Source organism: Myodes glareolus, chromosome 9, assembly GCF_982192425.1.
Source record: "Myodes glareolus chromosome 9, mMyoGla1.1, whole genome shotgun sequence".
Lineage (NCBI taxonomy): Eukaryota > Metazoa > Chordata > Mammalia > Rodentia > Cricetidae > Myodes > Myodes glareolus.
Window position 1 is genome coordinate 19,780,470 of NC_142034.1, and position 131,249 is coordinate 19,911,718.

The 131,249-nt window shown below is 47.8% G+C and overlaps 2 protein-coding genes and 1 long non-coding RNA gene across 7 annotated transcripts; 2 read left to right on the forward strand and 1 right to left on the reverse strand.

The window, feature by feature from the left end:
- Window positions 1–14,570: 14,570 nt before the first annotated feature.
- Gjc1 (gap junction protein gamma 1) lies at window positions 14,571–38,530 on the forward strand. 4 transcript variants are annotated; one of them, XM_048445829.3, is made up of 3 exons: window positions 14,571–14,858; window positions 35,446–35,521; window positions 36,922–38,530. In XM_048445829.3, exon 3 carries the CDS (start codon window positions 36,942–36,944, stop codon window positions 38,130–38,132), a length of 1,191 nt encoding a protein of 396 aa, XP_048301786.1. In that variant the 5' UTR covers window positions 14,571–14,858; window positions 35,446–35,521; window positions 36,922–36,941; the 3' UTR covers window positions 38,133–38,530. The 4 variants fall into 4 exon arrangements, with proteins under 4 accessions (XP_048301786.1, XP_085551987.1, XP_085551986.1 ...); XM_085695861.2 differs by lacking the exon at window positions 14,571–14,858 and adding an exon at window positions 15,254–15,335; XM_085695860.2 differs by lacking the exon at window positions 14,571–14,858 and adding an exon at window positions 15,286–15,425.
- An 18,572-nt stretch (window positions 38,531–57,102) lies between these two features.
- On the reverse strand, window positions 57,103–73,737 carry Adam11 (ADAM metallopeptidase domain 11). Of its 2 annotated transcripts, XM_048445827.3 has the most exons (27): window positions 73,618–73,737; window positions 72,966–73,150; window positions 65,382–65,458; window positions 65,172–65,238; window positions 64,021–64,106; window positions 63,856–63,931; window positions 63,385–63,451; window positions 63,254–63,321; window positions 62,806–62,880; window positions 62,656–62,727; window positions 62,340–62,506; window positions 61,865–61,949; window positions 61,670–61,760; window positions 61,485–61,536; window positions 60,961–61,060; window positions 60,800–60,871; window positions 60,605–60,697; window positions 60,176–60,256; window positions 59,611–59,661; window positions 59,433–59,496; window positions 59,148–59,247; window positions 58,881–59,000; window positions 58,626–58,794; window positions 58,417–58,531; window positions 58,242–58,332; window positions 57,717–57,734; window positions 57,103–57,252 (listed from the first exon to the last, which is right to left on the reverse strand). In XM_048445827.3, exons 1-27 carry the CDS (start codon window positions 73,679–73,681, stop codon window positions 57,237–57,239), a joined length of 2,322 nt encoding a protein of 773 aa, XP_048301784.1. In that variant the 5' UTR covers window positions 73,682–73,737; the 3' UTR covers window positions 57,103–57,236. The 2 variants fall into 2 exon arrangements, with proteins under 2 accessions (XP_048301784.1, XP_048301783.1); XM_048445826.3 differs by lacking the exon at window positions 57,103–57,252 and having other exon boundaries at window positions 57,483–57,734.
- Window positions 73,282–90,562, forward strand: LOC146893316 (uncharacterized). Its single transcript, XR_015003848.2, has 4 exons — window positions 73,282–73,443; window positions 75,429–75,554; window positions 87,647–88,002; window positions 90,156–90,562. It is a non-coding gene; the product is annotated as an uncharacterized LOC146893316 (long non-coding RNA).
- Window positions 90,563–131,249: the final 40,687 nt, after the last annotated feature.

The window sequence follows — 131,249 nt, forward strand, 5'->3', positions numbered from 1 at the left end:
TTTTGTTAGACGGGGTTTTACTGGCCTGGAACTTGCTGTTAGACCAGGCTGGCCTTAAATTCGAGATTTGCCTGCCTCTGCCTCTCCAGGGCTGGTATTAAAGGCGTGCGCCACCATGCCTAGCCGTTATTCATCTCTTTAATAGGCCTAGCAGAACAATTGGCTGAACTAGCTTGTTGGGGCTTCAGGAGCCCAGACTGTTACCCAAAAAACTCTGGGACATAGACTATTATTATTCCCATTTCACAGATGAAAAACTGAGGCTCCAAACCAGGCATGGTGGCTCACACCTTTAATCCCAGTATTTGGGAGGCAGAGGCTGGCAAATCTTTGAGTTCATGGTCAGTCTGGTCTACAGAATGAGTTCCAGGACAGTCAGAGCTAAACAGAGAGACTCTGTCTTGTAGAAAAAAGAGAAAGAGAAAGAAAGAGAGAAAGAGAGAGAGATGTGTGTGTGTGTGTGTGTGTGTGTGTGAGAGAGAGAGAGAGAGAGAGAGAGAGAGAGAGAAAACAGTTTCCATTGAATGACTTATGCAAAATTAAAATACTTGATAGAGAAAACCAAACTTCTAATTATCCCTCAAATCAAATTGCACCACCCAAGACTAACTTAGAAGTCTATACTGCAGGTCAAGTCTTGAGATAGAAGAAATAAAGTTATCTTTTTACTTCATAGCTGTGTGAAGAGGGCTGTGGAACGCTGTTGAACAGTACCTGTGTAGCATCTGGTCTGGGCCTTGGGTTTAGTCCCCAGCACTAAACGGGGAGGGGACCTGAGGACATACAGTAAAACTTCAAGTAACGAGTTTTCATAGCGTCCTGTTTTAGTAAACAGATAAGATAAAATTATGACAGCATCATTTTTGTTAATATGCCAAGTGTTAAATACTTGTTTCCATGTAAGCACTTCTATGTTAGTAATTTGCTTGCTGAACCTTCTTTTTCTTCCAAATCAGGTCATATTAATAAAATCCGGCTTGGAGGGGCTTAAATTAAATACAAATAGATGGACTAAGTGCACAGGCCAGCATCTATAGGCCAGCGTTGGCTGCAAAACCAATCGCCCATACACTACATGGATCATGTCAAGCCTCTTGGTCTCTGAGTCTCCATCCACCTCTGTGGAATTAGCCTCCATCCAGAGGTTAACACTCCCCAGGGCCCTGTCTGCTCCTCTTCCTCCAGAATGAACAAGTGGCAGGAAATGGGGCCCAGACTGAAAAGTCCCTGACAAAAGACAGGAAGGTTGCCCTGTGGGATCCGAGATTCCCCCCTACACACACACACACACACACACACACACACACACACACTGTTGCGTGACCGCTCCCTAACTGGAAGCTCTCAAGGGTTGTTCCTGTCATATTGAAGTGGAATGGTTTAGGGGAAGGGGACGATGTCTTGAAACTCCCTGAACACAATCTAAGGCACAGCTGCGCTATATATAGCCCAAGGGAGCTGAGTGGCCACAGAGGGCAAGAGAACGACATGTGACTTCTGCCTTGAGCTAAGGAGAGCTGTGAGTGAGGGGAAGACGGGAATGGACTAGACAAGGAACAGGAGATGGAATGCGAAAGAACAGAACAGGACTGAGATGTCTTAGGAGAAAAAAAAACAAGCATTTAGGTCAATGGGAAGTACCTGGGATCTGAGAAGCAACAAGCAGAGAAAAGGACTGGCAGTGGTGGCTCACACCCTGAGTCCCAGCCCTTGGGAGGCAGAGGCAGGAGGATCTCTGTGAGTCAGAGACCAGCCTGGTCTATATATGAGACCCTGTCTCTAAACAAATAAAACAAAACAAAAAACAAACCAAGTTATAGGTCAGCTCAGGGTAACAGAGTGAGACCAGGCCTTAAAAACATTTTTTTTTAAAGGGAGGAAGGAAGAAGAAAAGACAAAGAATAACAGAAAAGCAGGGCCATTGAAGTCTCCAGATGAAGCGTGTAGGTGCAGGGCACCCCTGGGACGTGGCTGGCTCTGGAAAGCTGCAATACCCCATCTCCTTTTAGAAACCGGGATAAGGTTCTGAGGACCTTGCAGCATCCATCCAAGGACATCCCCAAGAGCCACAGGCGTGGAGCCAGGAAAGTGCCTCTGATATGTTCCAGAGGAGACTGTTCACATTTCAAACAGGTTTTATTTTAAGGGGTCATGAGTAGAGCTGGGCAGGGTGTGTGCCTGTAGTCCTAACTCAGGAGCAGAGACAGAGGATTTGAGCCCAGGAGTTCAAACCCAGGCTAGGCAACATCGTGAGATGCAGGGCGTGGATAACAGTGACTGGAGACTGACTCTGGCTGCAGTAATGTTAGTTACAGACTCCCGCTTGGGAAGGAACAGTTCTGGCCTGTAGAACATCCTGGAAGAGACTTCCAACTCAGACAGGAAATGGGTGCAGCAGAAATTGAACTCTTTTGCTAAAGTCCTTGTGCTGGGTGTTTAGAATTCTCATGTCTATCACCCAGCTTCCTCTAAAATACTCTGTAGGTGGGACGATATCTAAAATCTTCAAAAGCCTAAAAACTTTGGGCACCTAACATATTATATTTATTCCTTCATACTGCTCTAGCAGGTATGAGTCAAAACTGTTTTAAAAAATAAGGAATAGGCTGGAGAGATGGAGAGACGGTCTAGTGGTTAAGAGCCCTGGCTGCTCAAGGCCCCGGGTTGAATTTCTAACATCTACTTGATGGCTCACAAATGGGCAACTCTACCTCCAGGGGATCCGATGCCCTCTTCTGGCCTCCTCAGACAATGCATGTTTGTGACTTGGCAGGCATATATATGCAGGAAAAATACTTGTACACATAAAATATAAATGAATCTTTGCTTTTTTAAATAAACTTTTATTTTTAAGTTAAAAAAAAAACAGGTAGTTGTGACACATGCCTTTAATCCCAGCACTCAGGAGGTAGAGGCAGGAGGATTTCTGTGAGTTTGAGGCCAGTCTGGTCTACAGAGTGAGTTCCAGGACAACCAGTACTACGCGGAGAAACCCTGTCTCAAAAGGAAGGAAGGGAGGGAGGGAGGGAGGGAGGGAGAAAAAGAAAGATAGAAAGATAGAGACAGGAAGAAGGAAGATGACTCAGCAGCTAAAATTCCTTGCTATGCAAGTCTGATAAACTGAGCCTGGATCCCTATAACCCCACAATTTTAACACTCCTATGGGGTCACGAGACAGGATTTCCCTGGAAACCCGAGAGCCAGGTAGGAGTACACAACACAGCAGCAGACAAGAGAGACCCTGCCTCAAACAAGATGGAAAGGGAGGGCAGGCAGCTGAGTATTCTCTCTCTCTCTCTCTCTCCCTCTCTCTCTCTCTCCCTCTCTCTGTCTCTGTCTCTCATGCACAAACAGCTGGCTGGGGATATAGCTCAAGGGTGGAGGATGTGCCTAACCCTAACATGTATAGGCTCCTGGGTTCTTCAATCCCCGCAGCAGGAGGAAAAGCGAGGCTTCTGGTCGGCACTTACCTGGAAGCCCAGTGTTTATGAGGTGAAGGGAGGAGAATCAGAAATTCAGCAATTTCATTGGCTGCAAGGTAGGCTCCACGTGAACTTCTTTTTGTTTGTTTTAATTTTATTTTATGTGTATGAGTGAGTGATTGTATGCATGTGTGCCAAGTGCTTGCCTGGTGCCCTTGGAGGGCAGAAGAGGACATTGGATCTCTCCCAGAACTATAGTGAGCTGCCATATGGGTATTGGGAACCAAACTGGGGTCCTCTGTAAGAGCAGCAAGTGCTTTCAATTGATAAGCTATCTTCACAGTCCCTGAGAACTTTTTTTTCCTTCCAAGACAGGGTTTTTTTGTGTAACTTTGGAACCTGTCCTGGAATGAGCTTTGTAGACCAGGCTGGCCGCAAATTCATAGAGATCCTCCTGCCTCTGCCCACCAAGTGCTGGGATTAAAGGCATGTACCACCACTGTCTGATTGAGAGCTTATTTTTTTATGAAAAATATTTTTATATTATTATTAGGTGCAAGAGAGATGGCTCGGTAATTAAGAACAAATTTTGAAAATTGTTTTATGGGGGAGGGGCTGGAGAGATGGCTCAGAGGTTAAGAGCACTGACTGCTCTTCCAAAGGTCCTGAGTTCAATTCCCAGCAACCACATGGTAGCTCACAATCATCTGTAATGAGGTCTGGTCCCCTCTTCTGGCCTACAGGCATACACACAGACAGAATACTGTATACATAATAAATAAATAAATATTTTTAAAAATTGTTTTATGGGGGTTGAAGAGATGTCTTAGTGGTTAAGAGCACTGACTGCTCTTCCAGAGAGGTCTTGAGTTCAATTTCCAGCACCCACATGGTGGCTCACAACCATCCTTAATGAGATCTGGTGCCTTCTTCTGGCATGAAGGCAGACATGCAGGCAGAATACTGTATACATAATAAACAAACATTTAAGAAATGTTTTATTATATGTATGGGTGTTTTGCTTGTATTATGTCTGTGCACTTAGTATCTGCCTGATATTACAGAGGCCAGAAGAGAGCATTGGATCCCCTGGAACTAGGGGCACCAAGTGGATGATGGGTGTTGGGGAATATTATTTTCAGGTGTGTGATTTCTCTTTCTGCTGCATTTGATTAACTGTCAAGCTGTGATTCTGTGCCTGTCTGAAACACCTGATGGTCCTAATAAAGATCTGAACAGCCAATAGTGAGGCCGGAGCAAGGATAGGTGGGGCTAACAGGCAGAGAGAATAAATAGAGGGGGACCTCAAGAGAAGAGGAGCAAGAGAGAACAAGGACAGGAGGGTATCGGGGGTCAGCCACCCAGCTACACAGCAAGTCACGGAGAAAGAAGTAAAGGAAACTATTCAGAAATAGAGAAAGATAAAAGCCCAGAGGCAGGCAAAGGTAGTTGGGAGAATGTAAGTTAAGAAAAGCTGGCAAGAAACAAGCCAAGCTAAGGCCAGGCATTCATAACTAAGAATACGCCTCTGTGTGTGATTTATATGGGAGCTGGGTGGTGGGCCCCCCAAAAAAGGCAAAAGAATAAAACATCACACAATAGCTGGGACTCAGTCTGAGATAAGTAGAAGAGAACCGGGGCTCTCAAGTGTCGAGCCATTTCTCCATCCCCGAGGATCTATTTTTAAAAAGCAAAGGCCAGGGGGCTGGAAGCAAGAGCGCAGATAGCTAACAGGGTCGACTACCGGACCCAGGCCTTCTGGGCATTCAGGGACTTTACCGAAGGTCAGGATAGGCCTGGGCCAGAGTCTGTCTGGCCTGTGGCACCAGGACAGCTGTCTTTAGGTCCTACCCAGCTAAGCATCTGACTATATTGCATCTAGCCCTCACACCCCCGCCCCGCCAAGGAAACAGATCTCCATTTAAAATCCAACATCAATACCCAGAAACTACAAACAGGGCCCTGGGACACGGCTGGCGGGAGTCAGCTTACCCTTCCTGCTATACTATACAGCTTGTGTTACCTACTCAAAAGGTTTCCCACAACCAAAATCGGAGTCAGCTAACACCTTGGTAGGCAAAGATGGGAAGAAACAGTACAATATACCCTGTAGATCAACCGAAACTGCCCGGATTAGCAGAGAGGGAGGGAGCATTGTGCCCCTAATACTCATCTCCCAGGGAACAGAGGAATCCTGAGCAGTCCACCTTCCCACCTGACTGTGCCAGGCGGGACTCAGCCATTTACTGCCACCAGTGAGGGCTCTTCTCTTCGCAGGCCACCTCTCCAGGCCCCTGCGCCACCCCCAAGGCAGAGGAATCTGCTCGGAGTTTACCAGCCAAGTGGGGACCCTGGAAAGTATGTCATGGAAATAGTGACACAATGCAGCCTTCAAGCTGACCTTACTGTTCCCAAACCACAGAGCCCCAGGGTGACTCTCAAACTGGGTTTTGATCTTTTCCTGCCTGAGCCCCATGTGAATACACTGCACCGCATTTCTCACAGCACAGGGCCCCAGCCGCTTGCCAAAGCCTGGAAGCCAGACCTGCTTCCCCACTTGAAACCTGGTGTTTTGCTGTTGTTGCTTTGTTTTACCTGCTTGCTTTTTTTTTTTTTCTCCTCAGTAGGCTGTCTCTTTTGTTCTAAGAATGGTAAGATTTCCCAAGTACCTCCTCTGTACTGACCTGGGTTCTACAAGCTAGGACTGAGTTTCTGTCTCCTCAGCACTTTCTCTTTCTTTCTTTCTTTCTTTCTCTCTCTTTTTTCTTTCTTTTCTTTCTCTTTTTTATTTCTTTTCCTTCTCTTTTCTTTCTTTTCTTTTCTTTTCTTTTCTTTTCTTTTCTTTTCTTTTCTTTTCTTTTCTTTCATCTCTGGGGTCTCTTTATGTAGCTCTGACTGTCCTGGAACTCACTATGTCGACTAGGCCAGTCTCCAACTGAGAGATCCATCTGCCTCTGCCTTTCAAGTGCTGACAATAAAAATGTGTACAACGTCTGGCTGACTCTTTCTTTTCTTTTCTCCTCTTCTCTTTTCTTGTCTCTCTCTCTTTCTCCATTTTGCTGTTGTTGTTTGTTTTTTGAGACAGGGTTTCTCTGTGTATAGCCCTGACTGTCCTGAAATGCGCTTTATAGACCAGGTTGGCCTCAAATTCAGAGATCCTCCTGCCTCTGCCTCCCAAGTGCTGGGATTAAAGGTGTGCGCCACCACTGCCTGACCTGGCTCTTTCTGCTTTAAATTTTGAATTTTTATGTGTATGGGTATTTACTCTGAATGTGCGCCACATGTGTCCCTTTGCCGTCGGAGGCCGGAAGAGGGCACCAGGTCTCCTGGAGCTAGGATTACAGACATTTATGAGTTGCCACCTGAGTGCTTAGAATCCAACCCAGGTCCAATCCAACTGGAAGAATGTCAGTGCTCTTAACCACAAGCAGCTTTACAGCCCCCTCATTCTTTTTTTTGAAACAAGATCTCTCTACAGAGCCCTGGGTGTCCTGGAACTCTCTCTGTAGACCAGGCTAACCTTGAACTCACAGAGATCCACCTACTCCTGCCTTCCTAGGGCTGGGATTAAAAGCATGTGCCACTGTACCCAGTTTTAGCTTCTTTCTCTTTTTATTTTTTTACATTTATTTTTATTTTATGTTCATTAATGTTTTGCCTGCATGTATGTCTTTGTGAGGGTGTCAGAAGCCATGGAATTGGAGTTACAGACAGATGTGAGCTGCCATGTGGGTGCTGGGAATTGAACCCAGGTCCTTTTAACCACTGCTCTTAACCACTGAACCATCTTTCTAGCCCTTCTCTTTATATTTTATTATTATTGTTATTGTTATTTTTTTGGTTTTGTTATTGTTATTTTTTTTGTTTTTAAGAGACAGGGTTTCCTATGTAGCCCTAGCTGTCCTGGAACTCATTCTGTAGACAAGGCTGGCCTCAAACTCAGGTATCCACCTGCCTCTGCCTCCTGAAGGCTGGAATTAAAGGTGTGCGCCACCATGCCCAGCACAGTTTAATATTTTTAAAGCCACTAAGTTTCCAGGGTTTATTTTAAAATTTTGTTTATGTGTATGAGTACTTGGCCTTCATGTATGCCATGTATGTATGTGTACCTCACATGTGCCTGATGTGAAGGAGGCCAGAAGAGGGAGCTGGATCTCTTACAGATGTTATGAGCTGCCACATGGGTACTGGGAACCAAGCCCAGATCTTCTGCAAGTGTTTTTATCTGCTGAACAATCTCGTCAGACTTTGGGGGATGCCTGGGAACAGAGCTTCTAGCCTAGCTTCCCCATCTGCAATGGCATTAAACATGTTACAGTCAGCAAGGTGATTGAAGAGTGGGAAGGAAAGAAAAGAAGCCAGGTGGTGGTGTCACACGCCTTTAATCCCAGCACTAAGGAGGCAGAGGCAGGTGGATCTCTGTGAGTTCAAGGCCAGTCTGAGTCCTGACTACAAGACAGGAGCCTTATTTTACGTCATAGGTCTGGTTTATAAAGCTATCTACTGTAAAACAAGCTACCTGACTTGAGTCTCATTTTCACTGTCTTTACAAGGTTGCTCTGAGTTGGACACGGTACTCCTGAAATTCCAGTATTTAGGAGGCTGAGGCCAGAGGATTACAATTTCAAGGCTAGCCTGAGCTACATAGTGAGGCCCTTTCGCAAAACCCAAGGGCTGGACTGGGGATGTAGATGAGTTAGGAGACCGTGTGCCTCGAATGCATAAGCCTTGGTTTGATGCCCAGCCATAAACCCGAGTTGGAGGCAGCAGGACCAGAATTCAAGGTTATCCTTGGCTACATAGTGAGCTCAAGGCTAATCTTCCATACATGAAACCCTGTTTAAACAAAACAAAGCAACGAAACAAAACACACCAGGGGGGTAGTAAGAGGGTTCTGCTGGTAAAAGTGCTTGCTGGGGGGCTTGATCGCCTGAGTTTGATCCTCAGAAACCACTTGGAAAGAGGAGAACCAACTCCCGGAAGCAGTACTCTGACCTTCACATTCATGTGTATATAAACACAGACGTGCACAGGGTCAGCAGTCAAGAGGACTGACTGCTCTTCCAGAGGACATGGGATCAATTCCCAGCACCCATATGGCAGTTTAAGACTGTCACTAACTCTAGCTCCCAGGGTATGCAACACCCTCGCACAGGCATATACCAATGGACATAAAAATATAATAAATTGGGCTGGAGAGATGGCTCAGAGGTTAAGAGCACTGATTGCTCTTCCAGAGGTCCTGAGTTCAATTCCCAGCAACCACATGGTGGCTCACAACCATCTGTAATGAGATCTGGTGCCCTCTTCTGGTGTGTGGGCATACATACCAGAACACCATCTACATAATAAATAAATCTTTTTAAAAAAAGAAAAGACGCATAAAAAATATAATAAATTAAAAAAAGGAAAACCACAGACATGGATTCACAATAAATAAACAGATAAATAAATGTAATAATGAAAAAAGAATAAAGAACAGCATTAAAACCAAGTGCTGGAGACCTGGGGATGCTGCTTGCCTACCTCATGCAGGGCTCTAGGCTGAGTCTTTAGCACTGCGTGAGCATGTGCGTGCACGTGCGCACACACACACTTACGCACACGTGCACACACACACACACAAACTGTATCTTGTATTAGTTGGCTTTCTGTTGCTGTGATAAACACCACGACCAAAAGCAACTGGGGAGAAATGGGTTTATTTTGTCTTACAGCTGACAATCCACAAAGAAGGGAAACTAGGGCAGGAACTCAAGGTGGGAGTTTGAATCAAGAACCACAGAGGAGGGGCTGGAGAGAAGACTCCGCAGCTAGAAGCACTTGCTGCTCTTGCAGAGGACCAGGGTTCGGTTCCCAGCACCCACGTGGTGGTTTACAATCATGCTAACTCTAGTTCCAGGAAATCTGTTCCCCTTCTGACCTCTGCAAGCACCATGCACATATGTGGTGCACATACATACATGTATGCAAAACACATAAAACATACATGTATGTAAAACACATAAAATGAACATATCTAATAAACTTTTTTGTTATTTTTTTGAGACAGGGTTTCTCTGTGTAACACTATAATGGTATATTAAGATCAGAGTGCAAAGCAGCCACAGTCGTCAGCCATGCAGGCCAGGCAGTGGCGGCACACACCTTTAATCCCAGCACTCATACTAGTTTGCCATAGAGGCCACATTGGTGGTGCACGCCTTTAATCCCAGCAGTAGAGAGGAATATAAAATGGGAGGAGACAGGTTTCAGCCTCAGTCTCAAGATTTATGGAGGCAGGATCGCCCATTTCGGCCTGAGGTAGAGGTAACAGTGGCTGGCCGCTTTGCTTTTCTGATCTTCAACTTGAACCTCAATATTTTATTATTATTTATATTATCTATATATATTTATATTATATATTATTCATGCTACATAACAATTCTGGCTGTCCTAGAACTTGCTTTGTAGATCAGGCTGGCCTTGTCACAGAGATCCACCTGCTTCTGCCTCCCGAGTGCAGAAATTAAAGGTGTGTACTTAAATTTTTTTAAATAAAATAATAATAAGCCAGGAGGTGGTGATACATGCCTTTAATCTTAGTACTTGGGAGGCAGAGGCAGGCAGATTTGTATGAGTTCGAGTTCGAGGCCAGCCTGGTCTACAAGAGCTAGTTCTAAAACAGGCACCAAAACTGCAGAGAAATCCTGTCTTGAAAAACAAGACAAACAAACAAACCAAAAAATATATAAGTAAATAAAACACAAAGGAATTCTGCTTACTGGCATCCCCCTCATTACTTGACCAGTTTACTTTTTTATACAGTGGAAGAGCATGTGCCCAGGGGTTGCACACCCACAGTCAGCCCCTGCAGCTGAGATCTTCCTCTGTCCTGCCCGCCAGCTCCCAAACAATGACATGGCAATTTCTTATTAATTACGAAAGCTCAGCCTTTAGCTTATGCTTGTACCACAGCTCCTAGAACTTAATTTAATTTGTTGCTATTCATCTACATTTTGCCTGGGACTTTTTTACCTTTTTTAATTCTTTTTGTTCTGCTTTCCTGCTTCCTCAGTGGCTGTCTGTCTATCTAGCTCCTGGCATCTCTCCTTCTCCTTCTGTCTCCCTCCTTCTCCATGAAACCTAGACTCCTCTTCCAACTTACTCTCTCTGCCCGGAAGTCCCGCCTATACTCCTCGTGCCTAGCTATTGGTCGTTTAGCTTCTTATTAGAATCAGGTGCCTTAGGCAGGCAAGGTAAACAAATCCAATACATCTTTACATAGTTAAATTAAATTAATATTCCACAACAGGCTGCACCCTCCCAAATCAAGGATTAATCAAGGCAAATGCCCCACAAACTCACCTACAGACCAGTCTTACGAAGGCATTTCTCAGTTAAGGTTCCCTCTTCCCAGAGGACCCTTAGTTGTGCCAAGTGGACTAAAGAGAACGCAGCAGCAAACATCTAAAGAGAGATGATGATTGACAAATTGATAACGAGGTAACAGTTTAGAAGGAACTGTCCCCAGTTTCCATAAGAAATAGAAAAAGATAAAGAATGGCTTCCCTGGCAGGCTTATTCATCAATTTATAGGAGGATGATCCTAGTGGGTATTTGATTCTCCATGTATATAATTCCTTATCTTTAATTATGTAAAATGTATAATCCAGGCACTCAACCTTTTGGAGTAGGACGTAAGATTTATTAGTTATAATGATGGGAGCGTAGCACAGTGGAAGCTCTGTAGGGTGCAGTATCCACTGCTTGTCCAGGGAACCATAATTGATATATTTGACACTATATCCATCCAGGATGAGCAGCTTATCAGCCACCATGTCAGACACAAACATTGCAGATGGGTGAAGTGACACACACCTTTAATCTCAGCATACAGGAGGCAGAGGGAAGCAAACGTGAGTTTTGCACCTAGCCTGGTCTATATATTGAGTTATAGGACAACTAGAGTTTTACAGAAAGACCTTGTCTCCAAAAAAAAAAAAAAAAAAAAAAAATTAAACCTGGTGAAGTCCAGCTGCCCATGATGGCTCATGTCTAGAATCCTGTCACTCAGAAAAGCAGAGGAAGAAGGATCATGATAAGTTCAAGGGTAGCCTGAGACACTGTAAATCTGTCCCAAAACAACAAAATCCTTAGTAAAAAAAAAAAAAAAAAACCCACTTCTATTTTTCTTTCCTTCTGCACCCGCGTGCATGACATCCAGGACGTGTGGAGGTCGGAGCACAACTCGAACAAGTCAGTTCTCTCCTTCCATCATGTGGGTCAAACTCCTCTGATCATCAGGCGTGGTAGCAAGCATCTTCATTCCCTTCCTTACACCAGGGCCTTGCACATTAAGCACTCTATTGCTGAGCTGTGTCCCTAGACCTCAAAGTTTTATTGATACATTTTTCTGAGTTTTATTTTTATTTTATGTGCTTCTCTGAACACTCTGCTACAAGCATTTTGGCGAACATCTGTAGGCATTTCTGTAGAATTCTCATGGAATTTCTAAAGTGAATGTGTGGTTTGCCTGCATATATGCATGCCAATGGAGGCTGGAAGGCTTCAGACCTTATGGAACTGGAGTTACAGGTGGTTGTGAGAGTCTGTGTGGGCACTGAGAATCAAACCCAGGTCCTCTGGAACAGCATCCAGTGCTCTTAACCATTGAACCATCTCTCCAGCCCACAGTAAAGTAGCATACTATTAAAATTATACAGTGTACCGTTCGCACTACTCCGTGTACTACGGTACTACACCTGTAGCATACCGCCTGCACCAAGGGACGGTTCACGAGCCGGGAAAGGGGCTGGAGATTTAAACACACCAGAAACCACTCCCCTGCTATCAGGAACTCCTGAGGGTCTCGTGCTCAGAGCAGTTGCAAACACAGGAAAACAAGTTGTTTTGCTCAGAGCAGCTGTAAGCATAACAAGTTGTTTACGAGAAATTCAGGGTCTGGGGGTTCACAGCCCCAAACAATACAGGGCTGGGAAGAGGAGAGGATGATCAGTAAAGTGCTTGTCACGAAAGCAAGAGAACCTGAGTTTGGATCTCCAGCACCTACAAAGTGGGATGTGACTGTGTGTGTGTATGTGTGTGTGTGTGTCTGTGGTGAGACAGGGTCTCTCCATGGAGTCCTCGATGTCCTGAAGCTAACTATGTAGACCAGACTGGTCTCAAACTCACAGAGATCCACCTGAGAGGTAGAGAGAAGATCCCGGAGATTTGGTGGCTGGCCAGTCTAGCTGAATCAACCAGCTCCAGGTTACGTGAGAAATTCTGTCTCAAAAAATAAAGCAGAGAGGAGTTAAGACATCTGACACTGACCTTTAGCCCCTCCACACACGAGCGAACACTACACACACACACACATACTGATACACAGCTCAGAGTCTGGGGTGTAGTTCTGTGGTAGAGAGCTGCCTGGCATGCAGGAGACCCTGAGTTTCAGTGTCATCACCAAGAAAGGAAGAAAAAGAAAACCCATCTACAGCTCAACATACCAACTAATCACACCTGTGTACTCAGCATCCAGGTCAAGACCAGACCCAGCCCTCCACAGTCCCATCATGCTCCTTTCCAGCACTGTCCTGCACACTAGGTAAGCTTGATTCTCACTTAGCAGCAATTCCTTTTGCCCGTTTCAAACTATATAAAAATGGAAACTTTTAATCAGCGTGTATAAGTCGGTGTTGTTTATTCTCGTGGATGCACATTGTACCAATGTATGGTTATAGTAGCGTTTATTCTGTGGTTGATGGGCATTTCGAGTGGTTTCCTATTTTTTGTTTGCTGGCCGTTGTGAATAGTGCTTCTATGAACACCCTGTCATGAGTATTTTGGAGATCATCTATAATCGTCTCTGTAGAAGTCCCACGGGATCTCTAAAGTTCTAGTGAGTTCCTATGTTGACATTGTGGTGGACATGTGCTCTCCAGAGTGATTTGTACCAATTTACGTGTGTCCAGGCTGTGGCTTTCTTTACATGTATTTAAAAGCACTTCACATTTACCCCTTGCCATATATCACTAGAGAGGTACCATGATGGCGAAGCCCGACTGGGGAGAACTCTGATACTGAGGCCAAGCAAGTTAAGGAATTAAAGACTCAAAGCAGCTGAGTGGAACAGTGTTGGCTCTCAACAAACCCGATGTGGATCAGAAGTAGCTATCACATAAAAATAGAGGCTCAGAGCTGGGCAGGGTGGCCCTTACTTTTAATCTGGCAGAAGTCGGAGGATCTCTGTGATTTAAAGATGACCCTGGTCTACATAGTAAGCTCCAGAACAACTAAAACTACATAGACCCTTTCTCAGAAACTAACAAAGGAAAACAGGTTCAAAGCACTGGTGTGATGACACCACGGCTCAAATCCCACCTCTCAGGAGATGGAGGCAGGTGTCAGGGGTTCAAGGCTGGTTCCCAGCTATAGTCTGAGTTTGAGATCAGCCTGGGCTATGTGTGCCCTTGTTTCATAAACAAAATAACAATACAAATGAAAATTGGGGCTCAAGTGAGCACACACTTTGATTTTTAGAAAGAAGCTAGAATCCAACATTTAAAAGTTTAAGCAATTTACGTTTTTGGAAAACCTCACAGTAGCCAAACAAAACCTCAGGGAGGTGGGGAGGCAGCCCTTGCAGTTCTAAAACCTGTGAACTAGCCCTTAGGGCTTGGCTTCAGGCGGAACTTGACCTGCAAGTCATCTCACTCATTAGAGCTTAATTCCTTTCCTGGCCAGGGCCAAAACTAAAAGCCTGCCCATTTGTAATTCTAGAGTACAGGAATGGTCCGCACTAGACTATACAAAACAGCCTCCTCTCCCACGTCTCCAGTAAGCTGCCTTTTGTCACCCAGTCTCCATTTAAAATATTTAGGGGATTTTTTCGTGGTTTTTCTTAGAGATTTATCTTTATTATTTTAAATTATTTGTCTGTGTCTGTATGCAGGGTGTGCACATCTGTGCAAGAGCTCACAGAGGAGTCGGATCCCCCAGGGCTTGAATTTACAGGTGGTTGTGAACCTCCCGGTGAGGGTGTTGGGGATCCGCTGCAACAGCCTTACAAACTCTTCACCGCTGAGCCATCTCTCCCGCCCCAGGTTTCCTTTTCTTAACTGGCAGCTCCGAGCAGGGGAATTCCAGTCCACGCACATTCTTAAAAAGTCTTGTGCTTGGGATCTTGCTGGGATGCAAGGAGTTAAGAGGAAATGGCCTATTAGGGTTTTGCTAATCCGAGAAACCCAGGACCTCAAAACTATGTAGAACGCCTGTAAAAGCCACGATTCCACCAGGCGGGGATAGTTGGCCGAGAGGCCCCGGAGGTTCTTCGAGTAACTGCAGAGCAGAACCTAGAACGGCCATGAGCATCCCGAGATCCGCTGGACCAAGGCCCTGACCTAGCGCACGAGATAACGGCGGCGCTCTCTGGCCAGACCCGGGGCAACTCAGGTGAGGCGTGTCTCCATCACGCCGTTAGTGGCCGGCCCCTCCGAGAATGACACGGGAGGAGAGGAGCCCGTGCTGCAGCACGCCAAGTCTGCAGCCCACCCGGGCTCCGGGGCTCCAAGCGCAGGGGTAACCCCCGCCCCGCGCCACCGCGCGCCCCCCACCGCCGACGGGACCGCACGGGAGCGCGCGCAGCCGGTCACGGAAAGTTGGCGCCGACGAGGGGGCCGCGCGCTCCGGGCGCCCCCCCTCCCACCCACCCGAGGCGCACGTGCCGCCGCGCCCCCGCTCCCAGGCCCAGACGGGACGCCCCCCACCCCCACCGCGGCACGCAGTGCGCAGGCGCCTCCCCGCGGGTCCCGGCGGCGGGAGCGGGAGCGAGAGAGGGAGGCGGCGGGCCCGGCGGGAGCGGCTTCAGCCTCGGCTGAGGGCTGAGGCGAAGAAGGCGGTGGCGGCAGCGGTGGCGGCGAGGCGGCGAAGGTGATGGCGACGCGGGGCCCATGAGGCGGCGGCCGGCGGGACGGGCCGAGGCCCGGCGGAGGAGGCGGCTTCGGGGGCGCCCACCGCCGGGTGAGCGGCGGCTTGAGGGGGGACCCGGGCCGGGCGCGGCCGGGCGAACTCTGAGGCGCCTCGAAAGCGGCGGCGGGAGCGGCTGCGGGCCACGCTCCCGGGAGTGGCGGGGCGGGAAGGGACGCCGCCGAAGGCTTCCCGCCGAGCCCGGAGGGGCGTCGCCACCCGCGTCCCGCCGCCGCCCCCGGCGCGCCCGCCCTCTTTGTCCCCAGGCGCGCGGCTCCCAAATTGGGAGGGAAACGGCTCGGGCGGGCCGGGAGCTGGCGGCGGCGCTCCCGCAACTCCTCGGGCGGTTGGGGGCCCGGCCGGGCTGGCGCTGGGCGGGCTAGTCTTTGTCTGGCGACGGCGGCCGCTCCTCAGTGGCGTGCTGCGGGGTCCGGCGGCTTCTCCGTCTCCGTCGGAGGTTTTTACCGGAGGTTCGGTTCGAGCGCTGCGCAGCGGGAGAGGGGCTGGCGGGAGGACCCGACTCGTCGCCTCTTGTTGGACGCCTTTTCTTTACTTGAGACGACTTTATCCTTACTTCGTAAAACTTTGGAGCTCTGTTGGTTTGTATTTTTTTTTTAAATTGTTCTTCGTTGAGTCTCCAGATTGAAAATAGAGGGGAGGCGCTAATGCTGTGATTGGGCTGGCTGCTGCGGTTGGAGTTTTTGACTTGAAGTGATTTATGTGATTTGTATTTAGAATTTGGGGGTCTCCCGCCCCCTGACCCTTTTGCGATTGTTTGGGATTGCTTTTCGTCTGTGGAGTGAATGAGTTCGGTTTTTATCATCTGATATTTTCGGACATTTTCTGTCCTCGAGAATTGGCAGTGCTACAGAATTCATTGTGCTCGCGCTTGTATTTGGTTCTCATCAAACTCGGTGAAAATCGAGGAAGTTAAGGTAGACAACGTTGTGGATAAGATATTTTGTATGTCTTCAGTCTGAAAGTCCTTGTCTCTGTGTACATCCTCGTAAGTGGATATATGTGAAAGCGCTGTACAAAGCTATACTACAAAGGAAAGATTTTAATTCTCTGTTAAGCAGTAATCATGTATTACAGATACGTGAGTATCTGTAGGAAGAGGGTTAATGATGCAATCTTGGAATCAAATCTTCCCCCTCACCCCGTAAACAGTTGGTAGGAATTTTGGAGCAAGTTCCAAACAGTTGAAGCAAGAATGAAAAGCAAAGAGAAACAAAAAAGCCCCACAAACTAAATTGCTTAGCTCCCAACTAAATTGTGATCTTTTTTTTTTTTAATTTGCAGATTTCTTTTGGTGTAAGCAGGGATTTGTGTGCAGTTACTTTGAGTTTCTGAAGGGCTGTGTAATGGCAACATGCTAGGAACTCGAGCGGACTCTTCTGGGTGAAGGGTGAAAAGCTTTATTAAACCAATCCGTTACCCAGATCTTCGGATGCAGAGTACTGTAGGCAAAGGGCATTTTGGAGATAAAACAGGCAGTGCAAGTTTTATAAATGTGTTGATTTGTCATGGTCTCAGCCATTGGTTTTATTCTGGCAACTGAGCATGGTGTTCAGTGCTGGCTACATACAGTGGTAAATTATTTCACAGTCTGGAGTTGACTGTCAGCACACCGTAGTTTATCTTTCAGACCTGTGGAATGTCTTTACCCAGAAGGGTGTTCCTAGGTACGAGCATGAGATGATCTCATTAAAGATAACATTTTACTTTTTATTCTCTTCTTTGAAGCAGGAAGTAGTATGCAGTTCCAGGCTGGCTTTGAACTCTAGCTCCTACTGCCTCCAGCGTGATGGGGTTATAGGTGTGTACCACCACTGGTGGCTCATTCAACAAACGTTTGTGATGCTGGAGACATATGCTAAGCATGCTGGTTCTCTGTCACTGAGCCATACCCTCAGCCCCAGCAGATTTTTCCCCTGGTTAAGTCCTTGTGTGGCACAGAGCTCAGCCTTGAGTAAAAAAAAATGTGTACCATCTCTTTTTCCCTCTCAATGTGTTTTGTTGGTGTTTTTGTTTTTCAAGACAGGGTTTCTCTGTATAGCCCTGGCTGTCCTGGAAATCACTCTAGACCAGGCTGGCTTTGAACTCCTAAAGAGATCCATTGTCTCTGCCTCCCAAGTGCTGTATTAAAAGCATTTGCTACAACTGCTAGGCTCCTCTCAATGTTTTTGTTTGTTTATTTGTTTGTTTGTTTCTGAGACAGGGTTTCTCTGTAGCTTTGGAGCCTGTCCTGGAACTAGCTCTTATGGACAAGGCTGGCCTCGAACTCACAGAGATCCGCCTGCTTCTGCCTCCCGAGTGCTAGAATTATCCTCTTACTGTTTTTAACGTGGAAAAAAAAAAGATTATCAATCTAGAAATTATCTAAAAGCCTGAAAACAATGTGCAAGCTTTTAGAATAAGTATGTTTTTCCTCTATGGAAGTGGCGTTGTTTCACATACTATTCTTATCCTCTAACCTCTAAACAGTGTTTAACTCCCTAGCTACATGGCTTCTTGTATCCATGTTTCTGTGGGACCTAACTGGTTTTGACTAAATTAGTTGTAACCTCATGATGACTTGTACATACCTTTTGAGGATGTTTGGAGTTAAGTGGAGTTAGACTCTATTTTTAGGGAATTCCTTTTGACTCATTCTTGGACCTGGGATTCCTACTTGCCCATCTAAAGTAGGTATTTATGTGGACTTAGATTCCATCCTGAAATGCTGTCTCCTCAAGGGTTCTGATTCTGCTCCAGCTCTTCCTCAGGGCCATCTCTGATGTTGGCCATGTCTTTACCTGATAATCTTGACCTTAGTCCTTATTCTTCTCTGCTCACTCTAAACTTACCCATTCTTGGTCCTCCATTATCCGGTATATTTTGAATTTTGTTGTGCTTTTGAGACAGGGTCTTATTCTAGCCCAGGTTGACTGTGAACTCGCAGCAGTCCTGCTTCAGCCTCCCCGTGTGCTTGTGGAATTGGAATTACTGGTGTGAGCCAGTGTGCTCCATTAGTGTATATAGCACTGGAGATTGAGCTATAGCCTCTTGCATGCTAGGTAAGCACTCTGCCAGCTACACCTCCAGCTTGCTTTTATAGTTCTCTTTCTTTTCCTTCCTTTCTGTACTAGGGATTGAACCCACAGCATGGTAGACAAACACTTGGCTACTGAACTACATCCCTAGCCCTGCTTATATATTTTTGTCTTATTCTGTGTATTCTTGTCATACTTACATCTTTTTCCTGTTTCCTGAAAGTTCAAAGCCTACCCAAAGAGTCTTTGCATACACTCTGTTTCCTTTACCCCAGAGGCAACATTTTATCTTTACTCCTGTCAAGCAACCTTTCAGGATGAAAGAGATGACTCAGTGGTTAAGAACACTTGTTCTTACAGAGGACATGGTTCGATTCCTAGCACATACATGTCAGTCAGCCATCTATAACTCCAGTTCCAGAGTATCTTAACACTGTCTTCTGACTTTGCAAGCACCAAGCACATAAGTGGTGTACAGATAAGCACATGAACAAAATACTCATACACATAAAATTAAATTAGAAAGAAACCTATTTCTTTCTAGTTTAGCCAAGGGACCTCTAAAATACAGCACTTTTCTAGGAATCTCTGCTTATTTGTATAATGTCTTTGTCACCATTAGACCGTGCAGTGTATTCTGTAATGTTTAGAGTAATGTCTTATCTGTGATATCTCAGTACCCTCAACACCTGGCTAGTTCATGTCTATATTCAGCAATTTGGTGCCTGCTAATTTTTTCTTTGTAGGTGTTTGGTATAGTAAAGTACTTCTGATAAAGTTTTAGGGTCTCTATCTGGGAGATTTGCTGTTACATATATTGATACTCTTTTCCTTTCTGTGTGTGTTTTGCTTTTTTTTTTTTTTTGAGGTAAAGAGTCTCCCCCTATACAACAAGGTGACCTCAGAACCGCTCTGTGTGCCTTAACCTCAAGTACTAGGATATAGATGTATACACCTGGTTTAAATATTGTGTTTGTTTATTAATGGTCTTACATGTGGTTATAATGTTTTGTTGTGGTTTGTTTAAAGATTTTATTTTTAGTTGGACATGTGGCCCATACATTAAATTCCAGCACCTAGAAGAGAAGCAAATGGATCTCTGTCAGTTTGAGGACACCCAGGGCTATATACTGAGACCCTATTTCAAACAAAACAGAGCTAGAGAGATGGCCCAGGGGTTACGAGCACCTGCTAATCTTCCAGAGAGCCTTAATTTGGTTCCTAGAATTCACATGAAGTCTCCTAACCGTCTTAACTCCAGCCCAGGGATCCAGTGTCCTCTTCTGGTCTCTGCAGGCACTGCATGAGTGTGGAGCACACACATACCTGGCAGGCAAACACCATACACATAAAATAAGTTAACAAACAAAAAGATTTATTTTATGTGTGTATGTGTGTGCTTGATACCCAAGGAGACCAGAAGAAGGTATTAGATCCTGTAGGTGATTGTATGCCACCCATTGTGGGTGCTGGGACTCAAACTCAGGTCCTCTGAAAGATCAGCCAGTGCTCTTAACTGCCGGGCCATCTCTCCAGCCCCTGATACTTTCTTTTTAAACTTAAAAGAAATAAAGAAAATTTGTGACTTTTTCTAACTTTTGTTAAACCTCAGTGATGATGTCTCAGCCTTTCATGTGCTGATGTTGTGGGTGGGTAGTGATGGTGTATTTGAATGTTAGAACATTCACTAATGATGCTCTGGGACCCAGGTTTGATTCCAGCACCAAAAACAAAACAAAAAATACTAAGACCCACCCCTTCACCCCAAACAACTAGTTCCAATAAACAAAGGTACTATATTACCTGTAGTATAATATGTATAACATTCAGGAATCTTATTTTCAGCAGGATCTTTGCTAAGTTTGAGCAGTCTGTCAAGTGAAATAAAGATTTTTTTTCCTTTTGACACACTGCATCCATCTAGTTTTTAAATTTTGCTTTTTTTTGTTGTATGTTTTTGAGACAGAATAACTTAAACTCTGTAGTCTAGGCTGCCTCAAACTCATGATCCTGTTGCCTTAGCTTCCCATGTAGAGGCTCATACATTATTGATTTTATCCCATTTTCCAATACATAATTAGAAACCCATACTAGCCTTAGACTATCCTGTCTCAGACTCCTAGTACTGGGATCACAAGGCCTGGCCTAGGCCATCTTATTTTGAGCTTGGAAAAATGTTAGGAATTGTGATGGATTGAATAAGAATGGCCTCTATAGGCTCATATATTTAAATGCTTACTTATCAGGGAATGACACTTCTTGAGAAGGTTAGGAGGTATAGCCTTGTTGGAGGAAGTGTGTAACTGGAGATGGGATTTGAGGTTTCAGAAGCCCAAGCTAGGCCCAGTGTCTTTTTCTTCCTGCTGTCTGTGAATTCAATGTAGAACCCTCAGCTATTCCAGCAATATGTCTGCATGCCAATATGCTCCTCACCATAATGACAGTGAACTGAGCCTCTGAAACTGTAAGCAAGCCCCAAGTAAATGCTTTCTCTTGTAAGAGTTGCTGTGGTCATGGTGTCTCTTTACAGCAATAGAACACAGAAATGTTCTAAGACAGATATGGTAGAGATAAGACAGAAATGGTAGAGATCTTAATTTGGGAAAAAAAAACAAGTTGTGTATCTGAAGCCATTGTGCATCCTGTTATACTTAAAGCAAGAATATAGAAGTGGGAAAATATGTCTATGATTTGAGATATTATCTAAGAAAAATTTTGTGCGATTTATGGTTTGCATCTTAGGTGTTCCCCTAAAGCATGAATTGAAGGCTTTGGTCTCCAGGTGATGATGCTGCAGGAGGTGACAGTGTGCCTTTGGAGGGTGTTTTTGTGCTTCCTGGCTTCTGTGTGAACAGTCCTGTTCTTCCCCTCTCCTCCCATGAATCTGTGTGTCCAAAGTAATGGTGCCAATGACCCTGGGCGGAGATTGATACCACAAGCAAAGTCCATCCTCCTTTCTTGGTTTATCGTTGTTATTCTTTGTCATTGGAAGCTGGTGGATGCACAGAGGCTACAGAGTCTTTTCTTCACTTTTTGTATTGAGGCAGCATTTCATGTAGCTGAACATAGCCCTGAATTCGTGATCCTCCTGCCTCCACCTCCCAGGTGCTGGGATTCCAGGTGTGCACCACATCCTGTAAGAAAAGTGTCTTTAAAGACAAAGGATAGTGAGCCTATGGTTCATGATCTTAGAGAAGCTAAGTAGCAAGCTGAATCCTAAGAAAAACATACCTAGATCGACCTGGAAAGGGGAAATAGACAAGATCACCTGAAAGAATTGGGAGCATGGGGGTGGGAGGAGTAGGGAGGGCGGAAGGGGAAGAGGAGGGGGGAGTAGAACTTGAGGGAACGGGATAGTTGAGATGGAGGAAGGACAGAGATGAGAGCAAGGAAAGAGATATCTTTATTGAGGGAGCCATTATGGGACTAGCAAGAAACCTGGCACTAGAGAAATTCCCCGGACTCCTAAAGGGTGACCCCAGCCAAGACCCTAAGAGAAGAGGGTGCCTGAACTGGCCTTGCCCTGTAGTCAGACTGATGAATATCTTAAATATCACCATAGAACCTTCATTCAGCAACTGGTGGAAACAGAGGCAGAGACCTGCGTCAGAGCACTGGACTGAGCTCCCAAAGTCCAGTTGAAGAGTGGGAGGAGTGAGAACATGAAAGAGGGCAAGACCATGATGGGTTCATCTACTGAAACAGTTTACCTGAGCTAATGGGAACTCACCAACTCCAGCCGGACAGGGAAGGAAACAGCATAGGTCTAAGCTAGTCTCTCTGAATGTGGTTGACAGTTGCTTGGCTGGGGCAGACTGCAGTGCCACTGGTAGTGACACCAGGATTTATCCCTACTGCTTGTACTGTTATTTTTTGGGAAACCCATTCTCTTTGGATGGATACGTTTGCTCAGCCTAGATATAGTAGGGAGGGCCTTGGACCTTCCCCAAAACAATGTGCCTTACCCTCTCTGAGAAGTGGATGGTGGGTTGGATGGGGGGAGGTGGAGGAAATGGGAGGAAGGGTGGGAGTGAGAACTGGGATTGGTATGTAAAATGAAAAATAGTTTGTATTCTTTAAAAAAAGAAAAAGAAAAAATAGTAACACACAAAAGAAAGAAAGAAGGAAAGACAGAAAAAGAAAAGTGGCTTTATTATTAGAACCACAGCAGAACTCCCAGCATCCAGGAGCTTTGTTTCTAGCTACTTTTTATGTTTTTCATGGGGAAACTGTCCCCTTACTCTGGAGGTTTGGAATTGTATATATATATGAGCATAATTTCTTAACATAGGGAAAAGAAAAAGGAGATCTGTGTTCAGAATAGTATTCTTAAATTCTAATAGCTAATCTTAAAGCCTCAAAGTAACATTTTGGTTTTAAAAGGGAGTGTGTAGAACTATATATTAATACCACAAGATAGGCCCATTGGGCTTGTACTGAATCTCATGGCATGTTGTTATTCCAACAAAAGAACCCGTGATATGAAGGAAAGTGATTAGAAGATGAAAATTGTATAACATCCACGTTGCAAATAAACATTTAATGGAACTTGTAATTGAAACTGACTTTTTTTTTCCTGCCATGTATGTGCAGGGGGATTAAGCCCTGAGTCTCCTGCGTGCTACACAAGTGCTGCACTCTTGATCTAAATCCTCAACCTCTGGTGGCTGTTTTAATCAGTTTTTCAAATAAAAGCAAATTCCTTCCAATGCCTAATACCGAATGAATATCAACAAAGAGTAATGGCACCAACTGTGGGTTTTCAGGGACTGTTGGGCTAAGTGTGGAAGCACAGACCTGTGATATCAGCACAAGTCGCAGAGGGAGAGAGATGAGTTCAGTCATTTGATGCCAGTCTGGACTCTGTGAAACACTGTCTACAAAACCCAGCAATTTAAAAACAGAAAGGAAGCCTGGCAGTGGTGTCACATGCTTTTAATCCCAGCACTTGGGAGGCAGAGGTAGGTAGATCTCTGTGAGTTAAAGAACAGCCTGGTCTACAGAGTTCCAGGATAGCCAAAGCTACACATAAAAACTCTGTCTCAAAAAAACATTAAAAAAAGGATATTAGGTGTGATAATTTCCCTTTCTTTTAGTTAAAAAATTAAATTGTGTATTTGTGTGTTGTGTACAGGCAGGTCCATGACATTCACAGATGAAAGTCAGAGGACAATTGTTTTAAAATATTTTTTAAAGATTTATGTTATGTGTATGGTGCTCTATCTGTATGTACACCTACATGCCGGAAGATGGAGCCAGATCCCATTATAGATGGCTGTGAGCCACCATGTGGTTGCTGGGAATTGAATTTAGGACTTTGGGAAGAGCTACCGATGCTCTTAACCCTGAGCCATCTCTCCAGCCCTCGGAGGATGACTTTTGGGAGTTGGTTCTTTCTGGGTGTTCTGCTGTGCTGCATATCCCAGGATCACTGCCTTTGAACTGTGGACTCCTTTCACCTCCCATCTCCATGTGGGCATGTTGGAACTACAGCTTTATGGCACCCAGGGTTCTTTCAGGATTCAATTTAGGTTGTTTGGCTTGTGCTACCATTTGAACCATCTTACTGTCTTCCTGGTAATGTTTTATACTTCATCTCCATGTTGTTCACATGTCTGTTTAATTCGTGAAAATTCATGAAGGAGTGTACTTGTATCTGTGCTTACTCTTTCCTTCCCTGCTGCTGGGAGGGAGACAGGGCCTTGTGCATGCTAGTTAGCTGTACCTCAGGCCTGCTTGTTCATCTTACCATATTTTATTCTTCAGTAAGTTTACCAAAAAACCAAAATTGTGTATAAAAATTTAGGTTGAAGAATTCTTTTGAAAAATACACCTTGCCTGATAGGCTCTAACAGCAGAAGTAAGCTAGTCCGCTTTAGTGGTGCCTCTGTTCCCCACCTGTCGCAGGCCTCTCCTCATCCTCTTTAGTTGTCTTACATTATTGGTATCCAAAGGGTTCAAATGCTTTAAAAAAAAGTATTTGAGAAATAATTGAAATCTTACATGCCACTCATTTTCTTTTAAGATTTATTTATTTTTTATCTTATATATGACCTGAAGTTCTAGCTTGCTCATGTAAGCACCTGAAAGGGACTGGAGACACAGCTCCACAATTAGGAGCACTGGCTGCGCTTCCAGAGGACCCGGGTTCAACCCCGGCAACCACAGCTCATAACTGTCTGCAACTTCAGTTTCAAGATACCTGTTGTTGAAATTTATTTATTTATTTATTTGGCCTCTGCAGGCACCAGGTACACAATGTGGTGTAAAGATATACCTGCATGTAAAACACTCATGTACATTAAAAAGAAGAAAATAAAACTTCCAAAGAAGGTTTCTGGTGTATGCACAAGGATATATAGATATCACTATGGTTATTTAAGAGTCCCGTTTTGTTCCTCTAAGAAGAATATTAATATCCTAAAGTAATATCACCACCCCTCATAGACTTAGACAACCACTAATCCACTTTCAGTCTTATTACAGATGCTTGAATTTGTCTAGATAATTTTGTATTTTAGCTAGATAATTGTGGATATTTAAATTTTGTGTTCTGTGCTAAAAAAAAATTACAAGACTGGCGTAGTTGCACATGCTTACAATCACAGAACTGGGAGTTGGAGAGGAAGGGTTGTAGCGTCGTAGTGTCCAGGCTTTGGCAGGCCTAGCAGGGCTGCCTCATGATCTTTCTTGGGTGGATGGTATTTCATTTTACACTTCCGCATAACAGTCCCTCTCTGAGGACAGTCATAACAGGAAGAGGTCAGGGAAGGAACCTGGAGGCAGGAGCTGAAGCAGAAGCCATGGAGGGGTGCTGTTTACTGACTTACAAATAATGTACTTTAAAAGATTTTTTTCCTTATTTTATGTATGTATGCCTTAGTGTCCTGAGTGTGTGTTTTGTGTACTATATGTGTGCAGGAGCCCTCAGAGGTCAGAAGAGAGCACTGGATCCCTTGGAGCTAGAGTTAGGTGGTTGTAAACTGTTGTCCTCTGCAAGAACAGCAAACATCTCTCTAGCCCCTCAAAGAATAATGTTTAAAATAATTGTAGGGGGCTGGAGAAATGGCTCAGAGGTTAAAAGCACTGCCTGCTCTTCCAAAGGTCCTGAGTTCAATTCCCAGCAACCACATGGTAGCTCACAACCATCTGTAATGAGATCTGGTTCCCTCTTCTAGCCTGCAGGCAGACATGCAGGCAGATTACTGAGAATACTGTATGCATGATAAATAAATCTTAAATAAAATAATTGTAGATACAGGTTGACACACACCTGTAATCCTAGCATTTGGGAAGTAGAGGCAGAAGGATCAAGGCCAGCGAGGGCTGCATAGTGACATAGTGAGACCCTATCTCAACCCCCCACCCCCTCAAAGTCATTGTCTATTTATTACAGAGGCTTATGTTATATAAAATAATCTTATAGCAAGTATTCTGTATTTGGGAATTATTAAAACTGTAGTTTTGCTGATCAAAAGGTAGTATTTTAGAGTTTTTTCTTGGTGAAGAATGGCTTTTTAGAGAAGGTCTATTTAGACCAAGTGTCCTTGATTGAACTGTGACTGTCTCTCTGCCTCTGTGCACTGGCAGTATTTCAGTTCTTGATAAATATTGCTCAGATGTCTGTAAGAAGTATGCTAGATCACACTTGCCATTGCTGTATGATGACGTTAGAACTTCCACAAACCTAGCAATATTGGAAATACATTTATTTGACGTGTTTGCTTTCCAAGACTGAATATTGTTTAGAATTCTCAATTTGATGTATGCTTAGGCTGTTTTAGATGTGGATACCAGTACTGTCCTTTTTGAATGAAGACAGCCCCACTTAGGAGGCCTTGTGGATGAATGTGGTATCCCATACTTTTCCAGCTGATTCCTGGATGTTCCTGAATTCAAGCAGAATGGCTCTTTGCCAGTGTAAATTGGCACTTCAGCCCACAATGGTGTGTTTTATTTCCTTGTTGGTTGATAGAGCCAACATTTCAGATGCCTCTCTTTTCAGTTGGTTTTATAATTTGATTCATGATAAATTATATCTTGTGTTTCTCAAATGTTCATAGCCAGGAACACTTTTGAAAACAAGTTGTTTTCATGTTTATGCCACATAGATTACTGTTTGCCAGTTAGCTGCCATAATTCTTTTTCTTAGAAATTGTCACCAGCTAGTTATTAAGCATCTATTATCACTGATGTGGAATTAACTTCCACTTAAAACGTTCCAGTTAAACAAAACTTCGTTGTAAACCCCTTAATTGATTCCTTGTCTGCACACTGCAGCATTACTCATTCAGGAGTGTGAGTCACTAGCACGATTATAACGGATTGCTCAGCTCTTGATCTGGGATGCTCAGAGAGTTATGTAGTAAGCCCGTCTTCGTTTTTTTTTTTTTTTTTAAAGTTTAGTCCAGATTATCTGTAATGGCTGTTTGGGAAATACTGTTGTTTTGAGACAGGGTTTCTCTGTGTAACAATCTTAGTTGTTCTGGATCTTGCTCTGTAGACCAGGCTGGCCTCGAACTCAGAGATTTGCTTGCCCTTGCCTCCTGAGTGCTGGGATTGAAGACGTGCACCACCACCTCCCTTCTGGGAAATATCTTTATGAAAATTTGACATCCTGTTATTGCTAATGTCATTGCTGTTACTTTGCTTCCTTCCTTACCCAGGAGTGCTGAATTTTCTGTAATTTTTCGGTTGTTTTATGAATTTTATTGTGCCAGAGATAATATTAAGCAATTTGAACCTTAGAAATCAACGAGTTCGTTAGTCTCCATTTGATATTCTCCATTATGTCACAATTGGAAACATGGAAAGAGGGGATGGAGAGATGGCTCAGTGGTAAAGAACATGTATTGCTCTTAGAGAGGACCTCAGTTCAGTTCCTAGACACCTGTAACCCCAACTCCAGGAGGTTTGAGATGCCTCTGACCTTAGTGGGTACCTGCATTCATATGCTTGTGTGTGTGTGTGTGTGTGTGTGTGTGTGTGTGTGTGTGTGTGTGTGTGTAAAGAAATACGGAAAATAAGACCTGATCCGTGAAGCCCGGGAATTACATTGTGAAATCACTGTCCTTGGCTCCTACTCCATTCTGCTCAGTTTTACAAAATTTAGGGTTAAGAATCAATCACTTAGTTATCTATAGATTTTTGTTTGTTTGTTTTTTGGGACAGAGTTTCTTGATGTGGCCTTGGCTCCTGACTTATTTATTTATTTTTTGAAGACTTATTATTTATGCAGTGTTCTGCCTGCATGTATGCCTGCAGGCCAGAAGAGGGTACCAGATCTCATTACGGATGATTGTGAGCTACCATGTGGTTGCTGGGAATTGAACTTAGAACCTTTAGAAGAGCAGCCAGTGCTCTTAACTGCGGAGTCATCTCTCCAGTCCTGGCTTCTTTTTAAATATTTTAAAGCTTTGTGCTGAGTTCATTTGAGTTTGATTCAAGCTTGCTTATAGGCCTGGTTCTGGGCATGCTCAGAGCTCCCAGTCTAAATCAGGTTCGCCTCCTTCTGAACACTCTGGTGTTAGGATCTTTCCCCTTTGGTTGGTAGGAATACAAAGCATTGCTTGTTCTGTATTGTGTCCAAATTGTCCCACTTTAGGTACATGAACTAATCAGTGCTGAAGACGGGAGCCCTTCGCAGATATCCAGGGCCTGTTTCTGTAGCGTGAATCCTCCCACATCACCATCCATTTCCCTGCTAACTGTGGTCTTTTCTTCATAGCAGTCACCACTTACTGCACATATACCAAACACTATGTATCTATAGCATCAATAATATCAAAAATGATATTAGCTGGGCATGGTGACCCAGACCTTTAATCCCAGGACTTGGGAGGCAGGGGCAGGTGGATCTCTGAGTTTGAGGCCAGCCTGGTCTGCATAGAGAACTTCAGGATAGCCAAGTGTAGCATGAATTGTAATTTATTTTAATAATAACCCACAGTCAGATATTGAGGGGTGAAAGCTATGAGATCAGAGGAACAGTGCAGCCTGCCACTAGAGAGACTTCCTTCTTCTGAATCCTCAGACTGCTGCCTCAGACTGCTCTGAGCTCCTGTCTCCTATATTCCTCTCTCTTCCCAGCCATATCACTCCTGTCTCCACCTCCCAAGTGCTGGGATCACCTTTGTGTGAGCTGTTTCTCTTTTAGACAGGATCAATTTTGTGTAACCCAGGGTGGCTTTGAACTAACAGAGATCCGTCTGCCTCTGTCTCCCAAATCTTGTGGTTAAAGGTGTGCACCACAGCTTGGCCTCTAGTAGCTTCGCTCTGCACTCTGATCTTCAGGCAAGCTTTATATGTTAACACACAAACAAAATATCACTACGTGTTTCTATGTAGCATGCTACCCTGAGTTCCGCCTGCTTCCTTAGGTCTGGGCTGTCGCCTCAACTCAGTGAGTCTACTATACTTTGTTTATTTCTTCCTCCTTGCTCTGGAAACCCTCTAGTTAGCTTAGATAATTAGAGGTCTCATGTTGTTTCCCTCCTCTCAGGCATTTCTGTAATGTATTGCCTATTATTTAAGAAGTGAATAACTACTGCTTTATAGACTTTCCCCCAGTGTTAATTAAGATACAGACATACATTCAGGACCATGTCATATCCCAAGATGTCCTTGAACTGATGTGCTCTGCTTCAGCAAACAGTGCTGTGATTTGAAACTTGGTACCATGCCTAATCTGTCTGACCTTTTGTTTTATTTTGTTTTTTGGTTTTTCGAGGCAGGGTTTCTCTGTGTAACAGTCCTGGCTGTCTTGAAATTTGTTTTGTAGACCAAGCTGGCCTCAAACTCACTGAGATCTACCTGCCTCCCAAGTGCTAGTGCTGGGATTAAAGGTGTGCACCACCACTGCCCAACCTTTTTTTAAGATTTATTTTATTTTTAATTCCGTGTGTATAGGTGGTTATGAGCCACTATGTGGTTGTTGGGAATTGAATCTGGATCCTCTGGAAGAACAACTAGTCCTCTTACTGTATATACACATGCGCACACACACACACACACACACACACACACGGAGATTGAATCTGTGTCCTCTGGAAGAGAAGCTCGTCCTCTTACTGTGTGCATGCACACACACACACACACACACACACACACAGCAGTATGTAGATATGTAGTGGCTCACACTTGTGATCTCAGTACTCAGGATACTGAGTCAATAGGATTCCTGAGAGCTCAAGGCAAGACTACAAAGACCCTTTCTTACAAAAACAAAAAGAAACTATTCATTCATTGTTCCCTTGTACTGTTCCTAGTTAGCTCTTTTTTCTTTAGGGGTAGCGAGAGGAAGCTAAGCTTGGTGGTACTTGCCTGTGTAGTTTGAGCACTCAGGAGACAGAGGCAGGAAGACTGTCACAAGTTCTAGAACAGTTTGATCTAAATAGTAAGTTCTAGGTTAGCCAGGGCCAATTTAGAGATGCTATCTTGAAAACCCAAAAACCAAATATTTAGATAAGTAAATAAATAGAGGAGGTTGATCACATTTCTGTGTGTTGACTTTTGTTTTCCTCAACAAAATATGAGAGCCAGTGATGGTGGCATATGCTTTTAATCTCAGTACTCGGGAAGCAGAGTCAGGTGGATCTCTGTCAGTTCGAGACCAGCCTGGTCTACAGAGTGAGTTCCAGGACAGGTTCCAAAGCTACAGAGAAACCCTGTCTGGTGCGGGGGGGGGGGGGGAGTCCAAAACAACAACAACATCAACAAAAAAAAAACCAGACAAACAAAAAATAAAAAGTATGAGAGTTTCTGAGAATCTGGGATTGGACTGGGATCACATGACTTAAGGAGCAGGTTTTAAAGAGCCAAAGCCAAAATGAAACATCTCCAGGGAAAACAAGCAAATTGGTTTCTGAAAAATGTTGAATATTAGAAACTGAAACTTGAAAGTAAAAATGGTTAACTTCTAGCCCGACATTTGGCCTGACACAGGATTCTGTACGACATCCTGTCCTCTGCTTAAGCTGTCCACAATCAAAGGTCACTGCCTCATGAGGCTGCTTGCTCTCTTTTTGAGATAGACGGATAAAATGGGAATCCAGAAGAAAAGTGTAAAGGGTTGTAACAAATGCAGGTACTAGAGAAATGCATCTGTCCATCTGCTTATCAGATGTTTATTTAGCACTTAAAATGTACCTTTCCCTACTTCCAGATGCTGAAGTAAGGGTCTGGTGTTTGTCTTTTAGGGGCTCCCAGTCAAGTTGAGGTGACAAGATAAAATGTTGAGGCACTCATAATAATCATGATACTGTGTTTAGTTTGCCTTGAGTCCAGACACAGCTCTCAGGACTTGGTATGTACAGACTGCATATCTCCCCCCTTTAACAGTTGCCTCAAGCTTGCTGTCCAACCTGAATATACTAACTTATCAGTGCCCAGACATTGCCCCGCTCAGCCATTCCACCCTTCCTGATTGAAAGGAACCTTGCAGTAATTTTTTGTTTTTAAAGCTTTAATTGATTTATTCTACATTTAAGATCTTTTTTTTTAAAGCTTATTGTTTCTTTTTTAAGATTTATTTATTTTTATTATGTATACAACATTCTGCCTCCTTGTGTGCCGCATGCCAGAAGGGGGTGCCAGGTCTCATTATAGATGGCTGTGAGCCACCATGTGGTTGCTGGGAATTGAACTCAGGACCTCTGGAAGAGCAGTGCTCTTAACCACAGAACCATCTCTCCAGCCCCTACATTTAAGATCTTAAACTCTGAAATTTCCTGGTCTTACAAGTGGTTTTTATGTTCATTTTATTCTATGTATATTAGTGTTGTACCTGTATATCTGTGTACCACTTAGATGTCCAAGGAGATCAAAAGTTGTCAGATCCCCTGGAACAGTATGGTTGTGAACTATACATGGTGCTGGGAACTGAACCTGGGTCCTCTGCAAGAACAGCAAGTGTTCTCAACCTCTGAGCCATCTCCCAAGCTTTAAGAGTTTCTTTTATAAATCAGATCCCAAGGATTGGAATAAAGTCCTCTCCACATGAAACCTGTACGTAGTCCTGTTTGCATTGAGTGTGTGAGTGATGCTGGGAATCCAACACGGGCCCTTCAGCATGCTAAGTGAGCACTTTACCCCTGAGCCACAACCAGCTACAATAGCACAACTTGTCACTAGCAAGACTGGCTTACTTCAAATTCTGGTTTTACAATACTTAGTAATTAGATGATCTTAGACAAATTACATACATTATCTGAATCTCACTTTCTAATGTTTATGATGATCCCAATAATCAGACTCTACCACCTGAGATAATCCAGATAATATGATTTATACTTAAGTTTTAAAAATCCTATAAACTTCACTTAACAGAAGAATGCAGTAAGTTTTTACTTGGTCCCAATATTGTATAAGTAATAGAAAATTGTGAATTTTGGGCCTAATGTAACTCAGTGATATAACACTTCTTTCTAGTGCAAGACAAGGTAGATTTATATCTTAAGTTACTTGGAAAATAGACTATAAACTTCACTTAACAGAAGAATGCAGTAAGTTTTTACTTGGTCCCAATATTGTATAAGTAATAGAAAATTGTGAATTTTGGGCCTAATGTAACTCAGTGATATAACACTTCTTTCTAGTGCAAGACAAGGTAGATTTATATCTTAAGTTACTTGGAAAATAGACTAAAAATAGCGCATTTGGTTTCTGTCCAATTACTGTTATGTAAGCAAACATGATTTTTCTTTAGTATGTATGTGGGTGCGTGAATAGTTTTGAATTATGGACCACCATGAGCTGTAATATACTTTTTAAAAAATTAGTGTTGGTTCTGCTGTTCCTTTGGAAGCCCATGCTTTTTTATTTTAGAAAGAAAATTGCCCATCACCCATTTTATGTGATGTTAAAATTAGTAAAACATCATTTATATAGAAAGGGATACAGTAAAATGCTGAAACAGGCTGCTTTTTAAAATCAGGTTTATAAGTGGGATTGTGGTGGCACACGCCTTTAATCCCAGCACAAGGAAGGCAGAAGCAGGTGGATCTTGTGAGTTTGAGGCCAGCCTGGTCTACAGAGTGATTTCCAGGACAGTCAGGGCTGTTACACAGAGAAACCCTGTCTCAAAAAAAAAAAAAATCAGTTTGTTTAGCACCTATGGTGCTAGCTTCTGGTTGGTTCTGGTGAAAGTCTGATAGGGTACACCCTTCATCCGAGCATTTGGGAGGCAGAGGCAAGCGGATCTCTGTGAGTTCAAGGCCAGCCTGGTCTAGAGTTCCAGGACATCAAGGACTACACGGAGAAACCCTGTCTCAAAAAACCAAACCAGAGGGCTGGAGAGATGGCTCAGAGGTTAAGAGCACTGACTGCTTTTCTGGAGGTCCTGAGTTCAATTCCCAGCAACCACATGTGTGGCTCACAACCATCTGTAATGAGATCTGGTGCCCTCTTCTGGCCTGCAGGCATACATGGAAGTTGAACACTGTGTACATAATAAATAAATATTTAAAAAAAAAAACAAAAAATACAAACCAAACCAAAAAAAGCTTTCTTTCATGTATATGGATGGATGCTTTGTCTGTGTTCCATGTATGTGCCTGGTTACCATGGTCAGAAGAGGACAGCAGATCTCCTGGGACTGGAGCTTTTATGTGGTTGTGTGTGTACCACCATGTGGGTGCTGGGGATTGAAACTATGAAATGCTCTTAATCTCTGAGCCGTCTCCCAGACAACTTTGTGACAGTTTCTCGTCATGTTGTTGTCGTCATGTTGTTGGTTTATCTTGTCTCCGTGGAATTAAGAAAAAGGATGACATAATTTGTGCTGAGCATAAATTATAGGGAGACCTGCTCCAAAGACTTCAGGATATGGATCTAGCGACTGGGGTTCCATAAAAGCTCATGGAAAGAAAGACTGGGTTGGTTTAAAACTCTACTCTCACCCTTTCTCTCCCCTTTTATCTCAGGGCCTCATATGTCCCAGGCTAGCCTTGACTTTGAACTTACTTCTGATTCTCTGGCCTCCACATCCACACATCCTAAATGCTGAGTTCTAAATGCCCTACTTATGTGGTATCGGGGATCAGATCAGGGCTTTGTGTATACTAGGCCAGCACTCTACCAACTGAGCCACAGCCTCAGACTTGGCCTGGTTCAGCATTCCTAAGCTCTCAGTTTAATTAGTGCACAAGACTCAATTCTGGGTGTGTTAAAATTGGAGGTGCAGATGGTTGTGAGTCACTGTATGGATACTGCAGATTAAACCTGAGCCTTCTATGAAAGCAACACCTGTGTAAACCACTGCATCCTCTCTTCAGGCGCCCCCCCATCCTCCTGCCTGTTTCCCGAGCTCTGACATAGCAGGCCTTGCACTAGTTTGACTTTGTGTGTCAGCTTTCCACATATAAATTTTGACATGTGATTTTGGCAAATCATTTTCGCTTTTTTCTTAAAAGTTTTTTTCCTCTATCTTTTGTTTTTCAAAACAGGGTTTCCCTGTGTAACAAACAGTTCTGGCTGTCCTGGAACTTATCTCAAAACAACAAAACCCTAAGTTCCAGTTAAATTACCATGAACACGGGGGCTGGAGAGATGGCTCAGAGGTTAAGAGCACTGACCGCTCTTCCAGAGGTCCCGAGTTCAATGCCCAGCAACCACATGGTGGCTCACAGCCATCTGTAATGAGATCTGGTGCCCTCTTCTGGCCAGCAAGCATACATACAGACAGAACACTGTATACATAATAAATAAATAAATCTTTTAAAAAAATTACCATGAACACTCAGGGATTTTTGTTTTTGAAACAGTGTCTCACTTTGTAGTCATGGCTACACCACATATACCAGACTGGCTTCAAACTCCGGGCGATCCGCCTGCCTCTGTCTTTTGAGGGCTGAGATGAAAGGTTATGGCCATCAGGCCCGGCCTCAGCAATTGTTTTAAATTTATTTGTTAAATAAAATGATAGTCATGAACAGAGTTGGTGCCATATGGATGACATTTGACCGTAGCTTTTCAAAGTTACAGAGCTTGATAATGGGCACTAAGTGTTGGTTTGCCTTGTTGATTGTTTTGTTGTCTTGAGACAGTTTCAGTATAACACAGCCAGCTAGCCTGGGACTTGCTGTGGAGACTTCACGTTGTCCTCAACTTCACATTGTTTTGTTTTTCAAGCTGTCTTTGTTTTGTTTTTAATCACAGTCCAGGTGTTTTCTCTCTGACTTTGTGAGCCTTAGGATTTGTAAATCACCTCCCGAGGAGACTGGTGTTGCAGTGGCTGAGCCAGCTGTTGGGTGTTTCAGCTGAACAGCTTGCTCCTCCTTGGCTGCTCAAATCCCAGTGAGAAGTATTGGCTGCGGCAGAGACACGGCTGTTGGTAGCCTGCTTTAGCCTTGCAGTGCCGCTGCTTTTGTTTCTGCTGTAGTTGCCAACGTTCATGTTCATTAGTGGCAGGTTTGTTTGTTTGTTTGGTTTTAGTGTCTTGCTTTTAACCCCGGCTGGCCTGAAATTCTAAGGGATCTGCCTGTCTCTGCCTCCCTCTTCCAAACGCTGGGATTAAAGGTGTGCTCTACCATGCCCACCGGTTTTGAATTTTCACAAATGACTCTTTTCTCTATTAGGTTTTCTTATTTTTGAATTAATGTATTTATTTATCCTACATGTATGTGTGTGTACTATTTATACTCCTGTGTCTGCAGAGGCCAGAAGTGGACATTGAGTCCCCTATAGTAACTGAACTATAGTTACAGACAGTTGTGAGCCACTATGTGGGTTCTGGGAATTGAACCCAGGTCCTCTGAAAGAGCAGTGATCTTAAGTGCTGAGCCATCTCTCCAGCCCCCATCAGGTTTCTGTAGAGCCTGATGAGTTAGAAAACTTTGAGATCACTGTTAATTTCTCCTGCCGCTTATTTTGGGAGGAGGAAAGAAAGAATGGTATTCACAGTCAAGCCTGTTTCTGTCTCCTTGTGAGTGACCCATGTGGCACACAGAAAACTTTGTTTCTTCCTGAAAGTGACACGTTTGTGATTCATTGTTTTCTGTGGGAGGAAGCTGATGACCTGCTCTTTTCTTTTTCCCTTTCAGAGAGAGTTTGGGAAAGTAACAAACAAAATACCATTTTTGAAAGAAGGTTTTGGGTAACAGAAGTTCTGGATAACAGGTGAGTTTGGAGTTACTTGGTGGTGATGATTACCATAGTCCTCAAGTGCCGTGGGAGAGGAAGGGTAGAAAATGTAGGTGGGCTTTGTGTCAAGTGTTATTGGGGGTTTGACACATGACACAGATCCTAGGCATAAATGTGAGTATCTTGTATCCTCTAAAGTAGTATTTTTAAAGATGGGTGTGATGCCAAACTTATGGTGGCTCACAACCATAATGTAATGAGAGATCTAGTGCCTTCTTGAAGAAACCTGGTCAGTTGTTCTCATCAACTTAGACCATGAAACCCAATATGGACAGGTTCAACAGAACCGCCATATACAGGCTGCCCATGCATGCTTCAGCATTGCCAGGGAATAAATTTTATTTTCAATTTCATGATGACAAATACATGTAATCCCAACATTCCAAGACTGAGGTTAGAGGTCAGCCTAGGAAACATTTGACCCTCTGAAAAACAAAAACAATAAAAAATAATCAAAAATAAGAGCCGTACATGGTGATGCATGCATGCCCTTAGTCCCAGCGCTTCAGAGGCAGATCTCTGTGAGTTAGAGGCTAGTCTGCTTCAGACATTGAGATTTGTTGTAAGCGTTTCCATTGTGAGCTTTTTAAGTAACTAGGCTTTGTGGCCTAGCGGAGAATACTCCCTGCTTTCTTTCTGTTCGTGCTCATCATTGCCAGTTATTGACAGCTGTAATTCCTTAATTACTTTGGGAAAAAAATTGAGAGAGGCTCTCATTGCGTTGGTCTGGCTGGAACAGACTTTGTAGATCAGGCTGGCCTTGAACTCACAGAGATTCACTTGCCTCTGCCCCTCAAGTGTTGGGATTAAAGGTGTGTGTCATCACTCTTGGCTTCTTTAATTACTTCAGCATTTTATTAACTGGTCTAAAACTTAAGCTTTCTAGCAAACTGCCTCTTTACAATGGAGTTGAGCCCAAGGTCCCTTTTATTATGTTCTCAGTGGTAACTCTGTGACTGGACCAGAAAGCTACCCCAGTCCCCAGTGCATTATTTGTTTTATTTATATATATATATATATATATATATCTCACAATGTCTAGATGTCCCATAACACACTAATATACGCAAAAATACAATGTTCCACATCTGAGAAATCTCAATAAAGTAGGAAAGCAAACAAGACCCTCTGTGTCCAGACATGGAGTAAGGTGTGCTGTCTCTCCTAAAGCTGTTGGAGTCGGGTGTGACTATTCTAACATCTGTTCTGCCGGGAGTCTTGAAGTGAGCTACATTTTGAGGTTAAAAAGTTTCTAGAAATACTATGAATTAAAGTTTACATTGTCAAGGTTTGATTATTTGTTGGGGCAGGGCACCAAAAATAGAAAACTATTTTTTAGCATTTGTTGATTCACTTGGTACTTTTTCACATGCCAGGGCAAACCAATCCCATCACCATGAGTTGGAGCTTCCTGACTCGCCTGCTAGAGGAGATCCACAACCATTCAACGTTTGTTGGGAAGATCTGGCTCACTGTGCTCATTGTCTTTCGAATTGTCCTAACTGCTGTGGGAGGAGAGTCCATCTACTATGATGAGCAAAGCAAATTTGTGTGCAACACAGAGCAGCCGGGTTGTGAGAACGTCTGCTATGACGCCTTCGCACCGCTCTCCCACGTGCGCTTCTGGGTGTTCCAGATCATCCTGGTGGCAACCCCCTCTGTGATGTACCTGGGGTACGCCATTCATAAGATTGCCAAGATGGAGCATGGAGAAGCAGACAAGAAGGCAGCTCGAAGCAAACCCTATGCCATGCGTTGGAAACAGCACCGGGCTCTGGAAGAGACAGAGGAAGACCACGAAGAGGATCCTATGATGTACCCAGAAATGGAGTTAGAAAGCGAAAAAGAAAATAAAGAGCAGAGCCAGCCAAAACCTAAGCATGATGGACGACGGCGGATTCGGGAGGATGGGCTCATGAAAATCTATGTGCTGCAGCTGCTGGCCAGGACTGTGTTTGAGGTGGGCTTTCTAATAGGACAGTATTTCCTGTATGGTTTTCAAGTCCACCCATTTTATGTGTGCAGCAGACTTCCTTGTCCTCATAAGATAGACTGTTTTATTTCTAGGCCCACTGAAAAGACCATCTTCCTCCTGATAATGTATGGTGTCACAGGCCTTTGTCTATTGCTTAACATTTGGGAGATGCTTCATTTAGGGTTTGGGACCATTCGAGACTCACTAAACAGTAAAAGGAGGGAGCTTGACGACCCGGGTGCTTATAATTATCCTTTCACTTGGAATACACCATCTGCTCCCCCTGGCTATAACATTGCTGTCAAACCAGATCAAATCCAATACACCGAGTTGTCCAATGCTAAGATTGCCTACAAGCAAAACAAAGCCAATATCGCCCAGGAGCAGCAGTACGGCAGCCATGAGGAGCACCTCCCGGCTGATCTGGAGACTTTGCAGCGGGAGATCAGGATGGCTCAGGAACGCTTGGATCTCGCAATCCAGGCCTACCATCACCAAAACAACCCCCATGGTCCTCGGGAAAAGAAGGCCAAAGTGGGGTCCAAATCTGGGTCCAACAAAAGCAGTATTAGTAGCAAATCAGGGGATGGGAAGACCTCCGTCTGGATTTAATCTTGGTTGGGCTTACAATTCGGATTTTCATAGTTTATGGTAAGCAGCGACTCGCTGAATAATGACTTCCATTGAGTAAACATTTGGCTCTGGTTATCTTCAGGGATGCTGTTGGCTCATGATCCCAACTCAGGGACTCTGAAGGTGGAGCTGGGATGAGTGGGGAGGGAAACACAGTGTTCCCAGGCACAGGTTCTCAGCAGTAATACAGTGCAGAACTTTATGTTGTGTCTTCCAGATCCAGAGAAGAACAGATATATTTAAATCATTCTGTTGAACAGTTTTTGTATGTACAGTATTATGGTACTTTTTTTTAGTATGATAACTTTTTTTTGTATTTGTACATTGGACTGCTGTAGTTATACTTTTTTATATTAAAGGAAAAAAATCGTTGTAAATAGTGCCTGTTAAAAGCTACTGTGGATTCTTTTGTTTAGCAAATGTTACCTTGTGACTAGAGCTGTAGTAGATGGTACACTTAATAAAAGTGCCTCGTGTTTGGGGAAAGATTTAAGACATAGGGAAACTGAGGGAGAAATACCAGTTTTCAAGTCTTTGGAAGAAGATCCGTATTAGGAAGAGGCTTGAGCTCTTCCTTCTACCTGAGAGATCTTGGACTCTCCTTCCTGTGACCAGAGGTGCAGCCATTCTTGGAAAATGTTTCCAAAGAAAGTAAATCATTTGCTACAGGCTTCCTTTAAACACCCCGCATGGCTGCTCTATGCTTTGTTGGCGTGTCTGACTTAAGTCCTTCTAACCCAGCATGGCTGCTCTATGCTCTGAAGGTGTGTCTGACTTACATTCACTACTAAGCAAAGATGTTCCTGGTCAAGTGGCAGTGTGGAGTGCCAGCGAGTGTGACAGTGGTGTGAGGTCAGCAAAGGCCTGCCTGGAGAATGACACTGGCCCTGAGTCTGCCGAAACGCAGCTCTCTGGCTTCTGAGGGAGCTGGCTAGGAATATTCTCGTGTGTGTGTGTGTGTGTGTGTATCATTAGAAACAGAAACAAAAATTCTCTCTTTGATTAAGAATACTCAAAGCTACTTGTACTGAAAATGGCAAAAGGCCTAAATCCAAATATTTTATTTTAATACTTTGGTGTGAAATGTGTATGGTTCACCCATGTCTGCCAATGTGGGCTTCTGTCTGAGTGGCCATTATTCAAGCTGAGTTCAGTATTTATTCGCTGTTAGCATATGTATTAGTTAGTGTCAAGCACTAATGTTTATAAAAGTAGTTATTTGCAGTGTTTTGCCATCTGGAGTCTTGCACCACATTGGAGAGCTGTCCCTCCTGTCACACTCACGCTTTGTCTCCAGGTGCCGAGTCTTTGCACACAGTTGGGTAAGGTAAGCAGAGCTTTGGTCCAGCAGCGAGCGTTTCATGTAGGTGCCGTGCTCTTTCTAATAGAAAGTTTCTGCAAGCCACCTCTCATTTTGAAATTCTGTCTCTTAAGTTTAAAGTGCTAATCCTCTGATATTGAGGGCATGGGGCAGTACCATGTGTAGCATGTGCTCACTTGCCTTTGCTGCTGTCTGACGCTTACATTTGCTTTCCCAAGCATCTCTGAACTACCGTAGAGTAGGTCCCCTCATCATCTCTAGCCTTTAGCAGGTAAAAGGGGACTTTTCAGAAAACAATGTATTTTTATGTACTATGAGCAATTAATAGATGTATAGTCCTTCCAAGCCAATTCATTAACAGGGAAATGCATACTAATAAGATAGGCAAGATTTTAGCCACTGAAGTCTAGTAAGATAACCCAGTTCTTGAACTGCTAGTGCATTCAGCAGATTTCTTAATTGAAGGACAGAAATGTACACACACTCCCAGCATCTACCCAGGGCCTAAGGGAGAAGCGCGTGGTCTGCCAGTGCAAAGGTTGGGAGTTGGAGTGATGAGGGAAGGAGTCGAGCAGAAGTGCCAGAAAGAACCAGGCAAAGGCACTTGGTGCCAGGAGCGTCCACTGGCTCCTAACAGTGCCTCCAGGGCTACATCTTGACCCATTATGATGAGAATCTTATCTTTTCTGTCTAGCTAATTCTTCAGCTTCTCAAAGTCTACAGAAAGTTCCTCTGGGTCACCTTGTGCATCCACTGTGAAGTTTATTTTTAACCTCTTGTTAAAGTTTTAGTCATGACAAGGACTTCCCAACTCCCGTTGCCTACTTAGTATATTTCTTCCAGCTTTTGAACATAGACTTTTCCAGAGTACAACATTTTCCTCTCATGATATTTTATGGACCATTAATTAAGAAAATGTGGGGTTGGAACAGTTACGTGCACTGACTGCGCTTCCAGAGGGTGGCTTTAAAGCCCAGCATTCACATAGCAGCTCACAGCTCGTTGTAATTTCAGCTCTCGGGGACCTGACAACACCTTTTAGTCTCTGCAGACACTACATGCGTGCAGTGCACAGGCATGCTTGTAGATAAAGTACGCGTACACATAAATTAATAATGAATATGCCTTTAAAAATAAATGATTTAAAGAAGAAGTCATGCTTTAGAAAAAGAATGAAACCATCCTGCCAGTGTCTGGCTTAACCTGGTGAGACTCTGTAAACTTCTTACCAAATGGCAGCATCAGGGTGGAAGTCCTGATGACCTTGTTTGCCTAGCTGACTACAGCACTGATTCAGATGTGTGCCCACACCTGGTTCTGCCAAAACCCTGTGGTCTTGAGTTTGAGTTCAGCCTGGTCTACAGAACAAGTTCTAGTACAGCTAGGGCTACAGCCAGAGAAAACCCTCTTTTGAAAAATAAACAAAAACCCAAAGCAGGCTTGATTTTCTTGGTATAGGTAGGAGGGTGGGTGAGATACCATCTGCCCCTAAAGTAACTGTTTCTTTGCCCACTTTCTTTGGTTATAATTTACTTTTGCCTATTTTCTTTCCTTCTCTCATTTCCTTCCTGTCACCTGCCCCCACCCCCAGTTTTGATTTTTGAGACAGGTTCTTGCCATGTACTAACTGGCCTCATGCCAATCAATCATGCCTCAGCCTCTCAAAAGTGAAGATTATAGGCATACACCATCATAAGCCACAAGTGTTTATTTCAGCTGAAATACTGTTTTAATAATTTTCTTTTTCTTTTTCTTTTTTTTTTATCGAGACAGGGTTTCCCTGTAGCTTTGGAGCCTGTCCTGGAACTAGCTCTTGTAGACCAGGCTGGCCTCGAACTCACAGAGATCCGCCTGCCTCTGCCTCCCGAGTGTTAGGATTAAAGGTGTGCGCCACCACTGCCCGGCTTGTTTTTCTTACCTATAAAATTATTTACTCTAGATAAAAATAAACTTTGGAGGGTGTGTTAAGATCAGTGGCAGCACCTGTTGAGTGTGCCTGGGTTTGCTCCCAGTGCCAAATTACCCACTTGGCTTTCTAAGACAGTGCTCACATTTAAGGGTTTGGACATAACCATCTTTAGAGGAGCAAGATTAAAGACCTGTGCCACCACAGCTGGCTGTGCCTTTCTCTTTAAATGAAGGGAATCCCATTATTAAGCATCTTAACTGTTATTCATAGGGAGAAATTGAGAAGCTCAGTTAAATGTTGGGGCTGGAGAGATGGCTCAGAAGAGCGCTGGCTGCTCTTCCAGAGGTCCTGAGTTCAATTCTCAGCAACCGCATGGTGGCTCCCAACCATCTGCAATGAGGTCTGGTGCCCTCTCCTGGCCTGCAGGGTCATATGGAGGCAGAACACTGTATACATAATAATTAATCTTTTAAAAAACATAACCTAAATGTAAAATCAGCTGTGAGCAAGCTGTCTGATGTCATGTGAGGTGAAGCTTGGATGTTGCATGAGCCGCTATGAAGTATCCTGTGTTAGTGCCAACGACCACCCACTGCCAGTTTGTTCTGTAGAGTCTGTAAACTTTCCATGTCAGAGACAAGCACTGTGTCTGTGGGTCTTGGTCTCCAGGGCGATTTTGTCAGTTCCAAACACAACATAGAAGATTCCTGTTACCTGCTTGTCCTCTCTCAGAAAACAAACCCATTGACAGCCAGGATGTCAGGAGATGCTACTCAGTCCCCCCCGCCACCCATGATTTGTAGAAGATTGTACCCGAAGAGCTTATGGATAACACAGAAATCTTGATGTAAGAAAACTTCCTCCATTCTGCGAGTAATAGATGAGTGGAGAGATTTCTTAACACAGCTGGACTCCAAGGAGGCCCTTTATCACGGCAGGGCTGGAGCGCCTCTGGGAGGAATAGGTCACCTTGTGTGAAATAGGGTGAGGCCGTGCTCTAAGTTCAGGAGCTGTGAACACTCCCATCTTTTGGGCCCCTTTGGTTCCTAGGCATCTTTGAAAGAGGAGGAGGCAGAGGGCTAATCCTCCTTTGAAAGGGGAGGGAGAAAGTGGGAGCATCAATCTCCAACAATACTGCTTTCCCAGAGCAGACCCAGGAGAGTTGTCTGGTCGCACACAGGGCCCCGACCTCAGCAGCACACTGTAAACTAGTCAGCCAACCATATTTGGTAATAAACTTGTGAGCCATTTAAAGCTGTTGGAGCGGTTAAAGCCTTGACTCCGCTTTGAAAATGGATCTTTGGTAGATTGGCTGTGAGATGAGAGACTGAGACCTAGAGAAGGTGGTGGTGGCATCACAAACCACAAGCCTGAGTTGTTTGAAACAATTTTCAAAATTAAAAAGGTTTACATATAATATACTTTGTGTATGAATGTGCTTTGTTCATATGCATGTATGTAAGCCTGCATGTAGAGGCTATTGGTCAATGTCAAGTGTCTTAATTACTTCTGCTATTTTTTTTTTTTTATTTTCTGATGTCTTTTGACTGAACCGGGAGTTAGAGTTTTGACTGAAAGACAAGAGGCCACTGAGTCCCCAGGATCTACCTGTCTCTGTACCCCAACACTGAGGTCGCACCCAGCTTTTTGTGGGTGTGTTAGGGATATATACACAAGTCCTCAGGCTTGCCTAGCAAGTCCTTCACTCACTGAGCCATCTCCATTCCCCCCAATATATCTCATACTTATGCCCTTAGCTATCTGAGTGTGGGAACAGTTTCATAGGTGCTGGAAGAAGGTGGAACTGGAGGCTGAAGAGAACAGAGTCCAGGCCTCTGGAGTAGTTGCCCAGTGGCTCATCCAGTGTTGTTTGCTCTCCTCTGGTGGCAGGGGGAGGTTCTGAGGGACAACTTTAACGGACCTTGTGTCTGTGGTGTTCGTGTCCCTACCCCCACGATCACCTGTTAAATACAGACTGCTTCGGCCTATTTCAGTCCCATACAACCAGAAAAATCAGTTCTCTGGAGGGTTGATATTATTTTAAAACCTGTGGTTTGTTTTTAGTGCTGAGGCTAGAATTCAGGGTCTTGGTCATGCCAGGAATATATTTTGTCTCCAGGTTTATCCCCAGAGCCCCCCCCCCCCAAAAAAAGATTGAACCCAGGGCCTCAAACATGAGAAGAAAGTTTTCCACCACTGACTTTCACACTCATCCCTGTGTATTTATTTAATTTTGAGACACATTCTCACTTAGTTGCCCACAGTGCCTGACTTCAGACTTGAAATCCTCCTGCTTCAGCCTCCTGAGTAACTGGGATTATAGGTGCCTGCCACCGTGCTTAGTCTAAAACTTTTGAATTCTTGTATACTTTTCATGCAATAAGTATATCAGTCCATACTGCCACTAGAACTCTCTTAGCAGATTGTTACGTTACGGCTAGAGAACTATCATAGATAGGAACAACACTTTGAAGTGTGGGCTGTGGTGAAAGGGGGAGAGAGGGATCTTCTGATCTCCGTTGCAGAGGTTTGGACCTGCCGTAGTGAGTTGCATCTGAGCTGAGTGGTGTGGGTGCCTGAGGGGGAGTACTTTGCACAGGGTTCACACTTCTCTAGGTGAAAGCAAAGAAACTGACTAGAGAGGGGGTGGGGCATACCCAGAAGAATGCCATCTCCAGCTAGTTACTTAAGGCTACGATTTCAGAGCGTGGAGTGTAGACTCAACTTCCTGGTTTGTGACCCTGAGAAGTCATCCGCCCCTTGATGAGTCAATGTTATTACCTAGGAGTTTCTCCAGCCTGGGCTGAGCAGCGGCTTAGAAGTGAGACCTAGGAAGAAGCAACTTGGTCGGAAAGTAAGGGAAAAAATTCTGGGAAGCATTCATTGTCACTTGGTTTCCTCTGGTCCCTCAGTCCTGAGGAAATGGGGCAGCATTTCCTTGCCCTGTCCTTGACATACTATGCCAACTTTAAACTAGATTAAGGAGCTGTGAAGGAAAACCACAGGAAGCCAGCCCAGTGCTAGTGTCTGCAGGAAAAGCGCCTGGATTGCTTCGCTGAACCTCCGGCAAACAAGTGTCTCTCCGCTCTGCTCTCCCTGGGGCCCCTGGGAGGCTGGCAGTCCTGGACCCCAGGCAAGACAGAACCAAGCAACTGTTCATAATGCGTCAGTGCATGGCCACTGACCTGAATGAGACCTGACCATCGGGGGAAATGATACAGAACTGGATAGCTTTTAAAATTCGTTATTTTTAGTATGTGAAGTCTTGTGAAAGTGAGATGTTATCTTTGTGCCAGGAACGTTAAAAAACACTGACAGGGAGGAGTTTTGGCCTGGCCCATCTTTCTGAAGGCATGTTGCAGTTGTGGCCTCTATCCAGCAGGCAGTGGCCACCTTAGACCCTGAATCCAGCGCTCTTTACAGCAGTGGTGGGTCTTGGCCTCCGTGGGGAGGGGGGTCGCTTCGTCCGAGAAGGCCTGGACACAGTGCAGGCTGTCCAGACTGTCTATATATTCCTGCTAGGAAGTGAAAGTAAGCAAGAATCCTGAAATAGACCCGGATTTACAGCGTCTGGACCAGTTAGAGCCTTCAGTGCTCTGCTTCGGGGTGGGTGTTGTGTTGGAATTTTTGTTTGCTTTTAATGTGTGTGTGTGTAGTCTACGTGTGTATACATGTTCACAAAGGTGTGTGTATATATGTGTGTGTATATGTGCACTTGAAAGCACACGTGAAGGCCAGAAGTGGATGCCTGATGTCTTAGTCACGTCTCGTGTATTGAGGCAGATTCTCTTAACCAGAGCTCACCAATTGTAGCTAGTTAGCTAATTTCAGAGCTCCTGCTTGCCCCCAGAGTGCTGGGACATACAGCTGGGCTGCCATGGCTGTGCTCTTGGTGTTTACCTGGGTACTGGGGGTCTGCAGTCCGGACCTCGTGTGGCCAGCATTCACGAAGCATCTCCAGCCTGCCGGTCCTGTTTTATCTTTATTAGAGTTATTTGGTTCTTGAGTGGGGAGGGTGCTGTGTGTATGTCTGGGTGTGCGCAGCACATTTGAAGGTCAGGGTTGGTTCTCTTCTTACACTTTCATGAACCAGGAAACAACTCAGTTCATCAGGTTCTGATACAAGTGTCTACCTGCTAAGCCATTACACAAGGCCAGTTTTTTCTGTTTGTTGTTTGTTTTTGAAGCAGGGTTTCTTTCTCTAGCCCTGGGTGTCCTGGGACTTGCTCTGTAGACCTGGCTGGTCTCAAACCCAGCCCGTTTTTTTTTTTTTAAGTTTTAAATTTTTTAAAGATTTATGTGTATGACCAGGCAATGGTGGCGTATACCTTTAATACCAGTATTCAGAAGGCAGAGACAGGCAGATCTCTGTGAGTTTGAAGCCAGCCTCTTCTATAAAGCGAGTTCCAGGACAGCTAGCATGGTTACACAGTGGGACCCTGTCTCAAAAACGAGCCAAACAAACTACTGAACAGCAGGCCAGCAAGTTGACTCGGTAGGTAAACATCGAAAATTAGCGAAGTCATGAGGGACTGCGTGTTGCTGTTATAAGCATGTCCGTGTTAAGTGTCCACACGTGTTAAGTGTCCGTGTTAAGGACCCCAGTGGCTTAGTTCCGTGGAGGCAGAAAAGCCTTCCATGGGTGAGGAAGCTCAGAGGGATGGTGAAGCCTTCCTCGGTTCCAGGACCAAATGTTGACACTGCATAGAAAATGTTCATGTAGCTTTCTCCACCTGGGTGTCCATGCCCTGGAGACTGTCCCCTACTGAGATTAGCTGAACCGGCCTCCTTGTACAGCTGTGTAGGACAACCCTGCTTCCGTGTTTATCTGTAAGTAACAACCCCTCCTCCTTCCGCTGTATATAATAACCCTGCCTCTTTTTCAAATGTATAGAACAAACATGCTGAGCTGTGTTGCCACGACTGGACCCCTCCCAAAAAAAACCTATGTATATGAGTGTTTTGCCCGCACGTATGTGTATAAATGCACAGCTTGCATACCTGGTGCTCATGAAGATCTGAAGAGATCACAGGATACTATGTATCCTATGTAGATGCCAGGAACTGAGCCCAAGTGCTCTTAGCTGCTGAGCCATCCCTCCAGCCCCTGTTTTGTTAAGCGAGGATCTCACTCTAGTCAAGCGCTGCCTTGAACTGCTTCAGCCTTCTAAGTACTGGGATAACTGTTCCCATTATGCCCATACTGGGGACATACGTGGCAAGGACAGACGTACTGGATGTGGACTTACTGTCTTTAACCTGCGAGTGGCCACTGGAAGCTGGGTTTTCCGAGTATTAAGTAGTCCCAGGAAATAGCCGGTCAGCAGGGAGGAATTAAAGGTATTGGAGCAGGTCTGCCGAGATTCACACTATGGCGGGACCAGCTGCTATATCAGAGAGTTGGCCTGGAATAGATGTGTTGGTGTGTGCAAATGCCCCTTGATTAGGGTAGCCAGGTAAGACACAAGATACCTGGTTACCAGCTCACCAATGAGTTATTTAAAAATGATACATTAGGGGGCTGGAGAGATGGCTCAGAGGTTAAGAGCATTGCCTGCTCTTCCAAAGGTCCTGAGTTCAATTCCCAGCAACCACATGGTGGCTCACAACCATCTGTAATGAGGTCTGGTGCCCTCTTCTGGCCTGCAGGCATACACACAGACAGAATATTGTATACTAAATAAATAAATATTTTTTTAAAAAAATGATACGTTAGCTGGGCAGTGGTGGTGTACACCTATAATCCCAGCACTCCAGGGGTAGAGGCAGGCAGATCTCTGTGAGTTCAAGGCTGGCCTGGTCTACCCAGTGAGTTCCAGGACAGCCAGGAATGCTACACAGAGAAACACTATCTCAAAAAACAAAAATTACACACGTGTGCGCGCACACACACACAGCTTTCAAGGGGCTGAAGAGTTGGTCCAGGGGTTAAGGGTGCTTAGTGCTCTTCCCAAGGACCTAGTTTTGGTTCCTAGTTCCTACACTGGGTGACTCACAAGCACCTGTAACTTCATTTCCAGGGGGTCTTTTCTGACTTATGGACACCCCACACACATGCACATAAAGACACATTGCATACACTTTAAAAGTTGCTTCAAATTGAGGCATAGCTCTCAGTCGTTAGAATACACGTGTCTGGGCTTAATTCCCTAGCATTTCCCCTCAAAAATTGTTACTGAAATTAAAATGTAACTGTGGCCTGTCTTTTCATTTGCCAAGTAATTTCTAATTCATTTATAGTACTAAGAATTCTGCAAGGTAGCAGGTAGCCAGGCATGGTTGTACACATCTTTAGTCTCAGTACTTAGGAGGCAGAGGCAGGTGGATCTCTTTGAGTTCGAGGTCAGCCAGGACTGCAGAGACCCTGTTTCAAAAAACACTAGCAAATGGATATTTAGTTCAGCAACCCCACTTCAGGGCGTGTATCTGAAATAGTTGAAACAATCTCCACAAGCCGCTTGCACACCCGTGTGTAGCATTCCTCACAGAAACTAAGATAGACAAGCAGCCCAGATGTCATGGAGGAATGAGCACATCCAGACTGCAATGTGGGGCCTGGAGAGATGGTTCAGCTATTGAGAACACTTTCTGCTCTTCTGAAGGCGGGGCTGGGTTCCCAGCACCCACATTGAGTTGCTCACAGCCACCTGTAACCCCAGCTCTAGCGTGCCCGATACAAGCGCGCTCATGCACACACAGAAATACTTAGAAGAGAAAGCATTGTAAGGACTGGGGTGATAGCTCAGTTTGGGAAGCGCTTGGCACAGCGTGAGGGCCAAGTTCCCATCCAGTCACCACATAAGAGAAGATGGCCCTGATGGCACACTTGGAGACCCAGCTCTGGGACAGGCAGATGCCTCCTGAGGAACCCACATAAGAGGTTGAACTCTGGCCTCCACACACACGCGCCTACACGAACACAGTCCCCCATACAGAAAATATGGATGTCTACAGTGGAATTTTATTCTGCCCTAAAAGAGGAAATTCCCTGGTGCCGCACATGGGTGAAATTTGAGGACATTATGCTAAGTGAAGTAAGCTGTTCACAAAAGTCAAATGCTGTGTGGATCCACTTAGACATTTAAAATAGTCAGAACCATGGAAACGAGCTAGAATGGTGGTTGCCAAGGGGCTAGGAGTGGAAACAGATTTGATGGACAGTTTCAGTTTTGCATGAAAATTGAGTTGAGTTATATATAGTGTGTGTATATATATATGTGTGTGTGTGTATATGCACACATATAGTATGTGAATGTAGTTAATGCCACAGATCTGTCCACTTAAAGATTACAAAGGGCTGCTGGGGGCTGTAGCTCAGAAGTCCAACACATGCTTACTGGGCATGAGGCCCTGGGCTTGACCTCGATGCCAAAAATAAAGCTATAAAGAAGGTAAATTTTTGGCTGGGGAGATGGCCCAGCAAGTAAAGGCGTCTGCTACCAAGCCTGATGACCAGAGTTTAATCTCCAGAACCCACGTGATCAAAGGAGAGAAAGCGACTCCTGCAGGTCACCCTCTGCCATATGTATGCTGTGCACACACGCGCGCGCGCACACACACACACACACACGCACGCACGCACACACACACACACACACGCACGCACGCACACACACACACACTAAATGTAATTTTTAAAAAAGATTTATCTATTATATATGCAGTGTTTTGCCTACATATATACCTGTAGGCCAGAAGAGGGCACCAGATCTCATTACAGATGGTTGTGAGCCACCATGTGGTTGCTGGGAATTGAATTCATGACCTCTAGAAGAGAAGCCAGTGCTTTTAACCTCTAACTCCAGCCCCTAACTGTAATTTTTTAAAGTCAGGGTTATTTTTTTTGCTTTATTTTTCATGAATACAATAAAGATTTTTCCAAAGTTTATTTTTAAATTTTATCTTTGTTTTCGAGATGATCTTGCTATGTTGTCTTAGCTGGCTTGAAACTCTGTGGAGATCAGGGAGCCTGGAACTTCACATGTACCTCCTGCCTCTGCTTCCCGAGTCCTGGATCATGACATGGGGAAATGCCATTGTTCACATCTGTGAAGACTGTCCTGGGGAGGGACGCTAGAGGGTAGAAGTTATGGGATGGCAGGATCTGGTTACACAAAGGCCAGTGGTACAGAAAGATGAAGGGTGAGGGGTGGACACCTCAGTTCTCCTCTCCAGACAGATTCTTTGGCTACAGGTAGATAGGATTCCATCCCCTTTCAACAACTCATTGCTAGAACTTTTTCTTTAGCTCCTTAAAGAAAAAATCATTCATACTAGGAGGTGGTGGCGCATGCCTTTAATCCCAGCGCTCAGGAAGCAGAGACAAGAAAGTGGGTCTCCGTGAGGTTGAGACCAGTCTGGTCTACAGAGAAACGTTATTTCCAAACCAACAAAAAGTCATTCATAGCGTGTGTGTGTGTGTGTGTGTGTGCGCTTCTGCTTCTACTTTCTCTGAGGCAGGTGTTTTGCTGCCTGAGCCTTCTCACCAACCCTATCTTTTATTTTCCCTTGAGTGTCTGCAGATGCTGGTCAGGTATTTTGGTAAGTAAACACTGCGAGACTTTGACATTTATTAAGCAGGAGAGGAGCAAGCCCATAAAACCCCGGGAGGGAAGTAGGTGTCCCGTGTCTTGCCTTTTTCACCTTAGCACTGTTTCCACTGCGGCCATGTCAATGTCCCTCCACCCCCACCCCGGGCTGGTCGTGTCAGGTGGCCCTGTGAGGCAGAGCTAGAGCTGTCCAGCTAGTGTGGCACAAACAGGAGCTTTACCGAGAAGTGTCCTGCGAGCATTGCTGGCAGCACAACGGGAGGCTCCAGGGGTGCGGCTCCCGAGTGGGGGTAGCCGGAACCCTATGTGTCCGGTGGTCATCGGGAACTCCTGAGATGCTGTGCAGGGCTGGCCAGCAGCACACAGCAACTTGGCGTGGGAGTTCGCTGGCTTTCTGGATAGGACACCATGTGACACAGGACAGATGAAGGGTGAAGATGAGAGCTAGCGAGTAGGGAAGGTGGGACAGAGACCAGGGCGCCCCAGCTTGGCTGGTAGCATTCATTGCTATCGTGAAATGAGAAATTGCCCCCACCCCCAGTGCTCATGACTTGCTTGGAGGATGTCTGGGATTGACGTGTTTTGCTCTAACACACCCCAGAACTCACTCCAGTTCCAGACTAAAGCCTAGTTAGGGTGTCCAGGAGCCAGTCAGATTCCATGTCCCATTGCGCATCTTTCCTCGGTTCTCCATCTGCCCTATGACCGCCCAGCTTGTTTTAACCCCTGTGTGGCAGGGAACCAAGACTGGGGCAGCCGGTGTTGCTGGCAGCTGATGAAGAGGAGGTGCTACAGGAATGCAGAGCCCAGACCCCTGCAGCTGGAGACAAGTAGTGCAGCCTCATAGGTAGGGATGAGACAAAACGAAGCTCTGGTTTAAATATGAGAAAAGTTTCCGGATGCGAACCTCCAAAGATCGGAGAGAAATGCCTCAGGTTGCAGTCTGCAGGGAAAGATGGGCCTGGTTGAGCTGTAGAAGGAGGGAAGAGTCGGTGTCAGAGCCTCGGGTAAAAGAGGTGCTGTGGTTGCCCCGCTGGATGAGCAGAGCTGGCTGGTGTCACAAGCCAGATGCTGGGAGGGAGGAGGTGGCTTTGGAGTTGACAGCCCCAGGTTGCTCCCAGACTTGGGTGGGTGGTAGGGACCTGCGTGTGGGGACCTGGATTCTGTGGAGGGCTGGACTTTGAGGACGCTGATCTGGGAGGGATTTGTTTTTTGGTTTTGAGACAGACAGGATTGGGCCTCAACTTCACTACATCGTAGTGTGAAAATGACCATGTGTTCCCAGTCTTCCCGTCTTTACCTCCCAAGTGCTGGAATTACAAGCCACTCTGCCCAGCATGGTGGTTTTTGCTTCGTTTTATTTATTTATTTTTTAAGGACAGCAAGAATCATGGAAAGAATTAGAAGCTAAAGGGAATTTGGGAACCATGATTGGCACGCCGGGGGAGGGGAGGGGTGTTGCTGGCAGCTAATAAAGAGAAAGAGCCACAAAATGGCAGATGGGAAAAGGAACTGGGGCTCAAAGAGGGAGGGCGGAGTGTCAGTGGGAGGGGATGCACAGAGGGGTCCGGTGTGTAGAGCATGTGCCAAGCGAATCTTCAACATCACAATAAGCTAACAAAAGGTGGGTGCGGAGTTTTGGGGCTACGAAGAGTAGGGGCAGTGTCTTCTGGATGAGACATGGAGTACTGAGTACCAAGGCACGGAGCAAGGAGAGCCGCTCTGTGATGTGCTTTTGGGGGTCACATCAGCCCCAGCCTGACTGAGGTCATTTCCCTCTGAGAAACAGCCCTGCCTCCCAGTACCCCTCTCCACCCCCAGTTGTGACTCTCTCTACCAGCTCCCTACAATCGGTGCTCACTGTGTTCAACACAGTTGTCTCAGCCGCCTCTGGAATGATGGGGCTATCTCATTTTCAGAGTCAGCCAGGCTCAGGCTCGGGTGGGAGAGCTGCTGGGCTCAGCTGAAGGAAAGAGAGAGAGATAGCAGGTTTATTTTAAACCCAAGTGGGCACTGGTGCTGCTAAGGTTACATTACATTCTCTCGGGGAGAACGGAGATTGGCAGGCAGCCTTAGACCCTTGTCAGGAAGCCTGGGGGCTGCCCTGGAAACAGGACCCTGCCAGAGAGACTGGGCATCATGAGAGGGGTAGAGCCCAGTTCACCTGCTGGCCAGTGCTGGTCAGAGAACTGAGACCTGAAAGCCAACGGCCTTCCGAAATAACACAGACCCAGGCCATGAGGACTGTTAATGTCCCCTCTCCGAGGGGTACCACTCTATCTGTGACCAGACGGACCTTGTGCATAACGTTGTTCAGGATCGGAGGACAGAGGACAGCTAGGATGTGCTCTAGAGGGCCTTGAAGCTAACGCTCCCTCGTGGAGGTATTCCCCCCAGATTCCAGGTAACCAGGTGGCAGCTCACCCTGAACGCGACTCAGAATGTAGTGTGTGACCTAGAGGAAGACTGCCCCCTGTGTTCTGCTTGGAAGACATCCTCCTTGGCTTTACAACCCACCGCCTCACTGAAGGGGTTGGAACTCCTGATGGCGAGGGCCCGATTCAGGGCATTTCCCTGGATAGAGCTGAGATCTCTAAAAGAACATGACAGCCATAACTCAGACTCTGGCACTGTCGAGTGTTTATTTCCCTGACAATTTGCTTTGGACACTGGAGTGCCTAAGGAGCCGAGGCCTGTAAGCTTGTCCTGGGTTTGGCTAGAGCTTGCTGGGGTCTTCCGCATCAGGCCCCAGCCAAGGCAATCTGTCTTCTGTCCCGGAAAAGCTGGATCTTATTTCATCACAGAACGCTAGGGGCAGGGCAGATTTAGGTCTCTCCCTGCCGGTGAGATCCTGCTCTTCCCTTTCTTTTGAAATGGTTTCACTGTGTGCTACTCTGTCCTTGAATTTGCCGGTTTCCCATCTCGACCTCCAGCGCGCTCACAGGTGTGAGCCACCATACTTTTCTTTAGATCTCCTCTTGTCTTCTAGCAAGGATGGTGCACACAGTTCCCTCGTACGTCTGGCTGATCCAGGCCTGTCCTGTTCTGTATCTTCTGCTCTTACCTGATTTCACAATTTCTGGGTTTCCAGATTGCACCTTCAAGGTGTCAGTGGCTGCCCAAAGGTCACTGGGTATTTGAAATGTGGTTAGTTCAAACTTAGACATGCTTCAAATGTAGAGAGATCTCTGGATATGTGCTGGCTAGTTTTATGTCAACTTGACACAAGCTAAAGTCATCTGAGAGGAGGAAACCTCAGTTAAGAAAATGCCCCCTTAAGACGGGGCAGTAGGCAAGCCTGTAGGACATTTTCTTAATTAGTGATTGATGGAGGAGAACCGGGCCATTGTGGGTGCTACCATCCCTGGACTGGGGGCCACGGTCTCTGATTTACCTTTTGCCTTCAGGCTGCTGCTCTGCTTAGGTTCCTGTCCTGACTCCCTTTAATGTGGAACCCCTTCCTCCCCAACTTCCCATCTTTTTGGTCAGCAATAGAAACTCTAAGAAAAGGCTTTCTGATTGTTTCTCTCTCCTCCCCACCCCCCTCTTCTTTTTAAAGGTTCAGGAAAAGGAATGTAACATCTTGGCAGGGAGATGTGGCTGAGGGCAGAGCGTCCGCCTAGCGGTCCCGGGTTGATACCTTGAGTTTTTTATGTTGAAATGAGGGTAGTGTAGGTAGACTGGGTTGAATGAAATCGCTAATCTTTTCCCGTTTCTTTTAAAATAGTCTGTACGAAAGTTTTAAAATATGTATGCATCTTGTCTGTGTGGCCCGAATCCTGTCCTCGGGGACAGGAGGGGCCCTGTCCTGGTCTAGACACTGGAATGAGCTGTGGCGAATGCATGGTTCCTTCAGTTCAGCGGAGAACTCAGTGCCTGCGGGGTACGGAGAAGCCACCTGACCCCAGCCTCCACCCCAACCTCCTACACCTGGACGGTGGGAACACTGCTAGCCAGAGAAGATGTAACTGGGACCCACAGCTGAACTCCATGCCCATGGCTCACCCAGAAGTCCTGACTGAGGATTGATGACTACCTGGAGGACGCAGACGCAGACGCAGACGCAGACGCAGACGCAGACGGAATGCGGGAAGGAGGCCCAAACGAAGGCCCGTGTCTTGGTTTTTGGTTCTTTGAGGCAGGGTCCTGCTATGTAGCTCTGGCTGACCTGGAGCTCACTGTGTAGACCAGGTGGTGACCCTGCTCGTTTTCAGAGTGGGGTGCTCGTGCCCTTTGCCTGCCCTGACCATCTGTCTGCCAGCTGCCACACTCCTCACTACCTTTGGGGCCAGTGATGGGGCACATCCAACAGAAGCCGGAACTGAGAAGGGGCTAAGCAGGGAGACGGAGGATCTGAGAGACAGGAGCGCTGGAGAAAGTTAAAAATAGGACGATCCAGCCCAGAGCAAGAAAATGGGGCAAGCCTCGGCTGTGCTGGATGACTGACAGGTTGAGAATGACTTGTGTCCTGAATGGGAAGAAACCGCCATGGACCTCTAGAGATACATTAGACGTCCTATCCCCTGGGTTCTGGGATGCCAGAGCCCAGAGGACCAGCAGGGGTCTAGATTGGATGTAGCCCTGTGCCCTGCCTCTGTTTATGGACCCAGGTGGCTACAATCCTCGACCAGTGCCAGTTCCTGCATCCCCATGCCTGCTGCATTTTCTCTGCTGTCCTCCCCTCTTTATTTCCCCCCTCCCCTGGAACCTCGCCTCTCCCAGTAGTGGCTCTGCAGTGGCTCTGCCCTCCCCCCAGACTGTGCGCCTCCAGAGTGGGATTACAGCAATGGCTCCAGCATCACACTTGCTCTTTCAGCCAGTGATGGTGCCACTTAGCCAGTGTTACCCAACCAGGCTCAGCGGGACCAAGGTAAGTGTCAGAAAGGCCACACAGCTTCTCTGGCTTCAGTAAGTAGGGAATTAAGTCCCAGTGTCTGTGGCCCTGGACCCCCCTCCCCTTCATCTCTAATTTTGCTTTTGGAAAGCAGAGGAGGGGTACAGTGTCACTGCTGGGACAGTGGGGAAGGGAGGATCTAGCTCCACCCACTGCCGGCTTCCTCACTGACGGAGGGAAACCACACCCCTTCCTTCTACTTCCCTCCCTGGCCTAGGTGCTGTCCAGTCCTTAGCACTGGAATCATCTGTGTGGAGAGGATTGATTGACGGAACAGTCACTTACAGAGAGGAGAGACACGGGTCGGTGTGAGCTCCATGGAAGCCCAGAATGTGATCTTTAATCCTTAATGTGGGCCCCTGGCCCTGTCTCCCCACCCCAGCCCAGATGACATATTTACAGGATGTGTAGGAACCCAGGTCCAGGCCAGGTAAATGCAGCCCCCCTCCCTCCACCTCCTCCTGGGTGCTGCCAGGCCAGGCACTGCTGGGGTGGGACAGGAGGATGCAGAAAGTCGGGGACCAGGGCAGACTGGTCACGGGAGTCTTGTGTTCTTCATGTTCCCACCAAGGACACGTGGACACATATGGCCATGCCCTTGTGTGCAGAGGCCTTCACAGTGGTACAGAGGTGTAGATCCACATGCCTGTGCCCAGGTGCACTGCCATCTGTGTGCAGGTGTGTCACCTAACGGAGGTCGCAAGGCATTCTAGCAACAATGCAAAATCCAGCCTTTTCCCTAGTGGGGCTGGTGGCCTGAGTCTGTCTTGTCGTCTTAGGACAGTGCCAGCTGGGGCTCAGTGCTGAGGACCCCACTGGAACCGACACCATCTGGCCATCCCAAAGGCTACCAACGGGTCCTAGGCTCCAGGGTGCCGCTGGGGTGGTTTAGCGAAATGAAGCCATTTTTTGTTGTTGTTTTCCACGAGCCTTCCTCAAAGAGGTCTCAGAAATAAGATGAACACAAACAGACAACTCTCTGGCCCTGGGGTATCCAGAGCCACTACTTAGCCTGAGTGGGGTGCCCCAAGAAGGGGGCTCCTTTCATTTGTGGCTTTCATCCGTAAGGGAGCCTGCTCCGTCCTGCCTGTCCAGCTGGCTTTACGGGCAAGAGGCCAGAGCTCATCCGTCCCACATGGGGTCCTGAAGGCAGGCCACAACCGACTGCGTGGGAGGGCTGAGCAGTTCTGCCAGCCTTGGCCTAGCTCTCAGGCTGGGCTGCAGCTAGGACCAGACGTGGGCAGACAGGGGAATTTCTGTAAACTTACTACTCAGCCCCAGGATGCAGGCGATGAGTAAAGGCTTTGAGCAGGGGGCCATGAAGACTTTCCTAATTGCCTGTAGTCAACCATGAGGCTTGCCCTTTCTTGGTGTCTCTTCCATGTCACAGGCACCGGCCCTGGGGGCACCAGGTCTCCCCAAGTCCTCTGTGGGAGCTAGCCTGCTCTGGAACAGCCAGGCCACATCAGGGGGCACTTGAACCCTGAGACAGCCCCAGAATCACCCTTCTTGAAAGGGGAAAGGTGCCATTTTATTTTAGGGACTATATTTTCTATACCCCCAAATGCATGCACCCTGGCAGGGACAGGACGGTTGGTTTGGAATCAAAGACAGTCCGGGACAGAGGGTCCCGGCACCCATGAGCTAGGCAGTGGGCACGGGACAGAGGGTCCCGGCACCCATGAACTAGGCAGTGGGCACAGAACAGGCAGCTTTGGTTTGAATCAGCACTCTGACTTCTTCTAAGCTGGGTGGAGGTGGGGCACACAGGGCTGCTCAGCCCCTGCTGGGTTCCAGTGTGGGCCTCCCAGAGAGGGAGCTGGGAGGTCGCAAGGCCTGAGGCCTTCCAGGCCCTCCTGTAAGAGTCAAAACATCCCTACAACTGCCCCCTGGCCCCAGCAACCCCAAGGTTACATTCATCAGATAAAATCCATTGGAAGAAAAAAAAAAGAGAGAAAAGAAAGAAAAAAACGTATAGATCAGCTCCTTCCCTTGAGGTCCCAGAGAGCTACCACCCTGGTTCCAGCTGCCCGGCTTTGAAGAGGGGCCACCCAGCTGTGTCCACTGGTGGCTACCTGGCCCCACCAGGCACCGCTCCAGGCCCCACCCTGAGCTGTGGCAGTCTGTGAGGATGGACGCTACATTCACAGGGGGAGACCTGGGCAAGGCCAAAGCTGCATGAGGTGGGGTGGGGAACTGGGCAGGAAGTGCCCTCCTCCAGGCCCCTCCCCCCGGGTGGTCTGAAAGATGGGGCCACTGTCCCAACCCCCAACCCCTGTGCAGCCAGGAGTTGAAGGGTTTGGACCTGGAAGACATTTGCATGGTGCCTCCCTCTGTGGCAGGGTGGAGGCAGCCTCGTGGTTCAGGGCCGAGACGGTGGGTGCCAGGCTCGGAGGGAGCAGGGTGGCACTTAGGCCCCTCCGGACCTGGAATGGAGAGAGGGCATCAGGAGAGTACAGGAGACTGGGCCCTGAGGGAGAGCCCTCCAGATGCCCCCCCTCCTCCCCAGAGGTCCTGGAGGCATCAAATCACAGGCTGGCCAGGAGGGGGTCTGCAGAGGTCAGACAGCGGTGGCATGGTAGACAAAACAGATGGGACAGGACGCAAAGGGAGACCCCCTCCTAGGGGCAGGGGTTGCAGGGGCACAGTTCCAGCGCCCACCCGGCCATGGGACCTGGCTGTAGAAAGGACAGCTGAAGGTGGACCAGGGCCCAAGAGGCGGGTGGGCAGGAGGAAGGGCCGGGGCGCAGGCTGCCTGCCGGGCTGCGGGAATCGGACCATCCCAGCTCCAGGTCAACAGAATGCAAGGGGACGAATGAAATGGAGACAAGGACAGCGGAAGGGATGACGTGGCCGGCATCACACTGCCCCCTGCTGGGTCGGGTCGTACCTTCCGCGACGGATGTTTCTTCCGTTGCCAAGGAGAGGATGGGGGGGGAAGGGGAGGGAGAGAGGAAAAGGAGTTGTGTGAACCTCCTGTTCTCTGAAGGAATGGCCTTCTATTCCAGGAAGACCTTCTGCCCCACAAATGGACCATGCAGATCTATCCAGATTGGAGGGTTCAGGTCCTGGCTCTGTCACTAAGTCACCCCATGATCTTGGGCCTCAGGGTTCTTCAGGTGCCCAGTATGGGGTCTAGAACAGACCCTAACAGCAGTGTCCTGGAGTTCATGGGCTGAATGTGGATAGGGACTAGGGGGCATCTCAGACAGGCCCTACCCACCTCAGTAGTTACAGTAAAATCTGGTGTTTAAATATGAACAGGTGATCTTTTAACTGTTCAAACAAGACCCTGTGGGCTGATGTGTTAAATTCTGAGTAAGCTAACCGGTCATGGAGGCCATTAGACTCCAACAGTCTGGGGTGCTGAACCCCCAAGCATCTGGAGGGGATCTAGGGAGTATGTGTCTCTTACTTAAATCCCCAGCCCGTGCCGCCCAGGACGATGGCTGCGACCAGGACAGCCCCGGCGATGGAGCCAATGATGATGTTGGTACCGCTGGGACCTGGGGAGGAGGGCAGGGCTTGGTTGGCAGGGACAGGCATGGAAAATGGGCGACAGGGAGCACACCAGCCGGCTTCAGCCTCACCTTTGTATCTCTCGGTCTCCCCGGTTGGAGGGGATGTGGGCAGGGGGTTGTGGATGCTGCAGTCTTTGCCCGTCCAGTCTGCCTGGCAAATGCACTTCCCTTCGTTGCTGCAAACCTACAGGCGAGGTGGGGCCAGCACAGGTAAGCAAGGCCGTGTCCCTGTGTATAAGCCTCCTCCAGTGTGCTACCCCTGGCCTTCAGACACCCACCCCATGGTGGGAGCAGATCCGCCGGTCCCCACTGCCCGGGCAGGTGCTGAAGTTGAAGGCAGAGGCTGGCAGGCAGCGATGATCAAGGCACAGCATGTTGGGCCCGCAGGCTGTGCCGTCCTCTACGTAGCTCAGGTCTGAGCCATCAGCTAGCTGTACGTGACCTCCCCTGGAGAGATGGGAGAACCAGTCTCAAGCCCAGGCCCCTAGTCCCCCGTCACACCTCATCTTCCCAGCCACGGGCCCAGACAGTACCTGCAGTCCAGCTCCTTGCCCTGGTGGTAGAAGGTGACACTGCTGATGTCTCCCCCCAGGTCCCCTAGCCGAGGAGCTCCAGAGATGTTGACGCAGAGAAGGAAGCCACAGAGCACATCCCTGTTGGGGCACACGGGGACAATGAGCCCAGGTTTTGCCTCAGACCTGTGTTCCCTCCCCTCTGGGCCTCACAGGCTCTCCCTAGAGCTGCACCTCTGTAGATCCCCTGAGCCCAGAGCCAGATGCCCCACAGAGATGGCTACTCACTGCTTATTGCACTGGACCCAGCCGGATCCCTTGCGCCCACAGTTCCCACGCTCTGTCCCCTCCACGTTCAGCTTCTCATAGCAGAAGCGATCTGCAGCGGCTAGAGAAAGCGAGAGGAAGCATCCATCACCCTACGGACTCCCGGGTCTCCTCTAGAGCAGCATCTCCAAAACTCTGCCCAAGGTCCTCAGAAGCCACACATGTTCAACCAGAAGCAATCCCAGCCCAGCTGTCAATTCTAGGTTTCCCCCCGAACCTCTGTTCCCCGTACCCAGCTGGACTCACCATGGCCCCAAAGGGCTTGGCACTGCCGGTCCCGGGTTTTACAGCGGCCTCCATAGCAACGGCCCTATGACCCATAGGAGACAGAGCATGAAGACACTGGAGGATCAGAGTGGAGACAAGGCTACAGTGTTCAGATGGGAGGACCCCCCACATGGGAGGACCCCCCCATCCCTCATACCTGTTCATGATCACAGTAGTAACCATCCAGCTTGTGAAGGTTAGGGGGACACTGTAGAGAGAGGGGTTGGCTGAGCAGGGTAGCCCAGGTCTCGGCTAACTGAGGTACGGGGGTGGGGGGGTGGGGAGGTGGGGAAGAATGTAGGAAGCAAATTCTTCCCAAAGGGGCCTCGTGCTGCAAGGATCTTCCACATCAAGGACAGGGGCCTATTTGGCTCTGAGGATTTGATTGGTAAATCCCTAGGCTTTTACCAGCTTCTTCAGTTTCTTGCACCCATTACCCCGGAGGCCTGAGATTTAATTAACCAACGTTACTACTCACTGGATCCCTAGCGTACACTAGACTGACTCTAGGCAGTAGGAGTACCAGCCTGACTACAAATGCTTGTTTAATGACCAAAGGAACAGAGCTAGGAAGCTCGAAGGACCCCCTTCTCTGAGAAAAAACGCTGAGACTGATTAGCGGCGGTGTGGCCAGCTGCTAAGCAGAGGGGCCAAGAGTAGTCAACTCTTCAAATCCACACTTATAGGGGGAGGGGCTGTCTTGCACGACAGGTTTGGCAGACCTGGCTTGAGTCGCCGGTGCAGGTCTCTGCGATGTCACACTCATTCACCGCTTCTCGGCAGGAGACACCTCGTGGCTCGTACTAGGAAAAGCATGAATGTGTTTCTGGAAAGGATAAATATCTCGCCGCGGTCCTCCTAGGGTATTCTACTGTCCTCTTGGGACCTGGCTCCCAAGGCCAGTTTCTTATTTCCTGTCCCTCTCCGCCCTCAACAACTAAGGGTAACTTCGCCCGTTACCCCACCATGCCCCATACCAGGCCCCCAGCTCTAACTCCCACCTAACCCCTGCACCATTGACGCTTCCTTTGGGATAGGCCACGCCCACAATACTCTGATCCTCCTCCCTCCCGCCTCTTGTGGAGGGCATCCAATCGTTTCTTGGCTCCTGGCCCCGCCCTCCCACCCCGTACCCGCTTGGTCCTTCTCACCTTGCAGCGGCGACAGCAGAGCCCATCGCTGCACATGGCGTCGTGAGTCAGGGTGCATTTCTTGCAGCAGTTGCCACCCGCCCGGCTGCACTCCTGAGAGGAGCAGGGAGAAGCGGAAAGGCGGGCGAGCCCTTATCCTCAATTCTCTCCTACCTAGAGCCCGGGCCCACACCGGAGACCGCCCAGACCACTCACCTGCACCGAACCACAGTCGCATTCCTCTCCCGCCTCCACGAAGCCGTTCCCACACTCGGGAGGGTCCAGGAGCTGAATGAAGGGGAAGGGGATGTCGGGAGCCTGGCTGGGACCCGGCCCACCCCACCTCCACCCCGCTTCCCGGTTCTCCGTGCTGGTACCTTGAGGGGCTTGTTGAACAGGCAGCTCCCGCCTCCCTCCTGCAGAAACTGATTGTATTCATCGATGCTGCAGCGCGAGAACTTGCGGGGCAAGTAGAACCTGGGCAGGTGTGAAGGAACTGTGCTGCTGGGGACAGCCCTCCAGCCCTCCCTTGGGGGATTTGGCTATCACTACAAGGAGGCTGAGGAACTGCCCGGTGATTGCACGATTGTCAGTCCCACATGCCCATTTAGGAATGGGTGGAGGACGCCACTTGGCGTTCGCTTCACTGAACATTGGGACCGAGAGCCCAGTGTTGAATCGCTCCGAGGGACGGCAGCTCGCACGAGGCTCGGTCGCCTCCCAGTGGCCAGAGAGCGCGCTGCAGTCTAGCCAGTTTGGGTGTCCTCGCCTCCCTACGCTGTTTGCAGTTATGTATTCTTGGAATCCTGAATGGTCTCTTGGGCTGGGCTTCTTGACGTCACCTATCTAGACTGCCATTGCTCCCCCAAACCCTTCCCCAAGTCTTTCCCCAAGAACTCACCCAGTGTCCTCCATGATGCAACCTAGCCAGATGTCTGGACATTTGCAGTCCCCTATGAGGTAATTTGGGTACACATGAGATAGGGTGGAGGAGTACACACACACACACCCCCCCCCCACTGACCCCTCTACACTTCAGGAGGTGCTGGGTGTGTCTGACATGGCTGTAGGCTTCAGGGTTGGTACCTGCCGAGCTCCGGTGTTTATTCCACATCATGCCCAAGTTCTGCCCTAGCGTCTGGGCCAGGGTCACTGCCATAGCACCCATGTTGCCATACTAGTGGGGGAAGATGGAGCACAGGATGTCTACATCCTTCCGGTCGCCATTGTGTCTTAGCAAGCTGCCTTCTTGGCCTCCCAGTCTTAACCCTCTGTGCTTACCTCGTTCACGCCTCCACCCCGGGACAGCGAGCAGATGCCCCCCACGTAGGCTGCCCCACTGCTGGTGCTCTGGAAGGTTCTACCCCTAGAAGGGAGAGAGGTGTCAGGCAGGAAGGCTTCGCAGAAGTAGCAGTGAATCCCAGTCCTTCACATCAGCCTGGTGGCCTCACACCAGCCGCTGTCCTGTTTGGGTTCATTCACCCATAAGTCAAACCAGAGGTCTGAGGGCCTTGAATTGCGTTCGTCCCTCACTAGGGTACTGGGTCGCTGAGGTAGGGATGATGGGCAGTCTGGCAAGAGGAAGGCAAAGAGCACATCCCTTGCCCAGCCTAAGAGGCAGAGGACACTCAGCTGGTGCATGCGGCCGGGAGCAGGTGTCAGGTGCAAGGCAAGCCCCACCCGCAGACACCGACTCCTGGCACAGACAGTCAGAACATGCCAGCCGGCAAAAACTGGGTGTCGCGTGAGGACTCACGAGAAGAGGTGGGTGGCATCACTGGGCTCAGGTAGACCCTCCCGCCGGTAGACCATAAGCCGGGCCAGGGTCTCCAGTAGGTCATCCTGCACCTGGATCTTGTCTCCGTCTGCCCACGTCTCCATGGCAACCAGCACAATTCTTGTGTTGAGCTGCTCCTTGTATATCTGGGCCCAGAGAGAGGATGGGGGGGGGCTGGCGGGAAGGTGCGATCTATATTCTCAAGAAATGGGGGTCAGTGACTGACAGTGACCCCCAAGTGTCTGGCTGTGTGGTGGGGGAAGGAGGAGGCGAGGGGGGCAGGGGTGTTGCTTACCACATCCGCCAGGTTCACAACAGACTTGGCGAAGTTGCTGGTGAGGACCACCGACTGCCGCATCTGCTCGAACTGCCGAGAGAGGCGGGGAAGCAGGTGAGGCTCCCCTGGGCCTCCCCTCCCAGGGTCCCCCTCAGCCTGGGAACTTACCAGCTGGTGGTCGTTGATGACAATCAGTTCTACATACTTGGTCTCACTGTGCACCGTGGGGTGGCCCCTGCGGACCTGGAGGGCGGGTGGGCACTTGGAATCAGTCCCCTCCATGTCTGGGCTCAAGGCCAAACCATGGGCAGACTTGTCGGGAGGTGGCATTCTGGTCTCCAGTCAGGGACAGTGCCAGACCCTAACTGGCAGAAAATGCCATCCCTCCCAGCCTGGAAATGAGGGCAGAGGACATATGGTATCTGAGGGTCCCCCAAATGGGGACCTGTGTAGACACCAATGTTAGGGAGCAGTTTGAGGGGCCCTTCTGGGAAGTAGTTCCCTGGCTCCTGGCCCCATGGCTCTGAGATCTCCTTTGCCCAGCTATAGGTGGGGATGACCTGCCCTGGACCACAGTCTAAGGTCTCTGCAGCCCGAGGCTATGCGGGCCCCGTACCTGCCTTTTCCTTCTCAGCCTGGGCCAGGTGGGAGGATCAGACTGGCCAGGGACAGCAAACAGGCAGCCTGTGGGGAGTAGTAGGTAAGAGGGGCCCGGCTGTCCAGCCCCACCCCCTTCCCCTCCCTTACCTGGTTCCCTGCATCCGAGGGGGGCTGGGAGGAGAGGGGTCCGGTAAATGAGGTGGGGAAGGGGTCCCTGCAATGAGGGGAATGAGTTCTTGGGGAGCCAACCAGGTCTGCTCTGAGCCCAGATTGGAGGCAGCTCCAGCCCTTCCCCCACCCCACCCTGGGGTGACCCAGAACTGGCCAGAGCTCCCATGTCGGATCTGATCTCCCAGATGCTCAGATTCCAGGGTCAAGACCTGGGGGCGCCCTGAGAGACAGGGGCAAAGGACACTGGAGCCCAGGGAGAGGTCACTTGGGGGACAGAGGGGACATTGGAGATGGGGGCACAGAAGGCAGGACCCAAGCTGGGGTCACCCAGGGCAGTGAGGCTGAGGTTACTGCAGGGGAGGAGGAGGCACCACAGCTGTGGGGGGGGTGTAGTCCCTGACGCACTGCCATCAGGAGGGCAGGAAGGCCTGTGCAGGCTTGGCTTACCTGTGGGGGTCCCCACGGCCCAGCCATCTCCTTGGGCTCTATGATATAAGTCAGGTTTCCATCAGAGAAGACCCCACTGTGGAGAGAGGCAAGGTTCTCCTCCATCCCGGGCCAGGCGGAGCCCTTCCCCACCCCGCTGCCCAGTGCCTCTCCCACCACACTCACTGCAGCCCCTGGCAAGTGGAGAGGGCAGCGAAGGAACCTGGGTTGCCTCGGAGTTTCCCGTGGTAGTAGCAGTGGTCTCCAGCCCCCTGGGGAACAGCGGAGCTGTGAGTGGGGACACCCTGGCCTAGCATGGGACTAGGAACACCAGGGACTCTAAGCTGCTGGGACTGCTAATTCCTCTGTCACCGGGAACAAACTCCTAACACTTTCTGGGTCAGCTTCATCTACCTTAAAATGAGGACATTGGGGTCACAGCAGCAGCTCCTGGTTATTTGTTGGGGCTGGTGAGGGATCCCAGTCTCCTCTGAGACCAACAGATGGCTCTTACATAGTACCTGCCATCCCCGGGCCCTGTGTGGAGAGGTCACTTACAATGGGTCCTTTAACCAGCACCTGCTGTAGATGCACCCCCAACCCTGGTGCACGAGCTCCCCGGTCACATGTGGTCTGCAGCTGAGGGACTATGACAGCATGGGTTCTCCTGACCTGGCTCATAGGTCAGAGGGGACCAGGCACACACCCGCCTCTCCCAGCTCCGCTTCCTGCGGAATTACTTGTGCTCCAGTTCCAGAACAGGCGTGGGGGAGGGGGAGCTATTTATAGACACTCATTCATCTTCGCTCAGGCTCCAGGGCCTCCGGGACTGGGACCCTAGTGTGGCAGGCATCCGGAACTCCCAGGGCAAGAGGAGGCACTTTGATCTGCTGCTCAGGGGAGGGTGGAGCTCTTGCCTAAGATGCACAAGGCCCCGGGTTTGATCCCCAGCACTCCCTAAGTAAGGGAGGGGTTGTCATTTCTTCCAAAACTCCCTCCCAGGAGATTCTGGGGATATACTTAACAAAGCATAACGAGGACCTAATGGGACCCACATCACAGTCAACCTGCCCTTTCTAACTGCTGGTCCCCCAAGCCTCTAAGGTGGGGAGAGATGGGAGGTCCCCAGACACCAGGCCATGCTGAGCGAGCCCTTGACATACCTCCATCAGCCACCTCCCTGTCCTCCCCATTTCTCTGCGCTGGGGTTCTGAGGATCGAAGCCCCCACACATGCCAGGCCAGCTTCCTCTGATTCATACTTCTACAGTCCCACCTTGGCACCCATAACCATGGAGCAGACACTTCTGTCCCACTTGGTCCCTTCCAGTCACTCACAGTGCTGTGCTGAGTTGTCCCCTCCCGGCTGAAGTGACGTTCCACATACTGCGAGGACAGGAGGTGGCTGAAACAGCAGGAGGAAGGAGGGTCACTTGGTGAGGCCAGGTCCTGCTTAGGTCCCACTCCAGCTAAGAATACAAGTCCCTCAGTCCCCCCAGCCAGCCAAGCCCCACTGCCTGCTGCCCACTGGCTCCAGGCTCCACTTACTGGTTTAGCTCCAGGTCCAGGGTGAAGTCGGAGTTGAAGGCTGGGATGACAAAACTCACCTGGGCCAGGTGCACGGGCTGGTGTGGGAAAGGGCAGAGAGAAGTCAGCATGAAGTTGGGATAGGGAACCCCAGAGAATCCTTGGGGAGGGGCAGCCAAGCTCCAGCAGCTGAGGAGACCCCTCTCGGGGGGGTTCTTGTCCTCTGAGAGCCCGTTCCTTTCCTGGGTATAGCTGTTCAACCTTGATCACAGCCCACCTTCCACCCAGGTCCTGAGAACCCTCTGTCCTCTGGCTACTTTCTGGGTTAGTCTCCTAAGAATTATGGCCTCATGCTAGGTTCTCAGAGCTGTTGACAGGGCCACCCCAGCATCACTGGAATAAAAGGAAGCCCCCAGACATTCCACAGAAAGGCGGAAGGGTCCCCAGCTTATGGGTGGGCAGGGGAAGGGAAGCAGGCCCCAAGTCCAGTGTACACAGGATGACTTGGGTTTTCAGACTCATGAAGCAGGTGGGAATTGGCCATGGGGCCCTGATGCTGGACAATGGCAGGTGGCAGTTTGAAGAAGGGTACAGCTCCCGCACAACGCCAGCCCATTGCCCTCTGCCTGCCCAAGGCAGCTCATCTTTAATATTTCAACCCCACAGTTAATTTTTAAACACGGAAGTTTTCCTGATAAATTTTTCAAAGGGGCATATGCAGTGGGGCTGGGAGGTTCCAGGTTGCCATGGCAATGGACTAGGCCTGAGCAAGATGGCTGCCCTCTCTGCCTGGGTGCCCAGCTGCTTAGCGGGTGGGAGTGGGAAAAAAGAGACATCAAAGGCTGGAGGGAAAGCTTCACCCCACTCCCAGAGAAGGGCAGCAGAGCTTGGGCTAAGGGGGAGTTGGTCTGAGAGTTACAACCACTTTGGGGACGCACCCGGGGACCCAAGCCCCACCCCAACCTGGCAACTCGACTTTGGTCTCCCAGAACACTTGGGAAGGTCTATGGGCTGAATTCAGGGGTTGGAATCTGCCTCTGACCCCATCTATTTAGGAGGATGGCCCTCCAGATGCCAGGCAAGAGCCTTGCCACTCTCCTGTCCAGGTAGGAGTGTCTATTCCCTGACTGGCTTTTGTGCTAGAGAGCACCTTGCAGGATGAGAGCCCTGACGCTAAGGTCAACGGGTTTCCCAGCCCATGCCTAGTTGGCTCCTCTAGCACCTAACCACAACGAATCTGTTCTGAACGCTGCTTAGGGCCCATGCATTGGTGCTCTGCTTAGGGACCATGCATTGACGTGCTGCTCAAGGCCATGCATTGGTGCACTGCTTAGGGCCCATGCGTTGATGCACTGCTCAAGGCCATGCATTGGTGCTCTGCTTAGGGCCCATGCATTGGTGCTCTGCTTAGGGACCATGTATTGGTGTACTGCTTAGGGCCATACATTGGTGCACTGCTTAGGGCCCATGCGCTGATGCACTGCTCAAGGTCATGCATTGGTGTGCTGCTTCGGGCCCATGCATTAGTGCACTGCTTAGGGCCATGCATTGATGCGCTGCTTAGGGCCATACATTGGTGCGCTGCTTAGGGCCCAACATTGGTCTGAAATCCTTTATGAGCACTGCCATATTGGATCTCTCCAACAACCCCATGGGACAGCTGCTCCTGTCTTTCCTGACAGCTGGGAACCAATGCGCAGATGCTAACTGGTGTGACAAGGCCACACAGGTAAGAGGCGTTAACGCCCTGTGTGGTGGTGCAATCCACAATCACAGTACTTGGAGGATGCGGCAGGAAGATCATGAGTTGGAGGTTAGCCTCGGCTCCATAGTTCCAGGTCAGCCTTGGCTCCATACTGAGACCTTGTCTCCCAAACAAAAAAGGAAGAACAACAACAACAACAACAAAACATGGCTGATTTTCAACCCCAGGAAATAGATAGATATCTAAGGCCTTTCTTCTACAGAGATGACAGGAGATGGAAGTCGGCCCAGAGCCCTGGGAGGTTCTGGGAATGCAGGCAAGGAGAAGCCAAAGGCCAGGGCCTGGGAAGACAGACCTGTGAGCCCAAGGACACAGACTCACCCCATTCCAGGCCGTCTGAGGTTCCAAGCTCCACCCCAAGCCCCCAGAGCATCGATCAGACTCAAAATAGAAAGCCAAGGGCAATGAGTTCTTGCTGCCTCCCCCCTAAGCCCTTAACCTGGTCAAGTCTGTTGTCCCCTCTCCTAGGCCTGTCTTGGCTCAGGTCCTCACTCCTTCAGCTCTGCCAGGGCATCTCTGGACTGCTTCTGCTTCTGTCTGTCTCTGTCCTGCCTGCCTGGAGAAGTGGCTTTCTAGGCCCCTTCCCTTGATCCTGTTCTAAGCTGTGCAACCTTAGGGATGGCCCAGAAGCCTCCCTGAGCCCCAGATGTTCCCTTTGACGAAGGCAAGATGAGTGCAGATCAGAGCTGGGAGGTTGGCTTTGCAGGGCCATGCTAATCCTATTGTGGGGAAAGCAGTGAGAGACACTGGTAGGGTTCTCTTTCTCCAATACCCTGCAACCAGTGAGGCTCAGCTCTGAGACATACCACTCTTCTCCAGTGGACATGGGGCTCAGCCGAGACAAGACCAGCCATGAGGGGACTCTATATAGCCAGTGGGAGCCAGCTGAGAATTCAGGCACCAAAGCATGTTGGCTTGGCTTGGCTCGGGAAAGGGAGCACCTGATAATGCAAGCCCAGTCCTACCTCAGGCACTGGACTGCTGGCTCCAGGACCTGCAAGTCCCTGTCAAGTGTTTGACCAGTGCTCTACCAAAGTCAGTGGCTCTCCGTGCCAGGCTGGCCCACTGTCCCTGCAGCAGCCTCAGCCCTGCCTCCTCCCATTACCCTCAGTCCCCAGGGCCTTCCAGACATGAGGGCACAGCAACTGGCCCCCCCAGCCTCTCCTGCTCAGGACTGCTCTGGACTGGACATGACCCCATGCCCCGCGTTTGCCTTTTACGTCTTGGCGACCGTGGTGCTTAGGTGCTCTGTTCATTTGATCTCACCCTGCCTTGGCTGGCAGGTCCACAGGGAGCAACACCAGATGGTGACAGGCCCAGGGTCATGCTGGGGAGGTGCCAGGCCAAGTCTCACTCCTGGGCTGGAGGCTGCGTCTGCATGCCAGCTGCGGTGACCTGGCAGGTCCTCTCTGCGTCCCAGGCACCTGCTTCTGGCTGCCCAATGCCTCACTTCCTCCGTGCCCCCAGCCAGGTTATAGAACACAGAGGAGGACAGCCACCTCTGTCTCAGACCTCCAGTCTCCGCGGTGGGAAAGGGGGGGGCTAAAGACCACCAGAATTCTAGGGTGCCCCAGAAAACCTGAGTTGCAGAGTTCTGCTCCCCACAGCCTCCAGGTACTGCCCCTCAGTACTCTGAACCCCACCTCCTCTAGCTCTTCATCAGCAGAGCCAACGCCTGCCGGTCCCCAGAAGTCTCAGTCCACTCACAGCTCTCTATCTCTGAGTGTCCAGTTTTTCTTTTTCTTTTGTTTGTTTGTTTTGTTGATTTTTCAAGACAGGATTTCTCTGTGTAACAGTCCAGACTGCTCTGGAACTCACTCTGTAAACCAAATTGGCCTTGAACTCACAGAGATCCGGCTGCCTCTGCCTCCTGAGTGCTGGAATTAAAGGTGTGCACCACCACTGCTTGACTTAAGTATCCAGTTTTTACATACATACACACACACACACAAATGCATAAACATACCACATACAGACATATGCACATATACACTCTTACACATGCACACACACACGATCACTAATTCACCTTTTAATGACCTTTAGTCCTCTGGGGCAAGGGCTATTGACTCCTTTCTCCCCATCCAAGTGCTCAGCAATCATTGGGGTGGATGGACAGTATAAGACCTAAGGAGCCATTCACCCTCATCCTCAGTGTCTCTATGGGTAAAATGGGGTGTCACGAGCATGGTATGAAGCCCAACTCAACACGCCATTACAGTCAGGGTCAGTAATCACAATATGGAGGACCTCCGCAGCCCGACAGCTGACCGGGGCTTCGGGGGTAAAATACTTCCTTTGTTTACCTCCTGCGATGGGGAAATGAAGGGTGGCTTTGTGCTCCGGATCTGCCTGGTTTCCCTGTGAGGGTCTCACTTCACTCTCTAAGCTTGGAGACACTACCACCTCTTGGGGCTGGCGACAGCAAATGGAGAAGGAGCCCCTCATCCAACAGCAACCCCCTGCCTCAGCAGCCACCGGCAAAGGTGGAAAGGCCCATTCATCAACGGGGCGGCAGGCCACAGACAAGAACAGGTGTACAGATTTCCGATGACTGGGCTTGACCTAAATTTTTGAGGACGGAGTCACCCCTTACAGGGTCATCAGTCCCTCTGGGGACAGACTCCGGACAGCTGGGCTCCTCGAGGCAGCCGGGAGGGTGCTTGGGTGAGGTCAGGCCCACAGGCTAGAGTCTTGTGGGAGGACTGCAGAGGTCACCTCTTCAACCCCCACCTGGAGCTGCACAGGTAACAACCCCCAGATGCCCTGTCCTCGGCTTCCAGCCACCTATCCCCGTCAGAGAGCCCACTCCTCCCCAAAACTCCTCGGCCAAACGCAGCAAATGACAGCATGGTCTTGTGTCTGGGGGGCCTGCGTCCCTGACCTTGCTGTCCCCAAGCCCGTCTTGCATGGATTGGGACCTCATTCACTTGTCCTCGACTCTTGTGCAAAAACATAGCATGGCAATGACCGCTCTGGCAGTTCGTTCTTCAGTGTGCTCAGTGCCCAGTGACAGCCTGGGCTGGCACAGGTGAGAGTTATCTGCCGGCCTGGGACCCCAAGTTCTGACCTGGCTTGCTGCCCACAGCCTGACTTCCCTTTGGTCACCCAAGGAGTCTGGGTTTCTCAGGGCCAGGCCAGCTGGCTTCCTCTGCTCGGACGCACATGAGCAGTGGAAACCAACCCAATGCACACCATGGACTTCTTATCTTTCTCCCTTGCCCCTTAGCTGCAGGCTCCCCGAGACCATGGCTTTCTGGGTTTTCGGGAGTTCTCCCACTTCTTCAGGACACAGGCCCAATCTTCTTCCAAATAGGAGAAATGAGGTATTGAGAGCCTCGGTAAAGAGAGCCGCGTCTGGGGTATGGGGGCAGAAGCTTCTGGAGTTCCGATAAATACTAACCAACATTCAACAGTTGAGGAAGTCTACTCCAGCAAGATGGGATGGTGATATCTGGGGTCTGATTTCTGTCCCAGCCCTTCCCTCCCCCCAAACCAGGGGGACCCCAGCGCATGAAGCCACTTGGGGAGAGCTGAGACTCATGTTATCATCACCCCGAATTTAGGAATCAGGACAATGAAACTCAGAAAGGGGACGTGAGCAGCCTCCAGCCAGAGCAGATTCCCTGTGGCCAGCACAGGCCTCTACCCTGCATCACCAGGGATGATACCCATGCTGCAATGCAGTGCTGCCCCCCACCCAGGAGAGGGTCTGGGCAGAGGCAGGGTACCTCCTGTTAAGTCCTGACCCTGGGAAGCAGTGCCAGGTTGTGTGTGTGTGTGTGTGTGTGTGTGTGTGTGCGCGCGCGTGCGTGTGTGTGCGCATATACATATGTAGGAGTTTGCCAGGACCTGGTTCAGTCAGGGGACTTTTTGGACATGCATGTGTCCTCTGTCCTTCCAACCTTCTGAATCTGGGAGAATTGGAGATGTTGTCCCTCAGACCCAAATTTGGAAATCCTCGGCTTGGAGAACACCACTCCTATCACCGGTTTAAGGTCTATCAACTTTGGGCTAGCCTGAGTCTGCGCCCGTTCATCTGAAGAGAGGGGCAGAAAGAAGCATCTGTCTATGGAAATTAAACGATGTAATTAATATGCGTGCAGCACTCAGTAGAAAGCCTGGCCCAAAGGAGCCATGGCCTTGGCTTTTTACCTCCCCTTACCCACATGAACAAGTTTCTAGACTTTGGAAACTGAAGGGTGGAGACGCCAGGGCCCCAAGAAATTCCCCTAGGGAAGATGCATGAGGTCCCCATAAAGGGTCTCAGGCCTAGAGAAACCTCCACTGGAGAACCGCGACCCCAGATCCACAGAACTCTCCACTCCCACACCTCGGCCACTTGGTATGTGTTGGATTCAATTAGCTTCATACACGCCAACCCACTCACCCAGCAGAAGCACATCCAGAGCCCAGCCCAGCCCCATGGCCCTGCCCCATCTCTCCCTATAGTCCGGGGCCTGCTGTGCTAACAAGAACTAGCTGGAGGCACAGCCTACCCAGCCGGAGCCCCCACTTTTTAACACCCAAGCTTCCCAGCTATACCTCGACCCCACAACTTGGAATCCTGTACCGCTCAAGCCAGAGTCCCAGAGGTCAGGCAGGGTCAAGTCCACTGGGGAGAACTCAGTTCATAGAAAGCTACACTAGGAACCAAACAGCGACCAGGTTACCCTACCCCTGGGCCTGGGACATCCCTGAGGCTCACTCAGCTGCCCACCCTGGGTGCTGGAGTGGGCATCGAAGTTGGCCTCTGTCTCCCCCCTTACCCCTGTAGCAGCTGCCAACTCAGGACCATTAGCCCCCTCCCCTCTCTTCCACGACAGGGCCCTGAGCGATGGTCCATCTATTATGCATGTTCCTTCCTGCTCCACTCCATTTCTCAACTACTCCCCACCCCTGCACCCTCCCTCACCCCCCCCTTTCTTAAGGGCTTTTAACCAAGTACATTAGGCAGGGCCAGACGCCAGTCTCATCCTCCTCCCTTTGCCCAGCCCAATTCACATCCCACCACTCCCAGCTGCCCAAACTTCTCCTACTTGGCTTCGCCCCTCTTTTGAATCTCTCTCCACCTCCTATTCCTGCCTGGCTTCACTATCCAGCCCTCTGCCGCCCCTGTTGGCCTGGCTAACTTTCAGCTTCAAGCTGCCCGAGAGCTAAGGCATGCTGAATGAATATTCCATCTGGGTGATTTTTGTTCGCATGAGCTTAATTAATTATTAATTGCACTTAATCTCCTTCATTCCTAACCTTCCTCTGGGAGGCAGGGGTGCAGCAGCTTGAAAGGGACAGGGCCCAGGTAGAGCTGGCATTTGCAGATGAATTCTGGGCCTCAGGTCATTTTTGCAAGGCCCACCTTCAGTTAGGACAAGAAGGATAAGCCTGTGTGTGCCCAATGGGAAACTGAGGCAGAAGTAAGCATCACACTGTTCCAAGAAAGTCCACGGAAGGTGGCTTTGGTGGGACATAAGAGCATGAATCCCTGACTGGGCACTTAGCTGCATGGTGCTGCCCTGCCCCCAGGACCTGTTTTAGACAGAACCACTGATTCTGGTGGGCACTGGGGACTGGTTAAAGTATGACCCCAAGCAAATTGAAACCTGAGCATGCCCAGTGTCTATGGGTGCACTGGGCAGGGGGTTTCCACAGTGATTGGAGGGGCCTGGAGCTGGAGAGTCCTCTTGTCCCCACTGTTGGGCTGCAGACCCACCTGATGGACCATTACTCGGAAAGGGGGGCAGCAGAAGCTGCAGCCTCGGCGGATGGCACCGAACCCTGGCTACTTGGTGGACTGGGAGGCCTCTTCCAGCCCCCTGACCTCACCACGCAGCCCCACTCACCGTCCCCCTGGGAGGATCTTGGCGGACCCTGGTGTCCACTTGCTGCTTTCGGACCTCTCCCCCGGTGCTCTCCCTTACCAGCCGACTGGGCTCTGTGACCTCGGGGCCCTCTGGCCTTTCTGGGCTCCCCACCTGGGCTGAGCTCCTCCAATACAGAGCTCCACTGGGACCCAGGGCCCCAAGACCTGAGAAGACAAGGCCATAGCTGCAGGCAGATGCCCTCCATGGGGCAAAAGACTTGGGATGGGGGAGCACGCCCCAGCCCCCACTCGGTCGCAGCCCTTGGAGCCCAGTGGGCATACGGGTAGGAGGATCTAGCTGCTTTGCCAAGGGAAGAGCCCCACGGGGAGGGGGCCGAGAGCTTCATTCTGCCCAACAGTCACGACTGCCCCCCCCCCTCCAAACCCGCAGAGACCTGCAGAGTCCGCCGGCCAGCTTCAGGGGGATGGTAGTGGTAGGGCCAGCAAGATCCGGACAGGTGGGTGGAAGCACCTTCCCTCGTCTCCCGCTCCCCTACCCTCCCGCGCTCGGGACCCGCTGTCACCCGGAACACTGCAGGAAAATGTGGCTGCAGCAGAAACCGCCGCAAAAGCCCGGGGCACGGGCCGACCAGGGGCGCGGGGCCAGGGACCAGGCGGTCAGGGTCACTCACCGGGCAGGGGAAGCAGTGGCAGCAGCAGGAGAGCCGCGATCGCCCAGCGCCGCAGCCGCCTCATGGTTCGCTCATAATCCTCCGGGTCCGGGGGCTGCGGCTGCGAGCGGCGCGGGGAGGGAGGGAGGGAGGAAAAGAGGGAGGGAGGAGGGCGGGGGCGGGCAGCGCCGGCGGCGAGAGGGGCGGGCGTGCGGGCCGGGCGGGGGTCGCGGGTGGGTGGCGCGGGGCTCAGCGAGCTCGGGCTGTGGCCATCCCGGCGGGGCCGCAGGGCCGGGTTAAGAGGCGAGCGGCGAGCACGTGAGCTTTGGGCCCGCCCCCCGCCCCCCAGCTGGGGCCCGGGCTCCCGCTGCGGTAGGACAAAAGGGGCACCGCCCGGGGACCCCTCTTCCCGGCACTCCCTCGGCAGGTGCACCCCATCCTGCGACCCCTTCGCAACCACCCCCTCGCTTAAGGATCTGCAACCCGTGGATTGGCATGTGGAGGCTGGCCGGGTGAAAAGGGTCGCGAGCTCTAACTCAGTGAAGTCCCATCTGGGGAATTGGGTGTGGGGCGTGGCTGATGGTCCTGGCGCTCCTCCGGGGCTTAGTACTCTTGAATGGGGTACCCCAGCCCCAGTGCCTCTGCTGACAGAAGGTTGTAGCATTTGGTAAGGGAGGGCTCGGTGGCGTGAGGGACAGAGGTCCTGTTGAACACCTACACACACACCTCGGTGCCTCCTCCAGGACCCCTAGATCATCCATAGCAGAGGTGGCCACTGCAGCCCTCCCGCTCTCTGCCTAAATCTGCTTCCCAGGCTGCCTTCTCTTGACAAAGAGGTCCTGAGTTCCTCAGGTGGGGGCATTCCAATTCTTCCTCCTAAACAAACCACAAACTGCCCAGGTCGTTTACATAAGACCAGCCTGCTCCTTTTGTCTCCCATGTCCGGATCTTATTTAAGGAGCAGAAGTTACTTGGAGCGACCAGATGTATGTCTCTGGTCAACTTAGGCTGCTCTGGCTATAAAATACTTGTGACCCACCTTCTCAGCGGTGTCCCCAAGCCTCACTGCCCCAGCTGAGCCTTTAAACCCACTTCTTGGGTTTCTTGGGCAAGAGAGATGCAATGTCAGGGGCTGGGATCTTTGACCTCTCGGAGAGGTGGAAGAACTCAATACCTGGCTGAGATGTCCAAGAGCACGTGGGACATGACACAGGACCCTGCCTCTGATTGGTGATGCCTGGCCTGGGGACTGAGTACACATGGTTGTGTGACCACCGCCAGGCCCCATCGTGACCTCTGAAGACCGTGGCGTTTTTATACCAATACTTGGGAACCACAGGTCACTAAGGAATAAGAGTGGAGACAGGAAACCCCTTCCTGAGTCCTCTGCTCCCTCAGGGCCTCTGCTGGGGACTGGGGAGCTGCCTCTAGCTTGTGACAGCACCCCCCACCCCCAGCTCTATTTTAGGCCCAGGAGAGGTGAGAAGGCGATTTCCCGAGAGGCACTGACATCAATGCTGGGAATGAGGTGACTTCCCCCTCCCCAACCACCTGCCTGCCACTCCAGCCCCAGATGCTTAACAAAACTGAGCAAATTCTTCCTTCGCTCTGGAAACATCTTGAAAATCTCCAGGATCCTTGGGTGAAGGGGCTTCTGGGAAGAGGGCCCTACCATGTGGTTTCCCCTTGAAATTCAGCTTTCCAGATGGCAAGATTGTACGCCCCATTTTATAGAACTCTAAGTCCCCCAGCTGCTAATGAGAGGTGTGTGTCACAGGCAAGAGTCCCATTCCTCACTGGTTAAGCCTGTTCCCACCTCTGCTTCTCTGCAGATTCGGAGGGGACTGGTACATCTGATTTCTAAACTTCCAAGCCACTTGGTATGCCAGACCTGAGAGTGACGGCCCACCCCACCACACTGAGTCAGGTACCATGGCACACTGGCAGACCCTGACACGGTAAGCCTTCAGACAGGCTAGGTGGAGGGCCCTGGGGCTGAAATCTCTGTCTCTCCATCCATCTAGGACCACACGGAGAGTCTGAACCCAAGGTCCAGGATTTGAGTCACTGTAGTTTCTGACTCCGATACCTTTGCTACTCCCGGGGAGTCTTTCCTGGCCCTGAGTGACATTTTTTTCTGGTGGCACCCTAAACCAGTTTGGGTTTAATTGTATGTCTCCGTGGCCCCCAAATCACTTATCTTTTGGGTCCCTGGTTCTGTGTGGATCCAGTTGGATGTCTCGACTGTCCTATGGCTGTCTCACTTCCCAAGGCAAGGTTCCGTCACCCATCTTGAGCCCTCTCAGCTCCTCTACAAGGTGCCTGGCCAGCCGAGCTGGCTTTGGCTTTCCTGCCCAACTCCATGGGTCAGGAGCTATTTCTGTCTTCAAACTGGTGGCCCTCCTGTTGGGAACTTCAGAAGAATAGAGACGGTCTCCCCTGTTAGACAGGCTCCTGATGGAAGTTGCTGTTTTCTTCTCGCATCGGGACTTGCCCGTGCCCCTCTTTAGAGTTGCCTATGGCGTCCCTACCCCAATGCCACAGCTATGGCCTGCCACTCTGGCCTCCACCCAGCCAAGGGGTCTCCTTGGCTGGCACCTTTTCTGTCCTTATGACACACCTAAGGCCCCATTTACCCCATAAGAGGGAGAGGTCTACTCCCCTTTAGAAACTCCGCACTAGGCCCCCTCTCCTTGTAGTTTTCCCTGCTCTTAGGCAACTCTCCCCTCAAATTTTCCTACTAAAGGGCCAAGATGGGTGGGTGAAGGGCCCAGATCTTGTTTTGGAAGCTTCAGGTAGGGGAGGTTGACATGTGACAACCTGGGCATGTGACAGACAGGGACTGCTGTTGGGAGAGCCACTCGGGCCTGGTCCGCAGTCTGAAGCCTAAAGATTGGGTCTGTCCAGGGGACAGAATGAATGATGAAGGGGATAAGAATAGGCCTTGAGTGTTAATGAATTTATTTAAATACTATGAATTCAAGGCCGGCCAGGGCTACATAGTAAGCCCTTGTCTCAAACAAACAAAAATATTATTGGAGCCAGACGTGGTGATGCCATTAGGCAGTTGGATCGCTACATATCAAGCTCCAGGCCAGCCAAAGCTACATAGTGAGACCCTGTCTCCAAATAATAAATAAATAATAAATAGAGGACTAGGTCTTGAGGCTCTAGATTGGGGTCCCAACCCTGGTTCCCTCATGTATTCATATTTGACCCTTCTGCCTCCAAGCCTGGCTCACAGGCTGCAGAGAGAGAGAGAGAGAGAGAGAGAGAGAGAGAGAGAGAGAGAGAGGAGAGCAGCAATGACTGAACTCCATGCATTTACAGAGTCTGAGGCATAGAAGAGGGTCCGTTGACTGGACCAGCAATAGAGGTGTGAGGAAGAACCAGTTCCTTGAGCCTTGTGGAGCACCCATGATCCACAGGCTTGCAGGCCTCAGGGACCTCTCTGCACGTATAGCTAGAATGGCATGGTTCTGAAGGGCTGGGACCAGGAAGTGCTGTGGTACTTGCATAGGAAGTTCATCTTGCTTCATCTCAGACCCAGCCCAGGCAGACTGCTCTTCTCCTTTGAGCAGCCACGCCAAACCCACCGCTCCTGCTACATCCCATTCCAGTGGCTCTCCGGGAACCTCTGCAGCTCTGGGGCCTTGCCCAGGGAGAAGGAGGCTGTTCCAGGATCCCCGACACACCAGCCTGTGAGGGACTTACAATCTCAAAGTTCATCTGTCCCTTTTCTTCCCCATAGAGGTCTTCCTGGAGACTGGAGACTTAGTCTCAAGAGGACCTGGGGACAAGTGTGACAGTGACCCTTAGCAGCCTTAACCACCTTTTATTTTTTTTAATATTTTATTTTGAGACAGAGTCTCATCTCAGATATCCTTGGCTGGCCTCAAACTTGCTATGTAGCAGAGGATAACCCAGAAGTCCACCTTTTAAAGGCTGGGATTACAGATGTACACCATCACTCCTGCATTATACAGTGCTGGGGTTTGAACCCATGGCTTTGTGCCTGTTAGGCAAACACTCTAAGGACTGAGCTATGTCCTCAGTTATTCATCACCTGCCATTTATACCATAGACATGGATAGAGGTTGTAAGACAAAGAAAAGCCAGTCTAAGTGTGTGGAGGGAAGAGACCACACCAGTCTGTTGAGACAGTGTGCCAAGGTGTGCCAAGCACCTCACACATGCAGTTAGGTGCTTTTCATTTCCTGATGGAGCTACCACGACCTTCATTTTTCTTTCCTTTGTTTTCCTTTTTCTTTCTTTCTCTTTCTTTCTTTCTTTCTTTCTTTCTTTCTTTCTTTCTTTCTTTTGTTTTTTGTTTTTCAAGACAGGGTTTCTCTGTGGTGATCTATCTGCTTCTGCCCCCTCCCCAAGTGCTGGGACTAAAGGCGTGAGCCACCACCGCCAGGCGACCTTCATTTCTCAAAGCTTATGGAGTTATGAAGCAAGATCTGGACTTAAACTTAGGTCCATATAGGTGCAAAGCTCCTAACCAGGGCTCCTAGGCACAGTCAGATGAAGACATGCAGTTCAGTGGTGCAGTAACTGCCCAGCATGTGCAGTCTCTAGGATGAAGCCCAGGGAACACTAAGGGACAGCCACAGAGGCTGAGTGGACCCTGGCAAGAAGACCAGGACCTCATTGGACTAGGTAGTGGCAGGAGGAGGGACAGCGGAGGCAGGTGGCTGAATTAAATGGGCCAGGAAGCTTGAGAGAGTGAGGGTGTGGAACTTGAATTTAGCTGGCTGCAGCCAGTGACAGAGCAACTCAAGAACAAAAGACAAAGGGAACCAGGTCTTGTTTTGAGGATGAATTCTTGGGTAGGACAGGGTGAGATTTGATGAGGTCAAGGTATTTCACCACTGGGAGGGACTCAGAAACCATCTTACTCATGCCCTCCTTCCTTCCTTCCTTCCTTCCTTCCTTCCTTCCTTCCTTCCTTCCTTCCTTCCTTCCTTCCCTCCCTCCCTCCCTTCCTCCCTCCTTCACTTCTTCTCTCTCTTTAAATATTTTTAAGACAGGATCTTACTATGGCTGTATAGCTCTGGCTGTCCTGGAACTCACTATGTTGACCACGCTAACCTTGAACTTGGGAGATCTGCTCACCTCTGCTTCCCAGGTGCTGGGATTAAAGGCATGTGCGCCACTGCACAGCTGGATGGGAGTTTGTTTGCTTGTTTTGTTTTATTTTATTTTTCAAGACAGGGTTTCTCTGTGTAGCTTTGGAGCCTGTCCTGTAACTTGCTCTGTAGACCTGGCTGGCCTTGAACTCAGAGAGATCCACCTGCCTCTGCCTCCCAAGTGCTGGACAGTCGTTTTGACAGCAGGTGCCAAGTTTTTCTCTACAGATGACTACTTACTGGACAGCAGAGTTAAAAATACCAGACAGGGCAGGGAAGAGTGGCCAAGGTAGGGATCGGTGCCCCAACTGCTCTTGGTCCCAGGCCAGGCTGCAGGAGGTTGTGGATTCACACAGCCTTCTTTAGGCAGGGACCTAAGTTGTTCTCCAGTGTCTGTGGACAGCGGTCAGCGGGGCCCTAACCTGCCTTGGGCCACTAAAGGGCAGACTGAGACCGACACACTGCACTCTAGCCTGGCCTCTTTGCTCTCAGTGATTAACAAATTTATTGACAGGCCCTGAACCAGGGCTGTAGAACTTAAATAGAATAAAAAGGATGAACGGGGTCTCCGAGGAGGCTGGTGTACACAGTTGCTCTATCTCCAAACTAGCAGCTCAGGTCCTCACTCACAGCCCCCCTTTCTTCCTCCAAAAGGAGACAGAATAGCACCAGACTACTGGCAGCTTCCACATTTAAAGAGACAAACACACAGGCAGAGACGGTGAGAAGGACCACAGCACAAACTGTAATAAAAAAAAAAATATAGTGGCCAAGGAATCGATAGCAAGCCCATTTCTGTCTCCAGATTAATGGCTTGGCTGTAAGAAATGGGAGGAGGTCCTGTGGGAGGGAGGGAAGAGGGTGACGCACACTTGGCAGGTGAGATGCTGACCCCGGAACAGCAGTGTTCTTGGTGGGAAGCTCAGACTAACTGGGGTGCAGGAAAGAGCTGAGAGGGCTCCCCAGAGGGCCTCCAGCCTCGGTCTGGGCTCAGGGGAAAGGTTGGTGCTGGGTTCCAGCTAAGTGCATGGGGGAGGAAGCGCTGGGAGCCACGCAGCCCTAGCCCCTCCTCTGCTTCATATGTTCCCGAGGATCTGTGGGAGCGTGGGGGGCTGGGGGAGGGGACATAAACAGCCATTTCAGAAAGCGGGAGAGACCACATGCTTGTGGGAAAGAGGCTGCCATGGGGGTGGGCAACACCAGCTAACCCTTGGCTCTGGAAGGAGGCAAGTGCGCAGTGGGGGTGGGGCGGAGTGGTGGTGGCAGGAAGCTGGGCCACTGCTCCAGCTTCCCTGTGGTCCCTCTCATGCCAACCTGCCTCTGTGGGCAGCTGCTTGTGGCTGGGCAAGCCTACTGCAGAGTTCTGTCGGCTCTCACTCGTGGATGGAGGTAGAGGGCATTCCCAGTTCGGAATCCTTCAGTCAAAGCCCAGGCAGATTCGCGGTGTTTTTGTACTGCAGAGCTGAGTGCCGCAGTCGCTTACTTGTACCCCAAAGGTCTGGGACTCCTGCTCTTTTTGGTGTGGTCTTAGGCTTTGGTCCTCCTTGTCCCAGCCAGCCCTGGTTAGAGGGCAGAACCAACACAGGTATACCTGAATCTAGTCCTGCCGTTAGGAGTGGTCTCTGGGGTTCATAGAAGCAGCATTCTCCCAGCACTGAGCAGGGGCTGGGCCTGGGAGATAGGGAGACAGGACACTTGGAGAGGCTGGGGGCCCCAAAACTATCGGGAGCAATGAGATCCTATTCCAGTTGGCAGAGAGTGGGGAAGCAAGGGGGAAAGTGAGGCAGGTGGTCATGGGCAGGCCCCCTGCTGTTGAGTAGAGTCGTGGAGACCTGGTCAGTCTGCTGGGGAAGAGCACCAGGGTCGCTCACTCAGAATCCTCAGATTCTATGGGCCATCTTCCCATAGGCCTGGGACTGGATGGTCCAAGACTTTGCTGGTCTGTCTGAGGGTTGCCAGAGAATGAGGGCTGGGAAGTTTCTGTGGGTGGCCAAGGGCAGGCAGGAGGCTAGGGGTCTTGTCCCAGGATGCGGAAGAGGAAAGGAGAAACCATATCTGCTACCGCAGAGACCGGAGGCCCTTGGGACAAAAGATGAGGTGTTTAACCAGATGGTCCCTGGCTTCTTCTCAGCACTGCCACCAGGGAACTGAGTCTTGCGCTGGTGGCCAGAGAGAGCCAGGTCTGGGTCAGAGCGGAGGTCCATGAGAGCAGAGCTGGTCAGAAGGTACACGCTGCTGGGGGGGGGGGGGGGGGGGACGGACGACGACGACACACACGAGACACAGACCGGTGCCCCAGACCCTGAGACCTTGCTTCTAATCCTGGCACCTCACCAAGTCTCTGCAGGTTCAGCTGGTGCCATTCTGGTCTGGGATACCCGGAGTCCTGTGGCCACTTCTCTCCTTCATCCCTAAGACGGATGGCTGGCTAGGGGGCGGAGTCTTAAGACAGAGTGGGGCAATCAGCCAGGGAACCCAATGGCCTGTGGGGACAGACACACATCCTGTAAGACCAAGGGAGCCTGCTGGGTTGGGGGGACCCAGATGGCACAGTGGGCAGGCCTGACCTCCATCTGATACCACATATCCCAGCAGCACGGGAAGAACAGAAGAGGCCTCCCTGTGGGCTCTCTCTCTCTCCCTCACTCGTGCATCGGACACCACCACAGGTGACAGTGATGGGGCCAGCTATACCAGGAGCCCCTTGTAAGGAGTTCCTCCCGTATCTACGTTCGCCTGCCAGGCAAGATAAAGGGGAAAGCTCCCGAGAGCAGGAAGGGCCTGCTCTGTCCTCAGCTTCTTCCACTTCAGGTCTCCCTTCCTGTGCTAGCTTGTCTCCTCACTGCTCAGGACTCCTCTTTACTCAGGACTTCCAAACCTCTTCCTCAAAGTCAGGCACAGTGGTTCACACCCGGATTCCAGCACCGGGAAGCCATGCAGGAAGGTTGAGAGTTCGAGGCTAGTCGGGCCTAAAAGGTGAGCCACTGTCTCAACTGAGATGAATAAGACAGGTCTCTTCTACAAACTGCTCTCTGTATTTCAGCCCTGTATTGCAAATAGGCTAAAGGGCGTTGCTGTTTGGCGTCCTAGCAAATTCAGCAAATCCAAACATTCCCTTTTAAGGATTTTCTAAGTACAGTACTAACTGTAGGAAACACGTAGAAAAGCTGATAAATTTGACTGTACACAAAGGTGTACAAGGTCACAAGGTGTACACACAGCAGAAATCACAAACACAGTTAAAAGAGAAGCCACCAATTACAAAGATGCTCAAAGTTAATAAAAAAATACCCTAATGCATGGAGGGCTCTTTACAAACCATGGAGAGAGTGATCAATAACCCAGGGAAATGAGCACAGAAAATTCAGACGAGCAAACAGGAGAACCCTTCTAACAGGGTTCATTGTAAGAAACACTGAAGATAGGTCTGTGCCAACACACTCCCGTTCATCAGATTGCTGCGGGCCAACAAGCCTGACAGCATACAGCGTTTAGCAAGGGATGTGGAAACAGTGAGATTGTGTGTGTGTGTGTGCGTGTGTGTGAGTGTGTGAGAGTGTGTGTGAGTGCATGTGTGTGTGCGTGTGAGTGTGTGTGTGTGAGTGCGTGCATGTTTAAAGTCATTTGTCATTTGGCCACTCGGATGAAAATTACGAACGCAGGCGCCCTCTGATCCAGCATCGCTACCTCAGGACTTTATTACACATTTCTTGTAAACACTTATTTGCTGCAGCGAATCTGTGTCCATCAGTAAGAAACCGGTTAAATGAAGAACAGCAGATTCAGACAATGGCGTATTTTGCAGTAGGGGGAATAAGGACAGTTTTTAGTAGTTATAGATTATTGGCGACACACTGGGGGGCAGCGGCGCGCGTGGCGCCAACCGACCCACAACACAGTGAGGCAGCTGGAGGCGGGTGCACTCGTGCCGACCTGAGGACGGGTGCGGAATACAAACTTACATGAAGCCTTTCATAATTCTTGAGTTTTGAGTGCATGTGCAAGCTATATATAGGCATGCTATATATATATTCAATATATATATAGTGCCGTATATATGTATACATATATATCTCTATCTATGGAAGGAGAGAGAGTTCCACTAAATAGACCATCATCTTCCTTCTTCAGGAGTGTTAGGTTATGTGTGCACCATGCCCAGCTTATTATAAAAATGTAAAGATTGTCTATTTCTTTCAATAATTCTTTTTTTTTAAATATTTATTTTTTATGTACATTGGTGCTTTGCCATGAGTGTTGGGTCTCCTGGAAGTAGAATTACAGACAGTTGTGAGCTGCCATGTGGTGGCTGGGAATTGAACCCGGGTCCTCTGGAAGAGCAGTCAGTGCTCTTAACCACTGAGCCATCTCCCCAGCCCCTCTTTCAATAATTCTTATACATACATCGTGGGGTGCTATATATGCAGAGAACCTGATTTGGGCCAGTTCCCCACTAGGCTCCTCAAGCCCAACACCAAACTGCATTCCTTCATTACCCCACCTTCCTTTTCCAGTTTTCTCGGCTGCACTGTAAGCCCAAGGCCACGCCGGACCTAGCTCGGCTGCCACACCTAGGCCACCTGGTGTCTGGGACCTCTTGTGCCTTCTAGGAAGGGGTGTGAGCATTTGGGCTTAGCCTCAGCTGCTGCCTCCCCTCAGCTGCTGGCTCCCCGAGGAGGCCCTCATCTCCTCCACCGTCTCTCCACCCTCCCACTGCCCGATTTCCTGACCCACGGTTCTCATCTGCTGACGGACATGGGCTCTCCTTAGCTTTGCAAGCGCTTTGACTCAGCCCTCCTTGTCCTGATGCTGTGCTGCATGAACTAACCCTGTGACTCAGAAGTTAGGAAGGGTCTGACAAGCTGGGGCAGTGGTGGCACACGCCTTTAATCCCAGCACTTGGGAGGCAGAAGCAGGCGGATCTCTGTGAGTTCGAGGCCAGCCTAGTCTACAAGAACTAGTTCCAGGACAGGCTCCAAAGCTATAGAGGAAACCCTGTCATGGAAAAAAAAAAAGAAGGGTATGACAACATGCCAGGCACGGTCTGTAAATCCCCACACTGGAAAAGCTGAGGCCCTAGGGCAATGAATTCAGGGCCAGCTTGGGTTACACAGAGAGAATGTGTGTGTGCGTGTGTGCGCGCGCGCGCGCGCGTGCGTGTGTTTGTGTGTGTGTGTATGACATAGAGAGACAGAGAAACAAGAGAGACACATACACAGAGAGTCTGGAAAGACAGACAGAAAGAGATACATATACAGAGACTGTGGAGAAACAGACAGAGAGACATACAGAGACACACAGTATGAAGAAATGGAAGGTTCCAAGAGGGCATTGAGCTGAATTCAGCTGAGCTGAATCCCTTCTTTACTTAGTCAGTGAAAGTCCAAATTCTCAGGCTCTGCAGAGTGGGAACACTGACAAGCCTGTATGTCACCATGGTCATATAATTCAGCAAGGGGCCCACCCTGCAAAACCTTTAGTCAGTTAGCCCAACAAGCGCCAAGCTTTGGTGTGAACAGAAAGCACCCGTGGGCATCTAAGGCCCTGTCTCTGGGGTTCTAATACCAGAGATGCTTTGCATGTGTGTGAGTGTCCATGAGGCGGGGATCGAATCCAAGGCTTTGGACATAACAGGAAAGGGTCCTACTACTGAGCTAGAGCCACAGTCCTTAGTCCTTGGTTTTCTGAGACAAAGTCCTACCTTGTAGCTCGGGTGGGCTCTGAATTCATTGCTCTCCAGCTTTTGCTAAGATTACAGGTGTGCACTATCATGAGCTTGACTCTTATTGCAGATTCTGAGTCTGCAGGGATGGGTAAAAGTCCAGAAGCCTGTGTTTATTTTATCTCGTTTTTTAAAAGATTTATTTATTTGTTATGTATAGTGTTCTATATGCATGTATGCCTGTACAGTCAAAGAGGGTATCAGACCTCACTATAAATGGTTGTGAGTCACCATGTGGTTGCTGGAAATTGAACTCCAGACCTCTGGAAGAATAGCTAGTGCTCTGAACCTCTGAGCCATCTTTCCAGTCTGCTTGCATTTATTTAGAAAAAAAAAGGGGGGGGGACCTGCTTTGTGTTTGTGTATTTGGTATATGTGCACAGAGACACAAAGGGGCCAGGGGAGGACACTGGTTGTCCTACACCTTGACTCTCCAGCTCATTCCCCTGAGGCAGAGAGACACAGAGAAACACATACACAGAGACTCTGTGGAGAGACAGAGAAAGACACAGAGACAGTATGAACAACAGTGTCTGAGAGGAGGTAGGGTCTACTGCTGAACCTGGAGCCAAGCTGGTAGTCAGAATGTCTCAGTGATCCTCCTGTTTCCGTCCCCACAGTGTTGGGGTTCCAGTGCGCACAGCCACGCCAGACTTTTCTTACGGGCACTGGGGTTCTGGTGTGCACAGCTGTGCCAGGTTTTTCTTATGGGCACTGGGGATTCAAACTCAGGTTGTCACGCTTGTTCAGAAAGTGTCTTTACCCTTGAGCCTTCTCCTCCTCCTCCACCGCTGGGACCTGCATTTTCAGGGGGACCCAGGTCACTCTGATGATGGTAGCTTTATAAATCTGAATTTCAGAAAACAGCATATTGCTCTCTGAAAAATAAAGTCAAATTTGTCAGTAGGGTTAAAGACCACCAAAAAGAAATAAAAAGTCCTTGTGTGTCTCTTCTCTGGGCTAAGTTCCCAGAAGAGACTTTGCCAACGGAGCAAACAGATGGCCAATGCCAAATCTGACCAGCAGGCTCCTGAGGGTGGACTTTGGCCTGCAACTAGCCACAGCACTCAGGAATCAGAAGGGCCTACCTGGTACTGTGTGAGCTGTCTGGGGGTGCGGGAGCCTCTGGGTCCCAGAAAAGAAACTTCAGGAAAGGATTTAAACAGATGGTGCAAGGAAGGAACTTCCTGAAGCCCAGAAACCTTCCATTTGACTACGGTGAAGCGACAGGACTGGGGAAAGAAAGGCACGAGCAGCTGCCCGGGCCTGGTGCCTGTGTGGAAGGAGCTGTGGCCTTCCCTGCTCGTCTCCAGACACCTTATCCTCACTGCACATCCGATTGCTAGAAGAGCCCCTCAGGCTGGGCAGAGTAAGGGGGCATCCCATTTTACAGGAGCAGAAAGGGGACCAGAAGGTTCAGGAGCTCACAGTTTGGAAGGAAACAAGGCTAGACCAACAGCCATGACTACAGACACCTGTATTAGCTCTTCCCACTTTGTCCCTTGACTCTACACCGACAGATTCTAGTCTGGCAGAACCTAAACAGATGTTTTAAATGAGAGCAGTGATATTCATGGCCTGTGAAGAGAAACCTTTTATTTATTTATTTAAACTGCCTTGGTCCTTGGTATCATTTAAGGGTAGGTGGCTTCTAAAAAACATTTTTTTTTTTTTTTGAGACAGAGTCTCATTGTGTAGCCAGTGTTGGCCTTGAACTCACTGTGTCTGAAATGGGCCTTAAACACTTGATTGTGTTGCCCCCATTATTTCCCATGGGCAGGAATTATAAACATTGCCAGCACTCCAGTGAGGGCTGGTGTTCCGAGTAAAGAGGAGAGGCGCAGTGAAGGTTCTGGATAGCTAGACCTGCACCGAGTGCTTCTGGCCTTAAGTTGCAAGCATGCAAGACGCTTTGAGGGTCAGAGATGATTTGGATGCATTTGGCAAACCCTGCTGACTGAGGTCAATGCCAGACACACCATTTGGTTACACCAGCCCGTGCTGTGGAGGGGCAGAGTGCAGTCCCATGGATTACTGTGGGGAAGATGGAAGTCTGAGACCTCAGGAGGAAATTAAGGAGAGTCTTCTAGGACCTTCGAGGAGAAAGGAGCACCTACAGTTCCGCACCCTTCTGCCTTCTTTCTGAGTGATGTTTTCTCTCTGCTTTGGAGGCTACAGACAAAGTTGGCCAGGCTAATGAGCTCTGATGCGCACACGCTTCAGAATAGCGCACGAAAAGAACCGTACAGAAACCCAGCGCTGCCCCCAGTCTCCTCTCCGGCCTGTGATGCAGGCACACACAAGCTATGCCTTCCCTCTGCTGGCAATGCTATCCGTGCTGCCTACACTCTCAGCTGTAGCCTGAGTGCCAGTTCCCTGTGTCCACCCTGGTTGTGAGGGAGATGGGGGTAGAAGGACACATGCTTGGTCTCATAGGAAAGGGAGTGTCAGGATACCCACCCGTGATCTTTCCATGTTCAGTCTCATAGGAAAGGGGGTGTCCGGATACCTGCCCGTGGTTTTTCCATGTTCGGTCTCATAGGAAAGGGGGTGTCTGGATACCCACCCGTGTTCTTTCCATGTTCGGTCTCATAGGAAAGGGGGTGTCCGGATACCTGCCCGTGGTTTTTCCATGTTCTGTCTCATACAAAAGGGGGTGTCCGGATACCCGCCCGTGATCTTTCCATGTTCGGTCTCATAGGAAAGGGGGTGTCCGGATACCCGCCGGTGATCTTTCCATGTACTTTGGGCCAAGTTGATCTGTACAGTCCTCAGACTCTGATAGAGGAACCCGGGCCCTTTGGGGGAAGGAGTAGCATGCAAACTCTGGGGCTGTCGTTAGTTGCTCTCCTTGACTGAAGGGCGTAGAAAATTCTTGTCCCCGGCAAGCATGGTCTTAGTTCCTTCAGTAAGCTAGAGAACAAAAATACAGATTTGCACAGACTTTTGATCAAGTACTTTCTGAAGACTCAATGAGCAATATGGCTACTAAGAGCTCATCGGGTTAACATCACCAATCAGCATTGCCGTTCTGCTCTTGGTGAGCAGGGCCACTAAGGAGGGCAGAGAGGATAGAGTGGAGCTACACTGGGCGGGGCTGTTAGGAATCCCGACTTCCATCCTTGCGCCACAATTGGCCAGGAAAGTGGCAGTACACATATCCTTCGCTTTTTCTGACTTCAGTTTTCCTTACTAGGACAAGGAAGGACTCTCATGTTTCCACCCAGAAAGGCTTCACTGAGTATAACGTGAATCCCCAGTGCCACTTCCCACACTTTCGGCCAGGGGCCATAGTGTGTAAGTGCTACGACCACGCCAGTAATCACTCCGCATCAAGCACCGGCATATATCCTGCAGAATGCAGCAGCAATAATGAACCTACACGGGACATCACAGGCTCATAGAAACAGCGTATTACGTGGCGGTAATTCACACAGGATCATTAACCTCTGACTCATCTCCAGGAGCACCAATGCCACCCTCAGAGCCTCCGGTGGGCTGTGGGAGCCCTCCAGTGGGGACGAGTGGCTTCCTAGGAACACCAAGGTGCAGGTACTTGTTCTGTGTCAGCTGGGGTTCCATGAGTACCTTCCTTCCTTCCTGTGGGGACAAGCAGAGGGCAGGGAGGTCTCGCTCACTACCTCACACCTTCGTCTTTGAGGCACGGTGCCTGCAGTCTGGCGCTGTAAAGGGAGGAGCGCACACATTAGCTATTGGTCTGTCCCAGAGCGGGCGGCACCACACGCACCACAGCGCACCGCACCGGAAGTTCTCGGAGAAGCACGTCCCTGCCAAAGCTTAAGAGCCCATGCCGGTCCATTTGGCAGAGGCAAAGCACTCCCAGAAGCTCTTCAGCCTCTAGCCCAGGGAGACAGAGTCTCATTACTGAGGGACAGGCCACCGGGTTTGCCCTACAGTCTTAGACATGCCCTCCTGCAGAAGGATACAGGACTTGTATGAGGTTCTCAGGCTGCCAATCTCCAAGGATGCCATCTCCATTAGAAAGCTGGGAGTAACTGGGCCCTGGCAGTTTCTGGTAAAAACACGGAAGTCCTACAATGTGCGAGGTTCTTTCTAGACCTGGGATCCAGGTACCTCAGAATCTTGAGGGACCTGAGAGCATTGTCCAGGCAGAAGTCTCCATGAAGACCGTTTTGTTTTATGGGGATAAAAGTCAGAGAAGACAAGGGGTGAAGACAGTGTGGTGCCAGGTGTGGCGTCACAGTGGAAACCCAACACTTAGGCAGTCAGGGAGGAGACCCACGACGTGTCTGAAGCCAGCCGGGGCTACACATTGACACTCTATAAAGCAAACAAAAACAGGGAAAAAAAAACAGTGTTTGTGATTTTAGTAGCAGGGTGGGTGACAGAAAACCACCGCAGGGGAGCTCTACTTCCTGAGAATGCAGAGTAAAGGGGGCCAAAGGGACAAACAGGATCAGTAAATCACAAGACTCACTCCTACCAGCGAGGTGTGTGCAGTTTCCAAAAACCTGCCAGCATTAAGACCGCTTCTATCTACTCAGTAACCAGGGGAGCTGCTGGAGAGGAAGCAGCAGGCTGGAAGCCAGAACTAACAGTCACACATTACCCAAAGAAGCTGGAGACCCACAGTCCCAGCCCCACTGCGGGCCATCCTAGCACCCAAGCAAAAGGCACCCCCCTTTTCCTCGGTTTAACAGCTCCATTAATTACTTTCAGAGGATAATTTCTGGTCTCTCTAATTAACTAAGACAGTGATTAAAATCGAGTCCCCCATAGAATTCCTTGAATTCAGAGCACGAGGAAGTGCCAAGCAACTTTTCTTAGCTCCTGCTTGTTCACGAATAAATGCCACTTAAAGAGCAGCTTTGGGAGAAACATCCCGGGGAGAACGCGCCCGCTGTCCAAGAGGAGCCAGGAGACAGAGTCCATCAATCTGCCTGTTTGTCAGTTTCAGAGAGTTTGGCATTTCTGAAAACGGTAGGCAGCTGTCAAACTGCCCACCCCAAACTGCTACTGAATCAGAAGGAAGAGGATGCTGAACTTGAGTGTGGAACAGCCAGGAGAGGCAGGAGCCAAGGCTCCTGCATGGGGTCCTGGCTCTTGAGGAGAAGCCGGGGCCTAGCAGCTTTGCACTTGGACTCGGATGCGCTCCTGAGTCCCCAGAGATCCAAGGCTTGAGCCCTGGAAACGTGAGGGGGCAACAGAAGCTGGACTTGCTTCCTGTCCCAGAAAAGTGAGCAGATGCTGCCTCAGAGGGAGCCGTGGGGAAGTGTTTATAGAGGGAGGGATTGCAATTAGCTGAGGGAAAGCTACCACACTGACCTTTCTGTGTTCTTGACTCTGTTTCTGGATGTGTTCTTTAAAGGAAAAGGGAAAATAGGTTAAGGATGTAAGGGAGCTATGGGGGGTCCGAGGAACTGGGCCTGGTGGGGTGAGCTGCTGCAGCCTCACTTGGCCTCCTGCTGTTGGGAGGGTTGCAGAAGCTCAGTCTCAGCCTGGGAGCTGGAGGTGACCTGGGCAGAGCCTCCAAGGGCTATAATGAATGCAGCCTTCTGTGGATCCTGGCGGTGGCTCACTCTATAGAATGAGAACAGAGTAGGTGCTCTGAGATTCCCCAGGCCCAGGTGGGACTGGAGCTGCCCTCTTGTGAGTGACCCCAATGCATCTAGAGACGGCAAGGCCCCAGAGAGTGGCTGCTCACGACAGCTTTTATTTTCTAGATGCTGTTGCATTCCCGGACCACAGGGCGAACACATCGGACATTCGCTTCCCAGTGCAGGTTTTGTAAGTCAAAACTAATACTAACATCAAGGTCAACTTAGGCTGATGTTCAGACGAAATGGGGTGGGGGCTGGAGAGATGGCTCAGCTGTTAAAGGTGTACTCTTCAGACTGGTTCTCAGAGCCTACGCAGGACACCTCCACCTCCGGGGGCTCTGTGGCCTCTGGCTCCCTAGAGCACCTGTGCTCATGTGCCCACACCTACACACAGATATGTAATTAAAAATAAAAACTAAATCTTAAAAAAAAATAAATGGAGACAAAAAAGCCAAAGAGCTGGGGAGTACAGATATTATCCAAAACTCATTCCAAAATGATCGGGTTAAATAAAGCAAAGTAAAATACCATGGATTTTCATAAAAGGATTTTTTTTTGTCTGTCTGTTTGTTTCTGGGTTCAAACTTAGGGCTTGGTGTGTAAGAGGCAAGTGCTCTACCTGAGCTAAGAGTGCTGAGCAAGAGTTCTCCCTTAGTCCAGGAAGAGAGGCTTTCTGACATATGTGAGTGCTCGTGCGTCAAGTCCTAGGAGACCTGACAACCTGTTCACACTGCTTCTATCAGGGAGACTCCAATGGCTTCGGAACCGGAATTGGGGCTGGAAACTTCCTATTGTATATCTTTTCCAATTTTGCATATAAACTTATTAAACAGAAGCGAGTCCCCCACTCCACCACACACACACTCAAACTCCTGGACTAGGGCTGTGGAAAGGGCAGGACAGGCTGAACCCTCGCTCAGTCTGGATGTTTTGGGATTGTTAGTTCTGCTCTGGATGATGCAAAGACTTGAAGGTTGAATTCTTCCTCAGCTATGCTCCATAAAGACACTGCGGCCTTAAGCCGGGCGGTGGTGGCGCACGCCTTTAATCCCAGCACTCAGGAGGCAGAAGCAGGTGAATCTCTGTGAGTTCGAGGCCAGCCTGGTCTACAAGAGCTACTTCTGGGACAGGCTCCAAAGCTACAGAGAAACCCTGTCTCGAAAAAAAAAAAAAAAATTAAAGACACTGGCCTTAAACAAGCCTGGGCTCTTTTTATTTTTATTTAGTTAGCTATTTAACTTTTTGTGCTGCTTATTGAACCTGGGCCCTTGTGACCGCTGGGTAAGCTCTTTACCACGGAGCCACATACCCAGTCAAAGCCTGGGATCTCATATTATAAGGGTATACGTGGTTCTAACGCCAGAAAAGAAGGAAAAACCAAAGCATTTGTAAGTCGGCAGCGACACCTCCCCCCCCACACGCAATCTGTAGGTTCATTCCTAGGCCAAGAGCTGTTCCTGGCCAGCAGGGCAGGTGCATTTGCACGTTTTATCTGGGCCAGGACAACCCGGAGGCAGCCCCTGGCCCAAGCCACAGTGAATGCTTCAGCAGTGTGGATAGAGCACAGCCGAGCGGAAGGGCGGTGCAGAAGTACAGACACTGAGGTGGTCCGAGTGGACAGGACCACCCACTGGGTGGGGCGTAGATGACCAGAGAGGTCCTAGAGAGCCTTCTGCTGTGAGCAGGAGGACCCACCTTTGGCTCTTGTTCTTGCTCCTTGCACATAAAGAACTGAAGGGCAGCTGCTGCAGGAGCGTCATCACGTCTTTGGAGAAGACAGGGCTATGGGCAAGGCTTCCAGTATCCGCCCAGTGCAGAACCTGCCCTGGCCAGAACCAGACCCGGGCCCTAGCCTGGCCTGCAAGATCATACCAGCCTTGTCTGCCATCTTGTGGCTAAATGTCACCTCTGCATTTAGTGATAACAGGTAAGGGCTTCCGTCTCTATCCCACGGAAGGATGACCTCATGCTCCTCTATCGTGAAGAATTTAGTTCCATTTTGGACCGAGGTGTTTCACAATTCACCAAGGACTGTAAACCAGAACCACGGTGGTGCAAGTGGGAGAGGCCTGATTCACACAGGTGTGTCCTCAGGTGGACGGCCCAGCAGGCACTCAGATCACGTTGGAGGGGACTGACATGTGAGATGCAGTCTCCTCACACCAGACCAAGACGTTCTTCTACAACCCTTCGGTCCCTGGAAGATCTTGACGCACCGAGGACTATCTGGACCAAGCCCTTAAGACAGATCAGGGAAAACCTGGCTCAGCATGGAACAGAGTATAAGCTCGCTCACTGCCAGCTATTCAGACAGCTATGCTAGGGTGAACTTACCCCAACAGCAAACACATCTTTCACAGAGTGAGGACGCAGAACTGGCAGTTAGGCCAAACTGGGCTGGAATATGGGCCTCGATGCTCAGTCTGGAGCCTAGGTGGTATTTACACAACGCTTCCTCATTTGTCCCACAGGGCAGAACTATACAGGTAGTAAGTAGGTGATTCCTCGCACAGAATAAACAAAATAAAGAATGGCCACCAGTTTCAGGATTACTTCCTCACTTTTAAGATGGGACCATAACAACCATGGAATTAGCTGGAGGACAGCTATGTTAATTAAACTGTTCCAGGTCCTTGCCTAATGCTTCAACCAACCACAACCCACACTTGGATGATGTGGGATGTCCTTCTATATGCTGTGAATATATTTTATTATCATTTTATTATCATTGGTTCTTAAAGAAGCCGATTCGGCCAATAGCCAGGCAGAATGGAGCCAGGTGGGAAATCCAAGCAAAAATAATGGGAAAAAGAAGATGGAGCCTGGGAGATGCCAGCAGCTGCTGAGAAAGATGTGAGATAGCAAACCATGAGCCTCGTGGTAAAATAAAGAATAATAGAAATGGCTTAATTTAAGTTGTAAGAGCTAGTTAATAATAAGCCTGAGCTAATGTTAAGGACCAGCCTTGATCTCTTCCCAGGATAGGGGCATAGGAATTTAGAAATATAAGTAAAGAATATGGAGATACATGAAGAATAACAGAATGGAAACCATAGAATAATCCTGGGAGGGCATTCCAGTGATCAATGAAATTGCAGCATTCATTTTTCCACAGCTTTTATACCCAGTGTAAAGGGGGAGAGGGGGAGAAGGCAACAAAAGACTTTATTAACATGATACAAAGGACAAGTCAAGCAGTCAATCACTTTTACACTTTGAGACATCAAATCATTAGCATTCTGTTGTCTAGGTAGTGAAGCTGCTCTAGATCACATATGCTGAAGGCAGCCCTTCCCCAGATGACCTCATAGTTACAACAGAAGGAGCAGAAGTATATTTGCATATCCTGAGTACCTGTCAGGATGGAATGGACCTACTTGAATGAGCTATTTTAATGTTAAAAGAACCAAGCAATCACATCCTGAGTTAGGGTGTGCTACTACACCTGTCAATCATTTGAGTAACCTTCAACTTTCTGACAGTCAGACAAGGTGGAAATGGGCCCATATTTTTGGGGCTCCATAAGCTAATAGGTCAAACAGTTTGTAATTAATATTAAACCTCAGGGTGAATATTCAGGAACGGGTGGGCAGGAGACAAACTTCCAGTTACACTTGGGCTATCTCTACCCCACCTTTCCATACCCTCCCACCCTGTGGACCAATAGAGTAACTGAGGACTCAGACTCTCTTTTAAGTGTCTCTGCATTCCTCCACAGGTGATATAGTAAATGCTTCATTTGAGGTTTTTTGTTCTTTTTTCCTTTGTTTTTTCGAGACAGTTTCTGTGTGTAGCATTGGCTGTCTCAGAGCACGTTGTATAGACCAATGGCCTTGAACTCAGAGATCCACCTGGTGTCCCCCCAACTCCTGCCTCCCCACAGCATGCACTGAAAACTTTTTTATTTTGTGTTTTGGAAGTCTTGTCCTTATGTGATGGCAATAGTGTCTCTTCGTAGATGTTTTATTATTAGCCTAAATGAAACAGCAAATAAGAACACAAGCCTTAGAGGAAGAGAGCCAGAGTAGACTCTAAGTCAAAATGAGATGTGAGGCTGGAGAGATGGCTCAGCAGTTATGAGCACTGACTGCTCTTGCGGAGGACAGGGGGTTTGAGTCCCAGCACCCACATGGTGGCTCGCACTGTCTGTAACTCCAGTTCCAGGTGGTCTGATGCCTTCTTTGGTCTCTTTGGGCACTGCACACACATTGGTGCACAGATACACATGCACACACACAAACACACACACACACACACACACACACACACATATATATACCGGTATGTAAAACATAACAACAGGAAAGAAACAAGGCATGTGGCTCAGGTGGTAGAGTGCTTGCCTGTCAGGCACAAAGCCCTGGGTTTGACTCCCACACTCTGGTATAAAACCAGGTGTGGTGGGACTTGACTGTAATCTCAACACTTGAAGATGGAGTCAGGAAGATCAGAAGTTCAAAGGTCACCTTTGACTTCATAGCAGTTCAAGGCTATGTAAGACCCTTGCCTATAAAAAAAGAAAAGGGATGTGTGCATCATATCAACTCCTGTCCCTCCCTTCAGGAGAACAAGGGAGAAGGAAACTGCTGTGGCTTCAGGACGCTCCTGCCCAAGCTCAGAACAATTCCAACTAGCCATTTGGCTTTGTAAAGGATTCTTCTACTTCTAAACTTCTAACTCTGAAGTCCTCATAAGAAGTGACATAGTGGACAGGTGGTGGTGGCTCATGCCTTTAATCCCAGCATTGGGGAGGCAGAGGCAGGAGGATCTCTGTGAGTTCGAGGACAGTCTGGTTGACATAGTGAATCCCAAGTTAGGCAGAAATATATAATAAAATCTTGTCTTGAAAACAAAAAACAAACAAACAAAAAAAATGACACAGCATAGAAGAAACAGAGAAAAGAGCAAGGACGGCAGGATGCTGAGTAGCTTGGACCAGGGCTGTGCTCAGTCTCCATCCGTGAATGCAAATGAGATTAAATTAACCCAGAGGCTGCCAGGGTTCTAGAAAGCCCACTTCCTTTGCTTACTGAAGGTGCTTTCCTACCCCACTCTAGGGGTTTCTGTCTAGTCCTGACGTGCCTGTCTTTTGGGCTGTCTGGGGCAGTTCTGACCTCACCGAGGGGTGGGGGAAATCTCTGTGGTTTGTCCCTCCACTCTCTGCCTTTATGTCTCTGTGGTTGGACACAATGTAACTTACTTCTTTGCTTAGAAAACCCTCAATTACCCGAAACCAGATCAGAGAGATGGCTGAAAACCAAGAAGTTGATGTAGAATTGTCAATATCAGGAGGCTGGGAACGGAAATCTTTGCTGCCAGAAGTTCCAGAATCAATCTGTCTTTAAATAGACTAACTGCAGTTCTTAACTGAAGCTCTCAAGAAGACGTCATCCTGAAATGGGAGAGGGTGTCTATATCCATTCCAGGTTTGGCCTCCAGGAACTGCTGTCCCTGACCCAGCAGCAGAGGGCCATATGCTCTGAGTCCTTTGAGAATAGAAGACTATGTACAGAAAGGACATTAAGAGCGGCTTGGTTAGGTCATTGTTTTTCTGTGTTATACAGTGAGCTAGACATGGTGAGCCATGCCTTTAATCCCAGCACTCAGACCCCATGTCTATGCTGTGAGTTGTGCCTCAGTTAGGCTATCTAGTCAGTCGTAGTCAGGACCCCACACACTCACTTTGCCCAGTGCAGCATCTGAAGCGTGACACCGACTTCACTGCTGTGGGCAGGGAAGATGGACGTAAGAAGGTGAAGTGGCAGGTGGATAACAAGTGGCGTTGTTCTGGAGGATGGAAAGCCCTGCCTGCACAGCTGCTCAGTCCTGGGAATTAGACTCCCTGGGCCAATCTGAAGCTGCTGACATCGTGACAATGCAAAAGGAGGATGCTCCAAAAGTGTGGCTCGATGGGAAACCTGGCACTTAAGTTATTAGATTCCTTGAAAAGCTAAACAAAGAGTTATCGTAGGGCCAACAATTCTACTCCTATGTATTTGTTTCCAGAGACCTGAAAGCAGGCATTCGGACAGAGATTCACATAATGTTCTCTTAAGGATCGTCCACAATGTCAAAATGTTGAAAAATCCAAACAGATGAATGAATAGGCAAAATGTAATACATAGGACTGGAGAGATGCCTCAGTGGTTAAGAACAGGTTCCAGAGTAGTGGTGGTGCACGCCTTTAATCCCAGCACTTGGGAGGTAGAGACACAGAGAAATCCTGCCTCAAAACAAAAAACAAACAAGATATTTAAAATGTATATGTTCATACAATGGCTATATTACTCGAAAGAAGTGAAGCTGTGACAGGCACGACAACGTGGATGAACCTTAGACATCATACTAAGCCAGGCGTTGGGACACATGACTATGATCCCTGCACCCAAGAGGCGGAGGCAGGACACAAGTTCTAAGCCAGACAAGGCTGTACAGAGAGACTCTGTCTCTCTAAACAAGTGAATGAAGTTTAAACTGGACCCAGAAGGACAGTGTCAGGTCTGGTATGAAGGAGTTAAACTCATGGAGCTGGGAAGCAGATTATAAATGACCAGGGCCACAGACAGAAGACATGGGCATTATCAGTTAATATCTATGGATTCTGTTCACAGCTCAGGAGGTTTTGAAACAGCGTTGATGTCTTCACAGTAGTGTAAGAGTTGATTAATGCCAATTAATATACACTGGAAAACGACTGACGTGCCAGGCACAGTAGTGCATGCTCTTCATGGACAGACCTTGCCTCAAAAAACCACAAAGGGCTGGGTATGGTGGTGCATGCCTTTAATCCCAGCACTGGGTGGGAGGGTGGGGAGACAGGCGGATCTCTGTGAGTTTGAGGCCAGCCTGGTCTAAATAGCAAGTTCTAGGATAGACATGACTACATAAAAAGACCCTGCCCCCCAAAAAAACAAACTACCACCAATAAAAAAGGCTCAATTCGTATATTTTGTTGCATTTTTAAAAATCTTTAGAGGATGGAGAGATGGCTCAGTAGGTAAAACGTTTGCCCCACAAACATGAAGACCTGAGTTCAAACTCTCAAAATTCATGAATCAACACCTGTAATCTTAGTGTTCCTACATCCCCCCACACACACAAGAAAATAAATAAAAATGTAAAACACTTAATGTTATAGGTTAGGATTTATTTGTTTTCTTTAAAAACTTTATTTATTTAATGTGTACAGGTATTTTGCTTGCATGTACATCTGTGTACTCTGTGTGTGAAGTACCCATGGAGGCCACAAGAGGGCATCAGATTCCCTGGGACTGCAGTTAAAGCTGGTTGTGAGCTACCATGTGGGTGCTGGGAATCAAACCTGGATCCTCTACAACAACAATCCATGCTCTTAACTGCTGAGCCATCTCTCTAGGCCCTGAATTCTTTTTACATTATGTATATATGTGTGTGTCTGTCTGGAGGTACAAGCACAGGTGCCAGCAGAGGCCAGAAAAGGGTGTCAGAGCCTCTGGAACTGGAGTTACAGTTGTTTATGAGCCACCTAACCCGGGTGCTAGGAAAACCTGTACATGCTCTTAACCACTGAGCCGTCTTTCTCGCTCCTAAACTACAGCTCAAAGGACAGTCTACCGTCTTCAGAAATAAGTGCTACAAGGCAGGAGTGGGGGCAACAATCACCTTATATAAATGTGGCAATTGTTCAACGGCCACACATTCCTCCCATACTAGCGCACCCACTCCTTCTGCTGCTTCTCCCATTGGGAGACAGAGCCCACATTCCCACGTCTTTTTTTGTTTTGTTCTTTTTTCAAGACAGGGTTTTTCTGTATCTTTGACTCTCCTGGAACTCACTTTGTAGACCAGGCTGGCCTCAAACTCACAGAGATCCGCCTGCCTCTGCCTCCCGAGTGCTGGGATTAAAGGTATGTGCGCCACCACCACCTGGTACACATTCCCATATCTTAAATCTAACCTATTTTCATTCACAGAGAATACTGGACAGAAGATAATTATTTTCTCTACCGCCTAGGACTGACAGCTCCCATTTGGGGAAGGATGTTTATGGCTACTGCATAACCAGCTGGTCTGCCTTACTGCAGACACAATACATATGTGTAACTTATGTTAGAAGTTTCTCATATAATGTAAAGAAAGTCACGTAGTATCAGATGTGCAGTCATTCCTATTAATACTCAAAACTCAAAGATTAAGATCTCCTACCCATAGCTCACTCCTGGTCAGTAAGTCACTTACCTTCTGGTCCTGTATTCCTCCCCATAAGTCATGGGGCTAAAGACAGAATGTCACCAGAAAGTCAGTTTGGTGAGAATGGTGGTGCACACCTTTAATCCCAGCACCCAGGAAGCAGAGGCAGGAGGATCTCTGTGAGTTTGAGGTCAGTCTCGTCTACAGAGTGAGTTCCAGGACAGTCAAAGATACAGAGAAACCCTATCTTAAAAAAACCAAAAAGCCAAAACCAAAACCAAAAAACCCTGTGGTCTTTGTGTCTGTTGTTCCTCATATAGCATGCGCACAAAGCCTAGTCATGTACCAGAACTTTCTCTGCGCTACTGCCCAACAGCATTCTACCGTACGTATATACCAAATTCTGTTTATCGCTTATATATAAATGCTTTTCTCACTGTTGTGGGCAGTGCTGCTAAGAACATCCGTGTGCACGTTTTGTGGGACTCTGTTTTCATTTCCCCTGAATAGATGCCCACAGGTAAACTTGCTGGCTCACATATTAACACCGTGTTTAACATTTTAATAATTTTATGGCCTGTGAATTATTTTTTAATGATGCCATTATAAGGGGAAAGGGGGAAGGGAAGAAAGAAAAATCCCTAAAAAATGCTGGTCATTTGAGTAGCTCTGCATTCTTTAAATTCTTAGAATAAACAAATAATTCCCTAGTAGGAAATAGTAACATTACACATTGTTGGAAACACCTGGGAACCAGAGGTCTCACCCCACTCAGTTCCTTCTTGACAATCTTCAGAGGCACGCGCAATCACAGGAGGAAAGCAGGCTGCACAGCCCACGTAGGTGGATGGCCCTGTTAAAAACAGCAGCTTCTGACCAGCAGGCAGATCCAAATCAGAGGATTTTCCAGAAAAGGGCTGTCTCCCAACATTGTTGAACTCTTTTGACATCTTCCTGGACAAATAGAAAGTTGTCGCTGTACCCCTGGGAAAGAGGAAGGGAGAGGAGTTAGTGTGGGGAGTGGGGCTTCTGAGGCCACCCTGCTGAGGGGCTCATGCTACATGATAGGCCCTGGCACTCAGAGACAGCTGGGAAACCCTGACTTTCACCTCCAGAATGTGGTCAATCTGGAATTCTCACACGCTGAAGGTGGAGCTATGACGTGGCACATTTGCACTCTAAAGGTTTGGTAATCCTCCTAGGGAAGGATTAGGTGCACGGGGCACCCTAGCACCTATCAAAAGCATCGGTAACAGAGCAGTATTGGAGTGCATCTTGGGGTGCATGTGTGCTCACAAAGCTGAATATGCAGTGGGCGCTGTTAAGCCAGGCTTGGTCACAGTTGATCTGAAATCAAAACCCCATGCTGCTGTTTGCACTGAAGAGGGCAGCCAGAGATCGTAGCTCAGAAGAAAAAAGAAAAAAAAAAGCCCTCCATGTTGACAAGCATACTGGTGTCTCAACTATGAAATTTACTGTTGATACTAGACTGTTACGTAATCTCACACACCAATAAGTGTTTGTATTTCAGATCTGCACTTGACAGGCCATTTCCTATATCCTGTCTTGCTTGTATCTCTAATTGGAAACAAGACCCAGACACCAACATGAGAATATGGCCAGAGACCATATGGTGTGGGGGGCTTCCTGCTGGGTAGGACTATACGAGTCCTAACACTCCCAAGCCTGTCCACCTGGTATTCCAACTGCAGTTATGTCCACTGGAGCTCATTTTCAACCAGCTTGCACTTACTTAGAAAAACATATGTCTAAATTTATGGGATGTAATTTAAATGGAATGGTCAAACACAGTCTGTGGGCCTTGAAAGAGAAACTTTCTGCAGAAGAAAAGATAGCTGCAAAGGTTGTTCCCACTGGGACTGCTGGGGGAGACTTGACAGTTACCAGAAGACCCCAGGGAAAGGAACAACCACACAGGTGGCTGATGAACCAATGGAACATGAAGCGATAAACCCAGTCAGTGTACATGTGATCAAATCCGTAAGCATGCTGAACTTTCTAATGATGACGGTTCGCGGTGAGCCAGAAGGTACAGAGAGGTGAACTGGACGGTTTAGGAATCAGTATACATGCATTTTCTAAGAAGCTCACTAAACTACACAAAGGAATTCTTTGAGGAGGTCTATGCAATCAATTTTCTACAAAGTATTTTTACTAGTCAACCAACTAGCATCTCCTCTTCCCATCTCTCTCTCCCAGTGCTGGGCTCAAACCCAGAGTCTTAGAAAAAACCAGACAAGTGCTTTCCCACTGAGGTGGGACCCTAACTCCTAGACTGAGGGTTTTGTTGTTGTTTGTTTGTTTGTTTGAAGACAGGGCTTCTCTGTGTAACAGTCCTGGCTGCTCCTGGAACTCCCTTTATAGACCAGGCTGGCCTCAAACTCAGAGATCCGCCTGTCTCTGCCTCCCAAGTGCTGGGATTAAAGGTGTGCGCTACCACTGCCTGGGTGAAGTTTTTTATATGAAGAAACTGTCTTTTCAAAGATCTTGTGCGTGTGTGCACTTGTGTTGGATGCGTGTGCACGTGCAGGAAGGCCAGAGGACCCTTCGGGTGCTGACGCTTGCTTTCCATTTGTCTCAGACAGGGTCTCTTCTTGTTCACCACCATGTACACCAGGCTAGCGGGCCTGAGAGCTCCCGAAGGTTCTCACAGGTGCACAGGAGCACAGATGTCTGCTGTTGTGTCCGGCTTTACGTGGGTCTCGGAGATGTGTGACAAGTGCTACACACAATGAGCCACCTCCCCAGATTGTTTATTTATTGATTGATTGCTACAAGGTCTTGTTATATCGTCCAGGCTAGCTTGGGATTACCAATATATACCGCCACTCTGACTGACACTTTGAAAAAAATGTGTGTGAATGTTTGGTGCACATGTGTACCATGTGCGTGCCTGGTGTTGATCCCCTGGAGCTGGAGTTACAGATGGCAGTGAACCATCATGTGGTGCCGGGAATTAAACTTACACATTTGTCGTCAGAGCTCTAAATCCCTGAACCATCACTCCAGCCCCTGGTTGTCTTTATTCTAAAGATGACATGAAAGAAAATTGTTTCACTTCCAGGGCAAGGAGAATAAGAGATAATCACTTTGGCTGGGCGGTGGTGGTGATGCACGCCTTTAATCCCAGCACTTGGGAGGCAGAGACAGGTGGATCTCTGTGAGTTCAAGGTTATTCTGGGCTACAAGAGCTAGTTCCAGGACAGGTACCAAAGCTACAGAGAAATCCTGTCTTGAACCCCCCCTCCCAAAAAAAAAAAAGATAATCACTTCTTATCCACTAGGATGGTTACCATCAAAAGACTTGATGCTGGTTTACCAGATGGTCCAGTGAGTCCATGTGCTTGGTGGGAAGACTGATGACTTGCCTTTGGTCTCAGAATCCCACACGGGAAAGAGAACTGACTCCAAAAGTTGTCCTCTGACACACACACGCATGCATACCTACACTCCCCCGCACAAGCATGCATATCTACACTTCCACACGCACGCATGCATACCTACACTTCCACACACACGCATGCATATCTACACTTCCACACGCACGCATGCATACCTACACTTCCACACACACGCATGCATATCTACACTTCCACACGCACGCATGCATACCTACACTTCCACACACACGCATGCATATCTACACTTCCACATGCACGCATGCATACCTACACTTCCACACACACGCATGCATATCTACACTTCCACACGCACGCATGCATACCTACACTTCCACACACACGCATGCGTATCTACACTTCCACACGCACGCATGCATATCTACACTTCCACACACACGCATGCATATCTACACTTCCACATGCACGCATGCACACCTACACTTCCACACACACACATGCATACCTACACTTCCACACACATGCACGCACACCTACACTTCCACATGCACGCATGCATACCTACACTTCCACACACATGCATGCACACCTACACTTCCACACACACGCATGCATACCTACACTTCTATATACATACACTTCTACACACACACCTACACCCCCATCTCTCTCTCACACACATAATAAAGAAAATATCCTTTAAAAATTGACATTAATGGGAGATGATGAGAATTTAAAGAAATCTGAGCACTCACATTCTTCTGGAGGGAGTGGAAAACGGTGGTGCAGCCACAGTGAAGAACAGTCGGTCACTTTACAAGTTACCACAGAGTTATCCTAAGAGTCGGCAGCTCTAGTCGCACACCGAAACAGGCGATTAAACCTGCAGTCCCACTGCCTGAGAGGTAGCGGCAGGAGGATCAGAAGTTCAAGGTTATCTTCAGCTCCGCAGTGAGTTTAGGCCAATCTGGGCTACATGAGACTGCTTCAGACCCACATGGTGTAAGAAGACAACCAACTTCTCTAAGATGTGCTCTGACCTCTACATAGGCACCAAGGCACATGAACAACTCACATACTAAAGAAAAGTAGCCGGGCGGTGGTGACGCATGCCTTTAACAGCACTAGGGAGGTAGAGGCAGGCGAATCCCTGTGAGTCTGAGGCCAGCCTGGTCGACAAGAGCTAGTTCCAGGACAGGCTCCAAAGCTACAGAGAAACCCTGTCTCAAAAAGGCAAAACAAAACAAAAAAAAAAAAAGAAAAGAAAAAAGTTAAATATACACATTACATAAAATGTAATAAGAATGTTAAATGTATATTTAGATATACACACACATAATAACTTGTAAATGAGCAATGATATACAAAAAGTGGAAACTCATATACAAAAGACTCATTATATAAATGCATTAATATGAAATGTTCAGAAGAAATGTATTTCTAGGCAGGGCATATAACTCAATGTGGATTGATTTCCTAGCATGCATGAGGTGCTGGGTTTGGTCCCCACACAGCAAAGAGATAAACAGCAAGAATCAAGTATGGCGGCATAAACCTATGACCCTAGCACTTAGGAAACTGAGGCAGGAGGGTGACCATGAGTTCAGGCCTAGCATGGGCTACACAGTGAGTTCCAGACTGAGACTGTCTTGAAGTATAGAGTCAGAAAAACGCAAAAACCAAATGCGGAAGATCAACAATAACGGAGAGTAGAAAATTCTCTAAGAAATAATGATCCAGACTTGACGGTGCCTATGAAGGGAGACCACAAGAACGGTTCTCCCCAGACTTCACTGAAGCGACAGGACGAAACGGACCAAGACACCGCAAGAAGATGAAAACACACAAGAGATGCTATAAAACATAGGAAGGTTGAGCCAGACTCAATAGGCAGAGGCAGGTGGATCTCTATGAGTTCAAAGCTGGTCCGGGCGACATAACAAGTTCTAGGCCAGCTGGGCTACATAGTGAGACCCAATCAATCAATCAATGAAATTCAGAAAGTACAGATAGGGGGTCAGAGAGCCAAAACCTAAGCCAACAAGAAGCAAGCTGTTGTGTGACTATGAAATGTCCCACAGGCTCACATGTTGAAGGCATATTTCCCAGGGGGTGGCGCTGTGTGGGGAGGCGATGCAGACTTAGGAGCCTCTCTGGAGGAAGTCAGTCACTGTGGCATCCTTGGAAGGAGCTGCCTTCCTCACGCCCCTTCCTGTCCACTTCTGGACGCTGTGAGATGAGCAGCTCTGTCCCAACATGCCCTTCCATGTTGCTCTCTCTTACCAGGGCCCACCAGCCACACAACCAGGCAACCACGGCTATAGCCTATGACATCATCAGCCGAGACCTGTCCCTCTTTTAACCAGTTGTCTCAGGTGTTTTTCACGGTGACAAACTCTAGTTAACACAATAAACAAAATACTTAGAGCTGAAAGGCCGGGAAACCAGAGGCGTAATGAGCTCTCAGAATGCTAACAATCAAGCTTATATTTAATAAGCAAGGAAAAAGCCAGAAGATTGCTCTCTAGAGAATGGAGTGGGCCAAGACAAACACATACAAATTAGTCCTATTAGAGAATCTTCCCTTATAAAACGGCCAGGACCCAGCCTGCTCACCACAACAAAAGCCACTAGCTGACAACGCCCTCTCCCTGGGACCTTCCATTAGCATTTTATTGCGTTCTCTTTGTTAATCTTTTCTTGTTGTTGCTGTGTTTAAGGGGTATCTGTACCTGCTGGCCTGAGCGTGCCACCGTGTGCCAGTGAAGGTCGGAGGACAACCTCTGACAGTCAGTGCTCGCCTCTCATGGGTTCTGGGGATCAAACCCAGGCTTATGCAGTCATCTTACGGTCCCTACTGAATAGAATGGATAACCAGCAACCACCCAGCAATCTAAAGAAAGTGTTTAGAGTTCGTCACGGGTATGGTGGCACAAACACCTCAGTTGCCTCAACTCTGGCGGTCACCTCGCACCGGCGACACGCCCCCAGCCTCTTTCCAGCCGCGAGCCGCCCTCAGCCTCCAGGAACCGGGCCACCTATTCCTTACCTCCTTCTCCCTTTCTGACATCGGTACCTTTCGGCTCCTTCTCGGCCTCCGTATCCCTTCCTCAAAGCCTCAGTGAGGCTCCCGCAAGTCCCAGAACTTTTTCAGACCCCCCGAGTCCCTCCTCAGGTCCAGGCTTCGGTTTAAAATTCCCGGTGACTCTACCCTATGGTGTCCCTGGAAGGACAATGTTAATCAGCATAGCCTCCTTCCGTGCTTACACTTTCTGCACCTTTTGGCTCCGGCTTCTGTAGCTGGGTTTTCATTTCTTCTCTGTCCACCGCTCTTTACTGGAAAGTAATACCTTTCACTGAATGCTCACACCGAATCTGTTCAAATGTCTAGGGAGTCGGCGGGCTAGAGTTAGTAGGCTGTTGTCTAACATGCATGAAGCTGAGTTAGAGCCCCAGCATTCTTCACCTTTCATCCAACTCAGCATCATGGTTCCTAGCAGTCAAGACGCGGAGGCTGGAGGATCAGAGGTTCAAAGCCTAGATGAGCTTGTACACCTGAGACCCTGTCTTAAAAAAAAAAAAAAGGCTGAGTGTGACCGCACTTCAGACGGGAAAGTGAGGCAGGTGGATCACTTGGAGTTTGAAGTGAATCTAGTCTACATAGAGAGACCTTGCCTAAATAAAAAATCCTAGGAGTTCTAATAAATAACATAGTATTTCATATTCTCGATTCTCATTTGTTCCTTGCATTTTAATCATGACCTGACCCATCCCCAAAGAAAATTCTCATTCTCACAAGAAGTATGTTTGAATTTTCCACAGTTTATTCTCAAGTTGTTTTTTGTTTTGTTTTATTTTTTGTTTATTTGGGACAGGCTCTCTCAATTGTGCAGCTCTGGCTGTTCTGGAACTCTCTGAGTAGATTGACCTATGGGGTTAGGGCTGTGCGCCACCACTACCAGACTTGCTTTTCTTGGCCCATCTACTTACACTTAGGGCCTCACCCCTCGTCAGCATCTGCCCAGTTCACCAATGACTTCCATGGTGAAAGAAGCGGTATTTACTCTGGGCCCCCAAGACCAAGTTCTCAGCACAAAGGGGATTTATTTGCCTCAGAGGGACAGAGGACAGGGAATTAGAGACAAATCGGCAGCTAGAGGATGAAGGAGAAGAAGCAGGGAACAAGGGAGGGGGGTGAAGGGGGCGCGGTGCGAACGGTAATTAAGGATCCGTCAGACTAGCTTACAAAAGATACAGCTTTAATAAACAGAGGGAAGACCAAAGATCCAGGAGAGAGAGAGCAGGGAAGTGCACCCGCCAGGTTTATAGGTGAATTTTTGCCTTAGGGTAACACGCCCCACGGAGAGAATGTGATTGGCTGAACTCCCCTATCAGGAGGGAAGCTATAGTGCCCTGGTGGGAGGGCATCAAAGGATTGCAGCTTATAAAAGTAAAAAGGGAAACTCCATGACAGGATGATGTGTTTAATATTAATTTACTTAGGGCAGCCCATGGGGAAATTTGGTTGCTGGGCTTTTTAATACTTTAATAATTGGACCTTGGTAGTCAGCCTTAGGAGGAGGGAGTGCCAACTAGGGGAATAGACCTTTTAATTTTTTTCTTCTTTTTTCTTTTCTTTTCTTCCTTCCTTCCTTCCTTCCTTCCTTCCTTCCTTCCTTCCTTCCTTTTTTTGTTTTTTGAGACAGGGTTTCTCTGTGTTGCTTTGGAGCCTGTCCTGGAACTAGCTCTTGTAGACCAGGCTGGTCTCGAACTCACAGAGATCCGCCTGCCTCTAAATTTATTAAAAAAAAAAAAAAAAGAAAGAAAAGAAAAGAAAAGAAAAGAAAGAAAGACTCTTGAGAGATTGCTCAGTGGTTAGTGCTGCTCTTCCAGTGGCCGGGGGTTCAATTCCTAGAACTAACATGGCAGCTCACAACTATCTGTAACTTCAGTTCCAGGGCATCTGATGCCCCCTTCTGGCCTCCATGAGCACTGCATACATATGGCCCACAAACATAGATGCAGGCATGTGGCGCACAAACATACATGCAGACAAAGCATAGACACACATACAATAATAATAAAATAGAATTAAAACAACGAAGAAAATAGTTGCGAAGTGAGACAGCGGCACAGCAGGTGACGTATCATGGGAAGAGTGGACTCCTGGGAGGTCGTGCGAGCTCCTTCCTAACGTTCCCATTTGATGCCTGTGCTTTGTGAGAGGTCTTATCTGGATGTGCAAGTGGACAGCTCATTGCTGAGTGAGACAGTTGTACAGCACCGGTGTTTCTCTTGAGACTGGTCGTTTGGAATAAGACCTCATGGATTCCAGGTTCATTAAGAGTTAGTCTCTCTCTCTCTCCATCCATCCTCTGTCTCCAAAAAACAAAAAATGGAAGAAGGAAAAGAAGGAGAAGACGACGGCGATCACGATGGTGGCAACGACGACAAAAGACCCCATAAAACCTTTCCAGAAGATTAGGGTGCTGGGTAGCATGAAGATGCATTTTAATTTGAGAGCTTCACTTAATCCCTGAGTGATATTGGGAACAAGAGCTGAACCATAATCAGACTGTAGGGATGGGGAAGCCCAAAATGAGGAAGGATGCATTCTATGAGGGTAGTGATTACCGACAAGGCCTTTGCCCTTTTTCTAGGATATTTCTTCATCCGCCCGGTGAGGGTGTCTACAGTAATAACTACACATCCAAGTCTCTTGCTTGGAAGCATCGTGAGTGAAATCTCTTTGCCGGCATCCCCTGGCAGAGGTCCACCACACTGGCCAGGCTGTACAAAGGGAAGGGTCGCGAGGCCACCACTCCAGGACTGGCCCACCATTAGGTAGGACAAGAGTCTATGGAATGCCTTCGCCTGTGGAGAGACTCGTTGGAATTCGGCGGGCGTTTGATCCCAGGTGTGCATACCTCTATGAAAACTGTTAAGGGATACAGGGGCCAGAAGCTTGTTTTCAGGGCTGTGTAACCCGGATCCCCCGCCGCCACCCACCCCATCCCCCATATTCCCCTCCACAAGCTCTGGAGGGGTTGCAAAGGCTTGACCTTAGCCTTTGTGAGTTTCCTTGGGTACGTCCAGGATGTGGGAGAGTGTATTCAGGAACTAAAGGCCCCGAGAGCACAAGCCGAGGGGTCTGTTTAGCCGGCTGATCTGCTCCGGGGTTCACCTGAGAGATGTTACAGTGGGCCCTGTAATGTGTAAGGGTCAAATAGTGTTAATCCCCATGGTGAGAATAAGACCACTACTACAATTCAAAGACAATTATTTTGTTTTGTTTTTGTTTTTTGAGACAGGGTTTCTCTGTGTAGCAGTCCTGGCTGTCCTAGAACTTGCTTCATAGACCAGGCTGGCCTCGAACTCACTGAGATCCACTTGCTTCTGCCTCCCAAGTGCTGGGATTAAAGGCGTGCACCACCACTGCCAGGCTAAAGCCAAATTTGAAGCAAACTTTAATTAGTACTGGCCAGGTGGATGGGCTCTGGCCAAGTCCATACCTAGGTTCCTGGGAAATGGCCCCAAGTCATAGTTTGCAACAGTTTAAGAAGGAAAACCCACCCAGGGTCGTGGTGGCACACGCCTTTAATCCTAGCACTTGGGAGGCAGAGGCTGGTGGAGTTTGAGGCCAGCCTGGTCTACAGAGTGAGCTCCAGGACAGGCTCCAAAGCAACACAGAGAAAGCCTGTCTCGGAAAAAAAACAAACAAACAAAAACAAAAAACTCATTGCATTTTTTTAATCAGGTCCAATTAGAGGAAAGAACACATCCTGATGTACCTCCAGCCTACATCCAATCATGGGCAAGTACATATCCTGACTATTTCCTGCTTCTCTACCTCCAGCCTATAGCCAATCATGGGCAAGTGTATATCCTGACTATTTCCTACCTGTGAACCTCTGCCCACATGTGTGATGAAGCACATCCGGTGCAGATAGGTCAAACAAACTTGTTTAGGGGAGTGAAAAACACGTGGCTTGTTATGTCCCATAAACAATCACCTCCAACATTTCAGGAACTTTCCATCCTTGGGCGAGAGGCTTGCAGATCAGAGGCATTTTTGTTTCAGGGATCTCTATGGCTTAGTCATTAAAACTTAAAATGTAACTCTGGCTCTCACAATAGTTTCTGAAGGCCAGAATCTCAGGGACGTTTTTAACTGGGGTCCGATGGGCAGTGACAAGGCCTTTTGTCTCCAGAGGCTGTAGGGATGTAGGTCACAGGTGAGCAGAGGCCGGATCTTGCCTCCAGCTGTGAGCTCTAGTGGTGGTATGCCTGAGTCAGAGCCCCAGAGACCACCAGGAGTCTGAGTCTGTACGCCAAAGCAAAGGGACTTAAAGCAAGCTGGAGCTCGGGATCTCCATCTGTTCTGACAGGTTGGATCAGAAAGTCCCGAGCTCTGTTATGGCAAGGTTTTTAAGGAGTAAAGGATGGAGGGTGGGTGTGTGTAGGGGAATTCCAGGTCCAGATGGGGGTTAACTCTTGATCAGGGAGGAGTGGGGCAACAGAAGTCTTGTCAAACAGGGATTGGTACTGGCATTGCTGCAAGGAAACTGTCAGCTGGTATACAAGTTATGTAAGCTATCCTTAATGTTCTGGAGCATCTAGTACTTGTTTGGCTCAATTCTGATTGGTCCCTGGACTTGGGTAAGGCCTAGTCCCAGTATTGCTAGCCTACAGCCTGTCATGGCTGCACTGATATCAAGTTAGGCCTCCTCAGTGAAGGCAATTAGCTATGCTTACTGAACTGACATGAAATTATTCAGGAGGAGTCCAGAGTTGATCTGATGTGCTACCATCAGCCAGGTTGGTAACCAGCCACAGGTTAGAAAACTTGTAGACCCGGACTAGAGTTGCAGGAAGGTCAACCCTTTGTATTTTGTAATGTTCTATACCCTCATGGGAGGAAGGAACTGGTAGCAGGGTAGCAGGATTTAAATTCCAGCAAGTTTTGTTTGTTTGTTTGTTTGTTGTTTTTTGAGACAGGGTTTCTCTGTAGCTTTGGAGCCTGTCCTGGAACTAACTCTTGTAGACCAGGCTGGCCTTGAACTCACAGAGATCTGCCTGCCTCTGCCTCCCGAGTGCAGGGATTAAAAGTGTGCGCCACCACTGCCCAGCCCCAATTCTGGCAAGCTTTTATAGTAATCTGTGGCATTTGTAAGAGGAGAGGCTGGTATTTGTTGAATGAGACCCAGGGGGAGGCCCTCAAGTTGAGAAGTTCAAAGGCCTGGAGGGGTGTGTGACCTACAATACTCTGTCCCAGAGTTAATTTAGAGGCTTCTCTATCAAAGTTACCAATGTCTTGAGTGAAGGGGGTTGGCCTGAGCCCACATCTAGTGAAAGATAGCTGGATGTAAACAGAGACTGCCCTTTTGTTCCCAGACGCCCAGACCTGAATAATCACACAGGAACTATATTAATTACAATACTATTTGGCCAATAGCTTAGTCATATTTCTTGCTGGCTCTTACATCTTGAATTAACCCATTTCTATTAATCTATGTATTGCCATGAGGAAGCGGCCTACTGGTAAAGTTCTGTCCAGCATCTGTCTAATTTGGCAGCTACACAGTCTCTCTGACTCTGCCTACTCTCTCTTTCTCTATCTCTGTTCTGATTTCCTGCCTGGTTTCACTCTACTAAGTCACTGGCCCAAACAGCTTTATTTATCAACCAATAAAAGCAGTACGTACACAGAAGGACCTCCTACATCCACTGGGTGCTGGGAGGATCCCAAGGTTTGGATTAACACTGTGGCACTATTGCCTTTTGCTCATATATATAGAGAGAGGAAAAAAGGTTTATTATGGTCAAGGACACAAGCATTCTGGACTGAAGGAACCAGTGGACTAGGTCTCCCAAGGCCTCATGGGACTTAGTTGTCAGACTGAACTTGGGAATCAATATGCAAAACCCTACTATGCCCAGGAAGAGCCTTAGCTGGTTTTGGTAGCAGGGTCCCCATAGTTAAAGAGATTCTTTGCTGTGACTTGAAGGCTCCTTGTGCCTAGGTTAGTGTAAGTTCTAGGAACTAGACTTTTTATAGGACTGTTCGGGCCTTTTTGAAACTGAGATTCCAAATTCATCTGAGGGCAAGGTTTTGAGGATTAGGGCAGAATGTTGACCCAAAGTGGGTCCATTTAGGCTGGGATTAATAAGCCATTTATATACTGAAAAAGACGACACCCAGGGCAGGGATTTTCAGGGGGACAGGACTCAGGCTCAGGTCTGTCTAACAAGGCAGGGACTCCTGAGAGTCCTGTGTGGAAGTCTAGATGGCTAGGAATGTAAGCAAGGCACCCTCAACATCTCACACCGAGAACTAGGTAGTATGGATCTCACACCGAGAACAAGGTAGTATGGGAGGACATCATGCCCAAAAGGTCTAAGGACTGGGAACTCTCGGCAGGATCTGGCCCACAGCCTCCCTTTCGGCCTTCACACCTGAGGCTGTCCTCTAGGATAAGTTTGATCTCCTCATTGCCAAGGCAGGCCTATTGTGTGGAGGGTTACGTGAGTGCCTAGCCCAGAAGCCAGGCTGGAGCTTTCCTTCAGGCTCTAAAGGGTATGGAGGCTTTCAGGGAACAGGATCAGGGTCCTTAAGGGCAGTTGTGACGGGAGTCACAGTTAGCGAGCTTTCAGGAATGGTGATATCCAGACTTTGGGAGGAGCTTGCCAGGCGGCAGATGTCTGCGGTAACCTTTATGGAGATGGACTGATTTGTCACAGAGCTGTGGTCCAGCACCCGAATTGGGTAAACTGCCTTTGATTCCAGCCCCAAGGGACTTCAACATGGCCGCTAAAGGCGCCTACAGAGAGGTGCACATATCCTTCCCTACACACACATAAACAAATTTTTTTTGGAGCTTGCTCTGTAGATCAGGTTGGCCTCAAACTCACAAAGATGTACCTGCCTCTACCTCCCGAGTGCCAGGATTAAAGGCGTGCACCACACCCAGCCAACAGTAAGGTTTTATATTAATTATATCACAACTTGTCTGTTTCAGTGTTTTTTCTGTGTGTATTTATGTGCACCCCATGTGTGCCTGGTGTCCTTGGAGGTCAGAAGAAGGCACCGGACTTTCTGGAAGTGGAGCAATGGCTGCATGTGAGCTACTTCGTGGTCCTGCTATCAGGACCGCTGCAAGAGCAGCCAGTGCTCTCAACCACTGAGCCATCTCTCCAGCTCAGAAAACATTTTAAAGGCTGACGATTAGTCACTGACAAAAGAAAGAAAGAAAGAAAGAAGAACGTTTACTATGTGGCAGAAAAAAATAAGAGATAATTATAGTATTTCTATGGAAAGATCTATTTCATGAAAAAGATCTAGTCATGGTGGCACAATGACTTTAATCTCAGCACTCAGGAGACAGTGGCAGGCTGATCCCTGAGTTGAAATCAGCCTGGGCCTATATAGTGAGTTTCAGGACAACCAGGGTTACACTGTAAGACCCTGTCTCAATAAACAAACAAGCAAGTAATTTCCCCCACCATCTTCCTTAATTCCTAAGGGGAAAAGGTTGAGATTTTTTTTATAACATTCTAGCTCACATCACAAAGCAAGGGCTGATTTTCCCAATACCAGATTTTATTCAAACATACAGAAAAGACCAAGAATTCAGTCAAAAGAAGTAAGGCAATATTTATAGACAATGAATACAAGCAGCATTCAAATATACTAAACTTTACTTAGAGATAAATGCAAATTAAATCTATACTGAAATACCACTTTTCACTTAGCAGACTGACAAAGATCAATTTCGCTATTGAGTGCCAAGTTGCCTCACACAGGGGTTGTATCAGCTTCCTCTCTAAGGCAGTTTGGCGCTGGCTTGCACAGTTACAATTGCGCGGGTCTTCCTACCCAGCAATCCCATTTCTGCGGGTTCCCTGCTGTAAATGGAGACTGCTCGTTCGTTTCCCAGCCGCCCAGATCCAAATAATCACACAGAAACTGTATTAATTATAACACTGTCTGGCTGAAGACTCAGGTGTATTTCTAGCTACCACTTACACCTTAAATTAACCCATTTCTATTAACCTGTGTATCGCAATGAGACCGTGGCCTACTGGTAAGGTTCCAGCATCCTTCTCCTTCGGCAGCTACATGGTGCCTTGTGGCGCGCTCCTTGACCAGCAAGGAAGAACGACCACGAAGTCGAGGATCCTTCCCAAATCACACTTTATTGGAGCCCCTTGGTTGAAGGGAGAGCGGGGAGCGAGAGAGAGAGAGAGAGAGAGAGAGAGAGAGAGAGAGAGAGAGAGACAGACAGAGAGAGAGAGAGAGAGAGAGAGAGAGAGAGAGAGAGAGAGAGCAAGAGAGGTGGGGGGGCGAAAACCAAGCGGCAGCTGCTTTTCTAGGGTGGAGGGACTCGGATACTGTCCTGATTGGTGAATACCATTCTGCTGGTGCTCAGGGCCTTGGGATTGGCTAGGGACAAGGCTCAGTTGTGCAAATGCAGGCAAAGGGTACTCAGCCCCATGTGGCAACTTCAAAAGGATTTGTTTACCTCCAAGCTGCAGGACCGCCAGCGCCATTTTGTAATGGCGATATCCGGACGGCTCCTTACAGTGCCTTCTTGACTCCGCCTACTCTCTCTCTATCTCTCTTCCAGCCTAGCTATCAATGCAGTTTTATTCGTTAACCATTAAGAGCAACACATATACAGAAGAACATCCCTCATCACCCTGCAGATACATCCACGTGTAAAGCAGAAGTCACATGACAAGGGGCTCTACAGCTGTGTTGTCTGGAATAACAAAAGATCAAAAGCCCCTGAAATACAAACAAGCAATAGATTAAACGATTTCACTATACAATGCTGTACAAAAACAAGATAATCCCTTAAGATATGAATACATTATATTACCAAGTCCTCAAGTTGGACCTTTTGTTTTTGTTTTTTGTTTTCTCAAGAGAGGATTTCTTTGCATAACCTTGGCTATCTTGGAGACCAGGATGGCCTTGAACTCACAGAGATCCACCATCCTCTGCCTCGAATGCTGGGATTAATGGTGGCATGCACCCCCATTACCCAGCAGACTTTCTTTTTAATTTTTTTTCTTACTTAGATTTTATTCATAATAATAATGTTAATTCTGCAATCCAGCAAGACTTGGAGGGGAGTAAGGAGAATATGGAAACCAAAGAACTTCAGTGAGACCAGAAATTGCAGGGTTTTGCGGGCAGATGAGGTGGGGGCGCTTTCCTGAACTACAGAAGGAATAGCCTGGTGGGCAAAAAGCCTGCAAGTCAAAAGAATTAGAGCTGTCCACTGTCAGAAATGGTGATCTTCTTGCTGGTTTTGCCATTCCTGAACCCAGAACACCACATGGCTTCCACATGTTCATGCCTTCTTTTGTCTTCCAAAGACCACGTGTTTGCCATCCAGCCCCTCATTCTTGGCGGTGCAGATAAAATACTGGGAACCATTTGTGTTTGGTCCAGCATTTGTCATGGACAAGATGCCAGGACCTGTATGCTTCAGGATGAAGTTCTCATCCTCAAATTTTTGTCCGTAGATGGATCTGCCACCAGGGCCATTATGGCATGGCAAGTCACCACCCTGGCACATGAATTCTGGAATAATCCTGTGAAAGGAGGGACCCTTATATCCAAAACCTTTCTCTCCAGTGCTCAGAGCATGGAAGTCTTCTGCTGCCTTTGGAACTCTGTCTGCAAACAGCTTGAAGAAGCAGCCCTTGGGCCTGGAGAGATGGCTCAGGGGTTAAGAGCACTGTCTGCTCTCCCAGTGGTCCTGAGTTCAGTTCCCAGCATGGTGACTCACAACCATCTATAATGAGATCTGCTGCCCTCTTCTGGTGTGCAGGCAGAACACTGTATACATAATAAATAAATCTATAAAAAAGAAGATACAGCCTAAGGGCTCACCATCAGTGGAGACTTGGAAGAACACGGTGGGGTTGACCATGGCTACAGCAAGCCGCTACAGGAGACTGCAGTATCTTTTATTTTTTTAGACACCTTTTTAATGCAACTCAGGCTGGCTTCACATTCACTATCTAGCCAAGAATAATCCAGAATTTATCTTCCTGTCTCCACCTCCCAAGTGCTGGGATTACAGGCATTTACCATGACTTCTGGCCAAAAACAATTAAAAAATAATAATAATGAAGAATTAGCATGGGTAGATATACATCTAACAGCAGCTAATGAGGAAACAGAGGAAGACTAAGAGTATATGACTAGTAAGGCGAGTCAGCGAGATGTCTCATGCTGAAAAGGGGTTGAAAGTGTTGCTTAGCCAGGCAGTGGTGACACACGCCTTTAATCCCAGCACTCAGGAGGCAGAGGCAGGAGGATCTCTGTGAGTTCGAGGCCAGCCTGGTCTACAAGAGCTAGTTCCAGGACAAGATCCAAAGCTACAGAGAAACACTGTCTTAAAAAACAAAAACAAGAACAAAATAAAAAAAGTGTTGCTTAATGAAAGAGTATATCTGGCATGTGGGATTCAGGGTTCAATCCTCATCCATTTTTTTTTTTCCGAGACAGGGTTCTATCTGTGGTTTTGGAGTCTGTTGTGGAACTAGCTCTTGTAGACCAGACTGGTTTCAAACTCACATCAATCCTCATCATTAGAAGGAGAGAAAGAGCCGAGTTGTGGTGGCACACACCTTAATCCCAGCACTTGGGAGGCAGAGGCAGGCAGATCTCTGCGTTTGCGGTCAGCCTAGCCTACAAAGTGAGTTCCAGGACAGCCAGAGCTAAACAGTGAAATCCTGTCTCAAAAAATTAAAAGAGAGAGAGAGAGAGAGAGAGAGAGAGAGAGAGAGAGAGAGAGGCTAGAGTAGTGGGGAGGGAGAGAAGAAGGGAGAGAGGAAGCAGGGAGAGAGGGAGAGAGAGAGAGAATTATAAACTAGTCCAGCATGTATCTCAGTGGCCCAGCACATTCTTAGCATACAGCAGATCCTGGAGTCTGTTCCAGCACATACATTCCAAATGAGTAAAATAAATGTGACAAAATGCCTATCTCTAGAAATATAAACCAGGTTCCTGGGTTGGTGATGTAGCTCAGAGGTACATGAACAGGGCTCCCACCTGTAATCCCAGTGCCAGTGAAGCAGAGGCAGGAGTAGCTCTGGCGTGCGTTGGCCAACTAGTCTATCCTAATTGGGGGAAGGGCTCCAGGTTCAACAAGAGACCTGTCTCAAAAGTTAAGGCGGAGAGCCTGGCAAGACGTCTCAGTGAATCAGTGCCAGTGAATCAGTGCCTGCCTGGGTTTAACTTGAGCTGAGTTTGATCTCTGGAACTCCTGTAAAGCTGGGAGGAGAGAACCAACTCCACAAAGTTGTCTTTGACCTCCACACATGTGTCATGGCATGTGTGCAGACACCTACACAACAACAATAAATAAAAAAAAATCATGTAGAAAGCTAAGGAGAAAGAGATCTGATACTGACCTCTGGCCTGCAACACACACACACACACACACACATATACACATATACACACACACATATACACATACACACACATACACGCATACACACACACCAAACAACAACACTCCCAGAGTTATACAACAAGATCTGTCTCAAACAACAGCAACAAAACAAAGACTGTGAATCCAGCTTTTGCCATGTCAGAGACAAGAAAGGCTGAAAAGGCATCAGCTAAGAATTCAGTTTGAGAAGCAGGGGATGACCGACAGAGTGACCCCAGAGACTGGAGATGCTTCGGAGGAACGGGATAGATGTCGATGAGCTAGAAGAAACAACTCTGGAGGAGGCAGCAACCCAACAGAAAGATCCACCATATATGCGCAATTCAGAGATGAGGCTTTAAAAAAAAAGTGTGATCCGGGCAGTAGTGGCGCACACCTTTAATTCCAGCCCTCAGGAGGCAGAGGCAGGCGGATCTCTATGAGTTGGAGGCCAGCATGGTCTACAGAATGAGTTCCAGGACAGGCTCCAAAGCTACAGAGACAAAAAGCAAAACAAAACGAAAACCAGTGTGAACACATCCTTTCATTGCATGACCCTTCTCCAGAATGTGAACTAGAGCAGGGTGTGGAGGGAGACTTCCAAGGTTGAAGGACCCCAACTCGTTTTAACCACAATTATACCGTTTTGCAAAGGTTCGCAGATAACAAGCTCAGTTCAGGACCTCCGGAATGCTGAGCAGATAACAAGCTCAGTTCAGGACCTCCGGAATGCTGAGCAGATAACAAGCTTAATTCAGGGCCTCCGGAATGCTGAGCAAAGATACCTGAGGTTAGAGCAAGGACAGCCTTATCTGGATGCAAGACAAGGGATTTATGGACTGGCCATAGAAACAAAGAAAGAGAGGATTGCGAGGCCTGAGTCACGTATAAAGCGGGGCTCGTCACGAGTCAGGGGCTGTGCAATCAGACATCTGGTCGCCAGCCAGGAAAGGGGGGCAGGATAGGAGGAACAGTAAACCGCTGAGTAGTCCCCTCATTGTTATTTAGGTTAAGAATTTACCACCCTGCATCTTGCTTCTGTAAAACCTCGCTTTTTGCTCTCCTATAAGAACCCCTCACCCCCAACCTGCGGGCACGCAAGTCCTCGGAGAGACTTTGTCGCCCCAGGTACCTGCGTATCCAATAAACCTCTTGCTGTTTGCATCCGGCTGTGTGTTTTTGACTGATCTTTGGGCACGGGGTCTCTCCCGAAGGAAGATGCCCACGGGAGTCTTTCAGGTAACAAGGGCGGCCTGAAGAATAATCACTCCAGATGGGGCAGGAACGCGGAGAGCTCTGGAAGAACGAGCTGCCCTGAGTCAGGCTTTCGTGTTCCTGGGACCGAATACCTAAGAAAAGCATCCTGAAAGAGGCAAAGTCTATTTTCCTTCCAGGTTCAGAGCGCTCACTCTGAACGGAGGGCAAGGCACACTTGAGCAGAGCAGTTCACATCATGGCGTCCAGAAAGCAGAGACAGGCAGAGGTGAGAGAAAGTCAAATAACTGATAAATGTATTAAAATGCTCGCACTTACTACCAAATAGGAATATGCAAATTAAATCACCACCAGATGCCATCATGTTACAATTTTTTGAAAAATTAGTTTATTGAGATCAAGTTGGGTGATGGTGGCACATGGCTTTAATCCCAGTCCTTGGAAGGCAGAAGCAGGCATGATCTCTGAGTTCAAGGCCAGCCTGGTCTACACAGTGAGTCCCAGGACAGTCGGGACTATACAGAGAAACCCTGTCTAAAAAAACAAAAATCAAAAAAATAAAAAAATAAAAAAATAAAACAAAAAACCAACCAACTAACTAACTAACTAAGTAAAATCAAGTGTTTTAAATTAGGGATGGTGGTTCACACTTGTAATCCTAAATGTCTGTGAGGCTGAGGTAGGCATATCACTGAAGGTTGGAGTCCAGCCTGGGCTACACAGCATCTTCTAGGACATCCAGAACTACACAGGGGGAACTGTCTTGAATAAATAGATAGATACATAGATAAATAAGTAAATAAATAAGAAAATCAATAAATAAAAAGTTTTAGTGGGAGAAAGGCGGTAATGTAAACAGAATCAAGCCCTCAAAAGAGCAGTCTGGAGAGACTCTTAGGAGGCATGTGCTCTTCACTCTGAGAGTTCTTCTGTTCTGAGCTATGCTATCCTAGCCTACGCTCTGGTGGTCTTCGAAGAGCCAAACCTCTGGCATGGGATGACCAGAAGTGAGGTAGCTGTGACATCTGGGTGGGGGTCCCTGAGAGCTTCTTGGAGTGGGGCTGGAGGTTATGTGTGCTTGTTCAAAGTCCTGTTGTGTACCTTAGTTTTGGCTAACTTGATAGGAACACAGGAAGAGGGAGCCTCAGCTGAGGAACTGACTCCATCAGACTGACCTGAGGGCGTGCTTGTGGGACATTTCCTTGATTGCCAATTCATTGAGAGGGCCCAGCCCACTGTGAGCAGTTCCACCTTGGGGCAGGTGGCTCTGGGAGGCATGTAGGCATAAAGGCATGTCAGCTGTGAGAGCAAGCCAGTTTCGCAGTGTTCCACCATGGCTCCTGCTCTGCTGCGCGAGTGCCTGCTCTGACTCCCCTCAGTGATCACCTGCCATGGGGCGTGCGAGCCAAATAAACCCCTTCCTCCCCGAGTTGCCTTTGGTCATGGTGTTCACCACAACAATGAAGAACCAGCCAGGACACCTGGGGCCTGCTTGCTTTTCGGTGTTCTAGAGTCTGTATTTTTCTGATTAGTGGTTTTACATTATGCTCTCTGGATTTAACCTACCCAACCTCCCAAAACAGACGTGAGACTTAAGGTGCCTGCAAAGCAAGCTGACAATTACAAATGACACTGGGGAATCCACGCACCAGCTCCTCAGATCGGTGACAATCTAGTGTGAAGAGGGGAATGGTGGACCAAGGATGAAAGCACCTCCAGTCTTCAGAAGCATTCCAAAGAACACTGTTCACTTGTTTTGAGATAGGGTCGCCATGAGAAGTCCAGGCTGGCTTCAAACTCATGGTCCTGTGTCAACCTCTGGAATTCTGGGGTTACAGATATGCGCCACCAAACCTGGCTGGACGCTTTTGCAGACAAATGTTTGGAAATGTTCTGGTCTTTAAGTTACTTTGTTTCTAATAACAGTACATGTGCCATCTTTAAAAACAAAAGCTCCTGCCAGGCATGGTGGCATCTACTTGTAATCCTAGCATTTAGGAGACAAAGCAGAAGGGTCAGGAAATCAAGGTCTTCCTTCGCTACACACAAGGAGCTCAAGGCCAACCTAGTAAGGCAACCACGAGACCCTATCTCAACAGAGTGGACAAACAACAAAATCCTTAGTTGCACACTTAAAAATCTACAGAACGGAGGCAGGAGAGATGGCTCAACGGTTAGAGCACCGACTGCTCTTCCTGAAGTCCCGTGTTTGAGTCCCAGCACCCACATAGTGTTTACAGCCACCTACAACTCCACTCCAGTTCTAGGGATCTGATACCCTCTTCTGAACTCCCCTAGCACCAAGCATGAACATGGCACACACACAGACATGCAGGTAAGACACTCACAAATAAAATAAAATGAATAAATCTAATTTTTAAACAATCCATGAAACAAAATTTCCTAAACCATTAAAAAAAGTTCCAAGAAAGTATTCCGATGGATTTAGAATCTGCTGGCAAAAACATAAAATGCAATATTCTCTGATTATTTTGTAAAAGCAACTGATAAACATCAGGGGAGATAGAAACATATTCACCCAATTTCAATAAGAAGCCTTCAAATATAGAACTGAAAAATGACTAGCTTTATTGAATGCAAAGACGTAGATTTTAAAAATGGAGATAACAAATATTCATAAAAGTTGGCAGACTGTAATAAATCCCTGTGTATCCATCATTCGGCCCCATTCTCATCTTACCCACTGAAAAATCATCTGTCATGACAGTCCCCCAAACATAAAAAATTAAAAAAAATAGAATTTAAAGTCAAGGATTAAATCACTGCTATATAAAATATGAAATCAATTTTTAAAAGAAAGGAATGAATCTTTAGTATGAATAAGCAGCATACCTAAAATAGTTGAGTTGATAAATATCACTACAATCAAATTAAAAAGTAAAGACTGGGACTGGAGAGATGGCTCAGTGGTTAAGATAAGAGCACTGGCTGTTCTTCCAGAGGACCTGAGTTCAAGTCCCAATACCCATACAATATCTCCCTATTATCTGTAACTCCAGTTCCAAGGATCTGATACGCTCTTCTGAACTCCAAGGGTACCAGGCATGCACATGGTGCACAGACATATACATGGAGACAAAACACCCATACTCATAAAAAAATAAAAAATAATAAAGGAGGGGCTGGGGACATAGTCCAGCTGGTGAAGAGTCTGCCATGTCAGCATGAGAACCTGAGCTTGACTCTCCAGAATTCACTTAAAAAGCCACTAATATGGCAAGAGGCAAAAAGACATGCGGCTGACTTGTGTACGGTGCACAGACTGTACTTGTATTAGTGGAGATGCGTGTGTTACCTTTAAAAGTTTATGCATTTTCAGAGCAAGGCGACCAGACACCAATAAAAAACAAATGGTCCAGGTGATCCAAAATCTCAAAATGCCCATGTTACAGTCGCCTCAGAATTCTGCACCCAGAGCAGCTTCAAGGTTGCTGACTGAGATGATCTAGACCCACAGAAACTGCATCCAGGACTTAACCATAATCCTGAATTTTCTCAGAGTCCCTCAAAGATTACCAGTGTCCTAGTCATCAGGAATTAGTCTAGAGAACTATGCCCACATTCCCCAAAAATGGGTTGTCAATATTTATCATCATTTAAGCGAGGTTGGTTACAATGTTATTGGTAATGGTCAGAAAAAAAGCTAAGCAAAGGAGATGAGATTCAGGGATCTCATTCTAAAAAGAAAAGGGGGGGCATAGAAATGATAGAATAAAAGGGTAAATTATTGAATCTACTTTAACCCAATAATAAAAGGGTAAATTATTGAATCTACTTTAACCTAAAAAACAACTGTAAATCTTATATCTCTTACATTGATATAGATTTTGGTTTATTGATACAAATTTAAAGTTAATTTTATTATACTGTATGTATATGTCTACTCTTGTTTAGGGTGTTAGTTTATTCAGCTCATTTAAAAATTTAATATATAATTAAAAATATAGATTAATAGTCATATATAATAGTCAAATTTATCATCATGTTAGATATGTTTTCAAGGTTTCAATACAGAAACATATTTCAGATAGACAGGTAATCTTCACTTCAAAGACCTACAGAATATGACATTTAATTTGTTTAATAACCTAAGGTTTTTCATGACAAGACACATCTGCTTCTGGCAGCACTAATGTACTTCAGAGAAGATGATGGGCATTGAAGAAATTCTATATGGGAGTTTTTTTTAATGGCTTATGGGCAAAGAAACTGCCCTTCCCTGAATTGCTGACAGTTACTTTCCAAACTGAACCAATTGGACAGAAGGAAAACAACTACTGAGCTTTGCCAAGACAAGGTAGGACAGTCCTCCCAAATTCCCTGCTTCACAGAAAAGTCTCTCAGGTAAGCTAGATCAGGCCAGAGCTGAATGGCACAACATTACAAAAGAACTTTGGGTGACTGTCTAGGCAGCTTGAGGTCCCTGTCATTAAGTAGCATTTCACCCTTCTGGGGTCCTTGATGGAGTGGAAGACTAGATAGTTATAGTTTTCTTTAGTTACGATAAAAGATAAATTAGGTACAAAACTTTGGGCTCACAAAGATAAGATAACTAATAGAATACTTTCTCTTATTTTGTCAAATTCAAATAGACTGGGTATTGTAACTGTAATTCTTACTTAATAACTGTTTTTGTTATATATAATCTTACTTTGTTAAAGTCAAAACCTTCCTTTTTAATTAGACAAACAGGGGGAAATGCTGTGAAATAATTCTCTTGTACACTGTAAAGATTTGTCACTTGAACTGATTTAATAAAATGCTGATTGGTCAGTAGGCAGGCAGGAAGTAGAGGTAGGGTGACAAAACCAAGGAGAATTCTGGAAACAGGAAGGGTGGAGAGTTGCAGGCAAATGCAGAGAAGCAAGATGAGAATGATATACTGAGAAAAGGTACCAAGCCACGAGGCAAAGCATAGATAGAAATACGGGTTAATTTAAGAATAAGAGTTAGTTAGTAACAAGCCTGAGCTACCAACTGACATTTATAAGTAATATTAAGCCTCCTAGTCAATTATTTGGGAAGCGGCTGTGGGGTATTTGAGAACAGGTGGGAGGGTAAGAAACTTCTGATTTCACATGATGATCCCCAAAGAGCCAGTCAGCCTAGACAATTGCTCTGGGAGCAGGAAGAAATAAGCTGGGCACCTGAAGAGATGATTCAGTGGTTAAGAGCATATACTGCTCTTGCAGAGGACCCACATTTGATTTTCAGCCTCTCAGTGTGGACTGAGAGGCTCCTAACTGGCTGTAATTCCAGCTCCAGGAGACCCAATGCCTCTGGCGGCACACACAGGTACATACCCACACACAGATACATAAAGTTCAAAATAAATCTTAAAAAAACAAAATAAACTGGAAACCCATAGAGCAAGAGAGATGCTCAACATCAATTTCCAGCCTCCAGACACATGTGCACAATCACAAAAATAGGTTCATGTGTGCACTTGTGAACATAGACTCATATACACTACGCACACCTTCAAAAAAATAAAGGGAGGGAAGTGGTAAACATCTTTACTTTTTTTTTCTGGTGAACAGCTGGTCTCAGTTGTTGATCCCGTTTTGCTGGTGTCTTAAGGCCATACTAATCACAAGCCTGTTGAGCATGCCTGATCAGCTTGTTCACCTGGGCTACACCAGCATCAGAGAACTCACAGACCGTTTGACCCGGGGTATGTCGGCCTTGACAAACACAGTGAATACAGGTCTTCCTGTCTTCTTTCTCATGGTTGACCCACTGTCAACAGGAACTCCATGATGGTTTTCTTCTCCCAATGGCTCTTCTGAGGATATTTGGGTTGTCAGCGGAGGGCGGACACAGGGTCTTTTCAGCATCACATTTCTTGGCCTTCCAAACCTTTTGGCTTTTGATTTGGTTGGGGTAGGATCTTCTGCTGGGAGCTGTGCAGCCTAGTTTCCAATCAGTATATGATAAATGATTGCTTGTCTGACAGATCTCCAGATGAGGCAAAGCTAATGGGGACAGTTTTACATGGCAAGGACCAGTGGACTTTGGGTCAGTGCAGAATACCGCTGGGACCGCAAAGCCTACATGCCATCTTCTCTCTCATAGTATTGATGATACTCCTGGCGGGATTTTGTTTGTTTGTTTTGTTGTTTTTCGAGACAGGGTTTCTCTGAGCTCTGTAGTCCAGGCTGACCACAAACTCACAGAGATCCACCTGCCTTTGCCTCTCAAGTGCCGGGATTAAAGGTATGCGCCACCACCACTGCCCAGTTTCTTGGCAGTTTTCAGTGCCATTGCGTGAGACAGATGTGGTCATTTCCCAAAATCTGGGGATGCAACTGTCACTCCAGACCCTGGGAACTGTTCTGATTCAGTGCTGACAGGATTGAGGCAATAAAAGTTAATTGACAATAGAAGTGCAGGCATCTTTCAGCAGATCACTCCATTTCTTTGTTTGTTTGTTTTTGTTTCTTGAGACAGGGTTTCTCTGTAGCTTTGGAGCCTGTTCTGGAACTAGCTCTTATACACCAGGCTGGCTTTGAACTCACAGAGATCCGCCTGCTTCTGCCTCCCGAGTGCTGGGATTGAAGGCGTGTGCCACCACCGTCCGGCCTGACCCCACCGTCACCCCATTTCTGTAAATATGTTTTCAGTGAGATTGTTGCTCTTGAAAATGTGTGCCTATGCTAATCTGTAGGCCCATATTTCTACATGGCCTGGCGACCAGAATCCCAGGCCATAGTTTGCACCTGCCACACAGGAGGTGGTCGGTCACATAGCCATTCCTAACAAAGGGTTGGGTTGTTGTTCTGCTTCTTCTTTGTAATTTGGAGGACACCTGGGATAGAGATGCTAATTCAGCCTCAGGGACAGAGCTAGCATACAGAGCAGGCGTAGGTAGATGTGGAAACAGAATGCTAATGAATTTCCCTCTCAGTTTATGTTTTGGTATATAAGGCTGTTTGGAGAATAAATGCAGAGAGATTTTCAGGATGTGAACTCAGGATTTCATGAGGGATCACTGAGAATCTCCCTCCCCATAAAGCCATGTGAGTTGTCTCAATTATTCCCACGCCTTCCCACGGGTCAGAGAAATAATTTTGGGTCCAGGCTGGCACCGGACCCTGACACTAATCACCTTTAGTTTTGTAAAAACAAGATGTTCTTGCTTTGATGTTTGGCTAAGGCAGCAAAATTATAAGTGTTGTTTTTGGTGTTTTATGTATATGATGTTAAAGATATTTGATATGAAAGTTAGGAAAAAACATGTTTGCTCTGTGTTTTTGCTGGAGGTTAATGTTGGAGGGTGAGGAAAACATGCTTGTTTTGAAGTTAAAGAAAGATGACTCTTAGCTGGGTGGTGGTGTGACGCATGCCTTTGATCTCAGCACTCGGGAGGCAGAGGCAGGCAGATCTCTGTGAGTTTGAGGCCAGCCTCGTCTATAAGAGCTAGTTCCAGGACAGGCTCCAAAACCACAGAGAAACCCTGTCTCGAAAAACAAAAAACAAAACAAAACAAAACAAAACAACAAAAAAAAAAAGGTGACTCAAGCTATTTGGGGCTGGCCACTTGTGGGAATCAACCCATTTCTTCACGCCAACGATCCTTCCTGGTCTCAGGACCTGAACCCAGGCTACAGGGGACCCTGGCAATCTTCTTCACTTTCAGCATCACTTGGTGGCCACAGTGCCACTTTTTACTGAGTTTTGGCCCACAAATAAGTGAATATTTATATTGTATTATACATTTCACTTTTTGTGAGTACCCTGGATGTACAGCCTGGGCACCTCTTGGAATCAAGATTCTCCTCTCAGACTTCCAAATGCTTGGATCACATGTGTATGCCACAATGCCCGGCTGCCCTTTTTTATTTTTTAAATGCTTTTATTATTATTTTATCTGTATGGGTGTTTTGCCTGCATGCATGTTGGTGTAACACATGCATGCTTGGTACCCATCTAGGTAAGAAGAGGGTATCAGATCTCTAGGTTTGGGATTAAAGACATTTGTAAGATGCTATGTGTGTCCTCTCTGGATGAACAGCCAGTGCTCTTAACCTCTGAGCCATCTCTCCAGCCCTTGCACTTCTTAAATGCATGTATGTGGGGGTCACATGTGTGTGTGAGTCACACAACTATAATAAAGAGCCTCATGATAATAAGAGACCTGTCTCAAAGGTGGATGGCATTCCTGGGGACACCCGAAGTTGTCCTACAGTCTTCACTCATATTCACATTTATACTTCTTCCATACACACCTACATGCATACCTACATACATGCCTACATATAAGCCTACATACATACCGACATACACACCAGCAGTGAATTGAGGGGCTGGGGAGATGGCTCAGTCATTGAAGTGTTCGCTGCACAATCATGAGGACTGAATTTGGACCCCTAGCACCTGTTAACAACAGGGTGGCAGTTTGTGCCTGTAATATCAGAGCTGGGGAGGTGGAGGCAGGAGGATTCCAGGACTTGCTGGCCAGCCAGTCTGACCAATTGGTGAACTCCAGGTCCAGTGAGAGATTCTGTCTCAAAAAAAAAAAAAGGAATTGGAGAGGTAGTTGAGAAAGAAATCTGAGATCAATCTCTGGCTTTCATGTGTACGCACACATGTGCATGCACGTGCATGCAAACACACACACACACGCAGAGGCATGCACACAGGTGTTCCGAACCCACAAAAAATGAACTGAAGCACAGTTTTAGAAAATAATGTTCATCATAAATTGGATCAACTAGGGTATATTTGAGCAAGAAAATACTAATGCAGTGGTTGAACAGAGAAGGGCGATAACTTATCAACACAAACAGATATTTTAAATAAACTTATACGGAAAAAATGACCTTGAAAAAGAAAAAGTACAACGTGTAAAGCAATGCGATAGTTTTTATGGACCTATTACTAGAACAGGCGTTATGTATACAGTAACAAACTGTTCAAAAACTTAGGAGGAGGTTAAATACCAAACTCAGGAACACTGGAAGACGGCTTTCAAACACTTTCGTTTTATTTTCATGTCTGGGTAGAACCCAGGTCTGCTGGTGGCCATGTTAGAAGAGCAGCAGGTGACAACTGAAGTTCAAGGTGTCAATCAACCAGGAGGAAACTGCACAGATTGTAGCTCAAATTAATGAACAACAGTTGAGTCCCACCAGCCCAGCTAGTTTAAATTCTTCCAACCTTAATGTTGGGAGATGTGTTCACAGGTTTCTGAGTGGATCACAGCTGAAACAAAGCTTTGAATATAACAGAGTTAGACTAAGATGTCTTTGTTAAATAGCTTTGAGGTGAAAAACCCAAGAAACAACCTAAAGTTTTAGAAAGGCACAGAGTTGAATGAGGAACTCTTTAAGGTCAGGGAACAGAACAAAGCAGCCCAGTTACTACTGGTTGATGGACTCTCCTTGCTAGGTTTGGTTGATAACCAAAGGTGATAGTTTATTCTTTATGTCCATTTCTGCCCTCAATCTTCTGATTAAAAAAAAATCAAAACTATTGGGGACTGGAGAGATGACTCAGTGGTTAAAAACACTGGCTGCTCGTCCAGAGGTTGTGAGTTCAATTTCCAGCAATCACATGGTGGCTCACAACCATCTGTAATGAGATCTGGCGCCCTTTTTTGGCATGTGGGCATACATGGAGGCCGAATGGTGTACACACAATAAATAAATAACTAAAGTAAAAAAAAAACTATTGATAAGTGGGTTTGTACCCTAAAGATTTAAAGTAGAGCTGATTCTTTTTCATAAAAAAAAGGTTCAGGTTTGTGATCCCTCTGAGATTCCTTAAAAGATTCCCTTTCAAGATAAGTAATAAAGAAATTGGCCCTTTCTTTGTAAGAGAGTGAGTGTTATTTCCCTAAACCGCCTCAGATAGCAAAGTCTTAGCTTATGCTGCTGACTGTGTGGATTCCTGTCAAGGCCTTGTGACACTGGAGACTGGCCCCCAGACAGCAGTACAGGTCCATACTAACTACAATGTGCTACTGAGATACATCCGTAGGCCCTCAGATAGGACTTTTAAAACAGATACAAAGAAAAGAAATAGAACTTTCCTCAAAAGTAGTTGGTTCCTGACCTTTTCCCCGTGGGTCTTTTGGGGCAAGCTAGGAAAGCACAGAACTAGTTCTTTTGTCTGATACTCCAGAGACCAGCTCCCAGCACCCATCCTAGTAAGTTCACAAAGGCCTGTACTGTCTTCAGGAGAACTCCCTCTGGGGCCTCCACACAGAATACAGCTTTTATTTTTTTATTTTTTTAACTGTACTGGAGATCAAATCTAGAGTCTAGATCCAAGCACACATACACACAGTTATTTTTTTATTTTTACAGTACTGGAGATCAAATCTAGGGTCTAGATCTAGGCACACACTCTACCACTGAATTACACTCTTTGCCCTTGATTTTTCTTCTATAAACTTTTGTTTGTCATTTGTCTGCTTATATGAATATTTTCTGATGTGCACCATTGATGCTTTTATGGTGAACCAATCCATAAGAATATTCTTAGTATTTAATGCGTGGAGAACCTGCATGGTCTGTAAGCTTGTTAAAAAAAATTTTCAGGCACATTAAGTCTATGTCTCCATTAAGCAAGGTGCAGCACTCTGCTCACAAACCCCATTTAAATGCCAGGTCTCCTGAAAGAGCCAGAGTTTGTGCTGGCAGCATGGCCCAGGAAGCCATTTCAAAACCATGTGACTTTTTTTTCTGATACTGCTGAATCAGGAAAACCTCTCTTAAAGGAGTTACAGCATGCTACCAGCAAGCAAAGCCCACCTGAAAAAAAAATGCAGCTAAACTTTTGTATGTGTGTGTGTGTGTGTGTGTGTGTGTAGAATTCTTTTCCAAGCACCCTCAGGTTTTATGTGGATTTAGCTAGCACATGTTGGAGTGCCAATTTGTTGTAAAGAGGATGCTTCTTCATTTCCTGGCCACCAAGACTCCTGAAATAACCACACAGAAACTGTATTAATTAAATCACTGGTTGGCCTATTAGCTCTAACTTCTTATTGGATAGCTTTTACATCTTGATTTAACCCATTTCCATTATTTTATATTTTACCACGAAGCTTGTGGTCTACTGGCAAGGTTCCAGCATGTCTGTCTCTGCTGGTGGCTCCATGGCTTCTCCTTGATTCCACCTCCTTTCTCTCAGCATTCAGTTTAGTTTTCCCCGCCTACCTAAGTTCTGCCCTATCAACAGGCCAAGGCAGTTTCTTATTCACCAATGGTATTCACAGCATACAAAGGGAATCCCACATCAGATTCCCAGAGCACAATTCAGCTCATCAGGCATTGAGCCTTTCCCACGGTGCCATCTCATTGGCCATTTCTTTCCTTGAGATGACGTCCTGGTTTGCTGTTCATGCTGACCTCTAACTTGGGGGCATGGGCTTCCTGCCTCAGCCAACTCAGTAGCTGAGACTACAGGTGACACCTCACCCAAACGTAACTTGTTGAGTTAGATGCTTTACTACAATTACAGAAGATGCTACTGTTAGGGAAACCTGGACAAAAGTATTCAAGAGTCTGTGTTTGGCTGGGTGGTGATGGCACATGCCTTTAGTCCAGGACTTGAGAGGCAGAGGCAGGTGGATTTCTGTGAGTTCAAGGCCAGCCTGGTCTACAGAGTGTGTTCCAGAACAGGCTCCAAAGCTACACAGAGAAACCCTGTCTCAAAAAATGAAAATGAAAATGGAAAAAAAAAAGTCTGTGTTTGAGGCTGGAGAGATGGTTCCGTGGTTAGGAGTGCATATTGCTCTTCCAGATGGTTCAGGTCCCAGCACCAACATTAAGTGGCTCAGTTTCAGGAGATCCAAAGCCTCTAGATTCTTCAGTCACTCTAGCACACGTTCATGCGTACACACACACACACACACACACAAATTAAAATAAAATCTTTTCTAAACATCTGCTTTTTGAAACTATACCTGACTCTGAGATTTGTTTCCCTTTTTTTTTTTTTTTAAGGATGTCTTAGGGAGCTCACGTTGACCTTGAGCTGATCTCCCTCCACCTGCCAAGTGCTGGGATCCTAAGCAGGCACCATCACTCCCAGCTTCTGTTGCTTGAAAAATGTGGTGCTGCCCTGACTTAGGGCTCAACACTGACCTCACACTGTGCTTCAGTGAGGTGGCTACTTACTGATAAAGACCCACCTGCTTATAAAATAGTCACTGAATCAAGAGTGTCTGTGAGGAGGATAAAAAGCAAGTGCTCACCATGTGTGAGGGCTTGGATTGAACCCTCAGTATCCAAAGAAGAAAAAGGTATATCTAGGGGACATGTAAAAGAATGAGACTTTGGGGACCAACATTTTTAATGCCATATTCTTTTCTTTCCCCACCCCCCTGAAATAGGGTCTCACTATGTAACTCTGGCTGGAACTCAGTATGTAGACCAGGCTGACCTGAACTCAAAGAGATCCACCTGCATCTCTCCCCCATGTGCTGGGATTAAATTCGTGCACAACTATACCCGGCTTTAATGCCATACTCTTACCGAGCTTTCAGAAGCTACGAGACTAAAACCTATAAAACTCTCTATTTCTACATTTGTATTGTGGCATTCCATTTAGTGCCTATTCATCTACTCTATCCCATTACTACTAAGAACACAGTATTCTTTGAAGAGGCCCTTTACAATCAATCCCTTTACCCTCTCTCCCATCTCTCTTGGATATTGCCAGTTTAAAGCCTTATTCCAGCTACTGGGATCTCTAGAGATATCCTAGCAAGTCTTTCATAGTTTCCTGTACCATAGTTAGACTGGTCTGGCCTCACAATCTTGGATTAGAGATGCTATCATGCCTGATTCTCTTGCTCATTTTCCAAGAACGTTAAAGTACCATCATTGCTGAGAAGTATTCCTGGATTCCTCAATTTTCCCAACTCCCCTTCCATCGCACACCCACAAGCTGCATTAACTGATGGCTTAGAGATCCTGCCCCACCCTTATCTAAACACTTGTTCAATTAGCACTTGGCAGGCAGAGACATAAATTTGCAAGTTAACAACAACAACAACAAAACTGAGTCCTAGTCAAATCTGGACACATAGCAAGACCCTGTCTCAATACCACGACCACCACATAAACAACCACACACACACACAAAAAGAAAAAAAAAAGCATTTATCGTTGAACTGGAGAGATGGCTCAGCTGCTCAGGACACTTGCTGCTCTTCCAGAGGACCCAGGTTTGATTCGCAGCTAACAAGTGGCTCACAAACACCTGCTTCAGGGACCTGTCCACTCCCTTCTGGCCTCCACAAGGGCATCAGGCACAGATGACATGCAGTCATACATGCAGGCAAAACATCCATACACATAAATTAAGAATTATGCCATTAAAATTGCCATTATTTCTATAAACACCTATTTTCATGGGACTGATTGGAGAACAGACTTTTACAACAATCATCTTTGAATTTTCAGTCTTGCAACAATGTCACAGTGAATGTATTCTATAAGTATCAGTGAAGGAGACAGTAGGACTAGGTCCCTGCATAGCCTCCTCTGTAGGCTGGACATAGTAATTCATAGCAATTCATTCCAGGCCAGAGATGGTATTCTGGAATAAGCCGACACACTTGGCGATTCTACTGGTAGAGTTCTGTCCCCTAGTTAGGTTCTCTCTTATTGAGTATAGTTTCCTTATCCTTTTTTGTTTTTTGATTTTTTTTTTTTAAAGACAGGATTTCTCTGTGGAGCCCTGGCTGTCCTGGATCTCGCTCTGTAGACCAAGCTGGCCTCAAACTCAGAGATCAGCCTGCCTCTGCCTCCTGAGTGCTGGGATTAAAGTCGTGTGCCATGACCGCCCAAATGTCTTTATCTTTTAATCGAACATAAAATATGCATCCTCGCACGGTTGTTGGGAAGTTCGCAACAGGTACGTCATGCAAACCTCTTAGCACAGTGCCTGGCAGAAGACAAAATAAGTTCCTTGTGCTGGCTGTTTATTGCCTGCCAACTTGACCCATGCTAGTCATTTGGGAA

What these genes read in the sequence shown, in the direction of transcription:
- Adam11 (XM_048445826.3), bottom strand. Translation starts at nt 73,681, where the DNA reads ATGAGGCGGCTGCGGCGCTGGGCGATCGCGGCTCTCCTGCTGCTGCCA. An exon ending in TTGTGAACCTGGCGGATGTG is followed by an intron (nt 62,507 to 62,655) that starts GTAAGCAACACC and finishes CTCTGGGCCCAG; the next exon opens with ATATACAAGGAGCAGCTCAA. An exon ending in TGTTCAACAAGCCCCTCAAG is followed by an intron (nt 60,872 to 60,960) that starts GTACCAGCACGG and finishes CCCTTCATTCAG; the next exon opens with CTCCTGGACCCTCCCGAGTG.
- Gjc1 (XM_048445829.3), top strand. Translation starts at nt 36,942, where the DNA reads ATGAGTTGGAGCTTCCTGACTCGCCTGCTAGAGGAGATCCACAACCAT.